The sequence below is a fragment of the Taurulus bubalis genome, assembly GCF_910589615.1.
Source record: "Taurulus bubalis genome assembly, chromosome: 20".
Lineage (NCBI taxonomy): Eukaryota > Metazoa > Chordata > Actinopteri > Perciformes > Cottidae > Taurulus > Taurulus bubalis.
The window spans coordinates 11,544,811-11,688,989 of record NC_136608.1 but is presented as its reverse complement, the minus strand read 5'-3'; the positions used below and the strand labels follow the sequence as shown (position 1 = coordinate 11,688,989).

General features: G+C 41.7%; 10 protein-coding genes across 12 annotated transcripts; 5 read left to right on the top strand and 5 right to left on the bottom strand.

Annotated features, from left to right (window-relative positions):
* Positions 1-10,628: 10,628 nt before the first annotated feature.
* Positions 10,629-20,365, bottom strand: tspan11 (tetraspanin 11; the record flags this gene model as incomplete). 2 transcript variants are annotated; one of them, XM_079235850.1, is made up of 7 exons in its annotated part: positions 10,629-10,688; positions 13,431-13,517; positions 14,741-14,899; positions 15,264-15,368; positions 16,684-16,758; positions 18,645-18,836; positions 20,279-20,365. In XM_079235850.1, the coding sequence occupies 7 exons, from the start codon at positions 20,363-20,365 to the stop codon at positions 10,629-10,631; spliced, it is 765 nt and encodes a 254-aa protein (XP_079091976.1). The 2 variants fall into 2 exon arrangements, with proteins under 2 accessions (XP_079091976.1, XP_079091975.1); XM_079235849.1 differs by lacking the exon at positions 10,629-10,688 and adding an exon at positions 12,322-12,399.
* Positions 20,366-25,333: 4,968 nt separating this feature from the next.
* On the top strand, positions 25,334-27,004 carry LOC306752487 (zinc finger protein RFP-like; the record flags this gene model as incomplete). Its single annotated transcript, XM_079236249.1, has 1 exon — positions 25,334-27,004. The coding sequence occupies one exon, from the start codon at positions 25,334-25,336 to the stop codon at positions 26,954-26,956; it is 1,623 nt and encodes a 540-aa protein (XP_079092375.1). The 3' UTR covers positions 26,957-27,004.
* Positions 27,005-29,732: 2,728 nt separating this feature from the next.
* Positions 29,733-39,569, top strand: prmt8b (protein arginine methyltransferase 8b; the record flags this gene model as incomplete). Of its 2 annotated transcripts, none has more annotated exons than XM_079236080.1 (10): positions 29,733-29,801; positions 30,396-30,617; positions 31,807-31,962; positions 32,608-32,671; positions 33,270-33,412; positions 33,738-33,825; positions 35,415-35,530; positions 37,615-37,765; positions 39,137-39,258; positions 39,486-39,569. In XM_079236080.1, the coding sequence occupies 10 exons, from the start codon at positions 29,733-29,735 to the stop codon at positions 39,567-39,569; spliced, it is 1,215 nt and encodes a 404-aa protein (XP_079092206.1). The 2 variants fall into 2 exon arrangements, with proteins under 2 accessions (XP_079092206.1, XP_079092205.1); XM_079236079.1 differs by having other exon boundaries at positions 30,393-30,617.
* A 1,191-nt stretch (positions 39,570-40,760) lies between these two features.
* cracr2ab (calcium release activated channel regulator 2Ab) lies at positions 40,761-49,906 on the bottom strand (the record flags this gene model as incomplete). The annotated part of the gene is made up of 17 exons (XM_079235906.1): positions 40,761-40,876; positions 41,091-41,167; positions 41,261-41,362; positions 41,637-41,751; positions 42,386-42,467; positions 42,961-43,099; positions 43,228-43,903; positions 44,162-44,244; positions 44,364-44,412; positions 44,551-44,622; positions 45,212-45,399; positions 45,736-45,831; positions 46,080-46,170; positions 47,526-47,672; positions 47,837-48,026; positions 48,465-48,576; positions 49,754-49,906. 17 exons carry the CDS (start codon positions 49,904-49,906, stop codon positions 40,789-40,791), a joined length of 2,460 nt encoding a protein of 819 aa, XP_079092032.1. The 3' UTR covers positions 40,761-40,788.
* A 1,327-nt stretch (positions 49,907-51,233) lies between these two features.
* Positions 51,234-53,645, bottom strand: ccdc59 (coiled-coil domain containing 59). Its single transcript, XM_079235993.1, has 4 exons — positions 53,447-53,645; positions 52,338-52,767; positions 51,996-52,104; positions 51,234-51,840 (listed from the first exon to the last, which is right to left on the bottom strand). Exons 1-4 carry the CDS (start codon positions 53,592-53,594, stop codon positions 51,673-51,675), a joined length of 855 nt encoding a protein of 284 aa, XP_079092119.1. The 5' UTR covers positions 53,595-53,645; the 3' UTR covers positions 51,234-51,672.
* Positions 53,646-54,135: 490 nt separating this feature from the next.
* mettl25 (methyltransferase like 25) lies at positions 54,136-63,660 on the top strand (the record flags this gene model as incomplete). The annotated part of the gene is made up of 12 exons (XM_079235818.1): positions 54,136-54,352; positions 55,127-55,315; positions 55,440-55,546; positions 55,664-56,248; positions 56,579-56,726; positions 58,613-58,707; positions 58,841-58,870; positions 59,381-59,454; positions 60,118-60,211; positions 60,717-60,791; positions 61,231-61,302; positions 63,533-63,660. 12 exons carry the CDS (start codon positions 54,136-54,138, stop codon positions 63,638-63,640), a joined length of 1,794 nt encoding a protein of 597 aa, XP_079091944.1. The 3' UTR covers positions 63,641-63,660.
* Positions 63,661-71,517: 7,857 nt separating this feature from the next.
* On the top strand, positions 71,518-116,333 carry tmtc2a (transmembrane O-mannosyltransferase targeting cadherins 2a; the record flags this gene model as incomplete). The annotated part of the gene is made up of 12 exons (XM_079236102.1): positions 71,518-71,600; positions 93,170-93,785; positions 102,130-102,970; positions 103,227-103,341; positions 104,097-104,182; positions 104,822-105,006; positions 105,139-105,217; positions 106,510-106,631; positions 109,360-109,441; positions 111,593-111,707; positions 113,477-113,540; positions 116,124-116,333. The coding sequence occupies 12 exons, from the start codon at positions 71,518-71,520 to the stop codon at positions 116,331-116,333; spliced, it is 2,598 nt and encodes an 865-aa protein (XP_079092228.1).
* Positions 116,334-121,623: 5,290 nt separating this feature from the next.
* On the bottom strand, positions 121,624-123,803 carry LOC306752350 (protein mono-ADP-ribosyltransferase PARP11-like; the record flags this gene model as incomplete). The annotated part of the gene is made up of 7 exons (XM_079236101.1): positions 121,624-121,928; positions 122,010-122,155; positions 122,244-122,377; positions 123,134-123,197; positions 123,352-123,364; positions 123,463-123,577; positions 123,708-123,803. The coding sequence occupies 7 exons, from the start codon at positions 123,801-123,803 to the stop codon at positions 121,624-121,626; spliced, it is 873 nt and encodes a 290-aa protein (XP_079092227.1).
* A 320-nt stretch (positions 123,804-124,123) lies between these two features.
* Positions 124,124-128,216, bottom strand: LOC306752476 (protein mono-ADP-ribosyltransferase PARP11-like). Its single transcript, XM_079236238.1, has 8 exons — positions 128,125-128,216; positions 127,740-127,868; positions 126,971-127,091; positions 126,691-126,766; positions 126,449-126,521; positions 126,245-126,372; positions 125,810-125,961; positions 124,124-125,709 (listed from the first exon to the last, which is right to left on the bottom strand). The coding sequence occupies exons 2-8, from the start codon at positions 127,854-127,856 to the stop codon at positions 125,393-125,395; spliced, it is 984 nt and encodes a 327-aa protein (XP_079092364.1). The 5' UTR covers positions 127,857-127,868; positions 128,125-128,216; the 3' UTR covers positions 124,124-125,392.
* Positions 128,217-129,352: 1,136 nt separating this feature from the next.
* LOC306752349 (sodium- and chloride-dependent betaine transporter-like) lies at positions 129,353-141,375 on the top strand (the record flags this gene model as incomplete). The annotated part of the gene is made up of 15 exons (XM_079236100.1): positions 129,353-129,545; positions 130,179-130,313; positions 130,519-130,659; positions 130,834-130,954; positions 131,264-131,287; positions 132,127-132,256; positions 133,251-133,385; positions 135,551-135,654; positions 135,749-135,873; positions 136,390-136,502; positions 136,576-136,713; positions 137,286-137,388; positions 138,946-139,046; positions 140,043-140,189; positions 140,324-141,375. The coding sequence occupies 15 exons, from the start codon at positions 129,353-129,355 to the stop codon at positions 140,480-140,482; spliced, it is 1,869 nt and encodes a 622-aa protein (XP_079092226.1). The 3' UTR covers positions 140,483-141,375.
* Positions 141,376-144,179: the final 2,804 nt, after the last annotated feature.

The following is a 144,179-nucleotide window of genomic DNA, read 5'->3' as shown; positions in this document are numbered from 1 at the left end:
GTTTTCTTTAAGGATTCATTTTGTCTGTAAAATGTAAAGGAAATAGTGAAACACAGGCATGTGTAACATTACACCAAAACGTTGGGCCACATATGGACAGAGGACTGGAGACATATTTCCAAAACTGGAAAAAACAACCAAAGCCAGCAGGGAAAAACGGACATTTGAGCATAGATTAAGTGCAATAGCAGAGGAGTTTGAACGAAACCTCTCAACCTACGAATGTATAAAATAAAAAAAGCTCATAAGCGCAATGCTAGGGAACCTGTTTATTTTGCTAGCTTTCTTTTCTCTTCTCTATGTTCAACAATAACTATTTTTTCCTATCAGTAAATAATGAACTGTGCATCATGGATACACTATTTCCTTAGGTGGTGTGATTTTAAACAAGGATCCTTGTTTGCATTGTACAGCACAGAGTTGGTCATTGTCCTTATTTTAATTTAATAATGTATGTGATATAAGTGGCTGCAACAAGCTCAGTGCATTCTGGGTGACGTAGGTTTTCTATCTTTTGAGCTAAAGTGAATACCACAGCTCTTTTTCTCTGGTCATGTAGCAACAATTTCAAAAATATTTGCACCCTTCTACTGCTTGTTCAGCATAGTTTTAAGAAGATAGATATATTCACATTAAACATAAATACAAAAACGAGGTTTGTCGGACAATAAGGTACAAAAAAACAACAGACTAAAACTGAACAAAAATCCATTTTAATAAATCCATTATTTAAGATGTTTTATTGTGAAGGAAAGTCTTAATTTAGCATAACTACAACCAACCCTCCATCAATCTTTTGCAGTATAACCACTCATACTGTTTTTGGTGCACGTATGGTGCGCACATGTCTCGCAAAAAACACATACTAAAAAAGAAAGAAGGCACAAAAAGTAATATCCTATCCATCATAACACATCAATTATCCCAGATGAAGAGCGGAAGGGGTGGCAGGTAATGGAAAAAGATGAAATGGCTACAAGATATCCTCAATTGGTCAGAGACATAAAAAAAAGAAAAGAAAAAGGGATTATCTTGCATACACACACACACACACACACACACATATTACATGACCCATCACAACCTCGATATCCGGTAGAGTTTTTGCACTGCCTGGCAGTATATAGGAGAAGCTATAACAGTTCTTCCCTCATCCAGGCAAGTATCCAAACAGCCTCCGCAGGCTTTGATGAAATGTCCTGTCATGATGTCAGCCTACCTTGGTCTCTAGCTCACCTGGGACCTCCCTCACTCCTAACAACTCCCGGCTGAGGAGAAAGACCAGAAAAAAGGAAGAAAAAGGGAGGATATAGAACTGGCCTCCTCATCTACAGCCTCTGGTTCTCACCTCTCTTCACTCCTTCCCTGACCTTGCACTGTAGCCAAATAAATAATAACAAAAACTCAGATAGGGAATATTTCTTATCTCATATCTCTCCTCCATCTCCCTCTCCTTCCTCCTCCTGCTCGCCGGCTGTCAGCAGGTTAAAAAATGGCTCGGCACAGGCGAGGGAGAAACAATTACTCATGGCGCAGGCTGTATAGACATTAGACGCTCTGCACTCCTCTGCGATCTCAGGGCCATGTGTTTCTAATTAAACGGTGCACTGGAGGAATTATCAAAGCTTACGATTGCATAATGAGCACTGGCAGAAATCTGCGGCAGGAAGTGACACTTTGTCTCAAGAGGCACACGGTGGTTCAAATGAATTAAAATGGAAGCGCGTCCGTGAGTGTCCGGGAGAAGCAATCGTTTCTGTTGGGAGAGGATTTCCTGATTACATCTTCAGAGGTGTTTGAACGAGATTTACTTTAATGCGAAAACCCGATAACAAGATGAAGTAATCAATTCGAGGGCGCTTTTGCGAGGCTGTTTCTATTCATAAAAAAGGCAATTCTGCCTTCAGATCCCATTTCTATGCTTGTGTGATGATCACTAACACCTACCCTGTTTTTCTCCTCGCCAGTGTTCCCTCTTTCATCACACAACACCAGTTGGCCGGAGATGGACATGCTCGATTTTGCTCGCCAAATGGAGGCATGCTCGTCCTTACACAGAGAGACACGTCTGCAATAGATGTCGGGTCAGCTTTTGTGAAGCATCATGAGCATGCACACACATGTGCCGACCACACAAAGGACACGTGAACGCACGCACACTTAAATCCCGGTCTCCATGGTGATTGTTTTAGTGCCCATGTGAACTTGCCCCCTGCATCTGTTTCTGTGTTTTCCTTGTGTAAAAAGCATAATTACTTATTCATAACCACAAAGAGAATTTTCATTTTCTACACAGACGTTCGCCGAGCACCATAAATGAGCACAATAAATACCCAGAATGCAACAATAAGAAATAAGTACGGGGAACAAAGAGTTCAGAAAGCCCTTCGAGGCACACGCTGTTTTGCTTAAGCCCGTCCTCGTTTTAACGGAGGATTGCCGAAGCCGTGATTCACATGTTCGCCGTTGATGCCCACCGACATCACGACCATCAGCACACTGTCCAAGTTGAAGGTTTACACTTCTAACAAGGAGGGAGTCTGGAAAGGGATGCCAGAAAATGGCCATTTAGATCACAGAGTCCATCTGGTGGACAAAAGGAGGATCACATGTAGACGCCGTATCTCACTCTAATCCTGTTATTCTAATGTTTCATGCTGAATGGAGTCAGCTCTTTAGTGTATGTACGACAAAAGCTAATCGGATTCTGTAGGTTTGCTATGTAGAATGTAAAAAGTTAAACCAGGACACACACACACACACACACACACACACACACACACACACACACACACACACACACAAACACACACACACACACAAATGTATACAACTCAGTATGAAAAGCAATGAAGACGCCAGGAGTAATGTGAGGCATGTGTGTCAGAGACAGTCTTGACTCGATGTTATGTGTTGCATGGATCCTATTCTGGCAGAGGAAGAGAAGCGCGTGTCTATGTGTTTGAGTGTCTATGGGATGGGATGCTCGTTTTAGAGTCATCCAGAGTTTCCTTCATACACATACACACACACAAATAGCTACTCATACACTTGCGGTCAGAGTATTGGTGAAACTTTCCTCGCCACAGTAGAAACAGCTTCCCAATGTCTGCTGAGCTGTCTGAACACCAAACCACACTCGAGGTTCACGCGGCCACCAATGAATATTTTGCCCAAGCAGCTTAGAATTCAAATCACCTGGTGGGGGGCAAAAGAAAGCAGATTTTTAGCTGTCTATAGGCCCCGAGTCGTCACTCCCCACAAATAAACCCTAGATTTAGTGTTGAGATCTGTGTGTAAAAATGATAAATCTGAGGGAGTTTTTTCATCTTCGGTTCGGAGGAGCTCAGTGACGATCGTAATCACGTTCAGACCTTCAATGTACAGTACATGGTGACAGTAAGCCATGCACATGGCACTGCCACTGACAGTGTAATCATTTAAACTGAGGCGTTTCTAAATGAACTAGTCATCTTTGGCTCAATTTATGGACAGAAAGATCCACCGCTCTATCGTCAATTCCATCACTTCTATCACTTGTGGGACAAATAATGTTGTTTTATTGTCAGAGATCACGTGCATCTGCAAGACTTAATAGTGCACACTGCCAGGTGGGTATACTCAAAACTCATGACATGCTCATAGTGTAGCGTGGGGCTGTCCCTCTCCATCGATTAGTCAGTTGCATGTAGAGTGCAAATCATCATTTAAAGTGTTGCTTTTTGTGCGATTATTTATATGAAAAATCATCGTCATAAATCGAGTGTTAGTCAACTAAGAATTCCTTGGTGTGTCTTCCCCTGTGGAGTACTAAGTTTCTTCTTATCCTCTTGTAGGAGTGCTACTCGCTCCATGAAAACGCCTGAACCTGAAGCTATCTTTCTTAATAAATTACATCAGCTTGTAATTATTTTACGTACAGATGCTTCACAGATGGGATGCGGCAGCAGCCGGCCAGGACCGACAACTGCAACATTCAAAATCATGTTCACTCGATGAATCCTGATTTATCGAGACACGTTTCTTCCTAGCCAGTGTCGAAAAGGATATCCAGATGGAAAGAACTGCGCAGCTCCCACAGCTGCACACCTTCAGGCCCTCACACGCACCTTTCTGTCCCGGAGAGAACTAAATTAAGGCCGACGCTCCGAGAGCCGCACGCATAAACAGTATCACACTCCCATGAAATACCATACAGCTGCTTTACAGCTTTGGAAAAGTCAAAATGATATTCAAGACTGAAGATTAAGATAAATGGCTCAATTGCACTGCTGCTGTGAAACTGTCAATAAGAATATTAGTTTGTGTAAACACATGATTTCCTGGTTGGCCATGGCATGAAGATATCCATATGCGTGGTTTGCAGTCTTCTGACTGGATGAGAGGTACTTTAAGACTTTACTTGGATGGAAAACAGGAAACTTCAGGCAGTGATGACTGACATGAACGATGACAGACGCCAGAGAAGTGGAAGAAGACAAATTGTTGGAAGGGATGTAAAAACAATCTGTATTAGGGTTGATAATAGGCCAAGATATTACATGTCAAAAAAATTAGGAACAAAAGAGACATGTTAGGAAGTAAAACTGAGAAATATGGATTTTCTGACATGGACGGGAAACATTTAAATTGTTGTTAGCGAGTTCCATATACTTAATATTACCGGCTGGAATTTATAAATCATGAGAGTGGCAAAAGAGAAGATTTTCTAGATTACTAGAGCCAAAAACTTAAAAAGTCCTGCCTCAGTTGAAAAGTAAAGTTTTAAAGGGGCTGTCTGCTTTCCGATAAAAATTGATACTTAGCAGGAATCTTGCCTACAGTTATGCAAAAATGCCAATCGGCAAATGAGTCTGCTCTCTGAAACAAACAACGTGCATCACAGTGTGATGCCTGTGCTCGTTTAGTCGAAAATTCTCGATTTAATTGTATGCATTTTCCAAAGTCCAAACATCCTTCTCGTCTCTTTCAACAAATTTGCCATCTGTCTTTATTGCCCGTATCTTGACTCTCAAGGCCATGGCTGGCGCTGTAATGGCAGAGCGCCTCATGTTGGAGTGTTTACTTCCTAAAGGGCACTCCAGAGCCTGTTTTCTGATTACAAACTCTCCTTCTCCGTTTCTGCCTCTGAACTCGCGGCACTCTCACGACCAAGTCAAGGTCGCTCCCATGCTCTCCTCCAATGCCATCAATCTCAGAGGGAGAAGCAAAACTTCCTCTCACGCTATTTGGTTCCTGTGCCCTCCCTCCCCTCCTTATTTTTTTTGTGCTGCTGATAAATACACTTCCACTCCAAAATATTAGATCCGCTTATTTCTCTTCCATTCATCTCGGAGCATAAACAAACACAGGTTGACAGACTAATCTATTTGTATACAAGTCGATTCCTTTCCGGCTCACAGCCCTGCGTTTAAACCAACGCCGCCGCTCTTCATTTCTTAAAAAAAAAAATTGTCATGTCGGATTTTTTTATGGACCGGAAAGGGTAGATATTATTGATATCATGTGGAGGTCTCACACGCAAACATAACTCCAAAAAACTGCATCTGGTGAACACGTACAGGACACGTAGGAACTAAATAACATTTATTTTGTTATAAAATTGTATTTTTTGCTGCAGTTTATTCTATGTAGTTACAACTTCTCCTTTTATATACATATATTTACACAAACACTATAAAGCTGAGTTTATCTTCGCGCATTCTAAATGACAGATCAATCCAAGGGTGTACAGACTACAGCCAGCTTGTAAAAGTTTACAGACTCCAACCCACGCTTTAAACAGAAACTCAGCCCATATGAATTACAGTGTAACGACACCATCAGTGAATGCCGAAGGAGCCACGTTAAAGTACAGACACTTGAAGCATGCAATCCAATAGCCTTGTTGGCCCACTTCTCCACATGTAAGCAACGCAGCATCCATCAGCCGTTCCCTTGACCCAACAGACGCTTGCCTTTGACTCACGCTGGGAAACGAGCCCGTCGGGTCCGACTGCAATGTAAGCAAAATCGGATCGCATGCCACAAATCACAACAATATATGGGTGTTACACAAACACAGCGATACACAAATCTAGATTGTGTAAGCATGCCGATTTAACCGTCGGTATTATTCAAAGTGGTGGATGCCGGTCAAGTACACAATAGGGCATCGCTTTTGACTTTTTGATTTTCACATCAGGCACACATCAGACACCGGCATCCGTTTCTACGCAAACTCCTGCTTCATCTCCCTTTCACCAACTACCGCCATGGTACCTGCACGGGAGCGCTTGAGCGACCTTGCGACCACCATCGCATGCCATCTGTTTGGCATCGATCAACACCCTCGTCAACACAACGCTCATCATCATTATCAGACAGCGGGCTTTGGAAACGTCGTCTTGAAACACTTTCTAAAGTTTGTTTCCATCGAGGCTCACTCTCCCATGGACAAAGAAACTCCTACACACACACACCACAGAAACCACAGCTCTCTCAACTGTGGGGGTACTGTGAATCCATTGAGAAACATTGATGGGTATGGGGTATGCAGCTAAAAAAGTAGTTAGCTGTCAGTGTAAACCATAAAACCAAAAGCTGCCATGTCTTCCTTCCACAGACTATATGGACATGGTGTGACATCACCCATACGTTTAGAGGGTGGGTTCATGCTAGGTGGCTTTTTTGGCTCGTGACCCCTTAAAATGAAGTCTACTTTCAACCCCTAGTAACAGATTGCATATGTAAGAGTGTTGGCCATTACATTTTTATTTATTTTAATTGTTCTATCTGGACAAGCAAAAAAGTCAGAACAATTATTGACATAGTCTTGTGAATAGTTTCCCGACCCCTCAGATGTATCTTGCAACCTCTTATGTCCCGGCCCCCACGTTGGGAAACACTCATTTAAGACTTTAAGTTATCCTGAAACTACTACCAAGACACACATTCACTAAATTAACTAATGATGCCCTACTTTGTTGTGGAAAATAAGTGATCACTTTGTATTTCCAGAGGTTAATGGTGCTGGCCTTGAAATGTGCCGAAGTGACTGTAATGTGCTGCAGGCCGGATGCATACTCGTTGAGGTGAGTCAGAGTCAGAAGGTCAACGCAGATTTAGAGAAGAGTTCTGATCCGCAATGAGAATTAGTCCAAACCCAGTTACTCTGTTGGAGCTACGAGATGGTGAGCGGTTTAATAAATTGGCAACACTGGATATGTACTGTCATAGTGTGAACGTAAATTTATGCACCTGGAGTTTGTGTACAGATAATTAAGCCTATAATTTAGTCTTTGGATCTTGGTTGACATGTTGCTTTGAAGTCCATTTCCAGATCCCTTTAATAGCAAAACCAAAATGCAAAGAGGACAGAACTTCAAAGTCCTTCTCCACAAAGTGTTGACATTATTTGGAATTTATGTTCACATGGCTTCAGGCGGGTCTAGTCCGCTACAACGGCCAGACAAAGACCCGATCCTCAGACACTGATGTAATCCTAGTTTCGGGACAGCCACACATTGTATTTGTGATCGTAATGCAGGCACACGCACACAGAGGCGTTTTCTACAGCCATGCCATCACAATGAATCCTTAATCAGACGTGTGCAACTTCAGGCTTGTTACGTTCAGCACAAAACAAGTTGTCCTTTCCCACACATGTAATATGCCAAGAGTACACACTATTCCAATACCGCAGCGGATGTTTTGCTGCACATATTGAACACAGGTGCACTTACCGAGCCAATTGCTGCGTTATGCCAGAGTAGTTTTACGAGCACACAGATGCAGAAAAAAAACCTCAAGTGCACGCGTACATGCAAAAGGGACATGCACATGAAATGAAGTCAACTGACGTATTTAGAGACGGCATCAGTGTATTCTGTTGTTGCTCGTTCCAGGAATGATTTGCGTTAATTGCACTTTATCTCTGCACATGCAAACCCCTGTCCTTCGGTGACTGCCCCATTTAAAATATCGCCCCTGCAGCCACAATGTGATGAGGATGGAGGGCGTAAGAACGCGAGTGACGCAAAGCGGCCTCAACACATGGGAGCGGTGAGTCTCCAGCTGCTCCTAATTCTCCCTTCTGGGTCTCTTCTGGCAAAGGGTGTAAACCGCATGCTAATGTGTGCAACCCCTTAGTTGTGTGTGTGTGGGGTGGGGGTTTAATCTTGTCAGTATTAGTGTGTCCTTTTCCTGCATCGCAGTGTGTGTGACATCTGCAGGAAATGGGAGCCATCCTCCTATGGCCGATGAAGACAAAGGGACTGACAGACTCTATGGGCTCACTGGAGCCAAACTGTTGGAGAACATCCAAACTCTTTTAAAACTTTTTGCCCTTCCTCCTAAACGGGTGACAATGATAGATCGCTCTGAGCCGACACGGTGTCTTGTAAGTAATGTGGAGCAGTGGGGAACCGAAGGGAAAAGGAAAAGGTTGTGCTTCAATGACAAAAACGTAGGTCATATGGCAACAATATAGCACAAACAATATTGCACCGCTGATCTGTACACATGGCATGGTGTTTAATATATGGAGGACTTGCCCTAACAAGACCAGAAACCCACACAGAACTTCACTAGCTCTGCAAAATGAATAAATGTGGTTTGAACTGGGAAACCTCCCAGATTTTGCAGAATTGTGGGAGACCCCACATGTAATAAGTGCTTACACAACCTTCTCCACTGAAGCCCACACACTTCCTGATAATGTAACCAATCTCAACCTGAGATCTCGTTTCAGCTTACATTAACTTGCAAGGCATTTGACACTGTTTATTGTGTGTGCGCGTTGTTGTGCATAGAGTGAATACAAAGAGACAGATCTTAAAAGATTTACACGAAGCTGTGGCGGTAAAAATAAATTAAATAGTGAGAACCCTTTTGAGGAGCAAACCGGATGTGACGAGTTGACGAGTGAATAACTAGTAGCTTGGATCAATTTGGTTCTCACAAACATGAGAAGATCAGGAAAGAGTATCCTCTGCTATTAGGAAATGTCCCTTTGAGCATCGGGTGAGACCCACTTTGGTCAGCTTAAACAAAACGGCAGGATTCGACACAATAAATCAGAGGACGAGCCTGTCCCCCCGCAAATTAATCTTTGTCTCCCTCTAGCGGTTTATGATTCAAACTGACGGGGCCTTTCGGACAGCCCAGATACATTTTCAGAATCTCAACTACAGCACTGCCAAGCAGAAATATCAGAATCATAGCTGCCGGTCTAAAACAGCTCTTTATTATTTATCTTTCATCAACACAATGCGACAATATTACACCATTTATTTGTGTTGCATATCAATATTTTGAATAGCAGTCAATTGATGGAGCACATGCTAATATCATGTTACTATCTCATCAAAAACCATCTAGATACATTAGCACCCTTCACAAGTCCATCAGGGATGAAACACAAACACACATCCAAGGAGGTCCCTTCACAGAGGGCTGACTCAGTTGTATTGTTACAAAGGACATAAATGAAAACATTTCAAATGGATATTTTACTTTTCCTCTTTGTAAAAGAAACAACTATATCCAGACAGATTACTTCTCTTCCTATATAATCCACAACCGCCGAGACAAGACTTCTCAACGCTACAGCGGCAACAAGGACACTCATTCTTCCAGGAGGTAATGGCTACAGGAAAAGGGATGGCAAGTGACAGATGAGGCAGTGACCGCAACACGGTCCTTTCTTTAGCCGTCACAAAGGTCAACTTCTTCTCCGTGAAACATCTGTGTTTCTCGGGAAGGATGAAAAGAAGTCTAAATTTCACAGAAGGTAAAGTTTGTTGACGTTAACATCCATCGGACATGTAGAATTACCGTTAGTGTCACACATTAAGCTAAATAGATGATTTTAATGCAATTAATAATGCTGACGCGTCGTCAGACAATAGATATTACCAGTGCCAGCCACTAGGTGGAGTTATACATTCAGGGATCTGGCCACCATTTGAGAAAATGGTTGTGTGTTTTCCTTTACATATTATACTGCCCAAGTATGTCTTCATGATTGAAGCCATGCACTTACATGTATTTATTCAAATCCTGCCATTCAACATTCAGTGTTGCTATTATCAGTAGTGAAGGCATAACTACAAATATAACGATTGTAAACTACATTTCGATTGCTGCCATTCATCACAGTGCATTGTCAGCTCCCTTTAAGATTTCAGGCACGGAATTAATACATAATCATTTACCAGCAGAGTTGTGAAAGAGGCACATTGTGTGAACAAAATATACAGCCAGAAATTACATCTCATCATCAGCAGTGACACCTTTATGAACAGTGTCGTTGCTCAGCTTAAGAACTGGAATGGAATATATACATCTCTGCACAGTGAACACATGATAAATCAAATCATCATTAGTTGAGCAGAGAAGAATGCATTGAGTGTGGATGTGCATATGTTGAAGTACTTTGTAACATAAGTAAAGCATCAGTCGGGTTTGTAAATGGCAAAATGTGTTTCTGACTGCAATGCGAGTCTACTGGAAAGTGTCACACACACAAAGTGCACTTGGCTTAGATCAGCTGGTCAGAGTTCACGATAAAGAGGTTGAAGTTTAGGTGTTAGCGGATCATTGTTCCTTCTGCATGTCGTAGGTGGTGTGTTGGGGGCCTGCTGTGCTCAGTACGGTTCCATCTTGATCCTTCTGTACAAGCTGCTGGTGAACACCATCCCACAGACCTGAAAACAGGAAGTGTTAGGTCAAACAGTGCTGCTTCGTGTCACCATGACAGACTGCAGGAAGCCCGTGTGCTATTGACTGAGAACAGAGAGGGGTTAAAGGTGATGTGCTGGAAAGTATGTGGCTGGTTACTATGGGGATGGCAGGAATCAAGCAGCCATGTGTGTGCACAAGCTCGCACAAGCAGACACAAGATGAAGCGCTGGAGGTGGGGTCAAAAAGAACGTGTATGCACAAATATTAATCACAACTACTGTACAATACTACTGAAATGAGGGATTAGACTGATGATCATTTCAAAACAATCTAATGTGATATTGTTATGGCTAAAAACAGGAAGGTATCCATTCATTTGTCTGACTACATCACGTTGTGTTTTGCATTAGAAAGCAGGGCCATCACTTCAGCCGTAGTGCCAATGTTGGACTGTGGGTGTCCAACCATGTAACTGCACGTTTCTGCTGGTGGCAATGTTATAAGAGAAATTATACAAAAGAAAAAACAGACAGTGTTCAGTGTTGTAGCCACACTGGTGTATGCAGAACCAAGAAAGGACTTACAGAATCACTGTACTATATTCTCTACCACCATTGAAAAGATCCAGAAATAAAGAGCAGCCGGAACAGATATTGACCTGTGCTACTGGGGCTGTCAGGCTTGATGGATAAACAGGCAAGGGCCCAGATTCAATCTCAGAGTCTCTAAAAGCCCTCTGAGAAAGCCTTATCGAGCGAGTCTGCAGTATGCATCCACTCATCACGATCCCTCTTCAGGCAAGTAGCACTTTCTTTAAAAATCATACTTTTTTCCCAGTGATTGATGTGTATAGGAACAATATAGTTTGGCTCAAGGATGCATGACATGAGTGGAAATTAACTGCTTTTCAGGTTTTGGTTTCTTGAACCCTAATTGACGGAACAGAACATGTATTTCCTTGTCTGTTAAAAGAGAGTGCGTGTATATATATATATATATATATATATATATATATATATATATATATATAAACCACGAAGAGAGTTCAAGACAATCATTACTTCTTGAATCAATATTCATGATAGGCTATTTTGGATTCCAAACAGTTATTGCAACACGACTAACATTTCTCCTGAATAAAGTGTAGTCGGAGGGGTCTGAAAGAAAAATGAGTAAGTTCAAGTATATGCTGCATTTGCTCTTCTAAAACTAAATCTTTAAAAAGTAGGTAAGGTAACTACACCAGATACCAACGTTTAAATATAAAGTAGAAATTGGAGTCATCTAATAAGGCACTTCTGGACAAAGATACAGAAGAGTACCCTTGCCAACAACATCATTGTGCAAAAGCAGTATGTTTTGATTAATTAATCAAGCCATTCTCATGATGCATTTATCCCATGTCCATCAGCCACAAACAGCCCATAATCACAACATACAGAGGAACAATCTGCGACATGGAGCTGCATGCTTCACACGAGCAAAAGACCATGCAAGAACATAAACATGTTCATTTAGTGTATGCGTAGCCCACAGATTTCACATTTGACACAGAGCAGACAATCACACAAGGACAAGCATGCAGTCAAATTTCCACGATGCCTTCTAACCTTGTCTGTCCAGTTGATTAAACCACAACGTTGCACTAGAGCTAAATCACAATGTACCGAAGATCTCTTCCTCTTCTTTATTGAGCAGATAAATAAAGCAGGCTGTCAAGAGCGCTCCGGCCAGCTACAGTAACACCACACGCACACAAAGACAAACAAACAGAGACATACTGTAATATTCACCATAGACAGAGTAGTGTGGCAACACAAGACGCTCGTGGAGTTTATGCCAAAAATGAAAGACGAAAACTAGAGTGAAACATGAATTAAACAACTTTTTTTTTTAAACCAGTCTGACAGATACTAGAGACAGGAAAGTGGGCTAACCGTTGAAAAAGACAAGACGTACAGTAAAAAAGAAAAGCAAACATAATGAAAACCTGTTAAATCACACCACACAGGCTCACATTGCACTTTGGCTTTCACATTTATTTCTCCAAGTATGTTCTATATATTCAGTACCCCATCTTTATATTAAGCATAATCCCTTCAGTTCACAGAGTTGGGGATTAAAAAACAGGTAATGGAACACTTTATTACTAAATGTCTTTGTCACAGATCTCTCAGCGGTTACAAGCCTCTTTTTTATAATATTATGTGCGGCCTTATTCTCAGTTCCCATCTTCCTGAATAAAACTGTTCCGCCTGAACAGCATGTCAAATTATACGAACACCACTAGAAAGAATCAATGCAGGTTTGTTTGGTTTCAAGTTTCCCTCGAGGCAATTTACCAAGAGATAGTGCAGAGCTACAAGAGGACTGTCAGCCAGCACACAATTATATAGAGGCCCTCCTGTATGCCTCATTTCCTTTGTGTACCCTGAAAGCGCTAGTCCATCTCAGGCTGGGACAAATCAAATAACAGCAATGGACGAAAGGAGATAATGATGACTGAGAGACTGAGTGAGATGAAAAGAAATGTCCATTTAGAGGTTGTTGACCTGCGATGGTACATTTTCAGTAATGGAAGATTAAAAAAACCATCAGCCTGGGATTTTTCAACAAAGGGGTAGCATTCATACACAAAAGGTAAAAAGGCCAGAATGAAATATGCCAAAATAATAATTGGGCTTCTATATCTCAGGGTGACGACTGCAGAGTAGCCCTTCTGCTTCTCCAACAACTATCTGAACTACATATCAATTTGTACTTACCTGCAGACAAGCCACTCCTATTCCCACAGCACCGATGACCAACAGGTGGTCGGCCAGAAACTGCTCCAGCTTAGTGATGCAACCACCCTGCAGAGTCAAACGCTGAAAGTTAAAATTATATCATCACAAAGAGCATTTACGCTTGAAAACCCGTCAAAGCTGGCTTCTTCTGCATCTCTCTATGACAGACCTGGGCATCCAAGTCTGGCCCGCGTGAGGTCAATCAAAAAAGAAAAATATATATGGTGCACGCCATGCGTGCAATACAAACAGCACTGCTTTTACTTTGAAAGCGATTTATTTATGTGTGCGAGCGCACGCTTACGCAGCCTCACGACGGGCAGTGTTGCCGACTTGGAGACTGAAGTGAAAGCGTATTGTTCTGCAGTTTCTGTCCTCAGCGAGCAGCGGGTGCTGCAGCGAGACCCCCGCCTCCCAAGGAGCCTCGCGCTGCAGTCTCCGTCTCCAGATTGAAAATGAATCACGCAAAGCCGCCGCGGATCTGACCTGCGGTCTGATACACTATAGCAGAGCACTTTAAGTCAGTATCACTTCTGGATTTTTATTCTTCTCTCAAAGAGGAGAACTTTCCTCACATGAGGAGGCCTGCTCAGAAGATGTTGGTTCTCTTTGGATCTACATACATGAGAACAAACATTCTAGTGATGAAGTTCAACAGATCAGATCCTCTCTCTCAGCTGTCCTTCATCTCCACCTCATTCAACCAGACTAAATGCTCTTGTTCAAGCCAACACAGACTGGACTTTTCTCCCCGAAAAAGAACAACTGAACTGAAAAACATCAAAAGCACTTATTGCTTTTGTTTAAAGTTAATAAATTGCTGGTCTTTAACATACATATTTAAGGTAAGGTTTAAAAAAAAATCTTAAAAAATTACATTATTATTATTTTCATAGCCTTATTGTAACATGCATTCTTACCAGTAGCAGCTCAAAACCATATCATTTACAGTTTTTTAATAAAGTAATAACATTCATATTGAGTTAATTGAATTAAGTTCAGAATTGGTTCGGCCCTCCACAACGGTCCAAATTTCTCATGTGGCCCCTTGGGAAAATTAATTGCCCACCCATGCTCTATGACTAACTTACAAATAGCTGCAGCCAAGAAGAAGACATCCTGTAGGGAACATGTGGGTTTATTAAAGCTGGGATGCTGCAGCCTATGGCAGCAGGCAATATCGAGTGACAGTTTTTTCCCAATCAATAGAAAGTTTCATAAAAGCCACACGAGTTAGACCGAATATATTGTGCCTGTATTTTCCCCCTAGAAGTGTGAAGTCCACTGACCTCCACCTTGTAGATGTTGGAGGGGTGGTCTCTCTTGCCACAGTGAGGGGTGATGGTCTTACAGCAGCTGTCGGGCACGACCCGGTCTTCTGCCTGCTTTGATGAAACGTACACACTCACCATCCAATCACGGGAGTTGTTGCTGCCACAGCACTTGAACTGGAGTGGCAGAAAGAGGAAAGGATTTGGTTTTATGATGTCACAAAGTGTTAATTGTTCTTCTAATAACTCAGACAGTTTTTTTTTTACACTCATTAATTTGAGTGGTTCTCTTTCCTCTCTGGAACGCTAGCAAAACAAAATTACTGAAGTTATGTTATATTATTATTTTACTAGTCCTTTTTGAAAAATACTTTGAACATAAAAATTACTAAATCTACTGAAGCTCAGCGTAATTCGAAAACGACTTCATATATGGAGTCATGGGAAAACAAGTTTATAACAGTGTGACTACGTATGCTTGATATAATCTTATATAAAAACAAAGAAAGTCGTGGAGCCTTTTGGTAAATACGGTGCATACGTCCTGTTGTAGTCTGTCCACAGCTAATGTGATGGCCTCCCTCCCCGGCTGGGCGTAGTTATCCGTCATAGTCTGGTTGAGATGCTGCTTCAGCTCCTCACTCAGCTGGGAAAGAGGAACAATAGAGAGACACACACAGGGAGAAACAGTGTGTGAGCCAGAGAAGGTGGAGAAGCATTTATGGGAAAGAACAAGAAGTATTTTGTAACCATGAGGTGCTTCGTTTATTACACAGAGAGCACATGAAATACAAATAGAGCCCACAAAGTGACGTCTTGTGCTTTTGTAAGAATTGTCGTAAAATATGTTTTGTGAGGTCACTGTGACGCTTGACCAGAGAATCGATCCAATAAATTAATCCTCGAGTCCAGGCGTACGTTTGTGCTAAATTTGAAGAAATTCCCTTCAGGTGTTCCTGAGAATGGGTTCAGACAGAAGGGGCGACCCAAAAAATCGAATGATCAAAATGTGCCTGAGCAAAGACTATAAAAAGGTGAGTGTTGAAGGGATGCGCTTGACAAACGTAAAAGAGTGGGTGGCTTAGGACAAGATAAAGACGGGTAGCAACTTCCACGCATCAGTGAGAACTGCGAAAATACACAAAAAGACATTGCAGAAAATGGACTTCAAATAAAGCCTCTGATGTGTGGATACGTTTGTGCAGGCAGGCAGGCAGGCACACACACACACACACACACACACACACACACACACACACACACACACACACACACACACACACACACACACACACACACACACACACACACACACACACAAGATGAGAGCCCATATATTTAAAGTGATTCTATCCTGTGCTGAACCCTTTTTCCATTACAATAAACCTGAGCTTGCAGATAGCATGGTGCTCTTTGCAGCCGTAGCTGACTGACAGCTTGATGTTTGTGAGATAAAATCCTTAGAACAGTGTGTCAGATAAACTACAGATGCTGAACTCAATGCTCAGTAAAGGTGGCAAATAGTGAAAACCTAAAAGAAAAAGCAAGCAAAAAGATCGACTCTTGATTTTCATGAAGGGCAAAAATGATGAATAAAGTCTGTTGATTGAACTAAAACCAGAGGGTTACATGAGCCACGACAACACAGCAAACTAATGGGGGTATCCATGTAGATTCAGTGGTAGACACATGGCATGGTAAACACAAGTATATAATGATGCCCTAGAGTCTGTATCCCTGCATAGCAGCTATTCACAGATAGACTATTCAAAGAAAAGTCTGTATAGTCTCCATTTTACAACTATTGGGAACACACCCAGAGGGCCAACGCAATCTGTAACATTAAACCTAAAAAGCAATTCAAACATTCTCTCAGCAAAACATCCTCACGGCTGGATTGCATAGTGCATAATATTCTCTATTAACTACAAAAACAAAAACATAAGGATATTTTCACTTACCTTCTGGTAATAAACATAAGCCAGTACTCCAGCCACCAGTTCAATCAAGAAGATCAGCAGCAGGCAGAAGAAATACTGTGAATGGGAAACGACAAGAGACTTAAAATTAGACAAATCCACACATCCAGTCATTTCAGCCTCAGTCATCAGAACAGTCCTCTGCTGACCCAACTCACTTGAGAGAGTTGCTCACTCGTGACGGCCCAATAAAAACTTCCATCGACTGTCATTGCGCTGCATCTGTCACTTCGAACACAGATGGCAACGCACAAAAAGAGACGAACCAGAAATCTATTTGACAGGCGGTAGAATCAGATTCCTCTCGGGGCAGCTTCTAAAGAGCTCTCCACGCTGCTTGAAACCAGTTCCCTTACGTGTCATAATTAACTTCAAAACTGCATCTCAGGAAAAACTAAATTACGCTGATTAAATATGAATCATCACAACAGCATAAACATTTGTTTATGCATTATATTCCTTGTTTGCTCAGGAAAACAAATAATATAATGGTTCACACATCAGATTAGTGCAATTAACCGAAACTCAAGATAAATACTTCGGGAGCTAAAAAACAAATAAATGTCAGTGAGATATACACTGGAGGCTCTACCGAAGAGCTTTATCCTCCATCTTAAGCATTATTGTGTGTTTTGAGCATTTTTGTAAACTGTGAAGCCAACAGACCGCCCACACAGTTGCAGAATGCGCAAGATCAAAACTACAGCTTCATCAGGCCAAAAATAAATAGCCATGCAATGAAACATTTAAATTAAAAGAAGAAAAACACACGCATTCAGCTAATTAGGCCCACCTGTCACAGCGCGGGACACAACAGTTTGACAAGCGGCAACAGCGCCGCTTCGCTCGAGACCATTATGCAGAGAGACAGATGCTGCTACTACCCAGCCTGCGTGACTCTGGAAACAAAGTGACGATGGAAAACTACCGGTCAAACAAACAGCTGCAAAGGAGCAACAAGCTCACTGAATTAATATGGAAGACACTCGCACTTTGCAGGAATTATGTCGAGCAGAAACACAGCCTGCTCAGTATCTCTTGGTTACAAGATTGCAATAAACACTTGCAGCCCACACTAAATATCTAAACACATACAAACCACTCATTAATCTCCCAAAGCTAGTTCCTAAATAGCACATCAATACTGTTGGAATTCAACCAAAACGCACAACAGACTCCAAATCCTGTAAGCATCCACCTCTTCACTCCTGCGAGCCTATTTGACTCTCCGAATGCTCCATCCATCAACAGCAGATAGACAGACCTATAAATAGTCCTGCGGCAGTGAACGTTAACCTCTCCCGCCTGCCTCTCTCCCACTGGGCCCGGTCTCTGTAAAATAATGAAGACAGGAAGGACCATTTGTCAGCATCCAGTGATGGACCTCAGACCAGGAATGGACGTGTTCTGTGTCATGGAGTTGCACAGGGAAGGCCACCCGTTGCGTACATCCAGGTGAGCATCCATCCTCTCGATGTTGACGTGACATGCTGGGATCATCAGCATTGTTGCCCACATGATCATTACAATGACAACTCACAAGACTTGTTTGAATGAAGGACCGGCTGTTCAGTGCTTACGTGTGTGAGCGCCCACCTCATGGAAGGTCAAACGATCCGGATAGTGAGAGTATAAATGTCTGATGGGGACGATGTTTCATTCACCATTGGAGATAAATGTGATTTATTCTGATATTAATTTTGAGGTCATATAAGGACAGCGTGATATGATAATTCACTCTCATGACAGAGATTTAAAAAAAAAAAAAAAAAAAAAAAAAAAGGCACAATTAATAACGTCCCAGTAAAACTGCAGTCTTCTGTTGCTGGCCACTTTTAAAGTTACAGTGCAGCAAGTAACTGTTACCTGCACGTGGGCCTTCTCAAAGAACACAACCCTCCTTTGTATTTGTAATGATGGATGTTAAATTGTCCATGTCTCACCGTGGACAGACAGCTTTTCTGCTCCCGAATGACAGCGCAACAGCCCAAGAAGCCCGTAACCACCACCAGGCCTCCGGCCAGGATGAGGATATATGCCGAGACAACAAAAGTGCTGGAGGCCAGCAGGCTCAAGTAGTCACTCTTCTCCACCAGTGTCCAGATTCCTACACCCAAAACAGCTGCTCCTCCCACCTGGAAGAGAAGGGAGAGAGAGAAGGTGGCACAGGGACAAGTGTATTAAAAGTACGGCACTTTACAGGACAGGAAGTGACAAACAGGAAGTGACAAACAGGAAGTGAGATCACTGCGTTTGGATGAGTCACAAAATGCAACAACGTGAGAGGACGGTGGATGAGTGAAAAGGGGCAAAACAATGAAAAGAGGAAATAGAAAAGGAAACAGTGGGAAGTGGCCTAGCATAAAGACCAACAGAAGAATAACATAATACGGTCAAGTCGGGGCATGATGACCACTTCCTCACAAGCAATCCTGGATAACAGACAGGATCTGTTCCTCTCATCAGTTTCAAAAGGCGGACGCAGAGGAAATGCCTCAGAGTCGCTCCCTTTCATCCTCCCATTCCCGTCAAAAGCAAGATCCAAAAACCTCACAAAAACACATGTTCAACTAAGGAGTACCACTCGGACAAACAGGAACCTGAGGGAGGTGACTTGTCAAAAACTATAGCATATTTAGGACTTTATTTGATTCCTAGCATTTAAAAAAACAGAATCTGAATCAAGTTTAGAAACAAACTTAGTAAGCATGCATTAATCCAATCCGTTGTGTCCATATCAAAAGTGAACGGTTTTGATATTTATTAGCAAGATGAAGAGCTGAATGTTTTATATACTGCTTTTTGCTCATAAAAAAAAATAAAAAATGGGTGGAAAGCCAGCAATGTCCTGACAAAACATGTGCTGCCTGTGGCCAAGGAGAAGAGGGAGACAATGCGTATGAACTTTAAGGTGGTGGCAGAGAGTTAAAAGCCTGATCCCTCTTCTCTCTTCTCTCTTTAACCTCTCCCACACACAGATCTGTCTCTCTCTCTCTCTCTCGACGCACACAACATGCTCTTTGCCTCACACTTTGAAAATGTTTCAAAGGAACCCCAGACACGATCTGCACAGTAGGTGCAAGAGTGTTCACTTTTAGCAGGGAATTGCAGTATCATAAAATGTGGTGCCAGACTGACACTCTGTTCCCCACCGAACACTGACAAGCCTTAAATAATCTATGACTCACTTTGGGCCATAGCTCAGCCTTTTCAGAGTAGGAACTCTCCTTAATCGTCTCCATGTTTCCACATGGCTCCTTTCCTCTAATGCCTCTCTATCTGCAGTTTCACAAAGGAACATATAGGCATTTGTATTGTGTTATAACACACAATTATGGGTTTGCTTTAACTAAAACAAATCTAACGAAATGTTGCTCTAATAATCACTGCACTGCACTTTTTTTCCTGCGAGACCTGTCAATGTTGCCGCACTGCACCGGCTGCCAAAAGAGGCTGATTCCAAAGCTTATTTAATGCTGTTCGAGCGACACATTGCGAGTAAGCACAATTGAATAGATGAAGATGTAAAATGAAGGTATAGCTTAAAAAGAAGACTACAGTTACAGCTCTCACTTACCCAGAAGAGAAAGTTGAAAACAAAGAGCAGGTACTTGAGACACACAGTCAGCCAGTCCTCCTGGTCATCTTTATAAACCGCCGACATCTTCCTTCGTCCAGTTCAATTCTGAAAGTGCAGATTGTTTCGTCATCAAACACAATGGTCTGAAGTTGAATTAATAGCCTCACTCTTTCCTGACTGACCACAATTGTCCCCTTTATACCAAAATGTTATGGCACTACCAGGAAAAAAACTAATTAACTGTAAAATGTTATATTCTATTATTTTTTTTAAGTGTGTAAAACAAATTGTGTATGTGTATGTTCCCAATACAACCCAAAATGCACAATTTGAATATAACAATTAATATAATTGAATTTCTTTCCTTATGATTATACTCAAGTTTGGTTAAAGTAACCCAAATGTTTTTGCCGTTATCTGAGAGAAAGGAAAATTTAAAAAAAAAGGAACAAAAGCATGACACAGCAAACACACTATTACCGACTGACAGGTAACTGCAGCAGTCCACAATAGTCATGCAAAACAAACATACTCATGTCAAGAATCAGCTCACTGTCAATTGACAGCTCTGCATTAAATGTGTGCCGCGAGTACTAAGCAGAGGGATGTTGTTTGTTTTATCACAACAAGGGCGGCAACGTCAAGTCCCCTTCTCACCGTTTACAGCTTGCATGCTTTACCAGGTCAAATAAGTTACAAAACTAAATTACTTCTTACATTTGCACTGTGCGCTGATCACAGAGTAAGTAACAATCTCGTGAGCATTCGAGTGTGACTATTACTATAACAAGTGTGATGCGTCTTACTAGTTGTTAAGTGACGCAGCATCCAAGTTCACAATATCATCTCCTCTTGGTATAGCCACAAGCCACATCTATAAATTATGCATGGCACTCAACAGTCCATAAACATTTGAATCGTGGAGTGAGTCGAGCACAGTTTGACTTCTGTAAATAAAAGGCTGTGGGGTGGGAAGCACTTAAACCCATGAAATTGATCAACACCATATATTTTGGTGAATAGCACCAAAGGGAATGATCGGCGCGGGTTTTGTGTTTGTTGACCAGGGAGTCATAATCCAGCAAAATTCTAATGACAGTATAATACGGTCAGGGTAGGTTGCATTTATCCTGGAAAGTATTGGATGACTAATGATACTTAACCAGGTATATACATCAGTGTGGAACACAAACCATCTAGTAGTCTTAAGGGTGGTTCATTTTAGCATTTAGCCATACAGAACATGTTGGTTTTATTTGCAAGAGGTTTTGGGAAAACTGCATGTTCCCAAGTAGAATGGAAAACCTACTTGTTCATAGCATTAAGAAAACAAATCAACTGTGTCTTCTATAATCTGTATGACCGTAAAGTTTTCCCATTGCTTTGGATTATCCAGACCTAAATTTGAAACTGTTTTAACATTGATTATCTATCAGAAAAAGTAGTTCCAAACACAGGTCTTGTCATTGCATTACCTGGGTACTATTAAGTATTGGGTTACTCACACATGTTTATGTTGTACTTCTCAGTGCTGTGTGCAACCTGAAAGAAGTGTCTGTCATTCACTATGTCAGTGGGGCGGAAACAAAGACCTCAGAGATGGACAGGTGCCTTAATTGGCACCTAAAATCAATTAGCTGTTTAGCTAGGTAGAGACGCTTACGCAGGTAGCTAACCTACCATTCACAATGTCAGATAACGTTACGACGGTTTCTTCTATGACGCTTTGCTTCGGATATTTCGGACTTTGTCCACTGCAGGTGTGCTTCTGCGTCACAAGCAGCCCGTAATTCACGCGAACATAGGTCCTTTTACAGTTTAGCACTAACTTTATTGGCTCATTTTTTTCAGGACGGGGGTGAAGGCGCGTGTGTGCATCCTGTGAGAAAATAAACATCCCTCCACCTGCGTCGTTGATGCGCAGTACAAAGTTTCACCAAATTACCTCGTCGTCATCGACAGAACTATAACGTTTTCGACTCACCTGGCCAATGTTTAGTGGTAAACGAGCTCGTTGTGTCCGACGCTGCAGCAGTGAGCGGTGTGTCCAGTCGAGCGTGTTGCTGCTTCCAGCGTGTACGACAGGCAGCAGGTTTGTGTGGATGATGCCTTTAGGGGCAGCTCGTATGTCCAACTTGAATAATCATTGCAGTACTTTTTACACTGCGAAATGGCCTGCAAGAAATGAACAAAGCAGACGAACAAAACAGCATTTGCTTCATTTTTATTTGTATTAAATGTATTTGTAATTGATGCATGTTCACATCCCGCTGAAACAGAGAAGAAAGGCTTTGCACCAGATTTGCCTAGTACTGTATGCCAACCTAACGTTATTTCCATCTGCAGAACCAAAACAATTAGACTCAAAAATTGCATACATACAATGCATGTATCTATACACACAAGCACACACGCCAAAAACGTGTTTATTGGCTTATTTTACAATTGTTTTCATATGTCTAATTACCACTGAAGGCAGCACAGTGTTAACCTGTGGAAATGGTCGCAATGTGGAGTGACAGACGGAAATTTAGTTGCTACACTTAACCACGTGACAGTCCGAATACCACCGTGACATTAACAGCATAACCTTGGTTACAATGTAGCCACATAACCCCTGGAGAATTTCTCAATTAGTTGTACATGAATAAATAAAGAAAAAGAGGATAATGCACACACTACAGTGAACAGACTCAGTGTGGGCTTTTATTTTCCATGGCCAGTTTGTACATAAATGAATGAAAAGTTAAAGCCCTTACTGTTGACTTGACTATACAATGACCTTTCTGATCCCAAAGGGAGAGAATGCAATTTGGTATTTCATTTCAACATTAAGCAGATTGCCATGTGCATCCTTATCAGGACTTGTTTTCTTTTTTCTTATTCAGAAGTCTTGTAATCACCAAAGAAATGGAACTATACACAAACCCTGGCAATAATTAATGAAACAACAAAAAATGTAAAAGACAGGCAAGAAGAAATTAGGACACCAAATTCTTTAGAATAATAACTGAAGATTGTAAATTCATGACATAAAAGCCAAACATATCACACACATCCCCTTTTCTTTTTTATCTAATAATGATTCTTCATCACAGCAAGAGTTCCTCTCCAACCAAAGCAGACTCCTCACTATTCCACTATTTATTTTTATTTTTCCATCTAAGTGATTAAGTAAGTTCGCAAGCTATTAGGAGATGGCTGCAGGTCACCTGGACTTCCGAAAATCAGTCTAACCAAACAACATTACTTAGCGGAAGATGTCATCCATTAGGTCTTCGCAAGTCAACATCATCCAACCAGAAAGAAAAAAAGGTCCAGAATATCACTGTTCTATAGAACTTTTGAGCCTGTCCGTTTCCCATTTTCTCATATTTGCATAGATGACACACTGTAGAACAGACAGGAGAGTGGTTTCCCTGAAAGCCATGCAGCTCATTTCTATGCCAAGCCAGTGCCTCTGCGTCTCCTTCTGCTGTCGTTAGTTTGTGGCCTGCAACGCTTTCTCCCACAGGGAGGGTAGGAGCAGGGCGTGACTAAGCATGCATGTCAAATACAAACTGGTTAAGGGGAAAACAAACATAATGTGCATTGATGTGTGCATGTGTGATTGTACGAGTGACAAAGGGAAAAAGGGCATGTGTTTCAAAAAATAGTTTCAAAAAAAGACTTGCCCACTTGCTTCCACAGTGTTATGCATCCTTTCATTTTAATCTGACATTATATTTGCCAAGTTTTAACATCTGTTTGCTTGGATTTGAGCCCGTCTCAATGGGACCATTTGCACAAAGAGGATGAAAATGGGGTTGAATGTGTGAAAATAATTGGTAGAATTTAAATGAAATGATTAAAAATGTTCTTGCTCGAGAGACCTTTTTTAATTGAAATGGCGAATGTGACTAAATAACACAGCGGATTTTCACCGTTTTGGATTATTTTGTGTGTTCTTGTTTTCAAACTAATATCACTAGTTTTGTATTGACTAGAGGTTCCACTCCCAGGAGTGCCATGTAAAAGTACAACGGAGTAAAGTTTGAGCCACTCAGCTACTGCTTGTTGTGCCTGACCTCTTGTGGCCACACTCACCTGGAAGCCACATTACAGACTGGCCACCTTGGAAAGAGAGCACAGCTCTAGTTCTACACGTTACGCAGGGGTGTCAAGAGGTGGCGATATCTACAGCACAAGTCAAGTAGATAAAAAAAAAATGTCAGAGAGATAACAGACTGCAATAATCTTCTCAAGAAATGGAGAACTGTCAGGCTGTGCAGTCGTCTGTGCTACTTCTGTGCACTGGACAAGGACAAGGACAAGCCAGGATGGACAAAAAATTATCTCAGAGGAGAATCTGAGAATTTCTTGGACATGAACCAAGAGGGCATTATAGAGGTGAAATAGGAAATTGCCACAGTGAAAGAGAAACACTGACACACACTGATGGCAATCTGTCTTTCTGAGGGGAGTCAAGTCTCAAATGAAAGCAACAACAGATGGACAGGGAACAGAGGAAATCTCAACAACTGTTGGATGGATTGCCATGAATCTTGGTGCAGACACTTATGCCCCTCTCAGGATGCGTTGTGATAAGTTAGTGATGCCTCGCTGATTCATCCAGCACCATCATCAGGCCATCATTTAAATGTGTGCCTGCAGAACTAAGCATTATTTTTGCCTTGAACTTCTTTCTGCAACATCTAATAGCAACATGTGAAGACTGGCCTATAATTCGTAGGGTGTGAACATAATTAGCTAGCTGTTGAAAGTATTTTTAAATTTACAAAATAGGCCACTATAAGTCATGTGAATGGAGCCGAAAGAGTTAATCTTTTTTTTTTACCAGGAAGTGTGTAATTCCAAAGAAGGGGAGGAGCTTCTACCTACGTCACCGGGCTGAAAACGAAACTCAGCGAGGAGCTTTCAAAGTTTCGTTTGCGTGTGCAGCAGCTTTGACAACTTCACAGGTAAGAAAGATAATATTTCCTTTCTGCAGCCAGCCCGTTGACCTAAATTTGCAGGAGTAGTAATTGTATTTCTACCACTTCCTCTCCAGATATGGCCACTGCCAGCAGTCTGCTGTCGGAGGAGAAGTTCCTCTGCTCCGTCTGTCTGGACGTGTTCACTGAGCCAGTCTCGACGCCATGCGGACATAACTTCTGCAGCGCGTGTATCCACACGTATTGGGACGGCAGTGGCACCTGCCAGTGTCCATTATGCAAAAGAACATTTCCCCAGAGACCCGAGCTCCAAGTCAACACTTTAATGTCTGAGTTAGCTGCTGAGTTTAAGACGTTAGTTCAAGTCAAGGCCTCAACTCCTCCTGACCCACAGCTTCCTGCAGCAGCAGACGTTCTTTGCGATATCTGCTCCGAGAGGAAGGTAAACGCGGTTAAATCTTGTCTGACGTGTCTCATATCCTTCTGTGAGGCTCACCTCGAGCCACATCAGAGAGTTGCATGTCTCAAGGGCCACACACTCATCGACCCCGTGAAGAATCTGGATGACAGAATGTGCAAGACGCACAGCAAGATAACGGAACTGTACTGCAGGACTGACCGGGCCTTCGTGTGTGTCTTGTGTTTCAAAACCGATCACAAGGGCCACAATGTTGTCCCACTTGAGGAGGAGTATGAAGCAACGATGACAAAGAAAGGTGAGACCATGGCAAGTATTCAAGAGATGACACGGGCGCGGAACGAGAAGATAGAGGAGTTTGAAAAGGCCGTCGATGTCAGCCAAACGGAAGCGGAGAAGGAGAAAGAAGCCAGTGTGCAGGTCTTCACAGACTTGATCCGCTTCATCCAGAGAAGCCAGGCCGAGCTCGTCGAAGCGATCGATGAGAGGTACAGAGCAACCAAGCAGAAGGCCGAAGATTTGATCAGAGAACTGAGGGTGGAGGTCTCGGAGCTGGAGAGCAGAAGCGGACAGCTGGAGCAGCTGTTCCAGTCCGAGGATCACCATCACTTTCTCCAGAGTTTCCCAGCCTTGTCCTCGCCTTTAAACGCCAACCGGGCCCACGTTGGCGGTCACAGCGATCCGTCTTTCGAGGCAGCGAGAGGCGCTGTGACTCTGCTGAAACAGAGAGTTGATGAAATAATGGAGGAGCTCCCTGAGATCAAAATGAAAAGAATGAGAGAACATGCAGTGGACTTGACTTTTGATCCCGACACGGCAAATTGTTTCCTTGTCATAAGTCCGGATGGAAAACAATGCTATGTAGGCACTAAGCAGGATCTTCCCCACAATCCAAAGAGATTTGAAAAGTGGACAGAAGTTTTGACCAAGGAGGGGTTCACAACAGGGAAGTTTTACTATGAGGTGCAAGTGAAGGGAAATACTGAGTGGGTTGTTGGAGTGGTCAGAGAGTCTGTAGAGAGAAATGGGGAACACTGTCTTACAGATAATAATGGTGCTTGGAACATTGGGCTTGATGAAGGAATATACCATGCATATACATCATCATATGTGAAACTCGAGCTGAAAAACAAGCTTCAGAAGGTGGGTATCTTTGTGGACTACGATAAAAGAAAAGTTTCTTTCTTTGACGTGAATTCTAAATTGCATATCTATTCTTTCACTTGCTCCAACTTTAGAGAGAAACTGTATCCATACTTCAATTTTCAAGGCAACAAAGATAGAGCCCCTTTCATCATAACCCCTGTTCCTCAAACACCCTGAGTTTGTTCCTTCTTTAAAGGCCACATAATATATAGCATTGGTCTCTATTAGCACACTTAACAAGTCTGCTTGAAGTATTAACAACACATTTAAACTGTTATAAAAAGGTAATCAAACTCATGCATATTTTGTGAATAATATTTGTATGTTTATTATATGAAGACCAATATTAAACTCAAAGCTGTAAAGTATTTCACCAACTCTTGACAATTTTTTTTTCCACAAGAAGGCATTTAAAAGCCTTCCTCACAATATCTCCGTTATTGACTAAGAAAGTGTGTGTACACATTTCACTAATCAATTACAGCTAAAGTGCAGCCATGACCTCCACTGTTTCAGCAGTTTGCAGGTTCAGGGTTTTGCACAAAGACGTTTAGACGTTGAGAAGTTTGACCTTGTGACATTAAGGTCACCTAAACTTCATCTAACCTCTTAGCTCCACCGCTAGAAATCCATCTCAGTGAGCCCCGGCTCCTCGCAGCTCTTAACATTTTAGGTGGGCGATGCTACTCACCAAATAGAATATCTGCTTTGTGAGATTTGTAAGTCAATCAATAGTCGTCTGCCTACAGCTTTCACTCCTGCCCACACACTGATTTGTGTGTTTGTGTGTGAGTTTTTGAGTGGATGCACACATTATCATCGAGTGTGATGCGTGGGCCGATGTTCTTAATCACTACTGATGGAGCTCATCCATAACTGTGATTAAAACCTGGTGTGTTTCATTGTATTTCATTAATGGGACACAAGCCCATTTTCTTCAGTGACAAATATCTTGTGATCATTTCAGGGTTATTTACACTGAATCTTTGGTTCCAGCATGAAATGAGTGAGTCAGTAGACTAATGAAAGAGGAACAGATGCAGACATCAACAGTATGCTAGAGAGAAAGGAAATCAAAAGTCCATGGTCTGAGAAATGTTGTGATTTTCCTAGTGGAAGGCAGTATTGATTGGGGATATAATTGTTTTATATTGTGTACATTTAAAATGGTATTAATACAATTGCATGTTTTGTCTGAATATAGGAGATTCCAGCGAGACATACCCTTTCTCTTTCAGTGATGCCCCTCCCTGACAGACAGATGCAGGTCATCAGGTGGTAAAATAAAAATAGACATGAGGTTAATGTCAAATATGAGTGACCGCTCCAATTTGTGACCTGAAATAACACCAGGGAAGGGCAGTGAATATTGAAAGGCTCCTGGAAAAAATGTCCAGCATGTTATACGATAGTTAATATGGTATGCCAATAATAAACATTGTGTGTGACTTCCCTGATTGTGATTAAGTATGATGGCAGAGCTGAATCTGATGACTCCAGACTCCTGGAGGGAGAGGCCTGCTTGGAGACAGTTGTCACATTGATTAATCATGATCACAACACTTGGAATTCAACAGCATACATGTGCACTGTTATGACAGTTTTGTGAAAAAGACATTAACATGAGCGATAACTCAATAAATCATGGGGATTAATGTCATGAGATACTATTCTTGATAAGAAATGTACATAAATCTATGCTTTTTCATTCGTTTAACATGCATGAATTCATGGTAAGTTATGTACATAAAAGTTTTTTTTGCCATATCCTCTTCGTTTTATTTATCTATTTTATATTTGCTAACATATTGTCCTAATGTCTCCTTCAAGTTACATCGCCTATTCAGTAGTTTTCTGGAACATAGTTTTCTGATTGGCTGAGCTGAATTCTGAATTCTCCTTACAATGGCACAGCCATCACTGCGTAATGTCACCGGACATTGCCAGTAATGGGTAGCAGGAACCTGCAAATGTCACAATATGTGCTTTCTTTAGCAGTAGCAAAATAAAGTATATAACCACATATACAAAATGAACATATTGCAGTCTACGTTATTATTATTTTTTATTATATATCCAGCACATAAAACACGTATATATGTTACATAAGCGAGCGGCTGAGAAGCTCGCTGGTTGCGTTTCCGGAGAGCTGATTTCTTCCTCTGTGGAAAAGTCTGGTGTGAGGAAGCATCTGTCCTTGGGAAGCAGAGGCTTATACCTTTTTTGAGGTATTTTTTGAGACAGTTTCAAATTTTTTTCACGATTCATTTCGTGTCAACCAAGGGGCTCGTGTGTATAACGGCAGTGCACACTCACAGTTTGAACCCCTTTTAACTTTCTCTCCGGTAAAACCCCCCTCGGGATCACGCAGAGGACTTTCCACGGCGCACACGGAGAAACGCATTTCAGTCTCCGGGTCCAAAACGCTGAGAGATGCCAGAATTCAAAGAGAAGTAGCAGAGAAGAGGCGTTTTTTTCTGGTGTGGAGTTTGATTTCCACTCGTTTTTGTTCGCTTGACACTTTGCATTTTCCTGGATTAGTTTTACCCAGAGATTTAAAAAAAAATCAGAGAGCAGGTATGAGCGCAGAGTCTTGCACGAGGACTTCTAAACGGGGCGCCCTGGTGCTGGTGGACACGATAACTCCTGCTGGGATCAAACCTGCGACCTTTTAGAGACCTTCAAGCCAACGGACGACTCTGTCCCCGCTCTAAAACAACCTGTGTCTCCTTCACGGCACGGGTTGCTGTACATCTCACCTGACGCAAATCCATTTCTCAACTTTTTCTCGGGGAAAAGACTTCATTTGGTGACACCAAGACTTTCATCTTTACGTGTATTGCAGCCATGTATCCGGCGGCTTAGTGTTATTTTGTATTTTTTTTTGACACGTTTCTAAAAAAAAAAAAAATCTACACTTTCAAGAGTTGTAGCGTAAATCTCGTCGGCTCTCATGGGACTGAGGCATTCGTCGCGTTGTTTGCTGCTACGGCGGAAGATGGCGGAGGCGGACAGCTCGGAGGTAGGGACCTTGTGGTGTCCTGCACCCGGCGATAGCGGGACCGGGGACAATGTCATTGTGCTTATCCGTGTGGTGGCAACGCATTTGACTTGAATACAACGTGCACACCTTTGTCCTTCTTGCCATCGTCGTATAACCGCTTTTGAATCATTGTTGCACTATATTGTTGCAAGCGAAGTGCATTCTTCTCAGTGTCTTGCAGATGCTATGTGTACTCGCTGTGACTGTGATAGTAGTGATAATGCATGCGGGCGGTTTGTAGTTGTGTTAAACGGTCAGCCCTCCCTGTATGGACGGTATTGGACGTGGCCGCTGTCCTTGGTGCTGAAATGGAACCTGCATCGTTTACCGGCTCTTCCGCGAGTCTCCATGTCTGTATAACGTCGAAGACTATATGGGAATTCCTGACAGCTTATTATATGAATCCCTTTTTGGCTTGCAATTCATCTGGCAGCCCCGTAATAAAAGCAGGTCCACTCACTCGAAATGACTGGACATAGAAACATATGCTTTATTTACTCATTTTTGTCTGTAAGTTATGATGCAAATTCTCCCCTTTTCTGCCTTTCCTTCTTTCTTCCCCTTTATCAGCGGCAACAGCCTGTCACGTCCCCCCTCTCTCAGTCTGCCCAGCCCTCCCCACTGCCGAAACCAGTGCCTACGACCCACCATGTGCCCTGCATCCCTCATACGCCTCATGTAGCAGCCCTGGCCACCTGTCCTGGTAGAGGCAAGATTTCCAAATTCATCAGCCCGGAGGAAATGACATCACGGGACTACTACTTTGACTCGTATGCCCACTTTGGCATCCATGAGGTAGGCAGGCCAGGCTGACAAACGGCCGCTTGGTGTGTGTGTGAGACCGGGATAAAAGAACGACACCAGACGTCTAGCCTGATGCTCCTTCACCTGCCAAGGCATTTCAACCTGTTAGTCTGGCTTTTTGTCAGCAGGATAACTCAAACACGTCCACTGAGTTAATTCCATGGACAGATAGGCTTTGATTTTGGTTGTAGTCCAAATCTTCTTTCTGTTATGGATTTTATTTTATCACTAAGAAACATTTGCATATAGACACTGGATTAGGAAACCTCGATTCATTGGATCTGAAAATTGATTGTAAAGTAACAGAGAAGCCAAGTTTCAGTCCTCCAGCGCTTTCATGTGTTTAAACAAAGTATGAAACCGAACATCATAAAATGATGAACAACTCTCAGAAGATAAATGTTTAAAGCTTCTAGCATTTAGTAAGACAAATCCCCTCAGTACTTTCTAAATATGAAATTGTATCTAAATGACGCCCCCAAATTAAACTCCAAACATAAACCTGAGAACTGTCCGCCTACGATCTTGTGGAGGAAAAGAAAAGGAGTGGAGAGTGTCTCACAGCTGACAAGATGAGGCTTTTCCTTTACCAGCTAGCACTAGAGAAACCAAATATGTGATAATAGTCCAGGTTCAGTATTCCATAAATGAAAATTATCTGTTTCTGTATAATTCTGAGTATAATTGTATAGCTATACCCGAGCTAATGACCTTGATCTGTGAAGGAGTGGTGTTGGGAAAGTTTGGGGACATATAGACCCTTTTTTAAAATAGTGTCCACATTTAGCATGTGGGACAGGTTTTTGTTTTTCTTGCAGACAAAGAGTGTGCTCTGATGAGAGGAGTGCAAAGCGAGAAAGACAGAAAGTGGGATGTGTGAATGGGTTCAGGGAGATGGATATCAGGCCGTCCCCGAAGGCTTCCTGTTTTACTCTATTTCAAGAAGCTCTGCACTGTCCCCGAGACTTTTGGCCTACATACTGCCTTATCTACCTCATTATACAAGAAAATGTGAGCACATTTGTATGTTCATTATGTAATAGTATAAGTATTATGTATTCCTTTGGGGATTTTATGAATCCCACTGTTCTTCAGGTACTCTGTACCAGTTCAGTGTAGAATCTGTAGTGGTTTGCATGTTAATCTAGAAGCTCTCTGTTTTATCTCTTCATCTACACAGGAGATGCTGAAGGACGAGGTGCGTACGCTGACCTACCGGAACGCCATGTACCACAACAAGCATGTGTTCAAAAACAAAATCGTCCTGGATGTTGGCAGCGGCACGGGGATCCTCTGTATGTTTGCTGCCAATGCCGGCGCCAAGCACGTGTATGGGGTGAGACGGATGGATACACCTTTTAGCCACAAACGGATACAGTTTCTAATCCTCATTAGAATCAGCCAACAGCTTCTGCTATTAAATATTAATGAAAAAGAGAGAGAGAGAGAGTGCGCACACCTTTTCCAATATCATATCTGGCTCTGATGTCTCGCCCGTGGCCTTTACTTCTCCATAAAACACTAACAGCTTCCTCTTTAGGGCCAGCTCCTTGTGTTTTGGTGAGAAATCTCTTTCAGACAGTCTTACACACCGGGAATAAGAGACATCTGGCTCCCCTCGTCACAAGTTATGCATTAGTGTCTTTCACAGTCATGTATAATTCATATTGTATTGGAGAGCAAAATGATGTATTAGTTTTCATGCTGCACAGGGTCTGAGGTGAGTGATCAGGGACATTAGTGTTTGGATGGATTTGGTTCGATTTGTCCTTCCAGTATTACCTCAAAGGTTAATCGTCTGTATATATAGGGAGGGGAAATGGGAGCTATCGCCATTGCAGCTCACGTCCAATGACATGGAAAACTAAGGAACATATTTCTGATGGATTATTAAAATGCTGAAAAGTGCCTGTTATCAGAAGATGAAGTATATATTACCACACACATGCAACAGTCTGTGGTTTTGCCCTTGTGCCTACAGATTGAATGTTCAAGCATATCCGAATATTCTGAGAAGATTATCAAGTCAAATCACCTCCACAATGGTAAGTAGAAGTGGTTTCTCATTACTGCTATATTTGTCATACCCGTCCGTCGGAATACAGAACAGCTCGATGGCATCTGGATTAGAAGCAGCGTGAAAGATCGTTATATTTCCATCATCATCGCCACACTCGACAATATTAGTCACAGTTCTGATGGTTAACTGGCAGCTCGCCTCTGATGTCAAATAACCTGCCATCAATCAGAGTTCCCTCAGTGTTGCTGATTCCCATTGTGAAATGCCACCCTTAGCTTTACAGATGGAGGACTGGCAACAGATGGTGGGTTTCATAAGTTGGTTTTTACAAAGTCTTATAAAGGCATATGAGTATCAGTAGCAACTCTTAAATAGCTGTGTTTTTCTTTTTTAAATCTATTTCCTAGTATCTCCATATATCATGGGTCAAATTGAAAACAGAAAACAAGACCAATTCATGCATGAAGCCCCGAGGCATGCGAGGAGCGTAGTAATTAAGCCAGACTAATTTGCAGAAATCCCAAAGCATAAAAAACAATGTCATCTGAGAATACAGTTATTGTCTTGTAATAATGTGATCAAGATGCCGTGAAGTAATGTGTTACCTGCTGTATACCTCGCAGTCATTACCATCTTCAAGGGCAAGGTGGAGGAGGTGGAGCTGCCTGTGGAGAAGGTGGACATTATCATCTCGGAGTGGATGGGCTATTGCCTCTTCTACGAGTCCATGCTCAACACCGTCATCTTCGCCAGGGACAAGTGGCTGGTATGACAGTGTTGCTGGAGGCTCTAGAGAGGGCTGGGTTTAGTGTGTGTGTGAGAGTGTGTGAAGCTGGCTGGAAGTAAGGCTTTAGACACATAAACACACCCGGCAGTGATAAAGTAGAGGATTTACTGTACGCTTGTGTGCATGTGTCTGCTTTCCGCTATGCTGAGGTCATACATGAAGGATATTAACCTCAGTAGTTGTATGCAGGCTTTAAACTCTGCACATATAATCATATACTACATGGCAGGTGTGTGAACAATAGAGGTGATGGATGGCCTTTGTGTGTGTGAGCATTAATACCAGAAGCTTTTCTTGCATTCAGAAACCTGGAGGCCTGATGTTCCCTGACAGAGCAACCCTCTACGTGGTAGCCATTGAAGACAGGCAGTACAAAGACTTCAAGATACATTGTGAGTAATTATGGAAGAGTTGTGTTTCGTCCTTCCTCTAAGCTGTGCAGTGCATTATTAATGACCGCTGTGCAGTTAAAGTCCAACCAAACTCAAGCATTATATAAAAGTATGTTTCCACTTTCTAATAAGCCATTCTTTATAAGAGCTGTAGCTAAACGATTTGGGTTAAATTCGGTTTGGGTGATATACTACTGCAGACGGTGATAAATGAGTGAGTCATTAATAAAAGGTCATGTGCTTGTCATATTATAATGAGCCATCAGGTCAGCAGTTATTCATAATAACGAGTTTCTACTACCCATCTGGTTTGGTTTTGACGTGTAACATATTGATAAATGGATCTTGGTCAGCAGACATTAACTTACATACTTCAAGGGGTCCAAAGGTCTAGTTAGCGAGCAGCGTTAAAGTTAGCCAAGACGCAAAGCAAGTTATGCTGGGATTTACAACAGCCCTACATGGCAACTCAAATTATACAGGTGGATGGACGACTGAACGGGCCTAACAGACACATGCCCAGGGGCCCAAAGTGTCAGGGGGCCTCCCTGGCATTCACCTTCAAAAGAAGAAAGATACAATGACTCCAAAGAGACCAAAACAACTACAAAAAGACACAAAATTAATATAGAGACACATACAACAACCACAAAGAGACACAACAACTGCAAAGATACACCAAATCACAGAGAGATGTGTAACAACCCATTGTCTCACATTCTGTCAATGCACATGTTACTGATTGATAAACTAATAAAAAGTATACATTAACTATTAATGAAGGCATTGTTTCCAACATAGAAACTATAAAATATGCCGTATTATAAAGTACAAGCATAAGTATTTACACCCCCGAGATGTCTAGATTCTGCAGTACATTCTGTGCTCTAAACCGTATGTGTTCAAATATCTGTCACAGCAGCAGTGCCGAGCTTAACATTGTGATCCAGATCAAAGCACCAATAATAAAGGTGCCATTCACACTTGTACTAAGGCTTCAAATCTGGGTTAATTTCCTTTCACTGCACAGGTGGCCTTCTCTGTTCTATTACATCTACATGCACACAAAGGTGCATGCTTTTACATAAATCTCAACAGAATTCTGTGTACCCAAACCCTTGCGTTCTTATTTTTAGTTTCTATCTGCGTCGGTGGCATATTCCACCTTCACATCGCTCAGACTTAGTGTTTGGCCCTCTGACAAAGCAAGGTGGAGTGGAGGGACAGAGGGAAAGGGGGAGGGAACGCCTGCACGGTGTGTTTTCAGCCCAAATTATAATATAAAAAAAGCCAACCAGACATGGTGGAGGAGGTAGAGGAGTCCGGAGTCTATTTTCAGAGGGCCGTGTCTTTCTCCACATAGGGACTGGATAGACAGAAAGACAGCGTGAGTGTTCTTTCCTGGTCGGGTTAAGTGCTTTGTTTTATTTTCCCTCCCACCTTTTCTTCGTGCTGACAGCTTGGCAGGAGCAGAGAGAACAGAGCTTTGCATGTGTATAGAAATTCTGAAAGTAAAAAAAAATCCAGAAAACACATACTCTTGGCATGTGCATTAATATGGGTGCTGTTTACATTTGTGTATGCAACAGGGTGGGAAAACGTGTATGGGTTCGACATGAGCTGCATTCGCAACGTGGCCATCAAAGAGCCTCTGGTGGATTTGGTAGATTCCAAGCAGGTGGTGACTAACGCCTGCCTCCTGAAGGTCAGTCTATGTCTTCGTCTGCGAATGCGTGCATGATGAAGGAGTGTGAACATTTGTATTTCACGCCATATTGTTTTATATTTTTAAAAGCCTGCGGGTTTGAGGCATACGCCCCAACAAGCAAGGTTTTTCGGTAGTACTTTATAATAAGTACACACTATTTAGCATTAGTAAAGCATGAATAAACACTTAATTCATAATTTATACAGCATTATTTCAACATGAATACTCATTAGTAACTCATTAGTATGCAATTCATAAACACAGTTATAAATGTTTCATTCTTCATGATTGGGTTTTCATGCTTTATAAATGATGGATTCCCCATTTGTAAATGAAGTATTAAGGACTTATAGATGATTAATAAGAGAATGTATAAAGTGTTGGTAAATTATAAACAAAATCATTTAGATGTCATTTATTCATGCATTTATTTATATATATGATATAGATATGCAACGTGTTTTAATACTGCAATTCATGATTAATTCAGGTAGTTACTACTCATTAGTTAAGTATTACTTAAGTATGTTCTGTGTTCATCTAAAGTGAGGACTATTTATGCCTTACAAAGCATCAATACATGTCATGATTAATTCAGTAGCTTTACATCTGTCGTGTTTTGCAACCAACTACATGCATCCCAAAAGAAAGTCATGTGAGGCTATTGTCTAGTACATAACAAATGTTTCTGGGCAGCTGTAATAGTATTCATCTGTTTCCATGCTTGAAAGTGGCTTGTCTCTTATCTCACAAATGAAGGATAAGAGCATTCAGGGAGGGGATAGCTTTTTTTGTTTATCCTGTCTACCTTTTTATATCATTGCTTTTCGTCTTCCACTGCTCCTTCTCTTTGATTTATATATTTTTATTATTATTATTATTATTATTATTATTATTATCTGGAGCTACCCATATGTTGAATCCCCTCTCTCTCTTTTTTGTTCCATATCATTTTGTAGTCTCATTTCTCACTCTCCCCTTCTTAATCATTTCTTCTTACCCATCATTTACCGTCACATTCTCTGATTTAAGCAATGACATGCCTCAGTAGTTTGAGCGAATATGGGGGTCTCACTCCGTCTCTCCCTCTGTGCGATGGTGAAATGTCACACAAGAGCAGGCATCGAGTCACCAGAGGGAATAAAATGGACTCACATCCTTTTGTGATCAAAAAGGTGATTTATGAGTTAGGTTGGAGGAGGGTTACTACTAGTAAATAGGAATATGACAGTCTGAACATTTCCACTGTCTGTATCTCTTTCCCCGTGTATTGATTCAAGGCTTCTCCCCCCCCCCCCCCTTCCCACTGCCAGACACTTTCACCCCATCTTACTTCAAACTGCCAACCATTCATCACACGCTAAAATTACAAAGTTGCTCCCGGGGACTTTCCTTCTTCTTTTTTTCCCCTCTCTTCCCACAATTTTCTGTATATGACACTGGCCTGGCATCATTGGAAAGGAAATTGTGTTAAATCGCAATCTGCCACGCTGACGCCACATGGCCGAGCGATTCATAGCCCAATAGACCGGGTGAGATGAACAGGTTGCGCTGTCAAATCCTCCTTCCTCGTCCTCTTCCATACAACATCATCGACACAGTGCACGCATGGCCGTCTCCAATCCTATTTTGGAATCACAGTGATGACTGCCAGGTAAAAAATAAAATGTGATACTTACATTTTTGGCCATATTCATGAGGCAGTGCTGGATTTAGGTACTTGCACACACACACACACACACACAGCCTCCCTCCCTCCCAAGTAGACTTGAGGGAGGACACCCACACAGCATGTGTACTGTGAACAGGCTTCGTCTGCCAGCCGTGATTCAACCGGTGTGCTTTCGCACACAAACGCTCACACATGCACAATCATTATGGTGAATAATCAAGCAAAGGATCGACATATACATGTCCTGCATGTGTGTGTGAGAGACGACAACTTGTGTGTCTGTGCTTGTAGACGCTGTTTTACTATGACATGATATGTCATAAATTGAAAAGCCCAGTGATCTTTTAAAAGATGTCCTTGCAAAATAAAGCAGAGTAAATTATATTTTCTTCTTCTCCTTTTCATGTAGGAAGTGGACATCTACACTGTGAAGCCAGAGGACCTGTCCTTCACATCAGCCTTCTGTCTGCAGATCCAGCGCAACGATTACGTCCATGCCCTGGTCACCTATTTCAACATTGAGTTCACAAAGTGTCACAAGAAGACCGGCTTCTCCACTGGTGAGTAGTGTGTGGTCCCCCATGACATACAAACAGTTGTATTGGGCAACATTCAGAGATTTCTGCCTCCACTGTTATACAATGGAGGTGAAGAAACTTTCTTTATGGTTCTTATAACATTTCAAAAATCCTTTTTTTATACTTGAATGTAATTATTCTTGGCGTATTTTCATAATTTTACTGTGCAGACTGACATTAGTACATATATATTAACGAAAGAAGAAAGGGGGGAAATAGGGAAACTGGACATTGTAAAAACTATAGACATTAATGGGAATTTGTCCAATTCTAAAGTTAGAACAGATCTTATAAACCCTTCTGGTTGAGCCAAATGAAAGTCAATTAATTCCAAAACAGTCTTCTATCCAACTGGTCTGTGGAGACCAAAGAGACGGAGATAATTATGTCCTGACAAAACCTCTAACCTATAGGTATCAGAAGATGTTAGAATGGCAAATTTATACTTTGATTTTATAAGAATAACAACCAACCACAATGGCATGTACTGTGTGTCACAAAAATAATAAAATATGAACAGGTTTTATGCAGCTCCACATAATGGGAATGGTAAAAAACAAAAGAAGAAGGGTGAATGATATTTAAAGGAGTGAAGGTGAGAGGCAGCATTATCCCGGTTTCTCTTTCACAGAACCTGTTGTGATCAGGTACTCAGGAAAACTGAAACCCCAAAACCTGAGCAAATAAAACCAAAATATCTCCATGGGTAGATACCACTAGAGGTAAATGAGAAAGGACTTTCTTTACCATTTGAGTTCATGATACGCTTTGACAGAGAATCCTCAGAAGACATGAGGAGTACATCAGATTACACTCTCTGGTCAAATTTTCCAAATATCTTTCTAAATATTTGCGCTCAAGCACTCTAAACAGTAAATCAACATCCATTAACTAAAAGCCATCGCTCTCCATCACCTTACACTGGCTACACTTTGCTGGAAGCCTCGTTAACCGACCCCGTGTTTGTACCGAGCGCTTCTGGAAACGTGCCGTCAAGGACGCCGGTTATAGAGAGCGTTGCAAAGCCGTTATGTAAGCTTATGTTAATACATTCATGCATCCACTGCTTACATAATGTTGTGTAGAGGAGGTTCTATGTTTGGCCGAGTCTGCTGGGCCCGAGGCTGAGCATCACTGAAGGAGTTCAGCCTCTGTATTTCTCCCACTTGGTGAACCAGTTTCAGGTGCTTTGCTGTCAAATTCCTTCCATGTCAACATGGCCAGGGGAGCCGAGTGTCCCTTAGAACAGTTTTGTTATTTATATACGTTCTCACGCTCACCTTAAACTTCTCTTTCCTCTTCACTCTTTTCTTCTTTAACCTCCTTCCTGATCCCTCCTGTCCTCTATCTCAGCTCCAGATGCTGCCAGCACACATTGGAAGCAGACAGTGTTTTACTTGGAGGACTACTTGACTGTCAAGAAGGGAGAGGAGATCTTTGGCAGTATTGCTGTCAGGCCCAATGAGAAGAATGTGGTAAGGCTCATGAAGCCACAACATTATCAATAGATTTTAATTCATGGCAGAGAGCTGGTTGTACTGAAGTATTAAGTAGTATAAAATAGAAATAATAAAGTACAGCTACACAAGTAAATGTCAAACTCCCCCACTGCATTTTTTATTTGTGTGAAGATTTTGTTTGGCTATTTTTTGTCATACATTTCTTAATCAATTCGTTTTAAAAATGGTTTCATCATCCGTAGCGTGACCTGGAGTTCACCCTGGAGCTGGACTTTAAAGGACAACTATGTGAGGCCGCCATTTCCCACGACTACAAGATGCGTTAGGAGCGACAGCAACCGACCAACTACCCTCAGCCCCTCTCGACACACTGCGAGTGTGGGGGACGGCGCAGGCTCTCCAACTCCAACGGGCATTCCAGTTGGCCAGCGAGGGCGGCCAGACGCATCTGATTGGATGCCGTCATGCCGGCACCCAAGTGATGTCATCAGAATAGGCAAGTATCTATCAGCAATAGTGCCATCACCTGTACCAACTTGATCGACTCTGGCACATCGTTGAATGTAACATCCTAAATGAACTTGATTTTTTTTTTCTGTCACTAATTTGTGGAGATTATATTAATTGTGTAAAGGATCTTAATAGTGTTAGTGCAGCTAATTGAAAAGCATTGATCTGCGTGATGTCGAGAAGGTCACAGCACAGTCATCATCTGTTTTTCCTTTAGTCATTTGTTAAAATGTATTATGCACTGTGTAATTGTTTTGAGGGTGCAGTAATTAATTGTGTTATTTATTATTTGCAATTTCTTTGCTTCATTGATTTCAGAAAGGTGTGAAATGTAATTTTGTTTGTATTTCTTTAATTGAGGATAAGTCAGAACAAAACGTACTTTGGTGCCAGAATAAAACAGAGCAATGCCTCAGAACAGCAACACACACAGATGCAATATGTCTTGTACCACTTGGTTTTGATCGGACAAAGAATATGAAAGAAAAAAAAAGATGAACAAAGATGATGAATAAAATGTCAAAGAATCTGATTTTTCTCTCATGATTTTCATTTAAACAGCTACATTAATTAATTCCAATTAATGTAGTTCAGTTTAAGCATAAATATATAGTATAACTACATAAACAAGACAAAAACAAAGAAATTAAGACTTGTAAGCTAGCATTCATTCATGGAAAAACTACAGTTTATTTATGATTTCTCCCTACGGTGAAGGTTATCGAAAGAAATTCTAATACAGCATATTTTTCCTGTTTTAAATCTCATGATTTGGCAACACAGCGTTATGTACAGCACCTTATGTTTTACTTTCGATGAGCTCTTTCTGAGCCTCACCGTTCAAACTTGACAGAAGGTTTCATGTTCAAACGGGCCGCACAGCGCTTCGTGTGGACTTCCACTTGTTGAGCATTTGTGGGCCAAAATGAAGACTTCTTGTTAAAAGACACATTCTATGATAAAGTCCAAGAATGGATTCACGTCTTATAACGCTGCAAAAAAGGGATCTAGAATTGAGTAAACCGAGTTCACGCTTCACTTGCAGCAGGCTTTCTTCTTTACGGGCTGAGCACTCAGAATGACTGTTGTGTCTCTCACCCTGTCCTCCTGCTCCATTAGCACTCTGAGTGAAGACAGAAACACAGAGAGCACACTGCATGAGCCACCGACGCCATACACACACATCAGCTTCCTCACAAAGGGTTGCAACTCCAAAAGGGCCGTCTACTCTTCACTCATTGTATCGTACATCTGATGACTGGTGTGCAGTGAGTCTGTGGTGAGTATGGTTTGTTCCTTGACAGCTATTCTTATTAGATTCACAGCCTTGATGTTACCTGGCCAGGTGTGTGAGGGACTCTGTCACATTCCTGGCAGTGTAGGCACTGACCTCAAAGAACATCACCTTGTTTTCCTACACAGGGTTCGAAACAGAATTAAAATTGTGAGTGTGCACGGAAAATGAAACGATCCACGAGCTTTGAAAAAAATAAGAAATAAAACTCACATAAGCCAGTTGCTCAGCTTCTTTGAATGACACCTCCCTCTCTCCATCTATGTCCATTTTGTTGCCCAAAAGGAGGATGGGGATCCCTTCTCCTGCTGCTTCCTGAAAACAATTAGTCCAGTGATTGTCATAATATACATTTGTCCATGTCACAGTAGGAAAACAACAGAAATGAATAACTGAGTATAATAAATATGGTCAACTACTACAAGTGACAAACCAAAGGAATGGTGCAACATTTTGGGAAGACTACAAATGGAAATACCAAAAAGCATCAATCAAATGTAATCAGTATTTCATAAATAAACCGCCATAATCCTCCAACACATGAGGAAAGCAAGAGTTGCAGAGGACGTCGTCGGGTCAAAGGTCAGACCTGGACATTGCTGAGCCAGGGCTGCACGGCCCTGAAGCTTTCCTCCACAGTGACGTCGTACATCACCACCACACCGTCGGCCTTGCGAAAGAACTGCTTGGTTATGCTGCGGTACCTGTGTCAATGATAGAGATTAACTACACGACACTCTACACACCTGCTGGTGCTACACAATTAGAGAACACGATACTACTACTGTATCACTGTATTGTCTTTAAAGGGTAAGAAAAAAAGATTTCCTTCAGTTAATTCATTTATTAAATATACGTCATAATAGGATGGGAAAATCCACTTTAATAGTGTTTGTATTTAAACGTATCATACTTTTAAATACTATACTAATTCTACACTAGTAAGTGTTGGCTTGTAATATATTTAGGGTCAAATGCACACTTGTAGTAGTAATGCTTATTGGCATACTTATTTTAAGCTTAGTACACTAAAGCTCTACAAGAGGAATAACAGAATGATGTGCTTAATATGTATTTATTGATATTTAAGTACACTGAAAGTACATACTTAATGTTTACCTGGGATTGCAAAAACAATTACTGCAATAATACGTCCCAAAAAACTGTCATGACATTATATTATTCATAATCTGTTTTGGGGTGTGTAGCAATTGGTAATTTATAAATAATGTAAATACTACGTCTATTAATTGTATGTTGATTTTGATATTATTTTCTCAGTAAACTTGCAAATCCAAGTTATGTTTCAAATTAAAATATATTCACAAGCAAACCCACCTCTCTTGACCTGCCGTGTCCCAAAGCTGCATGGCCACCTGCATATGGTCCAGGGTTAGCGTCTTCACACTGTAGTCGATACCTGAACAACACACAACAAAGATCAATATCATTTAACCAGGATACATTCAGAATTTCTTGGCAGAAGATTTTTATTTGTTTGTTTTATGATCAAATATGTGGACACACTTCTCATATTTAATTTAAATTAGACTATATTCATTGTTTTTTTTTTGGACAGAGCAACAAAGTCAAAAGCGGCCACTAGGGGGTCCCACAAGGCGTGATACCGACTGTGCCTCATTCCAGAGGAGAGGGGCCGGGCAGGGGGGGGGGGACAAAGTGTAGATAACAAGGCTCGAATGAGGATTGAGAAAGATGAAAGCGAGGAGAAAAATTCATCAGAAGTGACATAATCTGCAGTACAATGTGTGCCAGGGCTCCGAGAGGAGCAGTGTGACTTCACAAGCCCTCTCATGTGATGCTAAGTCACGCTCCGATCTTCTGTGTTAGCATCCACAAACACAGCCCCTGACACATGCAACACAATGGCATTACGGTGGTTCTCTTCTCACCCACAGTAGCAGTAGTGGAAGGATGGAAACGGCCCTCACAGAAGGAGCGCAGCAGGGATGTCTTGCCTACATTCGAGTTTCCAACCAGGACCACTTTGAACAGACGGTCTGGGGCAAACAGTGCTCCTTCTTTCGTCTTCTGAAGCAGATGAAACACGGGCGAAGGCAGGGAGACAGGAAAAAGAAACTCATGTTAATCTTATTTATGTCATAAGACATTTTCTTTAGGATCAACACATATTTGGAGCTCCAAAGCTGTGGACGTACTGGCTGGGTCTCCTTCCCGGCAGGCTGTCCTCGAGGAGACATTGGCGTCTTTTCCGCGTGTGTTAAGCGGGATTTCCTTGCTGGAGGAGCCGACACAGGGACGTGACTAGAGGGTGGGGTGGCGGACAGGTCTACTGCCATGACAACACTCGTTTCAAAGTCACTCTGAGCTTCCTCTTCGTCGTATGCCTCGTCTTCCTCCTCACTGAGCTGGTGCAGTAAAAGTTGAGGCCCTCCATGGAGCAGGTGGGGCAGGTGGTCCTCCTCAATGGAGATGACCCGGCGGAGGGGCCATCCATCTGGAGGAGCGTCCAGGACCTCCTCTTTCAGCCCCGTCTTCTTCTTAATTTCCACTTTCTTCGCTCTGTCTCTGTCTTTCGCCGTCGTCCTCTTAGCGGCGGCCATCTTTCCGGGTGTCTTTTTGGCCTTCGGCCTCACATCGTGCGCTTTGGGTGGATCGGGTTTGGCGTAACCGTTGGCTAAGCCAGAGTTTTTCTTTGCAGCAGGGCGTTGTTGGCATGCGGGGGCACTAACGGTGGTGGTGGTGGAGAAGGAGGGGGCGGCTATGGTGGTGTCATCCTCACTACAGGAAGAGGAAGCAACAAACACGATATGAAGGTGCTCTATGGGCAAGGCCTCCAGAGACTGGTAGGACCCGTCCACCAACAGTGGGGCTCTTTAGGAAACAGGAGAAACAGAGGGTATACTGGGTCAATTCACTTGACTGAGGCCAAAGCACTCAAGTGTTTTTGATTTTAGTCTCATCTAAACAAAAAAGTTTATTCAGTGGATTATAGAATCATATATCCTCTGTTTTTCCTCTTTCATTACATGATTTTCATATCAAATTGAGGTGGACATTTTTCTTTGTCACACATGAAACACTCTGACAGATGATTTGTGTGAAGGCGTATTTGGAAGATGAATGAATCACCTTTTTGCTGGCTGGCTGTTGTCATCAAATATATTGGCGAGACCCGTTCTCTGCTTCTGCTTCTTCCTGAGTGAGGTCCGGGGCTTATTTAAACAAAGGGAGAGCATGTTTGTGTCACAGAGGTATTTGTTATCAATCAGGCGATGCCATGATATATGCTGCAGCAGTGCAATCACATAAAATATAACGTAAATATACTCACCACACCGCAGCATATGTCTCGTTCGTCTTTTAAATGCTTGTTCATCTCTCTGGGAAGATTGGAAAGACAAATTAATGAGAAAGAGTTCCTTTAACTTTGCAACCAGATGTCTGAGGTTTGCCAATTATAACTTAACCAGAGGCCAAAAAGATTACCCAGATTAGATATGAGGTATGTGATGTCATACCTGAGGAGGTCAAGCTGCTTCATGAGACTTTGCTTCTCTCTCTGCAGTCCCTCAGTTACTCTGTACATTTCCCTGAAACGAGACAACCTCAATATTCAGTGGAAGGACGTGTGTGTGTGTGTGTGTGTGTGTGTGTGTGTGTGTGTGTGTGTGTGTGTGTGTGTGTGTGTAGTCTTATAACAGGGTTCATACATGTTTTGACCAATGGTTTTTCATGACTTTTAACCAAATTTCCGTGACCAAACATTTCGTGAAATCTCGGTAAATACATGAAAAAGTGAGAAAATGTAGTATTTAAACTAACAATGAGAATTCCAAAGCATACAGTAAACCTTAAATGACACAAATGAATGAGAGACAATAGTTTGATTAAAATAATACACATTTATATAGATGCCGGTATGTATGCCTGCTTATATTTTGAGCGTCTTTCTTTTAAAATCATATTAATTATTTCAAACTCAGCATAAATGAACGTCATGAATGCATGAATATAACACATGTCCATGACTTTTCCAAAACCTTTGGGATTTTCCAGGCCTGGAAATAACCATTTTAAAATTCCATGACTTTTCCAGGTTTTCCATGACCGTAAGAACCCTGTTATAACCGTAACGTAAGGAAACGCTGCTCAGTGGTTGTTAATACAAACAATACCCACATCTCTTTCTCCTGCTGCAGACGGGCGGCCTGCTCCTGCAGCATGCTCAGCTGTTCCTGGGCCAGCCCCAGGTCCTGGCTGGTGCTCTCCAGCGCGCGGGACAGCTCGTCGTTTGTCATCTTCAGCTTGACATTCTCAACGTGGCTCTCCTGCCTCTCGCTGTTCAGCTCGTGGCACTGGTTTTCTAACTGGAGGGAGGGGGAGATATTCACAGCAAGGAAATGCATTAATGCTGGCTGAGTGTACGTGGAGCATGTCTGCAGTGGAAAGGGCACTGCTGTTTAAACTCCTCCCTACAACACTGTAGAGGGAAAGATGAATACCATCTACATGCTTCAAATGTTTGACTTTTACTTTCCGCCTAAGTGCAATAATAATATCTACCCTTGGTTGTCTTCCAGGCGTTGAAGCAAGCCATTCTCGATTAAATATACGGGCAATGATTCAAAAGGAATGTTTGATATCTACATGTTATGTGAAGGGAAGTTGTTGATTCATTAGAAGTGTTGAACATATTCACGCACCCGTTTCTGCTTCTGGAACAGATGCTCCAGCTCTTTTTCCTTTGAGAACAGTTGGTGCTCCAGGTCGTGGCTGCGCATCTGCACACGCTCAGCGTCCTGCACGGCCACAAGAAGATAAGGTCAAATGGTTAAGGAGCAGGCACATGATTAAGGTTATGATTATTAATTATGCACAGTAAAAGGTCAAACATCCAGGTGAAAGAACAATAAACAAAAATGACATGTTTGACTGGAGGGGAACGTTATACATTTAGCCAAAACAACATTTTGTAAACAAAAGACATTATTTTGTTGTTGTCATTTGTTTGCTTTGGTAGGGTTTATGTGTGTTTGAGCTCTTGCACCTTTACTACCAGCCTGTCTTTCTCGTTTTTGATCTGCGCCTCCATCTCTTCGTATAAATAACGGATCTCATTGTCGTGCGTTGCAGACTTCCTGCAGAGAGGGACAGCAGAGACATTGCCATTAGGGTCATTGGTGGGCTGAAGACATGCAGTATGACATGATATAATATCACGGAACAGAGCAGCATTGTCGTCTCGGTTGAGCTTAAAGCCGTGTCTGTAATTGCATGTAAATACTTGAGCACACACAGCAACTGAGCTTCCTTTTCAAAAGAATACTGAGTGGTATTTACATTCCCTCTGACAATTGTTAAGACCCAAACAGCCAATTAGTAAAGTCTAGAGGAATAACTAGCGGTTACAAAGTACCATGCAGTGCCATGGGAGAGCTGCCTCTGCATGTTTTACAAACAGTTTACTGGAACAAACAATTTGAACAACTTAAGGAAAAGTATTCAAAATATTTCTTATACCTTAAATATCTTGGGCTGAGGGTGAGCTAATGCCACAAACTTAAACAAACAAAATCCATATGCATTTACATACATACACAAACACAAATTCACTACTGCAAACACATAAACCTCTTTAGAGGCAGACATACACACTTACCGACACTGAAAATGATATAATTATTATAATAATAATAATAATTTTATTGTTGGAATTAGTACTTTTTGCCCGTATTCATTTATATTTATTTACTAATATATCCCAAAAATGTTAATTTAAATTCCTACTTCCGACAGTCCTTTTGTTATTTATATTAATATTATTATCTCTGGCAGGAGAATTATGCGATCGCTCACGTTTGTGAGTGAGTGAGTGTGCACCTCTATGTCTCTTTCTGCTGCAGCAAACTGCATGCTATTTTGGGTGGCCAGTTATGGCTGCGTGCTCCAAAAAGAGTCCAAAAAGTCAATTCTCTGTCCAGAGACACCTGCAATTTGACGTAATCTACAAACATGTTGCTCCACATAGTCATCCAATTAAATAGATTGAACAAGATATATTCTGCTTCTCATTGCTTTTCGTGTCCCTTCAGGCAGAGTGTTGATGGATTTCCGCGGTGGTCTGACTTCAGAGCGTGCCTCCAGATTAGTGGTCATTTGACACGGATAAAGATGTTGTTCTATAGAGAATTACAGGTAAATCCATGCAAACACTCCCAGGATGGGGTAGTCGTATAAACACACACTCACTGTTATGCAACGGATTATTTCGGTGACATTTGCTTTACATGGTACATGAAGTACGATACTTAAACACTGTGGGAACCAATTGAGAAATGTGGCCTTTTAAACCCGGGATCTACTCTCACGTTCACTCTTTACATATCCACTCTTTCACACTTAGAGAGGAAACGAAACAAGTGGAGTAAAACGCTACATTTTAAGGGAATAAAGTCATCTTTTAGTAATGAGTGCAACTGTCCTGTAGTACTACCTCTCTAGGGCGCTCTCCATCTCCTTCTTCTCCATGTGGGCGTCTTTGATCTGGTGGGTGACCCTGGCCAGGAACTCCTCGAAATTGGACAAGAGGTGAGGCTCATCCCGCCTGAGCTGAGCCCAAAGACTGCGCACTTCGCCTGGGCTGGAAAGAGGGAGGAGGATGAGGAGACACAGAGCGGGAGATTAGTCAAATTAAAGCACATCCCGGGGATTTAAAGTATGGATTATGGCACACAGCGTGTTTTCATGTGTAAAACACACAAAAACATACACATACACAAAATGATTCGCAGTGATTACACTCACTCCTCAAACACATTACCGGCCCCCAGGCTTTCCAGCAGCATGCAGAAGTGCCCCTCCTCCTCGTCTTCAACTCCTGACAGCTTGGCTTCCCATTGGCTCTGATAAAGGGCTTCCTTGGCCCTAAAGACAGGGCCGGGGGTCTGATTCTGGTCATCGACCACAGAGATCCTCCGGCCATGCAGGAACTGACCTGAGATACACAAACAAATGCTTGATTCAATACACTCATTTTTGTTTTTTGCTGCTGCACTTGCAGCCTTACTTGGTCTGGTATGACAAGTAGCTTATGGTGGCTAATGTTTGCAAACTTTAGATAGAAGTTGTGTAACTGGCATTACTGAGTGAGGTCATGGACTTTATGACTCTGCTCGTGTAACTGTTACGCTACATTTTAGCACATGTTATTATCCTGTCATCTTTACTTTTACAGCTAGACAAATTACAGTCCAGCTGAAGCATTTATAGACTTCAAACACAAAACAATTGGGTGCAACATCCATATTGTTTTCCACGCAGACAAATATCTGAGTTACTTTTTTGACGGCCTACTCTGCACAATATTTCATTGTCGTTTAAACTGGAGATTTCAGTGAGCTGTATGAAAGGCCTGTGATGGCAGGAGACCTACTGAATCCGGAGGAGAATGCTTCCAGCGTGAGGTAACCCGTGTGTTCTGTATCCAGGGAATCAAACACATCCTCCAGCTCCTCCGCAGACAGAGGCAGCTGCCTGTGGAGCCTCTGCCAAGAAAACATAAACACACAAGGCGTTTAAAGGGTTGTCGATTAACAGGAATCATCAGCATTTAGAAAACATGACTTGACGATGGACGTGGTTAGTGAGGACCGAGTGTCTTTTAAGACACTACAGCTATCCAAATCAATAAACGTCACCTACAAATTCAGAGCCTTGAATTTGCCACATCGAGCTCTGTGTATAGCTCCAGCACAACTATCCCAGAATAAACAGACACAAAGTGGCTCTTTTATGTGCCACTGCACCGAGATTTTCTTGGAAACCCTGGTAACAGCAACAAAAGGCATGATGCTCACAAGGGCCCGGTCCTAATTAACTGACACTGCAGCGTGGACATTGTTAGCACTATGAAGAGGCCTGCGTATTGTTCCTGCCAGTAAAACGATGTGTGTGCCTGTGTATGTGAGTGAGTGAGGTGAACCTATACTCAGAAACATTTCCATCAATGGTGCTACTGTGCCACTTTACCGGCAGCTGAGTGCGTGAAGTGCTTCTATAAAAATGGGCATATATCATGAAAAAGATTATTTCAGGATCCAGCAAAAAAAACGTGATTCCCACTTCCCATTACATTACATACACATACATTATGCCACAGGGATGTGCGTGGCCTCTTGACCTATTGTTCTTCTGAGTGGAGGCTTCATGCATTTGCAGAGCATCAATACATTTTAAAAGAGAGAATGTGAGTCCTCGAACAATGTGTGCGGCTAGGAAGAAAAATAACCTCTTTAAAGAAAATATTTGCGCTTTAAAGGAAACATAAAATCATGCAAAGCTGAAACAATGAATTAATGAATACATTTGTTGACAGAAAACTCAACTATAACAGTTTTTTTCTTTCCTTTTTTGTAGAAATGCCAAACATGTGTTCGATTCAGCCTCTAAAATGTGCATGAATTCATTGTATTCCCATTAAAACAAAATGTGTAAATCCTTTTTCACAATTTTCTGACCATTTAAAAAGACCAAACAAAAATGTATTAATCAAAAAAGTATTCAGCAGCCTCCTCTTGAAGAAATTAACACTACATTGCAGCTCTAAAAACAAATGACATCCATATCTCTGCGGATAAACTGGACAGCTTAGATCTCTCCTAGTATGCAGACTCAACTGGAGTCTCCCCATCCAACAAAGCACACACATCCTGCTGCTCTGACCCTCATGTCGGTGCGGGAAATGGAGCCTTTGCCCTCGACATCGCAGGTCTGGAAGAACTCCTTGGTCTTGTCCAGCAGAGCGATTCTCCCCCAGTCCGAGTGCCTCCTCCCTGGGGTCAGTCCGAGGCCGTTCACCCTGCCTTCCTCCTCCATGTCGGGGACTCTTTCAGGGGCAACGCGGTGTGCAAGTGGCATGAATTTTAGTTTATTCGGATGTGGAAATCAGACATGAGGCCTCCTTATTGGCCCTGTATCCAGTGCTCTGGGGCTCTTACAGTCGCCATGACGACAAAGACAGGAAGTCGCATCAGGTGACGAGATCACTGATAACTTTGTGGCTTATGAATATGCTTAAAATGGATGCAGGGCCCTGTGAGACAGAGAGAAAGAGTATTTAAAAAAGCAGTCAAACTTAACACGTCTTACTAAAAGGTGAAGCAAGTGATCAGAACAATAATGCAACAGTATACTTACAATACAATACTTTACTTTTCTAATAAGCCAGGAACAAGCAACTCACAAAGGCATGTAAACACAGTGTAAAGGATTATCTTAATACCCCGCCATACAGAACACATGACGCCGTAATGCCTGCAAGGAGGCCGAGTCACAGCAGAATGCAGAGCCGACGTCTCCAACAGTGGTTTCTTGTTTTGTGTCACAACTTAACCTCAAACGCAGTTTTGAAGTACCGTCTGGCTTCTATTCTTAAGAGCTGTACCGCAGTTTGCAGAAAAGTAGATATGACATTTTCCAAGTAGAGATTTGTCGATTAACTTGTGGTGGGAAAGTTTGTTTTATTTGTGAGCGAGACGTTAGGTTTAAGCGTCGCACCAAAGAAAAAGGTCATGTTTAAAAACTGTAAATTAGACAAATACATTACACTCCTTAGTATTAGTATAAAGTGTTACTTTTTTAACACAAATACATTCCCTTTATCAACAGGCCTCAAGTGTGTTACCCTCTGCAGAATAACATTACTATCAAAAACTGCTATACTCTTTTAAATATAAAGTATTAAGGACACAAAAAGCTTCGGGCCCTTCTTTAAATAATCACCAAACATGTGGCAAATTATTTCCACTCCCAACCTTCAGACGTTAACCAGATCCACAGCCTAAACATACGCTGTAGTCACAAATGGCATCTTTAAACAAACCAGAAACGGAAAGAAAAGTCTTACCTTTTACAAATGATCAGCACAAGAAAATGAAGCCTTTTTCTCCTTCGTATCAACAGAGCAGTGAGCGCGCTCTGTGTTTAGGAAGTCTTGCCTCAGATGAATGTTAGAGAAGTCATTCTGCAACCATGTGATGTCATGAGGAAGCGGCTGGAGGCTTTTCAGCCTGCGTCCACACTCGGCCCCCTCACCGAGGGAGACGGCTGCACGGTGAGCAAGCTTTAAGCGGACTACATGTTCATGTGGCCTGATGACAGCAGACTTAAGAACAGACCAGCACATTAAAAGTCAGTGTGATATTTACAGCGGATTTATTAAGTAAAATGGCTCCTTGCAGTTTGGTATTATTAAAGTTGAATCAGAATATTACAAGTTGTAACGGTGTTTTTCAAGCATTTTCAAATGTTTAAGAGTAATAAGCAACAACTGGGACGTGTTGACCATTTGAAATGAACAGCGCTTTCCAGGAAGCTAAAACATGTATTGATTAATAAAAGTCTAACATGAGCATCTTTTCACATCTCCTCATGTCTACACCGCCATCTTGTGGTCACAGTTTAAAATGGCCATTGAATTTGTTTTTCAGGAGCAAAATACTGAAAAAGAACAGCATTTAATGTTTATGAAAAACACAATCCTGATTGTCCTCAGGCTCTCATTTGCAAAAGAGTGATTACATATCAGAGTCAAATAAAAGTAAAGGTCCAATAATGATCCAGTAGCAGCTCTGACTTGGGAGTCATTTCCCAGTTCCTTGGGTGATCTTTTGAAGTAAATACTCCATTTGGAGGTTCAGATTGGGCTGTCCTTTCTTGGTCTTTCTGCTCAGCATCTGAAACGTCTCCATCTTTTTATCTTTGTACTTCTTAATGGCTTCTTTTTTCTGCTGGCTGTTTTTCAGGTACTCCTGGGATTACACAGAGCATGCATGCATAAGAATAAGAAACTTGTAAAACTGCAATTTATTTGAAGTCACAAAACAAACAAAAATCAGTGACGTATTTTGTGCAATTGTTTCATCTGTAAAAGTTAACAAATAAACAATAAAGATAAATATTTCACCTCTTTCTTATTTTTCCGTTTTTCTGTGATTGCTTCAAAATCCTCTTTTGTCTTCTGGTAGGACGTCTTCTTCAGCATTTTCTTCTTCATGCGGTTGCTCATTGGAAGACTGGAAGAGAAGATAATTCAGGATTTATTACACTGTGTTTCCCCAATCTGCTTGAAATGTAACAGTAGACGAAGTAAACAAATAATGAAACAAGCAATTTGTACGCTTCCAATTAAACTGGCTGTGTTCACTTCATCACAGGTTTATGTGGTGATTTAACTTCTCTGTGTCTTTCTGCAGACACTTAATATGACCATTATGTTTTAGAGATTAGAGTCAAGACATTTTCTCACATGTCTTTCTCGGCGTCTGCTGTCGTTTCAGGATTCCCAGTGCCAGAATCTGTCTGCTCAGGTGCTCCAACGGTAACTTCTGGATCTGGCTCAGCAGCAGCAGTGGCAGCAGCAGGAGTGGCTGCAGTGGCAGCTGCAGTGGCAGCAGCAGTGGCAGCAGCAGTGGCAGCAGCGGTGACGGAAGCATTTTCACCCATCTCTTCTTCCTTCTCCTCCTGCCCTTTCATTCTCAGTATACTCCTGTTCAATCTATGGGTCCAGGCTTCAGTCTTCAGTTTCTCGGCCTCGGCCTTGTAAAGATGCCGGAGGTGTTCAGGGTACTCGTCCTTGTACAGAGCTTTGGACTCTGGGAGTTTCCTCCTCTCCTTCCGCAGCAGCTTGTTGTACTCATGTTTGACCCTTTCCTTCCTCTTTAAAGCAAACCCCTGACCTGAGGACAGAAGACAAAAGGCATGCCACGGGATATTAAGTTGACAATATATGTATTGAAAGACTGGCATATTTGGCAAATTAAGAATGTAGCTATGATCAAAATGTGTCATGTAGAAATACCAGTTTAAATCCAGAGATTTCTCAGTATTATAATTATTTTTATTATTTGTTTAAATGTATATGACTTTATAATAAGTCACCTCAGATCATCCATAAATTAATCAACATCAACATCAATAGCCCTTCCACCACTGTACATACATCTATTTCACTGTGTGTGTGTGTATATATATATATATATATATATATATATATATATATATATATATATATATATATATATATATACACACACACATTGCATTTTCGCACTTTCTTTGTTTAATTTTCTTAAATCGAATACGCTCTGCTGTTCTGTTTTGTTGTATATATATAGAGTATTTATTATACCTAATATTTTTGTGTCTTCTTTGTAACTTGCTTACTGCTGCCACAAGCAATTGTCCCCTTAGGGATGAATAAAGTATAGACCTATCTATATAACTTTAAATGTGGATATGCTGTTTCCCATTGTTGAATGTTGTTCTCTTTAAATGCAGCTGACTCATCCACTAACTCCCATCATGTATCAATCTGTTCCTCACTTCTCACGTTGGTTATGTTGAGCTAAAACTTACCTTCCTTCACGCTGCCCTCGTATACTTTTTGCTCGGGCACCCATTTCCTCTTCTGCCTGGCACCCTGGGTGTTGTTTGTGGACTTCTTCCAGTCGCCACCTTTCGCAGTAAACTTCCTATTCTTCATTTGTGGACCTGTCGGTGCCATTTTTGCTAAATCTTGCCACGAAAAGCCAAATGTTTACCACGGTCATGCGGGTTTGCGTCCCATTTCCTTACAGACGCGGCGTGATGACGCAATCAAGCCAGGCGCGACAGATCGATTGCAGAGCCTCCAATTTGGATACAAGGTATTTACATTTTTGAGGCAAATCAGTGAACACGAGGACATTTCTAAATCCTTTCGGCATGCCATAGGGGACACCTATACATATCAACAAGTCTCCTGATTACTGTACGACTTAATCACCACATAATGTGTTTAATTTCATCAATGTTGTCAATAGTGTACCAGATAACTATATTAGTTATATTTATCATTATAATAAGCCACTAAGCTGGTCTTGAAGTGCAGTATTTTTGCAAACATCAAATGCCTATCCTTCAGTTTATGCTCTCGTATATTTTGTTTAAACAAATACATAATATATTGTAAAACAGTCTTTTCGACTGCTTATGCCTAGACGTGGATCAGCAGTGGCTGACTTCTTCCATGCTTCACTCGGGCCTCCTTTAGAGAGCTTTTTAACATGCTCTCCTCTTCATACAGCCTCGCAGAAATTCAACGCCGGATAGATGAAGTGCAGCGGTTCCTGTCCGTCACCCTGAGCATCGCCAATGCGCACACTGTGGAGTTTTACACCCACGACGCGTGGAGCCGCTTCGTGGCAGTGCCACCTCAGGAGGTCCTGTCACACGTGTGCTCACGTGGTGACCAGCAGAGGGAGCCAGAGCACAAAGCAAACGGTAAATACCATAGAAATACATATTTACCAAACACATTTAATGTATATGGTAAACACGAATGAAAGTTTGTAGAATTGCACTTTCTAAGAATGCATCCAGCATGAAGGTTAAAGCAGCTTTTGGGTTGCCAAGCTGTGAAAAGGCCTGTGTGGTTTGCAACAAGAATCTGGAGCAAATGTTAATGGGTTATCAACACATATTACTGTAGTATTAACCAAATAGAAAGTGTAAACACTTGCCAAAGTTGTATTTTTTTTTTAAAACCTGTTAAAATAAAATAATAAATAAAGAAAGTGTTACCCAAAATACAAACATAAATGTGTGATACTGGCCATGCTGCTGAGTATTTCAGCTGCCTTGTTTTTGAGGAATTGAAGCAAACAGATTTAACAGGAACTATTTCTTCAATAAAAAGTAGTTTGTTCCCAGAAAATTGTGGCGTATCAATCTTGCTATAATATTTTTAGAACGCTCTTTTTTCATTTTTTACAATGCTTAAAGAGCCACAAACAAAATTGCATTCCCCTCTTTTTTTATTGGGGTTAGGGTTAGAACCGTATATCTGAATGGCTTGGATACCACTTTTTTATTGGGTGAACGCACCCTTTAAATGATTCCATTTCAAGCACTAAAAACTGATACATTTAATTGCTGGCGTGTAGTTTTAGAGCTAAATTCACCAAGTTGCACCAAAAAAAAAAAAAAAAGCTACCAACTTGAAAATCCAAAGACTGTTTTGTGAAACTTTACTGTTAATGTTGTGTCTGTTTCCAGAATCAGAGCAAACCAGAACTACGTTTGGGTTTTGCAATGATACAAACCGACTGGTTGATCCCCGTGAACTGGTGCAGGCGGCCAAGGCCCACTCTCTCCCTGGCCTCGGAGTCTGCATGAGCAGGGATGAGCTACTGCAGGCGCTCAGAGGGAACCGGTCAGAGTCTGGTGCTCCAGTATCAGCTTTAGGTAGGAAGGAGTGGACCGTTCGAGGATGGGAAACCCATCAAGGGATGTCCACTTATCATTTTGTCTTTGTTTTTTGGGAAAGGTACATTGCTTGCAAATATGACTTTTGTTCTGTCTAACCCAGATGCTGAGCTGGTGACAGACGAGTTTATGAACTCTAAGAAATCTCACGAGGTCAAGTCCATGTCTGAGGTGGTGGCCCGTCTGGCCCAGCGCTGTGGAGTCAAACAGGTTGAGTGACATCTTAAAACTTGCAGTGAAAACCTTAAAATGGGATTTGATATAACTTTAAAAAAGAAGGATGTTTTATCTTCGCAACCTGATTTGGTTGCTTTCTCCCCCGTCCAGGTGATAGATGTAGGCTCAGGGAAGGGCTACCTGAGCTCCTTTCTGTCCCTGCAATACAGCCTCCGGGTCTACGGCATCGACTCCTCCAGCACCAACACCCACGGAGCCCAGGAGAGGAACCGGAAGCTGAAGAAGTTCTCCAGGGCGTACCAGAAACACAACAAGGCCGCGAGGGCACCGGGACAGGCCACACTTTGGCCTCAGGAGGAGTTAGTAGACGTAAAGCCTGGACTCGATGGAGACGACGGCGATGTCGCGTATGTCGATGGGGTCGGAATTGTGTCGCGGGACGAGCAGGAAGAGGTGTTAATCGGCTTATCGGATGTCAACCCTGCAGAGGAAAGGCATTCAGAGTCAAACCCAGAAACAGAGGAGCTCTTCCTTAGCGTCCTATCCGTTGATGCGCTACAGCCTACGTCCCCCAGAGTTTCCTCCACTCAACTGACTGCAGAGGAGAGGGAGAGGAGGAAGAGGGAGAACCTGGAGAGGAAAGCTCAGAACGGAACCGCCAGCGTCATGTTTTCACCCCTCACGTCTTACGTCACGGCTGAAACGGAGCTCCGAGAGCTCATCAACGAGCTGGAGGTGAGCAAATCCACAGGAAAAAAATAAAATAAAAAAAGAGTAAATGTTGGAAATAGATCTACTGTGTGTTTGGGCAGCAGAGGTGGTGCAGATAGGAGGCCAACCGCACACTATAGTAGCAGAGCACAATTCCCACAGCAGCTTCTGAAGTTACGAGCCTGCCACAGCAGCTGGAGGTCGCATTACTGGAGCACATGTGAGATGTTTTTCGCGGTGCCAAATCTGCAAGCGCGTCACCATCAATACATTTCAACATCGATCTCCTCTCTCTCTCTCTCCTCTTCTTCTGGTCTCTCCTCCCTTTCTGCGCGCTTTCTCCAAAAATTCCAGGATGCGGTCATGGTCGGCCTGCACACGTGTGGCGACTTGGCTCCCAGCACCCTGAGGATGTTTGTGGCGAAACCGGAGCTGGCCGCAGTCTGCAGCGTGGGCTGCTGCTATCACCTGCTGTCTGAGGAGTTTGACCCTGCCGGACAGGGTAACCAAACACACACACAAACACACACACACACACACACACACTGGAAGTGGACACACAGAGATACAGATCACAGCCAGGGACAGATAAGTGTGTTTGTGTCTGCCTCCCTGTGTGTTGGAAAGCTGTGACAGTCGCACTCCTCCCATTTGTGTGGAACATAGGGTTTCCGTTGTACACAGAGCAGACGGGCTTTCTCTCTTTCTTCTCCACTGGCAACACATCCCAGACTCCCACCTCAGACACCTGCAGCGTTCACTTCATCACTCTGATCCAATCTGAAGTGAAATATTAGCATCCCACGCGAAGCCACATAAACACTTATGAGCATATTTGACAGTAAACAAGTCAAATGTTCCGCGAAGAGTCTGGAGCCTCCGCCAAGTTGACCTTCTGGAGATTGAGTTGAGCTCAGAAACTCGTTGTTTGAACCATCAGACTGGATTTAGGGATTTAGGAGAGCTGCTGAAAATTCGATTTTTCTTCTTTTTTTATTAACCTTTGCTACTGATCCACCTCTAGCGTGTTGTATGCTTTTGGTTTAGAAGGACTTTGCTGTTATTTAGTTAACCTGGACTTCAACACGGAGGTGCAAGAATGCAGGATAATAGACTGATATCATCCTCTTTTCGCTCTCCTTCGCTGCTCAGTTTACGAGGTATGAAATCCTCTACATGTGTCCTCATGCTGTGACTGTAGCCTCCATAAGAATAGCCCTCGCTACAGTGGATACAGTATCGCGTCATCTCTTGTTAACGGCCTGACCTGTGACCCTCGCGTCATCGGGGCTCGTCGCAGCATCAGCCAAGAGCGAGCGGAAAATAATATCACAACGGCTCATTGAAAACACTTCTTTCCATGCTTGTTTCTCAAAAATCCGTCTTGATCTTTTAAAGAAGTGAACAAAGGCATTCAAACACACACACACACACACACACACACACACTTTCTCTCCTGTTGGCCTTGCACTGCAGTCTGGGATGCGGGCCAGCCTCTGTGTTGGCCTACTTAACCCTAAAAAAGAGCTAAAGAGTTGAAACGATTTATTATAGAAGGCCTCATTTATGTGATCATGCTCATTTGGGAATGAAGCAATCCCTTAATTGCGTCATCCACGTTTAGACCCTCTTGTGGAAGTAGGAGTCCAGTATCTGTCATGCTGTTTACTCACAACAAGATAAGTACATTCTGGCGTCCAAGCTCTGGAGCCAGCGCGTCTCCTCCACAAAAATATTGGAAAATGTACGATGGCACGACGAGGACATCGCGTGTGTGCGTGGCCACTTCAGATGCGAACTCTGTGGCCAACATGAGGCTCGCTACTATAAACACGTCTCTGTGTGTGCTGTAATCTACCCGGCGGGCGGAGGAAGGGCTTGTCCACTTCAATCGCCTCAGAGGGCCCCCCCGTGTCAGCAAGCCATGTGTCGGTGCGGAGGGGACGCTAACGCGTTAGCGTGTCCAGAGCAGTTTGCGAGAGCTCGGGCCGGCCGCAGCTGCACATGTTGTTACAGCTTCCTTTGGACCTCAGCCACTGACCTTTTTAGAGACGACATGAAAAGGATGGCAGGCTGTCAAGTAGTCACACTGTGTGTGTGTGTGTGTGTGTGTGTGTGTGTGTGTGTGTGTGTGTGTGTGTGTGTGTGTGTGTGTGTGTGTGTCACAAAAGCCATCAGAAGTCTCTTTCAGGCCAAAATATTCAGGAGCAATGAGTTTTGTCAAAAGAAGAGGATGGAATTCTCTTGTCTTTATGGATAACAATGCAAGTGTTTCCTGCTCTCTTGAAGGTTCCCTGGCAAATATTTGAAATTCGTACCCACTGATTTGCAGTTGTTTGAATGGCCCCGTGAAGTTTTCCCCCGTTATCTCCGTGTGTTTCCTCGCAGAGTGTTTGCTCGGCGTGTGTGGTTTCCCTCTGAGTCAGTTCCTCCGCGACCGGTCCTGGTTCTGCGGCAGAAACGCCCGGATGTCGGCGTGTTTGGTGAGTTTGTGCGGCCTTTTTTTTTTACTGTAGCTAAGTTGACGAAGCAATTTTTAACAGGAGGCTGTTTTACCATACGACGACAGAACCCAAGAATTGTCTTAACGCTCTAGCATTTTTTTTTTTTCTACAGGCACTCGAGAGAGTTTCTCAAGGCCAAGGGGTGAGTAAAACATGCGTACTCATTGTAATCATTATATACTGTAAATGAATCACCATCGCACACACTGGGACTTAATTGTCTTCCTCCAAACTGTGATTACCTCAAACCCATCAAAACAAATCTATAAAACATAAGCGTTCACACAATCACTCAAGGCTGCGCTATCTAAATCGTAGATCTTCAAAACAATCAGGCCGTTAATTCTGGATTTGTTTTACGTCTGTGATTGTGTATTTATTTGGGAGCTCCGGGCCAAAGCCTGAAACACGATACCGCCGCCCATTAATAAGGAATGTTTATAAATATTAATGCAATCACGGTGACATTGATTACTTGTTGAAAAAAAAAAAAAGCAGGCTGATTGCTTGCCAGTCTTGCATCCGGCTCACAAAGTGTCAGAAATATTCATCAACTTGTTTGTGCACATGCTGAGAGAAGCACACGGGGATAACAATCTCCTTCAGGGAAACACACGGTGCATCGCACTGAATCAGGTTCTCCTTCCTGCAGATCCAGATGGACTCTCTGTTCTACCGAGCCGTCCTTCACGTCATTCTGAGGGATCACTACGGCTCCTTTAAAAGGTAACATCCAGCAGTTTGCATCTGGCATCACTTTAATATGTACAGCATGTAAATATGTCCTGGGTGTTATTTCACATACAGGAACACACGTGAGCTCTTTGGTTCATTTCAGTGGAACATGAAGAAAGGCAGAATACACTGCAATTTGCTTTAGTTTGTTATGCTTTACTTTCCAAACATGAATAAGTGCTGGCGCTCAAAAGTCAGAACCTGCTGTTTTTCCCATAAAATCTGAAGCTCTGTGCTCATTTGTTGTGTTGCATTCGTAATGACTGAGAATTTTCAGGCGTTTGGGTCCAGATCCTTAGTAGATTACGACCATCGCTCTCCTCTAATTGAGTGAACTCAGCTATTGAAGTAAATTCTGCAGATTTCCTTTAACGCTTAACACACACCTTTTAAAGACAGCAAGCATTGACCGGGTCCCCTCCCGCTCTGTGACCTTCTGTTTAATGACTAACATCAGATCCAATAACCATTAGGTCTCTGTAAGCAGCACCGATTCATCACAGTTTAGTCCTGTAGAAGTGTCCAACGGTTTGATGCTGGCTGCTAACGTGTGATTTCAAACAGGAGCCACAACATGAGAGTAAAGGAGTGAATGGCGTTTGTTTCATCGGACAGAAATGAGATGTTCGGACCTGTGTTTGTGTTGCTCTGCAGTGAGAAGCGAGTTGGGAATGTCTACTCCAAGGCTAAATCCTTCGTGGACTACGTCCGCCGAGCTCTACGCAGACTGGAACTGGAGGAATCAAAGGTCAGGACCAGAATATTACAGTCGTCCAAAAAAGGCCTTCCTGAAGCGAACCGTGGAAAGCAGTCGTCATTTTGGCAGAATGAGAGGGAAAATGTTTCCTGGTTGTTGTTAATTTCGCAAATATTCCAATTCATGGTTGCCCAAAGGATCCACAGGAACATAGATTACATATTTGTATATATTGATGGCCGAAGAGCAAAACCTCCTATCTGAAAAATTCACTTTTTTGAGAATACAAAAAAAAAATGCTAATTGTTAAGGATACCCAATGCATAATACAAAATCAAATAAAAAATACACAAAGTGCAGGTAGGATGTTCCCCCCACTTGTCCTGGATCATTTTACAGATAGGAGGTTTTGCACATTGGCCATCGAATGTCAAAGTATTTTTCTTCTACTTTCAACTTCCGTCTTTCCCTCCTTTTTTATTTGCCCTATACGTTCAGTTTCACTTTCATTCATTAAAATGCAGACTCTCATGCCCGATGCTCTCTTTCTCATCAGCTTTCCGACGGTGTCATCCAGGATTACCACGACACATACAGACCACGAATGGGCGAAATGCACGCCTTTAATATGGTAGGTCCTCGATAATGATTTATATTAAACTGGTGAGCACGAGAAAAAACATTTTCATTCCTGTAAAATGAGATGCATAATGCCAATAAATTGCAAACCATTAAGTGAGATCATCGTAGGCTGCTGGGAATGCTTGTACAGAATGGGAAGAAAACCAGCCTCTGGTTGCAGCGGAGACCACTAATTGAAGCATCAACCAACATACCAATTTTCTTTCATGACACAAAGCAGTAAAATGTTTTTTGGGGGATCGCCCACCAGCTACTGGGAAGACACTAGTCATGGTGGGTTTTAGTATGAAGAGTCAGTATGAAAAGGGAGAACCTTCAAGCTATTTTGTATCAGACCGACAAAAAAAGGTCCCTGTGAAAAACACTGATATGAAATGAAGTAAACAAATACATATTTAACGTCATCTCATATCGTCATCTCTGTGCAGTTGAAGGTGACCCTGGCTCCCTGTATTGAAGGTCTGATTCTCCTTGACCGCCTCTGCTACCTGAAAGAACAGGTAAAGTCCTCTCAGTCGGGACGCGCTCCTCAGTCATTCATTGCAAAAATAACATGAATCCAGTCCGGAGGCGGGGCTCTGCTCCCACGACGGATCCCCTGTGAAAGGGCCTGGAATACATGAAGTCATACTGAATAGACTCAAAGCATAGAAAGGAGCGCCAACTAAATTTGCTTCTATGTTTTCCGCCAACTGTCGTGGTTAGTTCATGATTGTATGTAAGAAAAAGCATAAGGAGCAGGTATAAAAAAAGATTCTAAACTCACCCAGAAATACTTCAAACTGAATTTCCTGAGAACTTTCTGTCTTTTTCTTTATTATGTGTAAGAGAATGTGAATCTATTTTAGGCAAAATGTTTCATGTAGTTATAGTATCTTTTAATCTACAGTTTATTTTCTCAATTAGTAGATCCATCATTTGGTTTATGAAATGTCAGCAACTAGTAAAAAAAGACCATTATAAGCTGTCAGAGGCCATGGTGATGTCTCTCTTTTAACACCAAAGATACTCTCATCTCTATTTGTTTCAGAATCTGAAACCAGTACGTGCTTTGTAGTCTTCTTAAGACCGCCAGGTCATTAGTGGAAATAAATCAATGAATGATTTATATATTTCATAAATAATGTCTCGCTCGCTCTTTGAAACCAAATAAAAATTTAACAAACTAGTAACTAAAATACTAAAACTGCAGTAAAATTGTGCCCATTACTCTCAGTGAATTTCACCAGCAGCCATGTGACCCACTGGGTGCTCTCTCTCTCTCTCGCTCTCTCTCTCTCTCTCTCTCTCTCTTTCCCCGCTTCCAGCTGGACTCGTCTTCATAATCTGCTTGTACAGCTCGTTGATTGGGATTTAAAGTTTGCTTCCCATATGATGAACGCAAAGGGCGCAGAAATCTCAGCTGAGATCTTCGGTGATTCAGATCACCGACAATAATATAGGTGTCGGCTAAATTGAAGCCAGCCTGCAATTTGACGTTTCATGCTCCTGCAGCCAAACACAACATACACAGCTATAATCTTCAGCCGGGAGTCCTTCTGATGAGAACTGTAGAAGCCGAAAGCTTTTGAAGTTGTGATTACATGTGTGGCTGTGTGTCAGGTGGACTTCCTTAATAGGGTCCTGTAATCAAACTGTACCACGGAAAGAGCGCTGGTGAGCTGTGAGAGATCTGCCTGGAGGAGGAGCAGAGCGAGGAAGAGGAGGAGGAGGAGGAGGTGATGGATGTACGCGACTATGATCCATGTGGTGATACGGGTGCTGAAGCGTGTTCAGCCTGAAAGAAGGATATAAACACACGCTTAGCAGGTTGTTTATGTTCTGAACAAGAGTTGGGATTATTATCCAGAAGCATGCTGTAGGTTTTTTTTTGTAGGTTTCCATATAAACAAAGATGCACTTATTAAGTAATGCATACACGGTGACGCGATACCGACTGAAAGGTCAAAGGACGATAAAGTGACTCGTAAAATATACACTGGTGATCGTGTGTGTTGGCAACAAATTCAAAGAATTGTATTCCTCAAACAATCCGGGCCAATAGAGTTGTGTGTGCTGTTTTTAGTGACAGGATGCTGGTCTGTTTTATGGATTGCATATCAATATCTCAACAACTATTTGATGGATTGCCATGGCATTTCGCACAGACTTTCATTGTCCCCAGAGGATGGATCTCACTCACTCCCCGGACTTTTCCTCCGGCACCACCATGAAGTTGACATTTTTGTGCTTTAGAGTGAAATGTCTCAACAGCTATTAGACATGCGTGGTTCCCAGAGGATGATTCATAACAACGTTGGGGATGCCTTCTTTCCATATAGCGGCATCATCAAGTGTTAGCACTTGCGAGGGTTTCCTGTTCTTCCTTTTTGACCGTCTTTGTGTGGATGCAGTAAAAGTAAGGCGTTTCGAAGCAGCTGATGACTTAGTCTTGTTTCTTTTCCAAAAAAGGCTGATGACTAAAGATCGCCACCACGGAAGACAGACGTGTTTTGCACATGAACAGCGGTCCACCTGACACAATATTTGTACAGATGTTTCTTCTCTGGGGATTCAATAGAGCCATCTTTAATAGGGTGAACATCACACAGCAGAGGAGGCCAGGGGGTCACAAAGCCAAACTGGGAGGAGAATGACGTTTTTTTTTCTTTTTATACATCCATGTGTTTTTTATTCAGTTCCATTTGTGTCTCACGGTTTGGTCTGGGTGTGTTTCTTTGTGTCCGACAGGAGGATCTATCATTCACTGCACTGGTGCAACTCTTTGATCCTCTGCTGTCTCCGAGATGTTACGCTGTCGTCGGACTGAAGAGTTGGGAAGAAGGAAATTCATGTTGATTAACATACATATGCACATGATTGCAATACACTGTTTGAGAGGTCATGATTATACATGATTGTATCAGCAATCATACTTGAGTGATTGTGTTATGTTTTCTCTCCTGCTTGTTTCGATTATACGTCTGATTTCATCAAAATGTTGTAATTGATGTATGCACTTTCTGTATTACTTTCAGGAAACATCTTGTTTTGTTTTATATACTGTTTTTGATGAAAAATAAATCTCTTTTTAGCTTTTAGTCCTTGACTGTGTGCGTGCTCATGAAAACACATGCTCAAAACACCTGGAAAAACTGTCAGTGCTGTTTGATTGGATTTATTGCAGCCTTTTGTCTTTGTGTTTCGTGAGTCTTGAGAAAACACTTGTTTTTAAGAGCTGTTCAGGGAGCCAGGGGCATTGTGGGATTTAGGGAGGCTTGGAAACCCCTCTGTCCACGGGTCTGGAAACCCCATTTCTAGGCTCACAAACCAGAGGAAGTCGGGGAAATGATCGACAGGGCGAGAGGTGCCCTTGACCCCGTTTTACTTCTGTTTTGCTTTGTGCTCGGTCATTTCATAAATCACTCTCCTCTTACATGTTTGATAACAAATGCTATAGTCTTGACTACAGACATGAATTATGGTAGTAGCCGCTCCACTAAAGCTGATAGAAAGCAGACTCAAGGTAAAGAGGGAGCCTTTTGGGCACCAAAAACAAATTATTTTACAGTGGGAAGGTTATTAACTTAATTTAAATTCAGGAATACTATTTGAAATACCATGAGAGAGAATTTGCTTACAGATACTCTGACATAAAGTTCACCATTTGAGACTGTACACTTCCCTTTGTGGTTTTTTAGACTACAATGAGAGGTCATAGGTCAGTGTTACCAGAGAAACATCAACTTGAAATACATACATTGTGTTTTTATTAAGAAAATAAACACTTTGAGTCTCAGCTATAACACTTTGTGATTAAGAGTACATGAAAGAATACTTAGCAAGTGGAGAAGTTAAAACAGCTCAAAGCAGCCAAATGGATAAACGGTTGAAATAGAAAACTTAAAAGATATGTTGTTGAAATATTGTCGCCAAATGCAATGGTTGAAAGTAACAAGATAGGGTTGAATGTAGTGTTGAAATATTATAGTATAAATATTTGATAAATGGTTGAAATAGTGAGACAAAATTGATGGATCATTATGGTAGAAACACATTTACAACATAATAAGTGTCATCAGTGAAGGGTTACTTGGGTTCATCTAACAGTGTAGGTGTATCCGACAATAAAAAGGTGATCTCTTTCCTAATGAACACTCATTCCGTCATAATAGGCCCCATGTGTCTCTCTCGGTATCATCGCTGCTGTGCATGTGAACAGTGTTGATTAAAGCTCTGTATGAACATCCTTTTTTATTATTATGATGGAGACAAAAATAGCCTGGAACAATGGGAATGTGACAGACTTCCCCACTGTGCAGTGCTCGTGCAGAGCACTTCCTCATATCACATCTCCCACTGCTTCTATGTATTTGTCGCCGTGCAGCAGCAGCGGCAGCCTGCACATCTGTAGGCCATCCAGAGGTTCTGTCACTGTTGCCGTGGTGAAACCATGTCCCAAAGCTTTATTTTTTACCTCCGTAGAGACAGATGACGAGGCTCTCTGCTGCGTCTGGACCATGTTTGGATCCGGCACCGAGCTTCACGCTGACAGCCGGCTCCAGCGGCCAAACCAGACTGACTCGAATGCGAGCAGTTCAAGACGGGAACGGGAATTGTTTTGGGGATACAAGCGTTGCCTGGTTTTGTTGTGTCCCGTCCTTGATGCTCGCACGCATGTTTGCCCACATCTATGTATATATAAACACACCCTGGCATCGTCCTCTTTCATGTGCCCACATAGAGGACGAGACACATGTCATGATATTGCTTCCAATACGCACAAACAAACATGGAAACTTGTTGGAAAAAGTATAGGGGAAACACAATTTCCTGAGTTTGCACTTAAGGCAGGAAAACGTGGTGACGGGGATGTGATGAAGGCTCGGAGACAGAAATAGTCGGCATGGGGCATCATGCAAGGCAATCCCACCTATGATGACTTTTCATTGCAAGTTAGGAATGAGAGGAAGCGGAGGGGAAGTGAGGGGAGTGCGTCAAACACTTGGGCCCTTTGCTGTGATCCCTGTTTCTCACGGTGGTGTTTGGATATGACTCAAGTTCCTGCTGCTCTCTTGGAGATGAAAGATCATCTCAAGGTTTCCTCCTCCTTCATGTACAGGAAGGGACCTGCATTTGCAGTTTGCATGCGTTTGAATGTCATACAATCATGTCTACAAGTTCTCAGCTGGTGGATGTTGTGTTTTGGATTGAAAGAATACGCTTTCTTCTGATGCATAAAGTTACTACACGGAACTTTTAACTGGTTATGAAACAGCTTCAGTTGAATCCTGATGCCTCTGTATGACCTTTATAAGCAATATAGTTAATCTTAATATCAGATTCCTGCACAGTTCAGCAGGAAACCCCTCCACTCAGACTCCGGTGGGACATCCCACAGCAGCCAGCCAGACGTTGACACACCCGGATCCGGCTTCGGCTTCAACCTGCAGTCGGAGCTCGGGGCAGGAAGACCCCACGCTGCTGGAGACCCATGCTGTATTTCTGGGCCCGGAAGAACGAGAACCAGGGCTGAGTGGGCAGACTGTCAGACCCTGCTTCAGTAAAATGAGAGGTTTTTCTAAAGCTAATCTGGTGCGGGGAAACACTACCGCTTTTGTGTAGCTTTAATCAATTAACTAATTAAGGAAAGTGGCAGGCTTTATTAAGCATCAAACATGAAAAGGAGGAGGAGTGGGTTAATGAAGGGGTCATTTGTAAAAAGTCAGGAAGAATGGTGATGTAAAAGCTGTTCAAAGGTCTGTAGCATCACTAACACACAACCCCCAATCACTTGTACATTCACTCTCATACACACCTAATGGCTTCCATCTGAGCATGATCATCATGTTGACCGGTTTAAACTGCCCCCAAACAAAAACTGGGATTAGTTTTTTTTCTTCTGGGCCTGGGCAGACAGCCATCAGACAGAAGAGTGCCAGGAAGTAGCCCTGGCCCTGGCCGCGGTCATCATGCCCCTTCAGTCACCAACAGACTGCACTTCTTTGCCAGATGCCCTGCGAAAGAAGGGATTTGGCTGGAAGTTGAGCTGGGCACACACGGTTTGTTTTAGATTAATATCTGATGTTATCACCTCAAATCACTCCAGATTTAATCTCTGGAGAGCTACATTTACAAATGTTGCATTTCACACCTGTCAGATATGAATCTGTGGACGCGTAAACAGGCATGTCAAGTGTTTGACTCTGAGCCTCAGGAAACACACTGTTTTCAATGTGAAACACAGTCATCACGGATTATCCAATTGTCCCTCTGATTCATATTTTCCATTAATCTTGTCCATGTTCTGCAGATAATTATCAAATTATATCAATCTAAAACATCTGCCAAGTCATAGAAAACAGTCAGAGAGTGTGGCTCATAGGAAGTAGTACTCCTGTTCCACAGCTATGGTTTACTAAAACTTGCTTTGATTGTATTTTACTCAAATCTAATGACCTGTTTAAAGAATATACATCCACAATCTGTGAATATCTTTAGTGAGCTGTGATTTAAGGGCGACTGAGTTTACAGTACATACTGTAAATTACATTCCCTGCACAATCTGCAATGTTTAATGGATGTGACAGAAGGAAACTACAGTGCAGCGCCACAACGATCAAGCATTTCTAAAAAAAAAATATCCCTGTCATGTAGAGTAATTGCCAATGGGTTTAAATACTTTCCCGAGTTAGGAAAATGCTTTAAATTGTATAAATCGGGTTTATAGTATCACTGAACTCAGGAAGCATCGTATCAATAGAAAGGCCTCTAATTTAACTAGTCAGGTTTAGCATCACTCCCTTTTTATCCCCCCCGATGATGCAGCTTCATACTCCGAAACACATCACATTTATTGCACACATGATAATAGGAAAGGACATATGAGCTGCTGCATTTTATGGTTATATGGTGTTTAATTTGATCTCTTTCAGTTTTCCTTTTCACAGTCTGTCTTTTCTAAAACGATGCAATCCACTGACCCTTTTAACTGAGATTCCAGCCATTTTACAGTCCATCATCAGTAAGCTAAGTATCCTTCCTATTTCAGCTCCAAACCCAAACAATCGCCAATGCCACCCCTTTTATTCCACACAGTTATATTTGTGATCTTCCTGAGCAGAACGAGGAGGTGACTCCGGATGTGGCACAAACCAGGGTGGATTAGATTTGGTGTGTGATGTCTTCTGATTTTAGGTCGGCTGGCTTCAATGTTGATATTAATACCATGGAAGTGCTATTTATGTGAGGGCAGAGCCGAGGCCCGGTCTTTCCAGCTGTGATTGTCTGTTTCCTGCGTGATGTTTATCTGCTCGGGTGAAGTAGCAGTTTTTCCGGAGTAAATAGCACGGTGTAATTACCATTACTCGCTCTGTAAAGCTTGAAGGGCAGAGGAAATCTCTTAATAACAGGGTTGCTGGAAATACAATTTGTTGTTCGAGACTGTCCTGTTGATCAGTTTTTTCTCTTAAATTGCGTGTGCGAACTGAACAGGAACATTGTCTTGTATTACAGAAAAATAATGCTGTGATACAATTCTTTATAATAATAATTTGACATTTTGGGAAGTATACTTTCCTGACAAGAGATGCATCAAAAGTTTCATACCACTTGTGTGTGCGGCAGCATATTAGCTTAGCTTAGCATAAACACTGTAAACAGGGGGAAAAAGCTAGCCTGGCTCTATTGGAAGGTAACAAAATAGCCAATATACAGAAACCCTCTGGAGTCTGACAATCCATTGGTGAATACACTGTGCGTCTTTTATTTATAGTAGCATAACTTTATGCATATGTTTGTATTAAATCATGTAGAACCAAGCTGAGATAATCAGTTGAATGTGATGTCACTACATCATTTATGTCTGTCGACCAAAATATTTGTTTTGAGATTTTGTATTCCTTTACAAGCATACATATATTTTCAATGAAAAAGTCGATCATATTATAGTTGTACTTTTTACATATTTCTGTACATTTTTGGTCAAATTTTGAGCCTTTGTCTTTGTTCTTGTTCAGGTTCCTGGCTGGCAGCTTTATTTTGCTAAATTAACCAAATCATGAATAAAACAAAGCTTGTGATGAAAAACAAGAATATCCTTTAAAATATTGCATAACCTTTTTAACATCTGAAAGCTAAAAACTAAACATTCCATGTGCTCTCAATCGCTCTGAATATCACATTGTTTAAAGAGTGTTAAACAAAGACAAAAATGACTGTAAAGAGTCGGCAATAACTAACCATAATAAAACTAGACTCCAGATGATTATATTACACAAAATAGATATAATGTGTCATATAGTGAGCTTTAGAGGAGCTGTTTTCCCTGTTTCTTTATGCTAAAGTAAGCTTCCCGGCATGACAGTGATATTAATCGTCTCATCTAACATTCCAAAATATTGGGGAGGGCGTGAAATTTATTCATTCAAAGCATGTAGCCCCGTGCTGAAAGCCTCAGCAAAGATTAGATTCATCACATGTCAAGTCAAATATGCAAACATTTGCTTTGTTGATGAGAAAAACAAAATAAGGCTTAAATGAGAAAACCCACATGCATTTAAATCAACGACAGGAAATGATTGTCACGTCCTATAACAGATGAAAAAAAAGGAAGAGAAGGAAGTAAAAGACATTCATCAATAAATGTAAATACCCCCAATGATTTAGCAGAGCTCCCAACTGCCCCTTCAGTCACTTGAAACCCAAAAAGAATGTTTTATTTCAGAATGTTGCCTGTTTACACCCAAAGAGCAGGCGATACACTCCTGACGCCGCTCCATGTAGAGGGTATCGCAGGTAATCAGTCAGACGGAGTAAACACTTCTCCTCCTGTAATGTGTTTGTTTTGCCCTGGGTCTGTTTATACTCTCTGCAGGAGCATGTTTCCCTCGTTTCCTTCACTAATCCCTTAATCACTTGTGCCGACTGCAAAGCGCAGCACCTCTCGTCCCCCATGGGGTCGAGTAAAGTCGCAGTGTGCGTCTTACTTTGTTTTTGCCCGTGGGTTTGTTTGGGTTTGTGTTGTGACAATGTCGCCGTGCGACTCCGCTGATCTGACAAAACCAACAAGGAGGAGGCCGTATCATAAGGCCGTGGCGTGACAAACGGACTGAGTCACTTCCAACGACCCACACGAAGGCTCTCGTTTGTTACAGCTGGACACTGATGCATGCCACAGAAGAACATAAGTCTCAGGTACACAAACACAGAGGCCTGTCCAACAGGTTCCATGAGGTCAAGGTCAAGTCCTTTCCAGAAGCAGGGTCTCTGGGTGCCACTGTTACAAATGACTGCTTTCGCCCCGTCCCCGTCTCACCCGTCACCGGCCGATGCCCTTGCACTCTGCAAGCCCCTCTCCAGCCATCTGTTTTCCTCTCTCACTGCCCTGCACTGGATTTCTTTGCTCGGATCCCCGACTGAGAACCAGGCGTCGGTCCAGCTGGTCGTCAGCGGGACCAGCCTGCAGGTTTCCAAACTGACGCCCAGATGCATTCTCACCATAGGGTGAGGTCCAACAGTTCATCGATCGCACCTACTATCCCAGTTTAGCCTCTCCATAGGGACGCTGGGGGGTTGGTGTATCAAATGAATCAATGTTTTTAATTTGGGGTTAGAATGAGATAATGTGATAATAATGGCAGCAGCCCCATCTCAGCTGTTTATAGGACAACTCAGCATTACATGGGTTGTCAGATTCCCCCCCATCATCTTCCTATCAATGTTTTCCAAATTCACAATTCAAAATGGGAATATTCCAGTTTATTTCTCAGCAGAACAATCAGATAATCTTCATTTTACTAGCAGAGGTCAAGATATGGGTCCGACATGGGATTTATTTGTTCTGAATTGCTAAACCCTGCACAATATTAAAAAAAAAAGTTGTATAAAAGAAAATTGTGTCATAATCTATATATTATGGACATTATCATGATGAATATCATTTTAGATTATTTCAGTTGTAGTATGATTCAGGTTTAGGTTTTAAACTCTTTTTTTTACTTTCTTACTTTAAATTTGTTAAGATTTTTTGTATTTTAAAATATGCAAATGATAAGAATACAAAACGTAAAGTTAAGGTTTTCATAACGTGGATAGTTTGTTAATGCCAATGTATTTTTGTCATACGGCCCAGTTTAAAATAAAATAAGCCCTAAAAGATAGCATTGTCTATTGAGTAACACTACATTAAATACACATACAACGTTGGATTTATAATATATATTCCCATTCCTGACTTCCTGTACACGATTGCTCATTATCCTCGTCCACCAGTGATGTACAAAAACACAATTACTTATTTCAGGCGCCACCTTTTTCTCTCTCCCACCAGTGCTGCTTCCACTGCGCATGCTCAGCCTCCCTGAAAACCACATGCGTCTCCCCGCTCTGCTCTCTCCAGTGCCAAGGCGGAGAGATGCGCACACTGAGGACACCGCAGCACAGCAATGCGCACCCGGCTCTAGCTTCACCTCCCGGCACCGCTGACCCGTCTCCCACCACTATGGGTCACCGGGAATATGGCTAACTTTGATACACTTTTTTAGCATGTCACGGGGAAATGCCCTGCGTTGTCTGGAGCGCCGCGCTGCCGAGCGGCTGAATTGAGAGCACAATAACACAGAGACTTGAGAGACGGAGGAGGGTGGGAGAGGGGTGGTGGTGGTGGTGGTGGGTGGGGAGACCTGATTCCAGTCTTTTTTTTAATCCCAGCTCCTCTCCCACTTTGGCTTTGAGAGATGATCACGGAGCTGGTGTGCACCGCCGTGGCAGTGGGTCTCTATCTGAACACGCTGGACGCAGATTTCTGCTACGATGACAGGTAGGTTTCTCCCGCGGAGCGCAGCATCATCACCGCTTGTCATCTCCTCTTGTTACCTCCGCACGGAAGCGGGGGAGGGAGGGATGGTCGTTGCGCCTGCCCGCATGTTTGCATGTGCTTTTGTCCGTAATGAATCACTGCTTATTCTCCGGCTGCAGTGAAAGGCACAGAGGGAGGGAGAAGGAAGGGCAACGTGCTGGAGCCCAGCATCACTCAAACACAACTTGGACCGCTGCTTATTGAGTTCATGGTGCTCCTATAGTTGCTATAATGTTATTATTATTGCATGCATTATTTATATGTTTTTAAAAATAGGTTTGATAAAGAGAGCGCGCATCACATGTCCACAGTAACTATGCAGCAACAATAAGTTGCGCACGCTGTGAGCTGGCAGCCTCCTCGGTCCCATCGCGTGCTGCTCACGTCAAGAGGTTCATCTGCTCTTCTTTGTGTTGATGAAGCACTGGTGCCTGCTGTAACTACGCCCGGCTCCCTGGGGAACTACAGCTAATTTGAACCGGGAGTTTCATTTTGCAAACAGCTGAATAAACATGTCAACACTATCATGCTGTGGAGGGGCATTCTGGGAAAAACTTGTGCTGCCCTGATGGAGAGTGGTGGAGTGATGAAGGGGGGAAACACGTGATTATCATAGGAAACTTTCACCAACAAAAAAAAACTGTTTCAGAGAAGTTTATATTTCTCTTAAAATAACAGTTTAGTTAGTTACATCTATTCATGTGAATATACATCAGTAAGATTTAAATAGACTAGTGGATGTCAAGAGCCTCTAAAGACTTTCGAGACAAATCTTAGGGCCACAAGATGATAAAAGACAAAAACATACAGTTATTTGGGGATTATTTTATCCATGAATCTATTGTCAGAAAACAGTGAAAAATGTCCATCCATTTGAGTCTTGTAATGTATTGTTTTTTCCGACCAACAGTCTAAATCCAGTTTACAATGATATAAAACAGAGAAAAGCAGTGCATATGATTAATCAATCATTACAATAGTTGCATGTTAACCTGTGATGAGGTCACTGAGCCAGACAAGACTGACCCACATATAGAGACTACTCTATTATGATTTAACCGTAATCCAAGCCTGTTGTGTTTCACATCCACAAAAAAGAAAAATATGCGGTTACATTTTTGCTAGGTGAGTGTGCTCGCCATACATCTTCACTTGAGAGTAATCGCCCTTCATGTAAAAGTTCAGCACCACAGCTGGCCCCCTTTTTAAAAAGAGACAAACTGGACAGGTAGTTCTTCATCGGCTCTAAAATACTGTTTATGGGCATAAGGGATTTTGGCTCTTCCAACGATTCTGTCCAAACTAATATTAATTAGTCTTCCATTATCAAGCATTAAATCACCAGATGAACTACTGATATGCAAGGTATGTAGCAGATTTCTCCATGGATTAAAAGAATGAACAGCGTGCAGGGTGCCTCCCTTATTCATCCACAGCTCCGTCAGCGGTTGCTGTCTGGTAACCATCTCCAGACACCCCTAAAAGGTCAAAGATCCCCCCCCACACACTCTACTTTTCAGCACCCTCGGTGACCCCTGTGTGTGTTATAAGACAGAGTGTGTGTGTGGAGGTGAAGGAGGAGGAGAAGTAGTGGAGAGACATGGGGTAGTGGTGGTAGAAATGAGCTCCGTATACTCCGTCTCCAGTTCCATCGCCAAGCAAAGCGCCCAGCGGGGGGGATCTTCATCCATCAGCCTCGTCCGTACATGTGACCGTGACACCACGAGGTTGTCAAAAAGCCGCTCTGTGACAGATCACCCGCGGCGCCGCCCTGCCTGCCTCAGCCTATACACTCGCACTCCATCCCCTCAGTGAAAGTTCAGTGTGCCGACCAATGCTGTCTATCTATCAAAGTCACCGTGGTAATTTACGCTCTTGGGGACACACTCCTGCGTTTTGGTTCAGCGATCTCAGATGGAGGAGGTTGAATACCAATCAGAGGTCTGACCTTCCCCTGGTCGTTCATCAAATGCCGTCCTCTCTCGGGGTCAAGAGCCGTGTGCTCCCGGTCTCTTCCCTCAGGGATTAGAGGAGAGTTATGGGCAAAAGGTTAAGGCGAGGGAAGGATTGAGGGAGAGGAGCGTTGCACTTATAATTCTGATCAGTTGTCTAAAAAGACTGTCTCTGTTGTAGACAAAGTTATTCCTTTACGTTTGCCTTCTTGTGAGCTGTGACAGTCTTATCTGACCCTTTCACCCTGTAAATCAAATTCTCGTCACACGTCACATGCAGTTCTTAACATCGAAGACGAGATGGCGCAGCAGATAGTTCAAGGCGCTCCGACTGGTGGGGATGTTCTGGCCGGGCTCTGCTTTTTCAATCACGGCAAGTGTTTTTCCTGGGCACTGCTTCAGGGCGCAACCGAGCGCTCTTAGCATTCCCAATGAAAAGCCTCTGCGTGTGTCATTAATAGGTTTTACGGGAGCTGGAAGAGGACTTGAGCCAGGCACATTTTTGATTTGGGAAGTAACCAAGACAGAATCTGCTGGTTTACGGTTTATCGTGTTTAGCCAGATGTAAAGTCAGACTTTATGATCTTGTTTAAACAATCCATTCACAGTGATGATGTGCTAATGTATGTACAGGGTTGTTAGATTGATTTCTTGAGAGTTGTGGTCTTAGATTGTAGAATATATTTACCGTAACCTCTAGGCTCTCCTTTGAATTCTCATCATCGGGGCTTCTGACAGGTTAACAAACGACGCTCCGCATGATGTCGGCATTTCAATGATACGTTTTTAATAACACCTTTTTGACAAATCGACCCGGTAATGGACGTCTTTACCAGGAAGACTTTGGACTTTATTCCGTAGATACTGAGAGTAAAGCAAGGACAAGAGATAGCGGAGGCAGCATTGCAAAATGAAATGCATCCTAAGTGGATTTTCAGCATGCAGAGTCCCGTATCCCAAAAGGTCTGTGACCCCAATAACGTCACAGTCCCTCTCTGGATGAAATGCATTATGGTCCCTTGGGGGATTAAAGAGGAAACCTTTTTATTTCCAAAGAGCAAAATAATCTCTGGGCAAGGAGCCGGCTTCGGGGGAGTTTGGATTTCACTGACTGGCAAGTTCCCCATTACAGTTTCAGTTTTATTCTCTTTATGAAATACCCTCAACGTTAAAAGAGTAAATGCTCGTCCCACGCAAGGTTTTAAACAAGTAAATATGCCACTTAAATAACACAGAGGTGACGCAGAGTAGTGACTTGACAGAAGCGCTACAATGAGGACAGACATTCACAGAGTTGGTCGGTTGCAACATCTGTTACTTTTCTATTCTGGTTTCTGAGGTTTGAAAAGATAAGTGCATCAATATGGGATTGTCTTTAAGAAGCGCCCTTTCATTTGAGTTCAAACCATATTGCTTTGAGTTGAAGTGCTATTGATTTGCCTATACGTATGTTAATGGTGCACACATTTAACATTAGCCCCCCGATCACCTTCAAATATGAAAAATATCTCAGTGACACCCTCCAAAGAGCATACAACAAAAACATTGAAATAACTCCTTCCTTCTTTTTGCCCTTCAACTGCCACTTGTCCCGAGTATGAATTATTTGTAGTACCTATGTGAACGTGTGCTCAGTTAATAAGCATTGTTGTGTCAGGAATGTCCATGTGCTTGTGTCAACCGAGATAAGAGAAGCAGTAAATTCAGTTTTCATTACAGTGTTTCTGTTGTGTCTTTGCTACTGGCTGCTGGCTGCTTTAGATTTATTGTAGGCTGCAATGTAGATGTATTGTACTACCCAGACATGAGGGCGTTTGATGTTATAACGTTTGTGGGACTTCCACAACATGTGTAAAGCAGAAATAGTGGTTATTTATGGAAATGATAACTGGGTCCATGGAGATAAGCCACGTCGAGCGCGAATGAAGCAAATAACCACAAATAGTCCGGCAAGTAAACTCATGCGAGTAACGCGACGTGAAAATTCACTTTGCTTTTGGTTTGAACACCATCTCCATAACAAATTTCAACGAAACAATCTATATTGATAAATAGCACTACAGGAAAGAGGGAAATATGTGTTTTTAAACTTGGAATGCACCGTCTCTTTAAAACATAAAAGATATTTATGTTTCTTTAAATCCCATAATCTAGACCTAAAGTGCATGCCGTAATAGGGTTGTAAATTTAACTTTTTTTGCCCGTCAAACAGTTGGTATTTTTCATGCATGTTTTTGATTATGTTCCATCAAAAGGACCTGAATCATCTCTATTTTCCATAACTGCTCATAATTGTTATCTCTTATGGGTTGGCGCACTGTGATGGGTTTCGGCCCACTCGCTGTCGTTAATGTTGCCAGAAATCTTTATGCCTCTAGTAGAATAATAATCTGAAACACGTGCCCTAGTTGTGTTGAGGCTATTTAAGTTACAATATGTGCTCGGAGCAGATACATATTGAGGTAAGCAGTAGGCTAATGAAATTAGCGAGAGAAATGTCTTTATGTGACTGTGTGCAGGAAGTAATGCAGTTGAGGTGAAAAGGCTTGTGTAATGTCGGGAGTAATATTCACTGTAAGCGTTTTAAAAATGAGTAACGCCGCCTTAAGAGGAGTAGAGAATCAAAATGAACAATATGGTAAGTGAAACTGATGAAAAGTGTTCATGAAGGGTAATTTGAGATGGTTTTGAGGCTCTTAACCAGTTTTGCGCCCATAAAGAATTATTGGCTTTCGAGGAGAAAAAGGAAAACCTCATAAAAAGTGTGGTTTGTTGGTGAAAGAAAACTAGATGTTACCGTCTTGTAAACTATCCCAATGTATTTGAGCATTAACATGTTTTTACTCATTGGCCATGAGCCTGTCGCCTTCTCAGAATTGGTAATTGAGGGATCGAACTATTAGTCATACAATAGGAAGGCGGGAGCAAAGAGTCTTATTCTGATTACAAGCAGATTGAAGTCACGAAAGCAGTTAGGGGTCAACTCTGCAGATGTTGTGGCTTTGAAACTGCTTTAAAGCCACGATTGAAGGCTCGAACTGCAGTTCTGTTGAAGGTATAATTTTTCTTTGGTTTTATAATGGTTTAACGTTAAAGCAAAGAAAAGGCAGTACATGTGCTGAAGACAAAGGATGAAATATGAAAGCCTACCTTCTCACGCTGGGATGTGCTCCAGCTTTTACAATCCTTAAAGGGGCAGGAAAACATTCTTCTGGCAAACAGAAGAGCATGCATGCTTGTCCTTAATAATAAAAGGGTATTGAGGCTGATTGACTTTTATCAGAAACTTTTATTAAAAGGTAATTCATAAATTAGTTACATTTAAACAGTCTGTGCATCCCAGTACCAGCCAGCAACGGTTCAGAGTTTGAAGTAGCTGCTGCCCAAGGTTACGAGTCATTTTGTATTTACTTAATTGCTATTAACATTAGTTGTACATGTTTTGTATCGCATGTCTTGATAATTATAATTCTTGAACCACTACTCAGATTTGGAGAAGAGATGGCTTTGTTTATTTTAAGGTCGTCCCTCCTCCAATTGGGTGCCAGCAATGCGCGATGCTGGTTGAGGCTGCTGCTAACCCTTGGCTGCCCCGTATGCTTTGCAGGCTGCAGTCGACCCGCCTATCTGCCAAGACACGACCACCAAACCTCAGTCCCACGGCCCTTCCTGTATACACACCATATGTGGTTCCCAAAACACTGGTATCCATGGACATCAGGGACGGAGAAGTTTGCCAGCACCCTGCAAGATAAATGTCACGGCCGTGGATTTGTCACGCTAGATTTTGGAGTATGGCAACCACAAACCATAGATAACGGGGTGAAAACATAATCTCACAAGTTTCTTATCTGGCCAACCGCGCGCTAATTGAGAGCCTTCCTAACTGCTCAGCAGCATGGGGTTGAATTTCCACTCAGTGCACTAAACTCATTTTGTAAGCAAAGCTCCTTTCTGTGGCGTTAGATTACCCTTAGAGGTTATCATCCACTGTCGCTCTTAAACTACAAGGTGGACTTCTAAAGCAATTTATAGCAGTTGTGGCGTAATACAAAACCAAACCCAAGCTGGGGATCACACGAAACGCAAGCGGTTAGCTCTTCTACCTTTTGTAATCAATAGCCATTGAGTATCATCTTTCAGTGACTGTGGAGGATTTTTTTGTCTGTAGCCCAGTACAGCTGTCAGAACAGAAAATCAAAGTTGTTTTTTTTCCTGCAGCACTTGACTATGCGCTCAAATTTCACTACAGCTCGTATCCACTGAAAAGCACTCTGGAAGTGAGGTCGAACTTTCATCAGCCAGTTCCTCAGAGGTCTGTTTGTGCTTGTGTGGAGGGGTTCGTGTTTTTCTTTCCTTGGCGATGGTGAAGCTGTCAGTAGTTAATGGTGTTAATGATCAGGGTGACGGAGCCAGTGTTGCCAGATTGGGTGATCTTCCGCCAAATTGGGTTGGTTTTGGATTTAATTGGGCGGGCTGTGGTTATATATTCTCATCCCAGTAGTATAGTTGTAGTACGAGAGACAGAGTTCGGTAAGCTAAGCTCGACGCCCAATGACATCACTAATGTATGTCCAAACCAAATGTTATTTTAGTTTAATACAACTAAATTGAAAGTTTTTCTCTCATTCCAATCTTTATTTTGTGTAGTACGTTAGCTTTAGAGATGCTAGTAGGGAGATATTTTAGTTTAGTCAGATTTAGTCAGATTTGATACCTTCTTTTAGTCAGAAGGTATCAAATCTGACTAAATCTGACTAAACTAAAATATCAAACAGTTCTGTAACCTTGCTCAAGCTTTCCCTACTCAGAGTTTTTCAAATAAACACCCCAATGTAGATATTCAAGATAAAGTAAGAAACAACACATTTTGTTTGGCCAATACTTAAGATGAGGTAGACATTGTAAGCTATGATGAAACTCCCATTCATCTCAGCATGGTATACTGACCACTGTGCTTTGCATTGATTATAATATAAGTACCAGTAGCTTCACGTAAATAAAAGAGATTCATTAGCTTGTAAAGAATAGCACTGAACCCTAGCTGAGCACTGCACACACTCTACCCATTTCCATGCATGGCTACTCCAGCTAACTCTTGTAAAATATATTAATATGCATAATGCTTTCTGGGTTAGAACAGGGCCAACAGTGTGTGTGGGGAAATCGGCTTGTGCTTCTCACCTCATAAAAACCTGAGAGGGGGGGAGAAAGAGAGTTGGTGTGAGGGCTTGAGGGATTTAGATTCAGGAGAGATCAGATAACAGCCCTGCTACCTTTATTCAAGGGTACAGTTATAGTGTTTGGTATTGAGATGTAGGGGGAGTGAAGTGATTATACTGGGAGCTCTGTCGCCTAAGTGTGCTACAGTTGGTATTTGTTTGCCCTCAATGTCTTTGTAGCATGACATTGGAGACTTTCTAAAGACATTTGCCAAAATGGAATCCTGTAGGTCAGGAACGTGTTGTAAGGGACTTTAGATGGATATGGTGTAATTGATCTCTAAATTTAGGATAGAATTTTCATTTATACACACGTATAAAATGTCTCATAAAGTTTCAAATTCCTGTAAAACATCAATTATTTGTCATTCTCTTCAATTTCACAGTTCTCAGTTTATATATATATATATATATATATATATATATATATATATATATATATATATATATATATATATATATATATATATATATACACACACATGGGTTTATACATGTTTATAATTAATCTACATTTCCTTTTCCTGCTTCCTCCCGATGAGCGCCTGAAAGTGCATATTAATGATAGGTAGTTGTAATGATAGCTAGACAATGCAGATAGAGAATGTGTGGAGGTATCAATGCAGCTGTGGCATTAAGAGGTTCTCTCATTGTGGCACAATAGAGGACTATTTAGAGGAGTAATGATACATGGATATGAAAAGAGATGATCGTGATTATTATAGACAGTTGGACATAGAAGGAATTGGTGACTGTGGTTGAAATAATGTTTTTTTTTTGGAAACAGGAAATCAGCATGGCTTGATGCAAAGATGTTCACAGTTGGAATTTAAGCTTCCTGCATCACCGTATGGCCACAGATTTTGGTTTTGTGGTACACCATTTCCAGCTAAAATGGAAACACACCAGTGCACTCGGGTTTGGGTCTGTCCAACGGCAATTATTCTGTGTTTAGAACCATAAAGCACGCCATCATTCAAGTTAAGTATCCTCCTTCATTATCTAGGCAGGGACAGGAAACATTTAAGCCAATCTTCCCATTCTGTTGCCCTGTCTATTTAAGCATTGCTCAATTGTCTGCTCACCCATCTCACGGAGGGGAATTGAACTTCTTATTTCTGCACAGTTGGTCTCAGTCGCTGGATTTTCAGGTACTCTGGGCTTTCTGGAGATACGGTGAATTGCTGTTTAAGTAAACATAACGGTCCTGACTGTAGGCAACCCAGAGTGGAAGTTAGCCTTGATAAATGGGAGAAATCTGCATTTAATAATGGCTGTTTTCCTGCCTCCGTCAGCCCAAGATAAACCAGACACCATATTTATCTTTCTACTGAAAGTAATTTGTTTCTCCCCATCATTCTGATATTCATGGATCAATGGTTATGGGAGAGGCTGTATGTTTGCAATGCTTTCACGTTGAACTGAGATGAGAATTTATTTTTGATGTATTTTTACATGACTTCACAATTTACCCTTTCAATTTATCATTTTCATCTTTTATCTGGTGGACTGTACTGAAGGTCACTGAATTATGCATGTGTTCCTTTAGATAACAACATGTCCAATTTATGTGAGCCATGTGGTGCATTTTTATCTTCATTTTGTTTAGGAACACGCAACAGAGAGCTTGGACGGTCAATACTTTGATTGGTTGACCCCCATTTTAAAGAAATGCAGTATCCTGAGGTAACATCCCAAAGCACTGTCCTGTCGTAGATTGGTATCTCTGCTCTGCAGACATGGCGAGCAGACAGATTAGAGGTCACCACTGAGTGCGACGATGGCAGCTCATCTACCTCACTGGCTGCATTTCATCAAAAAATCCACACAGATATTTTTCTCCCAAGGCTCGCTCATTACCGTGATGCCACATCCAGTCAATCCATTACCAAGGCGGCTGACAACGGCAATTTTTTCTACACTCTGTGGCCTCCCTGTTTTTTTTACTGCTTTGACCAGCAGCATCGACTCACTGATAGCGTTATCAGCACCAGAAACAAACCGTGTGACAACCCTGTTGCAGACAGGATAGATGTCTGTCTGTAAAGAGGAATTCCCATCCTGGTCCTTCACCCACAAAACATTGAAATGCATGCTATCTTTTATTTTCTGGAGAGATGGCCTCATCTGTTCTTGTTTTACAGTTATAGCGAAGTAACAGGACATTTTCAGAAATACTCTTATTCTGTTTCTTCCCGAGATTTAGATCAGTAGATTGACACCACTCTCACGAATCTATGCTCATTTTTAAAGCTACCCCAAGTAGCTGGCTAACTTAGCTTAGCACAAAGACTGGAAACAGAGAGAAACTGCTAAAGTTAACAAAATCTTCCTACCTGCACTTCCAAAACACACTAATGAACATGATGCATCTAAGTTGTAACCTTCAGACTAGCCATGTCCCACTGTTTCCAGTCAATGCTAAGCTAAGCTAACGTTTTCAGCAGAGCATAGCCCCATGTCAGTACTTTGTAAACTGTGGAAATGTTGTGGAAGTGTTCCTTTCATCGGCGTTCTCTAAAGCTGTAAATTATATATTGAATAACAAAGGCTTGGCTACAATCCTTTGTAACCCAGTCTGCAATACAAGACATTGTAGGATGACATCATGTCTGCTTGTCCCACCAGCCCATCTCAGAGGGGAATATGGTACTTTTATGATGTTACACGATGCGTTCTATGGTTTCATAATTGAGTTTCCTGCAGCATTTGAAATAAAGCCATATATCTCGGATCCCCTACTCATAGTTTGACAAACTTGGAATATATTAAACCTCCTGTAGGAAATTGCATCTGACATATTTAATTATTGCACTGTTTGTCTCATAATTAATACACTATACTTATTTGCGCTATCCTTTGGACCGTTGATAGAGTTATTGTATTGCTAAGGTGTTTCAGAGTTGAGTGAAAACGTGACTTGACTTAAAGTACCTTTGAACCACTTTAGCCAACTTTTGCTTTGTCCTAAGTTTAGGGTCAAATGGATGGGGTTTGACTTCATTGGTTCCAATGTGAGAGTCGAGTTCAGGCAAATGGTTTCGTTGTACCAGCCGTGTTCAACAGATCACAGATCAAAATGTGAAAAGATCTTAGATAATTAGCACAGATCCTTGAAAAGAAGACAGATTTGGTTTGGGTTGGCCCTTGTGGTACCCCTCTATAGCTACAGTTTCTCTCTGGCTAATGCTGGAATGTGACAACTGGTCACGGCAGAAGAAAGGAGGGCCTATTCTGGATTGGATACAGTGCCTGTTAGTGCAGCAGACTTGGCCATTACAAATGCTGCATGTGAATCTGACCACTGAAAGTCCCGCTGCTCCCAAGTGTGACACTGTTTTCTGCACCCATACCCATTATATACATACACCATGAAGACGCAAATCCTACATTCTCAAAATTGCTGCTTTTAATTTTTTATCAGATTACAAACCAATTCTGGTTGAGCATTAAAGTGTTTTTTCTTATTGGCGACAGAAGGATTTTGAGCAGAAACAGAATAGTCCATTGTTTCTCCAGCTGCTCCCTCCTTGGCAGCACTGCAACACTCAGAATCCTCCACTGGCTTCGTGATTTGTCATCAGCAATTAACGTTGTCCTCATTATAATCTCCACCGCAGATCAAAAATGATCCAGTTTCTCAAAAGGAACGCAGAACTTTGAACAGTCTCCATGTAACAGACGTGAATAATGGACTCTTCATATCCACATTTGATTAGCCTTCAGTAAAAGTACTCGTTAGTTAACTATTCATTCCGGTGTGCTATTTTATAGCAAAACAAGAGTCAGGGGTAAACAAAAGTTCAATACTTCAATTTCCAAGTTTTCAAGGTTTGGTGCACATATTTTTGGTGCAGAATGGAGAACAGGAACCTCTTTCCTTGGCAAGGATAGTAGATCCAGCTTGACATTGCCAAAGTCTGCCATGCTGTTGATTCCAGTAAATAGTGTGCCTGCAACCCTCTGGTTAGGCTATTGGTGGGTATTGTTGATGCAGTGTCTCCACACCTGGTGCTCTGTGACGCCGTGAGTGAATTGGAATATTTGTTTATGCAAATTATAGAACTGGACTAAGGTGAAAAGTGAGCTGAGAACATTGGCTGTCCTTTCTGAGCCGTGACTCTCCAGGGCCCATCAACATGCATCTATTCCCTGGAGAGAGAAATCAATGCCAGGCGATGTATTTTGTGTTCCAAGTCCCCCATTTTAATTCAAGCGAGGGAGTGGGGATGCTTCCATAACGTTGAGTGTAGGTGGCTGGAGGTGCACGTTTTTATAGGTCACTAATGCCAACACCCGCAGCTTTGCTGTAACTAGGCCAGTGGAATTGATTGTCGAAGCAGAAGGTAAGATACATTAAGGAGGGAAGGGAAAAGGGAATAGGTGTTGTACCTGGTGCTGGAATAAATACATGATCACATGCTGGTGATAGTAAAGTACTAATGCCACTGGAGGTGTAGTAGTGACCTCTGGAGAATACTTGGACAGGAATATGGCTCAATGTAATGAATAAGAAGTAACAGTTTGAATTAATTAAAATGTATGTAGCCCTATCTTAAACTGTGGCTGTGTCTAAATAACCCCTTTTTTACTACTATTCTGTACTATTAGTTTCTGTCATCTATTTTATACAAATGATTAATATGCAGTATTGTGACCTGGAAAATTTTATGGAACAAAAAAAGTACTATGTTCGATATTTTATCGAGCCCATTACAGTTACAATTACAGTTGTAATTTCTCATAGCATTTGCTTGACGCCTCATCTAAATTATGTGACGGAGGTCTCAGAATTGTTTTGCTCAATATTGAGTGTCCATTATGTAGCGAGCAGTGGATACATCGACAAGGGAGAGATTTTTGACACAGCCAAGTAAGAGGATATAAAGTAACTTTAAATATTCCAATTTCAAGGATTCCGGCATAAGCACTACTTTATTTTAACAATCCCATTTTGTAAATGCAAAAAAAGTCACATATTCCATACAAACTATTGAGTGTCCTTTATTCAGAGAGGAAACAAACAGTTAATTGCAGATTGAATATTCCATTTTCCATTCTTTTTTCAAATAGTGTTTTTTTATTATTTCATTTTGAATGAAAAGTTACAGCTCTGTTGATCATTTCTGCATAGTTAGTGATAGTGAAAAGCAGCAAATTAAAATCCCAGAAAATAGCATAATTTTGCATAAATTCTCGCAGATGCAACAATGTGGTATCTGCAGCAGCGACGTCCGTCTGCCGTTTTAAATCATATCATGAGCCTGCACACAGCTGTGATTTATGTACTGTTTGGCACAGTGAGAGAACAGCACTCGATCCGTTTTTAATCAGGTGTCACATTTATCACTGTGGATGCAGGCGACTCGGGGAGGCCACCCTAATTGTCAGCCAGTGTAATCAACTGTCGAGACCATACTGGATGTAGAATTTGGAGAGACTGATTGGCTGCTCATTTGTTTTCTTGCTGGAGGTTGTTTTCTGGTTGGATCTCTCCAATGGGATGGATGGAGGGTGTTACAATTGGCCACTGTTTCCCTGATAAGAGCTGGATGTGTGCGGAGCCAAGGAATTTACAAACCCTGTAAAAAACTCTCAGCATCCAGTGCTCCTGGATATTGGCTCATTTAAGCGTGCTTCTCACTGTGAATGCTGTTGGGCACAGTACCATACTGTGGGCATATGGCACATTTATTGGGTGAGGCGTTTGTTAAAATACTTGTGAATTTCACATAATCTTAATGTGTAAGAGAGAAAAAAATGTATTTGAACCTTTTTCCAAAGACCTTCCTGGTGGTCTTTGGGGTGTTCACAGAGGTGTGAAACTCTAATTTGCGTTTGAACTGAGGTGAGCTTTACGTTCCCCAAACCTGCCTCTCAAGTGTGTTTCAATTCAATTACATTCACATACATTGCTTTTATTTTTTTATGGTTCAAATACTCTCGTGTCAGGTCTGCTTGGAGGCTTGCTTCAACAAGTTGCTGTTCTGCAAGGACAAACTGTTACAAAGACTTCTTGTGCATCTGCAGTTGCACATTAGAAGGTTTCATGTTCATCATATAACAACTTAATTAATTACGCAGATTCTGTGAGGCACGAGTTTTGACCCCCCCCCTGATTCCCAACCCAGTCTTTCCTTTCACTGCATCTGATGTATTTATGCCCTGGGGAGAGAGCATTAAGTTTATTAGCCATTGATTTCCCATAGCCTTCCTCCTGCTGCGGGCAGAGGATTCATCAATGCCTTTTATTGACACCATCACTCAGGGGACGCTATGGTGGGCTCTGCCTCCTTTTTTGCTGAGGTGGCAGTGGTGGCATTGTTGTTAGATCACCTCTGTTTTGTGCGACCAGCTAATGGGGAAGCAATCAATCAATCACTTAGATGGAGATAAAGACTCTGTAATCAATCCGCTGAAGAATAATAGATGAAGGAGTTGCACTCTCGGTGATTGGGTTCATAACTTTTAATCACTAGAAACTTTAATCTGAAATGATGAACATGCAAAATGGCTCTGCTGTCCTTGGGTTTCTGCTTCAGATTTCAAAACTGGAAGAAAAAAAACGCCATTCTGGCAATCGTTTACAATTTCTGCCTAATTTCTAGATCTACAATATCTATTTGAAGCAGTAGTGAGAAAGGGAATGTGGGTCAACAACAGTTACAAATTGTGCGTCACCACTCTCCATTTACCGGATTGGTCTGGCTTCCAGCGGACTCCAAGCTGACGCGTTTCAAACTAATATACTGAAAATAGAGCTGGTGGGCGAGACAATGTTTGACGCTCACTCACTCAACACAAAAACAGGCTTTCATATGATGTATTTATCAATAATAATTGTTCAAGTTATGCTCTATTCTAGTCACGTTTAGTACAGTGACTTGACCCTTGCCTATTTAGAGTTAGTTGTTCTTCTAATCAGGAAACCGGCTGCACAGGGGACATGAAAGCAAGTCTTTGGCTTGACAGAAGAGAGACCGCCAACTTCCTGACGCTTAGCTCAGACTGTTTCAGCCTCTTTGAAGCCGGGAGCCCCCGGAAAAGAAATCTGTTTCTCCTGATTGGCTGCTGGGACCAGCTGAGGATGTAGAGGAGACTTTATCTTAATCAGGTATGAGTTGACTGTCGGGCTCAGCTTGGTGATGACGCCACAACAGCTGGGCTTCAGTGATGAGGAGTACCTAAACACAAGTGTTTTATTTTGCTCATTCAAATTAATGAATACTTATAATACTTATTTGGGAAAAATATTGATGCGAGTGAAACTTATCTTGTCTTTCTTCCAGTAGAAACATTGTATTTTACTTTGGTTCTTTGAACAACAACAACAAATAACTGCAAATATTAACCCTTTAGAAAGAAAGAAAGAAAGAAAGAAAGAAAGAAAGAAAGAATGAAAGAAAGAAAGATATACAGCATATACAATAGACTGCTTTGTGTAGTTGGCTGTGCTTTCACTTTCTGCATGAAGAGTTAAAAATAAGTAAGTTAACTGGCCTTTCATTCCATGAACCTTCTTGCTGGTTATTCTGTACCCTTGGGAAAAATGCCGGGAGCTGCAGGATGGGCTATTTTTAATCAATGAAAAGATAGATCCAGTGAACTGAGCAGGAAGATAAAATGTAGGTTACTGCCTTGAATACAGAGTGAGTTGCATCCTCTGTGTCGCAGGTTTATTTTCCGTAATATTATGTATTTATATGAAAGAGATAAAAAAATCTTGCCAGATTCATCCTTTTTTCTCATGCCATCAGTGCCCAGATATGTTGTACACTATCCAGAAGCAGTTTATCACTGTGCACACGTTTCAAATGAGGGAAAAAAAACAAAAAATTGCATCTGAGCAGGGCATAAAATCTGTCAAATTTCATTTTAGGCACCGGCAAAAGGAAGAAACTCTGCAGGATTGAGCATAAATCTTTCACAACTAGGCCACTGGCAATATGTCAGAGTTTTATGAATGCTATCTGGACATTTATGCATTTTTCCTCTCCTCCCATATTCGTGCCAGTTTGCCGTGAGACTGAGTGTGGGAAAGCTGCGGTGCCACTTCTGGTGGGGATATTGTTCTGCCAGTGGTGTGGCTGACGTATGATGTTTGAACCCACCCTTAAAGCTAACTTCCTGACCCTTTCAGTCTACAGATATACAAACTAATCAGAAACAAAGAGTTGATCAAAAAAAAGGAAATATTTCATCAACATCTTTGTGCATTGTGCGTCTCTGCAGCATAACCATTTAGTGAGGAGAAGAACATGTAAAAAGGGAACGGTATCGTTATTTACGTAGGAGGAATATTGATGAGGACATAACATCAGAACTCCAGAACTCATCTTACTCTTTCATCTTCATCACCCCTGCCATCATGCTGTGGCCACGTGCTGGCAGCATTATAGAAGCTGATTATCAGCCAATGAATGAATCACTCAGACCCCGTCGGCGAGCCTAACGGCTTTACGCATGATCGTTCCACCTTGCACTGTGATGGATGGGTAGACACTTCTAGGATGGATCTCCACGTGTTCGCTCGCCTCATGCGGTGCAGCACAATACGTTCCCCGCTGCAGTGACCATTGAGCTGAAATTTATGGGATTTTTTATCCTCAACCAGCTGTGGCGGCGTTCACCGGGAACAAAGCCACGACCAGTGTTTTCCTTCCAACTCCAGCACCCCATGGATTTAGAACACTGCTTCGTATAGATTACATATCGTGTCCATCTGTGTGTGAGCACTTTGAGCGCACACACACACAACCTTTAAATCAGATTACTCGTTGACCCTTGACCCCCGTGCATGTCTCAGAAACTCCATGATCACTTTTTAATCCTGTTAGAATTGGATTACCACAGAGGTTATCTGGACCCTGACACCCACACACACACTCTCTCCATCCCTCTTTAATACACTGCCCCTTATCTCCATGCTTGCGCTGGTAAGACAGAATCGAAATGACGATGATGAAATCAATAATTGGTAATGGATGCGATGAGAGACTCCTCTTCCAATGCAATTTGTTTTGAGAACGCAGACAAACTTGATGTTTACAATCACTGTCAGTAAATGATCAACCATTTGTTATTGGCTTAGTCATGATGAGTCATTGGAAGCATAATGTATTTAACAGGGAAGAACTAGGAAGAACAAAGAATCTACTGGTTTTAAATAACTTCAATTTGTTGTTGTATTTGTCTGTATTATCTTTTGGGGTGAGAAAACACATGAGAAAACAGTGAAAAACAAAAATCTGTATTTTAAAACCCAGAAGGATGTCTTGTGTCTGACTAAAGGTCAAAAGAAAACAAACAAAAAAACATTGAGTTTGCAAAAATATAAAGCACAGAAAACCAGCAAATCCTCATGTTAGAGAAGCTGTGTGCTCTTGAAATGTACTCTTGTCCTATTATTTTTGCAGTCGTGATAGTGACAGTGAAGGCAACATGAAGGGGGATGATGATATGCAGCAAAAGGTTCCCTACTGGAACCAAAATGGGGATGTTGCAGTTAAGTTGTATGGCTCTTTAAGTCTTCTGTGACTCTTTACCATTTAGGAACACAATGGGGTTAGATTCATGGTGATCACGGCAAATTTCACTTGTTTAGAATCACAGTGCTCTTTAGTGGCTCCACCTCAACACATGGCCCTCTGTGCTGCTGTGATATGGACGGGTTGTCCCTTCAGCACGGAGGACTTCTCTTCTCACAGGGTCTAAATCATCGGTGTTCCTGTGCAGTGAAGTGTTTACTTCAGCGGCGCGCCAGCCCAAGATTAGCATTGTGTGAATAGGACTGTCTGCCGCTCTGCGTCTTTGTACTTAATTAGCACTCTCGGTCAGTAAAGAGATGGGAATTTATTAGATCTTGGACAGACAATGGGGCACTGAAAAGAACTTGGTACCACAGCAGACCTGTTCAGATGAGTTACCTCCTGAAGTAGAGCGGTTCAAAGGAGAAAGGAGCAGAAAGGAAGACAGTAATGGTAATAAATTAGGGAGGTAAAATGGATTGATGACATGATATTAACTTCATAAATACTAGAAATTAGGTTAAACAATGGCTGGAGGTGGCTAGAAAAAAAGACATGCTAACAGGAAAAGAACAAAGAGGTGATGATATCCTGAAATAATGTACAGCTCAGTATCCATTAGCAGTGCTGTTTTTAGGATGATTGGCTAATCCATCTCATTACTGCTGTCAGGGAGCCGGAGGATGCACTCTGCTAGTAAAGGTTGTAATTCAGCCAGTCCTGATTACGTTAAGCGATGGCAGTTTATACTGCAGATGTTTATTAGAGCCGAGCAGGCCGGCCACTGCACATGCAGCAGACAGGCAGGCTGGACCAGAGCCCAAATATTTAAAGCAGACTCAAGTGCAGTGTTTTGTATTGCAGTTAATATTGCTGTTCTATTTGTGCAGAAAACAACGTAAACTAAAAGGTGGGTTTATGGAGGCTGACCACAGAGTAATGCACTTTAGTGTAGAGCCGTGTGTGTTTGTGCAGACACTTATCAGAAGTCTGTCAACTGAACTTAACACAGATGCAATAACAAAAACAACTGTTTTTATTGAATTTCCATAATAAATGTTGAAATTGTTTGGGAAAAGTTGTTTAGATTAGCTTCCATTACTATATGTGTAGATAGTTCTGTCTGCATGTGGTCGGTTGTGTAAGAACGTACTGTATACTCTCATAGCTCTGTGAATGTACTCGTTTAATTTATCAAATTTAAAAACAAAAAAGGTACCATGGGGCTTTTTTCACCTTTTTTTCACCAATTCCTGTTTTCAAATTTCGGCTGATTGTCAGATTACCACATGTATTTGAAAACAACCAATATTTAAAAATAATGAATGACATTAACTTTGCAAATGTTTTGAGGAGTAAGATGCACTCACATGTGTTGGATCTCAATTAAACATGTTGGTGAGAAATACTTCATGTAAACATGACTTTGTGTGCAGGAAAACTTCACTGTGAACCCGTTTTATCCGACGTAGCGCTTCTGATAATCTGATTAACAGGAATGTTGGTGACGGGTTAAAAATGTTCATCTATTTTCATTATTTTACACCGAGGAGGGCAGAGTGGAAAATCTGTACACTTTATTCCCTTCTGCTAATCATAGAAACTGTAAATATTTCATTCATCAAAAGATTATCCCGACAGATCTGTTTATAGCAGCTGCACAAAGACATGAAATATCTGCTCCACCTTAGCTGTATTTTTGGGAGACGCAATCATTTCCATTCCACCCTAAATCAAGCAGTAATCTTGGAGAAAAAAAACCCTCTTCCTCTCTTTGTCCACATCTCCTTTGGGACTGATGTATTATAATAATGAATAATGACTTTTACGTCATCCAATCAGGTTGGAGAAAATGTCATTAGGTCCCTTATATTTTGAATGTTCAATGTATATTTAGGGAATGTAGGTTCCAACAAGAGGCCCAGTGTGTGCCTGTAGGCAGCAACAGCACTTGAAGAAGCAAATCACTGGTGGTGAGATCACTGTTTGGGAGGTGGTGGAGTGCTTCATTTGCATATTGAAAAGAAACAAGCCCAAACACTGAAAGACAGCCAATTTTCTCGCCACTAAAAGCAGTGGACAGGTGAAAGAACACCTCGCACTCTCACAAATGGTTCTTAAAAAAAAGTCTCTTTTCAGGCTATGATGGAAATCCCTCCCGATTTTAACCCCTCCACCCCAAGAAAAAAGAAAATTGAACAGACCAACCCCGTCCTGTACTTTGAGGATTGTGAATAGAGCGCCCTGCAGCCTGCCTGCCTGCCTGCCCCACATACGGTGGCTGAATACAAAAGACCCCCCTCTGTAAGAGCAATCACTACGGGAGACCACTCTATCTGCACCGCTGCAGCGACAGGCCTCAATGAAGCCGTCAGCACAGGCTCTACTGTCACACACACACACACACACACAGACACAGACGCACCCGCACGCGCACAAACACAAAGACAGACCTTGCATGTCGCCATCTATTTCTTTAGCCCGTATAACCACAATGAAACACACACACACACAAACACGCGCACACACACACAAACACACGCACACACACACGCATACACACAACCAGTACTTTCAACCCATTCCCCTCGTGGCCAATGCTTTCTTTTCATCCTCCAGTGCCGGGCGGGATCAGGGAGGGAGATGAGTGGTTGGCGCTGATTTGAATATTTAAATTATTTATCACCAGAGAGTATTGAGATCCAAGGCCTACCAGGGGACGCGAGGGAGCTGGGTGAGGGTGAATCGAGCCATGTTTGGATTTGATAATGTGCTGTTATTGCTTGAGGGGACACTGGGAAAAACATGGCCACAATTGCAGAATTTGGTGGACATGCTAGTTATTCAGTTTCAGGAAGGAATCTAAATCTTTTCATTTCCATTTTCAAGGCTGAGGCGGTATTGTAATGCGAGATTGCTGTAGTCTCTCAGGACATTATTGTAAATACGGCATTCATAAAACGTTCAATGTTGATAATCTTTACATTTCAATGTATGTTTATTGCCCTTATATGATATAAGGGCTCCCGTCGTCATATCATACGTCGCACTGTACTGGGACTGTAAAACGTTTTATGAATAATAGCTCACTGTGGAATTACAGAGAAAAAAACTGGATGATGTAATGCACTGGGTCTTTAGAAATATCAGACAAGGGAGAGTTCCCCTTTGGCTTGTTGCAACTCAGAGCCTGAGAAGCACACTTTCGCAGAACAATCCTGGGAAATGAGGGAATTTACTACAGCTCATGTGATGACAAGGCTGTTCAAGGAAATTACATTTAAATAAGGATTAACACATTGAGCAATTCTCACTTTAACACCGGATTCATCAGGTTGTGTTTTCTTTCCCCCCCGCATTGTCAGTCCTTCCCTTCTTACCTTTGCTGCTCTCATGCTGGGTGCAGGCTGGCAGCTCGATCTCTCCCTCCCTCTTCTTTATGCACTCAGCACTAAGTTACAATCTCTAGACAAAGGAAGTCCTCGGCTGGCCCCCTGTCGCTGTCTTTTCCCTTTCTGGTGCGCCGTGCACGAGAACAGAAACAACACTGACCGCAATCGAGCCCTGAGAAAAGAAGATTGCCATTAGGCCAGTGTGATCAAAACACACATGTTATGACATTCAGAACCATACATTTTCCTGTTGCAACATGCAAATACATTATTGCCTGGTGCAAAAATAAAATATGTGTAGTGGTTATTGTATTATTGGTTTCTTTGATATATATCAGTTTTACTTTCACTAGAAGGTGATTTGATTTTAGTTTTTTGTTGCTGCAGTATACTTGAGTATGCTTGGTCTTGTTAGGTGGCATTGTCTACGGCTAAGTGTAGTTCTTATGAAACTCTTTAACCTTTTTGCATCAAGTTACTATTATCTTCCATCAATCTGATTATGACTATGAATTAATAATGTAGTAATCATACAAAAAGTCCTCTGTCTTTGTTACATCAGGTATCCTTCCTATTTTCTTCTGACATTCTGCTTCAGATTTTATTTTAAATTTTGCTGCAATCTGAATCTGAATCTCTTTAGCTGTTGTGATTGCTTGTGTGTTTGATTTTCACCCAACTTCCCTCTGCGTACCCGCCGGGTGAATGGGGGAGCTCCGGGCATCGGTAAAAACGTGTAAAGATATTAAAGAAAAAATATAAATTAAATCAGATGTTGTGATCAGATACCTGCTAGAAACCGATGAAATCATGTGTCTCGAAGTCAGTAGACAGTTCACTGACAGAACATGGAAAAAGCATTTACATTAAGCTGACAAATCCAATTCTTTTTAAAGTTGACAGCCTGTTTGTAATACCTATGCCAGCTGTATCTTTTATTTATAACACTGTATCTTGTGGGGGAGTTGTGGTAGCTGCCATCCATCACTCTCCATGTGGTGAACCTCATTTGTTGCAGTCTGTGAGTATACACGAACGAGTTTGTATTCCCAGTAATGATCCCCTAATTATGAGAATCCACAGCAGCCTCGGGGGTGTGAAGTCACCTGAGAGTGCGAGTGTGCAATGCACCTGTGACATATAGGCACATGCTGCGAGTGTGAGCGAGAGCAACAATGCAGACGTCTGTGTATTTAATCACACACTCTGTGGCCTGTTTATTACATTTGGCATCCTCATTGCATTTGTCTATTAAATTCCACTCATGACTATCATCAGCAATGTGGGAAACATATTATCCCATGTGGCCGTGCTGTACATACGTGTGTGTCCAACAAAAAGTATTTGGAAAATAAATCACCTGTTCATACTTACATGTTAAAATGATTAGTTTAGAATACTTTATAGTAACGATTCTATTTTTTCTGCTCCTTTTAGTCGAGCCATTAAGACCAACCAGGACCTTCTTCCTGAGACTCCGTGGACCAACATCCTGTTTGACGACTTCTGGGGCACCCTGCTCTCTCACAGCGGCAGCCACAAGTCCTACCGTCCACTCTGCACCCTCTCCTTCCGCCTCAACTACACCCTGCATGCCCAGCGTCCCTGGGGCTACCACCTGCTGAACGTGGTGCTGCACGGCCTGGTCACCGCCCTCTTCACGGCCTTCAGTCGCCCGCTTCTCGGCGGCGGACTGTGGAGCCTGCTGGCTGGCCTGCTTTTTGCGTCTCATCCGGTTCACACTGAAGCGGTCGCTGGTGTGGTTGGGAGGGCGGACGTTGGCGCCGCGTTGTTCTTTTTGCTGTCTCTTCTCTGCTATGTGAGACACTGTGGACTTCGCAGGGACCCACGTGGGACTTTTCAGACCGGGCGATGTGGCGGCAGCTCAGCCGGCTGGTGCTGGGGCTGGATGCTGGCCAGCCTGTGGTGTGCTGCTGCCAGTATGCTGTGGAAGGAGCAGGGGGTGACGGTGCTGGCCGTGTCGGTCGTGTACGACCTCTTCGTGTTTCAGAGACTCCGGTTGCGCCAGGCGCTTCTCCTCCTGCTTGGAAAGGTAAATGAATGCATGACACGCGGAATGCCATCTTCCCTGGCTCTTGGCGTCTCCATCAGTTTCCTCTTTATTCCCTCAGAGGCATACCTCATCCAGCCAGCTGTTGTGGTTTCTGTATGGTGGATTAAGTTTTGTTTGTGCATGCTGTTTGCTTTTCATTAGGAGTGTAATTAGGAAAGCTGTTTGCCGATGCAAAAACCGCACAGTTGGTGAATGAAAAGTAAACTATTGTCATTTGTCATCTGCTAAACGGGAAGAAACGATATGCACAGAGGAAGTTTTCCAATTCCTTGCAACGCTGCCACCAACTTCAGTTTGCTGCAGTAAATAGATGCACATTAATGCAAGTGAATTTAGATTAGGATCTCAGCCTTAGTGTGTGTGTGTGTGTGTGTGTGTGTGTGTGTGTGTGTGTGTGTTTGTTTCAAGAGGGAGAAAGAGCACAGGAAAAGCTATTTTAAGGGTGAATTGTTTTGCGTTCAATATAAGGTGACGAAAGGTATGTGCAGAAAAACAATAACACATCCTACTCTAGTAAATGATTTTTCCCCCCACTTGTCGAGTAAGCTGTACAAACAATGTACACACGCACATACACACACTATTTGTCTTCTGCAAGACTCCCTTTTCCCCTTCAAACTCAAGTTATTTGTGGAGGACAACCTTGAGGCAGTGACTCATCTGATTATGGGGATCAGTGTTTGACTGGAAAAGCTCCTCTCGTAAGCACTCTACATTTGATTAGAGAAACTGCTCCTTAGCCAACATGATGGCCCTCGTAAAATGCATAACTAGCGCAATAAAAAGTACCCTTGGGTTTACTGAGCAAGGACAGTCTGGCTCTCAATGGTGATGATGCTTTTTCATAGTGGTTTCTTCTTGAGGAAACATCTATAAATACCTTCTTTTTTTTTAATAGCAAGGTTTGTGACGTAACCTTGCATAGCTCATCACAAACGTCCTATGGAACTTTCTGGTGTATGCAAACTGCAGACCAGAACAAACTTTACAGACAATCTTATTGACACAGCTAGCCTCCAAATGAAAACATGTTCTACCTTCAAGTGTGTCAGGCTTTACCGTACCTGTGGGGCAGCTTCTCCTGTCGGGGTTTCTGGCAGAAAGATAACCCTCAACTGTTATTAGTGGGCCTGCGATGAGCGGCCCAGAGAGATCAGGGTGGGGAGAAAGAGGGAGTTATAATGTTTTCTCTTCTCAGTGCTCGACTGTGTGTGTGTGTGTGTGTGTGTGTGTGTGTGTGTGCGCTTTCACAAACTTCAAGACCATGTCTTCCAAGTCATTTATTAAAGCTGCTAAATCACATTGTGTATGATCACATCATCTCAACTTAAATCCTAAAAACAAAAGAAATATCAAAAAAAAAAATCTAAATTGACTGAGGAACGTGAAACCCTCCTAAAATGCAGTATTTGTCGTGATGTATTGTATCACCAGGCATTCACATGTTTTTGTCTGGCCATGTGCAAACAGAGTTGAGCCAGAGACTTCCAGCACCACTTTTTTCCAGTCTGTTGCATTACAGCCTGAACGATTTCATCACCCTCAGTACTCGTCAGAAGCCTTTATGAAAAATCCCATTTCCCTGTGTATTTATCCCACTGGAGAGCAGGGATATCATCAGCAGCCTCCGCCTCTCTGTCCAGACACAATGGCCCTAGCCGGCATCCCTGTGCCAGCCTGTCAGGTCCTGGTGCCAATCCCCCATCGCCGCCTCCAGCACATCTGGCTGGTTTATCACTCTGGCAGTGCCCTCCTCTATTGCCCGGGTCACAGATATCTTGGCAGGGAGCTGGTTATGTGCTGTGGCCGGCCACGGGGGCAATTGTTTCCTCGATTATGAGCCAGACATCTCAGGACGCATGGGAACACAAAAGGGAGAAGGGAAACTATGCCCTCACTTCCTTTCCTTTATCTGGTCTGGCTCGTTCTCACCTACTGTGCCCTAAAAGCACTTTGGGAATGGACGACCATGGCGTCTGCTGTATCACACTCTGCCACTGAGGCACACTGTCAGTAGCCATTGAATTTGACGGTAGATGGAGAGGTTGAAAACATTCTCGGTGGAGAACAATGCAGCATGTGCTATTTCGTATTTAAATAAAAAATGTCTCATCTCTTCCACAAGGAAGCAAAAGATTGTAAAAAGCTCCACGTGACGCTATCTGACCGCAAATCAGCTGGAGAGAGATGTGAGAGCAGGAGACAGATGTGCTTCGCTCTTGCCAGCACTCCATTTCTCATCCTATTAACTCCCTAATCAGACTGAGATGAGATTTGAAATGAGACGAGGTAGAACGGAGGGAGTGTTAGGAATTGGAAGATGGAGACAAAGAAAGGTGTGGCGTTAGCGCTGCAGCCTATTGAGGGCAGAATGAGAATGAGTCTTACAGGCCAGTATCATAAGAACATTGTTCTTTCCACTCAGTTTGTCAATGGCTAAAACAAACAGGTTGATGAATGAGGCACCAGGCTTTAGACAGGTCCAGGGAAATAGTTTGCTTATGTTGGTATTAGGGAAGGTCGAACCTCTCTGCTAAGCTTGAGGTAAACTGTAGAACTTTGGCAGGCAAGAGTAATTTCATTAGAAGGGGATTTCAAGCATTTACTTTACTGAATAACAAAAGGTCAGGGCTTAGACCTTGTGTTGAAAGCACTAAATCAAAAAGGTGTGAAATATAATTCCTCAAATAATCCTCCATACTCCTACATAATTTTTTGATTCTCATTTTACTTGAGGCACATGGGCATTAGAGGGATTGTATTGTGTTCTTAAAGTGTTGCTGACTCCTCCCTGTTTGCCTCATCAAGCTCTCAAATTAAAGTTCAGTATAACCAGCTAACGGTTTGAAGGATGTTGTCCCAATTATCTCCTAAGCAGAAGCATTTGGCTGTAAAAGGACGCCTTCTGTTGCACGTTCTGCTGCATGCTCTTTATTTAGCCTGCATTCGTGGGTATGCCATATCACTGGAATGACAAAAGTAGGGCATCATCTCATTTCTTATCCTAAACATACCTTACACAAACTCATACTTGCACAACCTTGTTTTTAATTGTTGGTATAGCTGTTGTTGCTCAGGGTTAATTGTTGTAACTAAAAGGGTAAAGTTATTGTTCTTCTGGTGCTAAACCGCTTTAGGTGACTACCCTCTGGGCTGCAGCGGGGGAAACCGCACTGAAACCAAGACAGAAATCGGATTTGTGATCTAGCCATTGGTGACGCATATGTGGATCGGGACACAAGACTTTGAAGTGTAAATGGAGCTAATCTGTTTGTGCTTCTTGCATGAGACCCATTGTATTGTTTAACCTGGCTATGCAATTTGAAGATAATTATCCTTAATAGTACAAATTAGCAATTACAACAAAACCAACAAAGCTGGATGTCATTTGATCAAGATCATTAAGGATCCCCACGTCATCGTAAACCCCCTTTTTTCACAGTGATGTCCCTATCTTACTCAAACAGGAAGCTCTTTAAATGTCACGTTAACACCACCGGCGCCCTATGCCTTCACCAGCTGTCTTGGTGGACAGCACGCGAGGCTTCAACCTGTGACCATCTCATTACAGTTCCCTTTGCCAGCAGCAGTGAGGCTTTCATGGAGAGAACTAATGGGGTAATTAGGTCACTCTATCAAAGTCAGCCCTGTCAATGCCAGCCAATGCTGCTCTCTGATGACTTGGGGGAGTTGCGCCAAGTCAGCAGAATCCAGTACACATAAGAGAGTTGGAAAATGAACTGGATGCATGCCTCATTGTACCTTTCATCCCAATTTAACATGCCACTGGTAATGCATCAAATAGGAGCACGGCTGGATGTGTGCTGTGCAAATACAGCGTGTCCACAACTTTGAAGGCCTTTCCATGCACATGTTGCTGAGAAAGAATTGCTCCACAGTCAGGTTATGTAGCTCCCACCTCAACTTGAACGCAAGACCAAAATATATATATACACCTTTTAATATTTAATTAATCTTTTAGTCCTGATAAGTAGTTGGCAATAAAATGATATGGTTGGCATGATATTTTTTCTTTAGCATTTGAGTTACAAGAAATCTAACATTTTCTAAATAGATTTGGCAGCATATAAGATGTTGATTAAATGTTCCTAAACAAGTGGTAGAAATCCCATCCCTGATAAGCCTAGTGTTTCTGGAAAGAGTTATGAGCGATTGGAATGGGATATGACTTTAACAAGGAAAGTCCGGAAGATTGATCCCCTGCTGTCTTGCATCAGTCCACAGCAGCTTTAAACAGTGCGCGTATGAACTCAGCCGTATCCCGCTGTTTCTTCAGGCATGTTTTAAACACTCTGCACGCTACAGTGTCAACAGGCAGACCACACATTTCTGGGATTAATAAAACGAGAGCTAATAATGAATGGCACCGTTAAAAGATGAAGGCTCGGGAGCTTAATACTGTATGTTTATGTGCGGGAAGAGAGAGACGGAGAGAACGAGAGAAGGGTTAATTCAGGAAAAAGTGGATAAAAACTGAAAGTGGAATAAAAAGTAGTAGAGGAAAAAAACAAATTGACTCTGAATTTCCAAATGAGGAAGTGTAAGAGATATGTGAAGGTTCAAAGGCTTGGCGCCAGCGGGATGTTGCATTTGACAGTTGGCTGGGGATTATGCCAGCCGTCCTCTATGGATACACACAGATCACATGAAGGCAAATCAATCATAGCTAAAACATGTTCCCATGGATTTATGTTACAGTAAAGCTGAACAGCAAAATTAGAAAAAACTTGAAAGTAAATACAGAAAGTACCCCCATGGATTAGCTATGGCTAACTGCGTTTGGATTTCAGTGCAGGACAGTTTAACATACGGTAAATTTCTTGCTGGACTTTGTTTTGGCACATCATTAAAAGGGCTACAAATAAGGAATACTTGTAATTGTAAAAAAAAATCCCTGAATTTTACTTATTTTTATTTTTCTAGTTGAAGCCAATAAATTATCCTGATCATATTTATTTCAAGTTGCTATCATGACTTTGTTACAAAGGACATTTTTTATAGAAAGTATATAGAGAAATGCAATGGAATTTGTCCGATTTTTGTTTTTACTTATGAGGACAAGTAGAAGCAGAATAGCTCTCTCTTGTTGTGGAAGTCTGGCTTGTCAAACACAGGTGTGACTCGTAACCTTAATTAGGTCTGGAGAGCTTGAAACGTGGCAGGGCCATCATTAATGTGATTAGTTACACCTGTGCTTCTCCTGCCAGGAGTCAGTGTGCACCAGGAGAGAGGGCCAAGAAATATCTTGTTTAGGTAGTGTTCAAACTGGATTCTACGAGCAGATTCATAGATACCTCGAGCTGAAGTTGCCCATTTAATGATTCATGGAGGCGTTACTCTTATTGTTTTAAATGACCACTAAATCACAAAGCCAGCTCATTTGAAGAGCTGCATTAGTCAGCATGGTGCCCTGCCAACAATCCTCTGACCAGGGTGTAGTTTCGTAGGGAACTATTCAGTTGTTGGGTTATTGAAGATCTATTTTCTACCTAGAACAGAAGACTCTACTGAGAGGAGAGGGACGGTCATACCAGACTTGAAGCAATACAGGAAAATACAACTGGCAATCCTTTCACCTTCAGTCCTGGTTGATCAATGTGTTGCTTCTAAAATCCCACAAGGGATTCGTGTGTTAAGTTGGCTCGAAAAGCTACAGTTATTTGTTGCTGAGTTTGTGAATTAATTCAGTCATACATCATTTAAAAGCAGATCCAGCCTCATTTCTCGCATGCTTGCAGGTGCGTTGTGTGATCGATCGGGAAGTCAGTTAAGGAACGATTTAGAAATAGACAAGGCAGTGAGGGGTAAAAGGAAGCTCATTCACCTAAATACCACAAATGACTCTCTTGCTGCAATTGGCTTATCTTCTGATGCCAAGCAGAATTGGATTTTTCAGACAGTTTCCTCCCTTGATAGGTAATGTGGGCTATCCATCAATAAGTACACCCCCTTTTTGTGTAAAAGGCACTCTCTCTTATCCTTTGTGTGCTGCCTTTCAGCATGCAAATCAATATCCAATTTTTTTTCACTCTCACTTCCCCACTGCTCATCCGAAATGTTGAACTCCTTGAACTGGCCCTTTTCCATCTTACTATTGACAAGTGGCTTTCTGTCACTAGCTGTGTCTTCACTTCGTCCCTCAGCTAACCTCATTTCAGATATGCAGAAACCAACTGGAGCTAGTTGGTCACGGGAGTCAATGCTAAACCTCTTATTCTAATCCTAACATAGGTTTGTTATGGTTCACTTGCTGTTTTCCATCAGGGTTTCTGAAAGTGGGCACAACCTGACTCAAGCATGCTCATTGTGAGAGAGGGAGTATTTCTCTCCAAAGTATATTAATGAGACAAATGAAAGCTTGTTCTTTGTGCTCTGCGTAGCTATTATCTGCCTATTGTGCAATTCATCCATTGCGGATTATACAGACAGTGTAAATTATTACTGTGGTAGAGTAAACTTAATTAGGAGATACAAAGAAAAGTAGGGCTACACTGGATCAACAGTTTGAGTTATAGAAGACATCAAAGACAATACACCTACAGACTACTTACATGTAAACTATCCTCTTGCCCTGCACTTTCATACCACACAGAACAGCAATTCAATTATGAAAGTATGCACATGTGTATGCACACACACACACACACACACACACACACACACACACACACACACACACACACACACACACACACACACACACACACACACCTAATTCCCCCCTGGACAGGTTTAAATACAGTTCATATTACTCTGAAGAAATAAGTGGGCTCAGAAACTAGGAAGTGAGCAGCATCTCTATGCTCATCACTCATGATGTTTTGTCGTTTTTAGTCCATTAGGTAAACTCTGTTAGGAACATGAATAACAAGCACGGTTTTAGTCAGGACTGCGGCAGCTCGTCTCTGTCAATGAGTCTGTATGACATTTCAGTTTAATCTTAATGAAAGGCATTTCCCTCCCGAGCGTCAACAATGAATGTAATTTAACAAGCCACTGATTAAAGGTCAAGGATGTGATTGCACAACCTTGTCATGTTATAGCAACTGTATCTCAAACTGCAGACTTCCAGACATCAATAGTGGCCTCCATTGTGAAGCAACTGAAATGAATGATCATTTTGGCTCTGTAGTGTCACATCACATTGTTCCTGTGTCTGGCTTTGAATCGAATTAATGCATGCAATGATTTTCCTGAAGCATCACGAACCAAATGTCCTCTGTGTTTCCTTCCAAGTATGTATCAATGCAAGCACAGCATTCTGTTTAGGCCACGGTGACAAGCGGTTGCGTGTGCCAGTTCGTTTGAAGGTGTTGCGTGACAGAGGGCCTAATAGTGATCATGCTGCAGAATTAAGGCTCTTATGAGATGTAAACAGCATCTACATACCAACACAATAAGTCTAAAGCTGATTACTAGTCACACTCACTGCAACCCTGACAGGCAATAAGCAAGGACTTAGAGACAAATCCTCTCATGCTTTAAATGAACTTCAAAGTTGACCTCAACCAGGTCAGAAATGAGGCGAATGTGTTTTACTATGTGGAAAGTTGTAGTAATAATCTTTACATTACATCTTTGTGGAAGTACATTGATTTCTTTCACTATTTTTTGTGGCTTTTCACTTGTTATCCTCGATAAAATGTTCTTTTGAGTATGACATATTCCATTAAAAAATGATTATCTCTTAATGTAAACTGTCACAATGTTGCTGACCAAAAGAGACAAACATTGCAGCGCCCAGCTGTCCAAATCCCAATGTGTCTTTCATCAGTGTGAATATTATATTTCACTATTTTCATGTAAACCGATCTGTGTTGTTTCTGGCTATGATGCATTTAGATTTTAAGAAGTGTGCTAGTGTTTCAAAGAACTGTATAATTGTACATGAGTGTGGTTTATGCCCTAGGAAGCTATCAAAAACATTCCAGAGATTGCTTTCCACAGTTTCTCTTTCTATAGGGGATAGTGGGGTAATACTTTTACAAGCTTTTTCTTTATTTCAAAAGTGGCTTTATAAATCATACCATAACAGCTCATACTGAAAGACTGGAACATCCTTCTTATTAACTTGTTGTCTACAGTGACCCCCGTTACATTTATACGACCATTATTGCTCTGATTCAGCTATGAACAAGATCGTGACTGTTATTGAAATAGCCTTCCAAAATGAAAACAAATTCAGGTGCTCTGGAATGCAGACAAAACATTGCGGCTTTGACTGACTGAGCTCCTCCGGACTAAAATGTTGATTTAGGTGTTTTCCTTTTGCATGACCTTTTTATTCTCTCCTCCCTTCCAGAAAAAGAACATCAGTGTTCTGCTGAGTCTTGGCGTGCTGGCTTCCTGGGGAGTGCTCCTGCTGTCTGCTCGGCTCTACTGGATGGGTAATAAGCCTCCCAACTTCTCCAACTCTGACAACCCTGCGGCTGACTCGCCACATTTTCTCACTCGAACACTAACGTTCCTCCACCTGCCGGTTGCCAACGCATGGCTGCTGCTCTGCCCCGACAAGCTCAGTTTTGATTGGTCCATGGATGCTGTGCCCTTGGTCAGGTCCTTGGCCGACTGGAGGAACCTTCACACTGTTGCCTTTTATGGTGGATTTGTCCTCCTGAGTTTGTTTGGCCTCCGCGGCCCCACCTCCACATCCGCATCCAAGGAAACCAATGGGAAAGCCTATGTCACCAATGGAAAATCAATCACCAATGGGAATGGTTACCATGCCCCTGACACAAACCATAACACAGACCCAGGGTCAGTGAAGACCACCCTTAACGGGTCAGCTGGACTCCACCACTGCCCTCCACGGACATCCCTGCCCCCGACACGAAACCTAGTACTCTTTTCATTAGGGATTGTTTCATTGCCTTTCATCCCAGCCACAAACCTCTTCTTTTATGTAGGTTTTGTTATTGCAGAGAGGGTACTATACATCCCCAGTATAGGCTTTTGTTTACTGGTCGCTGCTGGTGCAAGAAACTTGTACGTTAGACTGAGGACTAGAGGCTGCAAGGCCTTACTGCTGTGTCTCTGTGCGGGACTGGTGCTGCTGAATGGACTCAGAACTGTTCAAAGAAACAGGGACTGGAGCAACGAGGAGAATCTCTACAAGTCTGGGATTAGTGTGAATCCTGCTAAAGGTAAGAGACGGGCGGCAGTTATCATTGGAGATGGGTATCAAGGGGACAACCATGGGACCTTTTTAAATTGACAAACATCATGTATTTAGTTCATAGAACAATTCAAATGGGACTCTCTCGGTTGACTATCGGACAGAGACAAACACTAATTTATTCTATTTTTATTTGTTTTATTTCAGCAAATTGACGACAATAACACTCTTTTGCAATGAATACCAACGTTGTGTAACTTTTCACTGACACATGTCTCCTGTAGCATGGGGAAACTTGGGGAATGTACTAAAGAACCAGGGCAAGATGGCGGAGGCAGAGAAGGCATACAGAAACGCTCTTCACCACCGAGGGAACATGGCCGACATGCTGTATAACCTGTGAGTATTAATAAAGACCCCTGCTCCCCCTCCTCCTGTTTGCAAAGTCTTGACACGAACGGCTTCTGATTCCTCCCATCCATCACTTGAGATTGCAGCGGCAGAACAAGAAAGGCAGAAGGGAGAAAGGGAAATAGAATACTGAAAGAGAGAGTGACAGACAGGGAGATCTTAAAGACAGCAAAAATAGATCTAATACATGAGGAAAGAAGCAAGTGAGACTCAGAGCTACGTGTGATGCAATAGTGCGACGAATAAGAAATCACTTTGTGGGTCTCTGGCTCTTTGTACCTTCGGCTGCTGATTGATAAGTCCTGCTTTGCGGGGCCTGTGGGAGGACACAAGGCCGCCTCCAATCCTTGAACACAGGGTTTAAAGGTGCCAAAACCTCAGAGCAGACCCATGTCTCTCATGCTGGCACTGTTTTTTTCTCCCCGCTTCTCTATTCCCTCTCAAGTTACGGGTGTCAGGAAGCTGGCAATGCAACATAGGGAAAAGTGAAGACCTATTGATGGTGTTTTGACATTCTTTGAAACTGAGGTGCAATTTCAATGTTATGGATGGTCGGGTACAATGGGGGTACAGAAGCTGCTATAGTTTTTGTTATTTTATTTCTCAGACCCCTTAACACTTTGACATGCTGTAATTTCAGGGTAAACCTTCACAGATTCAAAATACCTAGACAGATCCTCAGTTATGCGGTTAATGATGTTTTAAAATGTCTCACATTTTTGCATTTTTTTGGTGTCTTCTAGTGGTTTGCTGCTGCAGGAGAATGAGCGTTTTTCTGAAGCACTGCATTATTACAAACTGGCCATTGGGAGTCGGCCAACACTGGCATGTAAGTAAACGACAACAAAAGTCTCATTTTGTGGCGGTGGTTGTGATCAGGGGAAGAGTTATAACTAAGCGATTAGATTTTCTCCCTCATTGATTAATCAGATGTGAGCCAAGGGCCATTATTGGATCACCATCATGGTCCAAGCTGAGTGCTGAATAAGATGTTCTTTTTCCACACACTCATTTGGAGGGCCATATTCAGGCTATTTCAAGTTGACGGTGAAATGATGAGATTCAATCTCACACTTGAGTGCCTGCATGTGTGATGAGGGACCATTTTATGAGAGAGGACAGGACGTGTTCCAGACTGCTTTTTCAACTTGATAAGTTATCTTCAGTTCGTCCTTCTCTTCATCTCCGTTTAGCCTCATTTCTTTTCTTATGGTAATTTAATCTGCGTTTGACCTCTGTGCTGTCTCCCTTTTGCTGAACTATTGCATGTCCATCTTCCCCAAGTGGATATGTGAATGAATCAGGAGTTTTTAGTTTAACAACATCAGCAATGACATGGATTTAGTTGTTCGCATTGTAGTGTTTGCCTGTGTAGTCAAAGATCTGAGTGACAGCAGGTTCTAATCCTGTGGTTTGAAATTGCATTGCCATGTTGTGCCGTTTAATTAATTTCCTCTCCTCCTCACAGCGGCCTACTTGAACACAGGAATCATCCTGATGAACCAGGGCAACCTGGAGGAGGCCAAGCGCACCTTTCTGACTTGTGCCGACATTCCAGATGAGAACTTGAAGGACCCTCACGCCCACAAGAGCTCCGTCACCAGCTGCCTGTACAACCTGGGAAAACTGCTCCATGAACAGGGCCAGCAGGAGGTTAGCACTCAAAGAGCAACCATTTAGGATTTAACAGGAAAGGATGTTGATAGTTTAGTCTGTTTTGCACAAAGGAAGAGTCCCTCATCTTCATTACGCTGATGCAAAACAAACTCTTTTCCTCTACTTCAGGAGGCGCTGTCTGTTTATAAGGAGGCGGTACGGAAAATGCCCAGACAGTTTGCACCGCACAGCCTTTTCAACATGATGGGTAAGTTACTGTTGGAGCCGGTTTCGCCTTTTGGAGTCTTTGTTTGTAATGGAGAGCTGAAATTTGAGTATGAAAAATCACTGCTTTGACGACATTTGCTTTGAAATGATATTTTACATTTTTATTTTAACGAGGTAACAGAACCATTTGATACGTGTAATTATGAAGAACAATGTCATGCTTGTTTTATGATGCGAGTAAAACAATGTCAACTTGGGACAAGTTTGGTTTGAGTTTCAATGATTTATTTTACATGTTTGTTTCCATTGTATATTTTTTGGTCTTCCATTTCATCTGAGTTTTGAATTGAATTCAACAAATTGACATTAACTCTCTGCCAAAAATAAAGCCTTCAGAGGACTTGGACCACCTGTTTGATTATAACACTGCACAGAGGATTGAGGCTAATCCGTGCAATAAATCACATCCCTCTCTTTGTTATTCTAACACTAATTTCATTATTGGAAGCTCATCCTGACAGCTCGGTTAGGATTGCAGGGACATGTCTGCAAATATTTCTCGTACAAGCTAAATGAGATATGTGTTTTGTCAGGTGGAGGGAGGGGTTGACGGAGGGCAGTGTTTGCATCAGTGCGATGTCCAGGGGCTTCTTTGTTTAAACTGATGTCAGAGGTTCACAGCTTGTCTTTAGATCAAACAGAATCTTATAGAGATTTACACAATTGTTCTTTCTAGGCTACATGTATTTATTAGTTCTGATGTCCTGCACCTGTTAAATAAAACTCTAAACTTGGAGGATTATTTTGAGAAGCAGTGTTAATATTAACTTTTGTATCTTTGCAGCAGAGTGGGGGAAACATTTAACATTGTAGTTTTACACACTTTATTGTGTTGTAGATTCAATTTTAAATTGGCACATTTTTCCGTCACTGAAAAACCCATAATGACAATGTAAAAATGACATAATATTCAGATGTTTGGCTGTGTCACAATTCATTGGACATAGTCAAGGCGCTCATCTGTAAATACTGTATTAGGTCCCACAATCACATTGTATGTCAGGATAAAAATCAAAGCCCTGAAGTCCTTCTCTGGTAAAAAGTCTCAACTACAAATAAACAATGCAAAAGTAAAGCCTTATTGTAAAAACAACAACAAAAAAAGCCTACAATTGTCCTTGAAAGACCAGGAGACCACCGTGGTTTGGTGTACACACACTTAGTGTTGGAGGCCGGGAGAATGGTGTGTAATAAAGTAGCTCAGAAGCAAAGAGTAAGTGTTGAAATCCCCCAAACCACAAATTCTGACTCTTGCTGTGTGTTCTGTTTCAGGAGAGGCCTACATGAGGCTGAACAAGCTGGACGAAGCAGGTCACTGGTACAGAGAGTCCCTCAGGGCCAAGCCTGACCATATCCCAGCCCACCTTACTTATGGCAAACTCCTGTCCAACATTGTAAGTCCCATTACTGACACACACACACACACACACACACACACACACACACACACACACACACACACACACACACACACACACACACACACAGGCACGTTCTCTTAGTAACGATTGCAGTGGTTAACTATCTGGCGGAGTGTAATTAAACGTGGACCTGAAGTGGCAGCAGAGTGGAGTGATGAATAATACATATTGAGCTATCGATTCATCTGCAGAGCCTGAAGAACTGTGATAATTGTTATGAGGTGTGAGCTTCTGACTCTGAAATATGCACGCGAAACAAACTCTTCTCCTCGGATCAGGAGTCAGCTCGAGGAATTGCTTTCATGAATATATTGTTTGACCTCAAATGCTAAATGTTAGTCTCGTGGAAAAGAAGAAGTGCTGGAAACAATAAATACTTTTTTTTCGATGGCTTTGAATTGACCCTGATCCAGGACCAATGCCAAATAGATTAAATAACAGCCAAATCGTAGCAGCATAAAGTCATGTCTGATGTCTGAAGGTCACAGACATAGGGATGAAAGCCATCCCTCTGTGATTGGACGAGTTCCAGATGATCTGTCCCTCACTGTGTGTATACATGTGAGTGAAGACGTAGAGGGCACACAAGTTTGCCCAACTTCTCTCAAATGTTACCTTGCCCTTCCTGTGGGTTTTTTTTCGACTGAAAAACGTCCACTCTCCATCCTCCCACCATGGCTCCCATTCCATTGAAAACAAAAACACGTTTGTGTGACAACAGATGTGTTCACAGCTGAGTCAAGTTTGCATGTGGGAGTTGAACTATGTGACCTCTAGAGATGTTTGACCTCCTCCCTTCCACAGCCTTGGGTGCTGAGGAAACCAACCTGCAAGTGCCTTACTTGCAGCTGCAACCCATACTGACTGCAAACTTTAGTTCTGATCATTTCCTCCCCTAGTTGAAAGATTTACAGATACACACACACACACACACACACACACACACACACACACACACACACACACCACATGTAAAGCACAGGTTCAGATCCGAGTCGCCCACTGCGGCTGGACATCTGCTGTGCTCCCTCAGGCTCAGGACTGCAGATCCATGCCGGGCCCTGACTCTCAGAGAGGCCCCCTTCACTGCTACAGGGCTTAAGGAACAGGAGATTGGATGGACCCTGGACAACGGGCTAGTGGACAGGCTTATAATGCAATTACTCTCCTTCCTTATTAAATCACTCCCATCAGCTACATTTTTGGCTGTCCTGCCGCAGTCAATCGACAATACAGACACGGGGAGGAAAGGTCAAACTGAAGTCTTGTACTGCGGTTCACCCCAACACATCCTGTAGTGCTGTTTTTCTTGCGTAGTATTACACATCGACTTTCAAAGTGTCCATCTCCCACTTCTTAAAGCCACACAATAATGAAGCTGAAACCTGATAGTCTTGTACCCATCCAGATCCCTCAACAAATAACAAGTGCACCTCCTAAAGCCACTAATTTGCCTCATTCTTCCCAAGGTCAAAGTGCTTACAAATGGGCCCAGTGTAATATTAGAGCCCCGCAGTCTGTTGGAGATCTCTTGCTGGAGTCAGAAGGGTGTGGTGCGCATTAGGGAAATTGTGGTCAGTCAACGCTGAGCTGATTCATGAATTTGAACTCGGCTGTGTATTTTAAACATTCATCCCTGATGCTCAATAATGCAAAAGAAGATGATTACACATCTTTTAATCCTTTAAAAAAGAGCATACAACAAAATTGTCTTTCGATAGTTGTTTAAAAAACATAATTTACTTTGGCCTGAATGCTTTCATAAATCATTTAAATGATTAATTGCTCCAACCTAACAGGACTGAACCACTCTAATTTCCGTTCTAATGGAAGTCTGGGGGAAAGGGTAAATTGAATGTAAAGAGGAAAGTGCCAAAGAAAATGTGAAATAAGCCATCGAGGCCCCGTATTCGCTCATTCATTTAGAGGGATTGCGGGCATGGGAAAAAGCTAATAAGGAATATGTAATAGGCCCAGTCCTCTCATTTCTTGTTGCGTGGCAAGTCCATTGGCAATATGGAAGCAATCAGTGCTGAAGCATGAACCAAAAGAGGTGGAGAAATGGAGCCACATGCACACAGAAGCTATATGTTTTGCAGTGTGGTTGCAGGTACACACACACACACATCTTGGAGGTTAGGCATGGGAGCTGTGGTACTATATTCTTTATGAGCATAAGTTTCCCCCTGTTACTAAGCCTCAACTGATGCATGTCCGTGCATTAAAATGCCTCAAGCAGATACGGTGAAATGAAAGAGAGTTTTTTGTGTGTGTCTGTGTTCGCATTGGTGACACAAGATGTCCAGCGACACAAGATGTCCAGGGACACAGTATCCATGTTATATATTTATGCTACATACTTTGACTCTGTGGTCCTTGTAGTCCAAAGCTGCAGCTGGTCTCAGCAGTTTACACTTCAGGAGGGCATTTTAGCCGGCCTGAGCATATTGACAAACATATGCTAACCCAGCTATTTTAGCCCAATTCCTTCTAGTTGCTTCAGGTGTTTGGACCCCGGTATACATCCTGCAGGTCTACTATATTTATATAGGGGTCAACAAAAAAACTTTCAGTCAAAGTGTGTCTCGTACCATAGCAAAAGAAAACTAAATATACTAAATACACATAACAGAATATTCCAGGTAGCAAAACTATTCTTGAACTTGAATATCAGGTGTAATATCCTTCCTTTTTCTTTTAGGGGCAGAAGACCGAAGCAGAGAAGTACTACCTGAGAGCGATTAAAATAGACCCGACTAAAGGAAACTGCTACATGCACTACGGTAAGAAGAGAGATCAAAGGTTTTCCTTCTGTGGAAAAGGCAAACATTTTCAGCAAAGCCTGTTTGAAACGTTAGAATCATAAAAACATGGATGCCTGGGTCCTCGTAAATTGCTCTTGTGGTTGATAGAGCTATGAGAATTTCATTTAAAGTCATTTTCTACCAACTATAACATGCCTGATTGCCTGTAATTCAAACCTCTGCCATGCCGCACTTGTAGGGTTTACTGTAATGACCGAGCTTTGCTCGAGTAAGCTGTACTCAGGATGATTATTAGGCAGGGGCCTCTAGACTCTTTTATCCAAGACCTATACTTTGTAGTGTCACCTTCAGACCCAGAGTCATGAAACACACCAGCTCCTCTTACAACCCGTGTTGTAAACCACCCTGGATCCAAGCTCATAGCTTATGTAACCTGATAGGCGTTTTGGAAAAAACCCAAGCGGCGTGGTAATCATTTGAAAGTGTCAAATACTCAGCTGTTTTTATCATTTTTTTCCCCCTCCAAATAGTCATGTTTTTTAATCTCTGCACCACTGTAGCAGATTTGTGGACGCGTAAGATCATTTAATTTACTTTTGGTATCAGCGCTGGCAGTTCGAGGTGTTGCAGATGCTGCAAACACACACACACGCACACACACACACACACACACACACGCACACACGCACACACACACACACACACACACACACACACACACACACACACACACACAAGGCTCTGTTTATCTGAGGGGGCGCCGGGATTAGAGTACATTGTTTGCCATTTGTAACAGAGAGTGAAATACCCCGCTTTGCCTGCGCTGCTTGCATATCAGTTAGGAGAAACGGGCTCCTTGCCGCTCCATGTCGCTATCGTCAGGATATTTATAGGAAATGAAATCTGTCCTGATGGCACCATTGTGCGTTGTCCCTTTCTTCTCTTCCTTATCTCTCTCCGTTCCTCCTGGCGCTTTCTCTGCGCTGGGTATCTCGGGGTTTGAGTTTAGTTTGGTCCCCAGCGATGGGGTATGTTGCTGTCTTTGGACCATGCTGTTTCCCCTTACACTCTTTTTCTCCCTCTCTGCCTTTCTGGCTATTTTCTTTCTTCAACGTTATCTTGTAGCTTCTTGCTATAGGTGATGTTTATTTGGACTGGTCCCCCCTCCTTTATCGCACATCTGGCTGCTTTGGCTATCCACTGGATGAGCTCCAGGTGTTGGTGTGTAAGGAGAGATGGTGTCAGTCCACATTGTAACACAACGGATGCACGCAAAAACACACGTATGAGAGAGTGAAAGGAAGCGAGGACACAGAGGGGGATAGCTCAGACAAGGCCCCCCCTTTCCTGCTATTGTTCACAGTAACTCATTTTAATGCAAACTGTCCCGCTTATGGACCGGTTATAAATAGTCTTCTTTGGTAAATATAGTTAGCTTTCAGTACAATTCCGCATTCCCCTCTTCCATCATTCAGCAACATCTGCGGCCGAGCTCAGCTGTTAATTTATAGCCGCCGAGGCAGGCACATGTGGGTGCCGCGCCAGGTGGCCAGAGTCCCACAGGGAAACGCATGACATACCTCCGTCTCATCTCAAACGCCGCCAAGCAAAACAACAGTCCTCTCACTGTCTCACGTTTCTCCCGCTGTTCTCTGCCTCCTCGTCGCATTTCCTGTGGCTCTTCTGCTTCATTCGTCTTCCTTTGTCTTCCCAATGATCTCCGTCTTTGTCTGATGGCGCTTCTCTACGGATTTGGCATCGATACCATTTACCACGTTCACCATCTTAGTTTAGCGTGTTAGCGGTGCTGACGTTTATTATATTTTGACCGTATGATGGTGCTAGTTGGAAAGAGATATTGCAGTTCATCCCGAGGGGGGACATGGATGGATTGCAATGAAATTGAGTCCACGCTTTCAACAGTTGTCGGCTTTTCAATTAAAACCAAAAGGGTCAACCTCATAGTGGCCCTAAAGGAGACAGCAGGGATCACCAAAGTAATTTGGAATCATCATCTGGGGACCATCAATATCTGGCAAATTTCATCTAGATACTTCCGTCTGGAAGCGGTGAACAATTGACGTCAGTAAAGTCATACCATGCCTAAAAAAAAAAAGCCTCCTACGCCCAAGAAATAAATGCTCTTCCTCTGTCTTCCCCTCTCTCCAGGCCAGTTCCTGCTGGAACAGTCTCGTCTTGGCGAGGCGGCGGAGATGGCAGAGAGAGCCGCAGAGCTGGACAGCTCAGAGTTCGATGTGGTCTTCAGCGCTGCTCACATGCTCAGGTTGGCTAAACTACTGACACACAACAACACTGTGGAGTTTCCCTACTTAAAAAAAGCTTATAGTACAGAAAATGTTATTATTGTATAAGCTCCTGTATTTACAGACTTTGCCGCTTTCACCATTTGTGGGTTTATTCTTTACCACTGCCATTTAATAACTGTCTTTGAAATATAAATTACATCAATGTTATAGAATAGTAAATGCACACTCTATGGAGATCGCTCCCATAAAAGCTATTATGCATTACATATATAAAGAGCGGCATAGTTTCAGTCTATCTTAGTGATGTTTCGGTCCAAGACTTGTAAAGACGCCATTGGAGAATTTCCCCTCAAAGTTTGGCAAGCATGTGCACAGACGTGCGTCTTAAAACGCGTCAAAGGGGTCTGCAAATGTCCTTTATTGCCGGCAACTTTAGGAAATATTGGAGCGATATGCCACCATTGCTTTTTGCTCTACATATCTGGAGAAGTCATTACTACTCGCTAGCATCCATCTAAATGCAACACCACAGAGGATTTGTGAAAAGTTGAAAGTCTCCGGGTTTGGCTGAGGCTTTCTTCTGGAAAGAGCAAATCTAAATGACAGATCATTCTGCAGTATTCTGGTGGAAATGGTTGTTTTCAACTGAGACTGACTGAGACATTAATCGAAACCGATTAGGATTGGGTTTAAGGAATGTGACACACCTGTCATTAGCTGGATTTCAAACTTAAGCTGCTCTACTGATAATAAAGGTGAGCTTTGCATATTGACTGACCATAACCAGGATTATAAAATGACCCGATAAATCAGTTTGATGGAAGCTTTTCCTTTAATGCCTTGCACGTGCCAGGCCTGCAATGCAATGCAGCAAACTCTTATAATTCAAACATTGTGTTGGTCTATGATTTCTCCAATAAAAATAAGGTTTAAACCATAATGCATGTTTTTCAGCCCAGTTTTACGTTTCATAAACCCTGACTTCCTGAATCTTTATTTACTCTGCAGCACTTGACCAAACAAAACAAAGACCAAGGAAGCCAGCTATAAGATGATGACTATGATAGTCAGTCATGAACTCACTGAAGCCCCGATAAAGTGTTGCATGGATTCTCAAGGCATATCACAGTCTTATAAATATGAATTACCATATCGGAAAAGAATGATTTCCTTGACTTTATTAACTTTGGCACTGCAAAGTCCGGTTCATGTACTCTTTGGATAACATTGTATGGAGCAGATTAACTGTTGCCATTTTACAAACCGAGCTGGAACATGTGACTGGTTTAGTGGAGTGTTTCTGATATAAAACACATAAATCTCTCTTCATTATACTAATACATAATAAGTAGGGAATAATGGAGTTCAAATCAATGCCCCAATACGAAATGTAAACTGCATTATCAAGATATAATCAGTTATTAATCTGCTAAGAAATGTCTCACCTGTCAAAGAACATTGTTTTCTTTTATTAGAAACTAAAGTATTTAACAAGTGCATGGAGAAAAAAAACATACTGTTTAACCATAGACAAACACAACATACAATTTACATAAAGAACTGAGATATTTTCAATTATATCAAACAAGTTTTTCAAAGTCAAAGTTCTGACTATTCCAATTAAAAGATAAAATCACCTCTGAAGCATTTTTATTGATTAGCTGCTTAGCTGCACAATAATAAAGGGCTACACTCATCAGTCATTTGTATTGGCACAATACTATTAACATAAAGTGTGTTATGTCATTCTTACTCTTCCTTTCTCTTTGTTCTTCTTTCTCTTCAGACAGGCCAGTCTTAATGAGGCAGCAGAGAGGCAGTATGAGCGTGCAGCCAGCCTGAGATCAGATGTAAGTACCAGGGACTAGTCACACACACACACACACACACACACACACACACACACACACACACACACACACACACACACACACACACACACACACTACATTAAATTACATTTCCATAATATGTGTTACCCATCATTCTGACATGCTCTTATAATACTGTTGTTCCTGGCAAACAGAGGATGTAAAATGGAAAACTGTGTTCTGTTCATGGCTGTGAGTGAGCTGGTGCCTCGATGTGCTTTATGCAAACACAAAAGATCCCAAAGAGAGTTCAGTAGTTACAGTCGCCTGTTATTGAACTCACCCATTCAGCTTCTGAGTAAACACTGGTCCATCACGGTCATGTCTCTCGATATCAGAACACGCGGTGGAGGAAGTTGGGGGCTATTGTATCCAGTTTCTGGACATCAATCAGTCACTTCAAAGAATAAAAGGGTCTGCAAGAGGTAACTTATAGAGTCATATGAACCCCTGTGTTCTCAGACAAGACCTGGAAGAGCTTCCTGCAGTCATTTGTCATGTTTGTCTGCTTCGCGATGGTCTGCTTTGTGACTTGTGTTGCAACAGGAGAGAAGGTTAGACATACAAAAATATGTCATCCCTGCAGCACTCTATGATAACATGTATTACCTTTTTTATTTTCAAATTAGCCATTTTCAATTTTTTTTCACGTACTCCCTGGAAACTGCAGAACCACCGAGGGAACAAGTAGGTCTACAAGCTGGGAATCACTGCTTTAAGCATCTTCCCCTTTTTAGATAAGGTCTGCCTGCCTGTCTGTTTATATCCTGGTTAAGCCTTAAACGCTGAGGAAATCCACACAAGATACGATTACTGGTTGTCCATTTTAATTTGGAAAGCCGTGTGTTTATATTTTATTCTGGAAAGAAGGAAGCTACCTACAAGTCATTATAATTTCCCAGGCCGGAAGCATCAGAAAAGCCAGGGGGGGCTTCTCTTGTCATTTGTCACGAGTGAAGCTTCTCTTGTCGATGACATTTTCTATGCACATGTCTGCTTAGCGAATGACAGTCTCTCAAATTTAAACTTAATCCAGTAGCTTTGGGGTCATGAGAGATTCAGCTCTTGCTGTACGTGTAAAGAAAGGAAACTATCGTGTGCCTCCAGAGAAAGGTACGAGTCAAATTTTTCTCTGAAAACACACCTAATTTACACCAGATAAAGGCTCTTTATTGTGTTACACAACTTGAGCAGTTACAGAACTGCAACAGAAGAGAAACTGCTGTATCTGTTTATAGAACAGCGAAACAAATAAAGTAAAACAAAATTGCATCCGCGATCTGAAACCTTAGCTTGCTGAGGAGTTGGAGCTGTGCAGCATTTCACCAGCAATTCTTAACTATAACATTTTTGGAAAGAAAAAAGTTGGCATATTCATAGATAGAAGCAATATTAACAACATATCAGATACAAATTATTGTTCAAAGCAGAGTATTGCTGGATTACTCCCTGTCTGCATTCCTGTACACCGAGCACAAGCAAGGCTCTATTTCTGATGATTTAGCGCAGTCTGTGTATTGCATATCACCCGGTTGTTTAGAGTGGCAGAGGAACCCTCATTTATCTAGCTCAGCATGTCTCGGCGGCTTACAAAGTTTGTGTAATAGTACAAAAAGCAGAGCAGGGGTTCGGAGCACTTTGAAATGCAGCCGCATGATAGAATCAATTGTTGCACGAGGTGAGAAAAAAACAAACCCACTGAAGGGGTGGAAGTTCTGCACTGTAGCTCCTCTCGCTGTCAAACTGCATTCATTAAGACGAGGTGAGAAAAACAAGCTGCCACTCCCAACTATCGTCTCTTAACACCGTTCGAGAAGTGGAATGTAAACGAGGGAAATATCAATGAGGGACAAACACTTGTGTTTGGGGAGCAAAAATCTGTGGAGCGGTTGCCAAGTTGCTAACCATATGTCATGCAGCGAGGACGCGGGCCCGGGAACAAGGCCAGGTCCGGGGGATGAGGTGCCGATGACTTTTAGGATGAGATTTGGGTGGGTTTGTTAGTCATGGCGCGCTGAGAGTAATGTCCATGGACCTGGATTTTGTAGATTTCCACGACTGGTACACTATTCACGGCCAGATGGTTTTAATTTTACAACTTCAGAAGATGGTATTTTATTAAACAAGACTCCAGAAAGACACCTCTAAATTGGTTGTCCATTCATATAAAAAGTAAATATATAATAGCTACTACCTATTTGTTCACTGTGGTACTATCAAGGGACACCATATTGTTTTTGGCCATGCCTGCTAATGTGCTGCGAGAATTAGATTAGGGCTAATTTAATGCATATTTGATTTCCTAAGCCTCAAGCACATTTCACCAAAGCCCCTGTCTTAATCCAACATCCCACAAAAAAAAACCTGGCAAGCTTTCTAAAATGTGTGGATGTCTCACATAGCTGTCTGCGTCAGATGTAAAACTAAGAAGGGCGAGTTTAAAATAGTTTACCCAGATAGATAAATCCATTGTCGATACAAGGACAATAGTCCTGCAAGTCCTCACAACTCTCCATGATTATGGCATATGTCCTTTTCTCATAAGTCTTTTCCCTCTCCTAGTACCCAGCTGCTCTGATGAACCTTGGTGCCATCCTCCACCTGAATGGGAAACTTCCTGAAGCGGAGGCCAACTACCTGCGCGCGCTCCAGCTCAAACCCGATGATGTCATTACCCAGTCCAATCTGCGGAAGCTGTGGAACATCATGGAGCGGCAGGGACTCCGGATCAAAGCGTGGGCTCGGGATGCGGAACAGCGACCTTTGAACTGAGAGAATTGCTGCACTGTTCCCGTCATGATGAGAGTTCTGAAGCAGGACAGAGTGAGAAAGAGCTGGAGGCTAAAAAGCTCTCCCTCCAAGACAACACAGACTAATTCTTTAGACATGTGGCCTGCGATGCTTGTTGAAGACAGTTTGAGGCTTGGCATGTTTGGGGTGCAAGAGTTCTGCCCAATAATGTGTCACCACCAGCGCTGTATGGTGACTCAAACGACTAATGTTACCTTTATTATTACATTTTATAAAGCAATGCTCAATGTCTTTAAAAAGATGCACTAAAATCCAAAAGTCCAAAAGAAAAAGAAAAAAGGTCTCAAAAATCAGATGGTTATTATTTCACTATCATAAAAAAAAGGTGGGTATGTTTTTTAAAGCACTTAATTTGAAAGAAGATGTAGGAAAAGTATTTAAATAATAATTTCTTCTGAAAATGTGTCAGTTGTGAATGATGCCAGCTGGTTTGTGTTAAAGGTGACTCCACCGATGTTACACTGGGAGTACCGCTCGGGAGCGTACGTGAAAAACATTTTGGATCACATCGTTTGTGGCTGCAGAGAGCTGCGCAAGGTCTGATGAATGCCCTCGAGTGACATCACTCAATGCCGCTGCAGACTGCAAGTCTGAAAATGCAACAAAAAATGATAATCGTGGAGTTAGAAAGAAGTGAGCTTGCCAGACCTCTGCTTGAAGCTAGCGGCTTGAAGCTACATTAGCTGCTACAACTATAACACACACACACACACATTTCTTTCTTACCTGTCGGCGGTCAAGTTGCATTGTGGGTAATGCAGGCGCCAGGTTATAACAAGAAAATAGAATGTGCGAAATATAAACAGACAAAATCTCTGGTTCTGCTGCATTTATTTGATCCTTTTTTTTTTAAACTGTCTACCGTGAGTCCAACAATGCTAAATCAGCAAAGTACTCTTTCATAACACCGTGATTAATTACGCTCAGGGTGCTCTCACCTCCAAATTTGACTCTTAACATAGTGAATGCGTAACGTGAAAAGCATGCTAGTGCTAAAGCATCTTCAGGTACCACCGTTGAATACAGTGCTTTTTAATAAGTTGCTCCAACCATTTAAAAGACCAGGTTAAAGCATAATGCATACAGCCAATTTACATTGTGTTGTCTGAGTCACTGAAGATTGTTTGCACCTGGTGCTTTGTCAATGCTCGTGACTGTAAACATGAAAACAGTTCATGGGAAAACTCCTCAGCGGTGCCAAAGCTTGTACTGAGTCCTTACGCCTCTCGTGCCAAGCAAGAACTGAAATGTGTCGTGTCCCTTGTGTCAAACGAAGATGTTTCATTTCATGTGATCAAACTTAATTTATTAATACATGTTGTTTTGTGTGAAGAAGCCAACACTGTGCCGTCACTGTCACAGTAGCCCCGCCCTCTCTGATTTCTCCACATAGATAGGCTACAGTATGCCAATGACAATTACATTCAAATGTATTTTGTATGTGTATTTTTCTTCTCTCTGCTCAGGGACATCAGGTTGTGGTTCCTGTCACAGAATAGCTTTGTGGCACAGAGAGAGCTTTTTAAAGTGATGTTAGGTGTTTTCTGACGATCGTGATGTTTGGTTAAATTATAGAAAATGTGTAGCTGAAAATGTGTTGTGTTTTGTAATGAAAAGTGAACTTTTTTCCATAATAAAAACATGACTGGGACTGTCAGCAGTGTGATGTCCTCTGGGAAGTGTATGCCTCTCAACAGTAAATTCAGTCCGCCAACCCACATGTATATTTATGTAAACACAGATTATGCACTGAGTTATTATTTGGTCTTTAATCCTGTCACTGCATATTAGCATACACCACCATCTGTTTCTCACAGCAGAGATTGGGAAGTGACTAAATCAAAGCATGTAGTTTCCCATGAAGCCAATATAACAGGGAATATGTGAGTGGGCTGTGTTCAAGACAGCAGTTGTTTACTTTCCTAAAGCCAACAAAGAATATTCTACAAACTACTTTGACTCAAGTTTGCAGTGAGCCAAAAGAAACTACATAAAGTAAACACAAAACAAGCGGAAAATATGCCATGAAACTGCAAGCCGCCAAGACATCAACTCATGATGTTGATGATACAGCAACACAAGCAGCAAGTTAGTCATTTGTAACACAGCTAATACAACTAGTGGTGAACAGATAGTCGGTTTAGAGAAAGTATCCTGTGAATACAATTATTCTAGCTTTTGAAAACTTACATTATTTCTGCTTCTCTCACACACGCGTGTGTGTGTGTGAAATAGACATTTTTCACAGGAGTCGTTTTGACCTGTCAGAGCAGGAAAATCACAGGTGTAATAACAGTAACGATGGGGAGGCAGGGGTCATCGTTAACGTTATTAATTACACCTGGGCTTTCCCGCTATGACAGGTCAAAAATATCTGCAGAGAAAAATGTATATTCTACATGAGCAGCAGCAGCAGTAAGTACATTGTCTTTACTTCACTATTACAAAGCTGTATGCATATTAATAAGGAAAAAAGGCAAATTACAAAAAATGTAAACGGTAACACAGAAAAACTGAACGTGCATTGTTTTCCACCAAATAAGGATATATTTCATGTTTTATAAGTTATGGGCCAAGCATGAACAAATAATATATTCCTTAAGTTTTCCAAAAGTAATTCACAGAATAATAAATGTTAAAAATGAAAAAGTGTTAGACCTACATTAGTTATATACTGTATGTCTGTGAGGTGTAACTCCTTGTTAGGGATGTACAGTATCAGTCCCAAATATAGAATACAGCATATGAAAATCTATTCCTGAATTATTTTGCATTTAATTTTGAGATACTTTTGTGTCTTAATAATGTAAAAAAAAGGAAGTGATTTCTCTCCAGTGCTGTCTTGTTTTCATCAGAGACACAATAATAGTGTCACGCTCTCTCTCTCTCTCTCTCTCTCTCTCTCTCTCTGTCTCTCTCTTTCTCTCTCTCTCTAAATGACACAACACAGCTCTCTGAGAGGAACCCCTAATTAGACTCCTCACAAACTCAACATGTTGATATCATTTGATCAAGCAGACTTCAAAGAGGTTCTAATCACATGCCAGGCTTTGAGCACACCATGCTGTAAATATTTAAGAAGATATCCAACATGACTCATTGACTTGCAAGAACTCACAGCCCCAATTTCAAACATTTCAAACTAGAAGCTAGCATAAATCTGTAGGGACATATTCAGTGAGGTAATAATGAATCAAGAATGTATTTATTATGCACAGAAACCCCATCTGTTGGACTCGTAACTGAATCTGCCCATCTCACCCACAGGACCAATTACATCGTCTCAAATAGTTTACCAAGAGATGATGGCCTGGCTCTGGGAAATGGCACCAACTACCAAAAGTACCAAAACCATACCAGTAAACAGCCACATACCCATGTGTATCTATACGATATTGAGCTGAAAATAAATTAGTAAAATAAAAATAGAAGAGAGGGTAAATTGGAGTGTAAATATTATAATAAGACAAAGTGTGCGATTATGTGCATGTCACTTGGGATTGTATAATGGGGATGTTATGGGTTTTCTCATTTTTAACTCAGTCACATATTCATTAGAATATAATAATAATAATAATAATAATAATACATTATTGCATCCTCTCATGGTGTGGAATGGATTCCACTGGACAATAATGTAATTTCCATGTTTTATCCAATTATGTACACAAGAGCATGAACATCAGTATAAAATAGATAAAGTTCTGGATAATTTAAACAATAATTCATCAAATAAATTCAGGGCATACTTAAAAAAAATGGATGGAATATTTCTGAAATGTATATTATAAAAAAGAAATATAATCCTTTCCTTCACTGAAAACAGTTTGTACTTTACACCTGACTGCCAATCAACAGGAACCTGCCTTTGTCGTTCAGAATATGAAAGTTATTCACACACGCTGGCTAAATAATTTCCATATCTGGCAGACATGACCTCTGACATGACCCAGCAACACCTGGGCCTACGTGCTAAAGTAAACCACTAAAACGACACAATAGGGAAGGAAGTGAGGCAGGCCCATGGAGGAAATCTTTCATGACACATGAAAGATTTCCTCCCACTGCCTGCATGGCAAGCATCTGGGAGAAGTGGAAGCCTGTGGCTGGTGTCTTTATGACTTGGTGTTTCACTGAACTGATTGATGTTCAGGGCCATTAGATGTGTCTTAGTTGAACATACGAACAAACCTCTCTTCGCTAAAGGTTGGCTTTTGTCAAGACACTTATCCCAGATGCACATATAAAGTATTAATGTATAAATTAGTATGACATTCAAATACTTAAATGTGGTACCAATACCTCAAAATTGTACTGAAGTAGAGTACATGAGGAAATGTACAGAGTGACTTTCCGCCTCTGAATATAACCACTGGCTGTGCCGTACCGTTGGGTAACAATAATGATGATGATGCTGGGAGAATAAATCCAGCTGGGCTGCTGACTCATGAAAGAATAACGACAACACCTCTAAACATAATGTGGACCAGTCAAAACTGATCTCCACCAAGACTCCAAACCTCCTTTTTTAAAATGTAAACAGCGACCCCTGCTGACAGTTTCCCTTTAGGACACTTGGTTCCATTTCAGGACTGGGAGGAAGTGAATAAACCCCTTAGGAAAAACAGGCCGTAACCCACCAAGCTTCTTGTCAGTTGTGAAAAAAATACTGATATTTTGTTTTTATTCTCTATCTATTCTTTATATATCTTTATGTCTCTGACATTGCTGAGCAGCAGAAGCTACAGCAACCCTTGATGTAAGACAACACCATTCACACTGACATCACTGTCAGTGTGTATTTGCTTTATTTGTGAAAGTGCCACACCTGTTTCAACATGACTGACAGGGGTGTGTTGATAATTGCCACCTTTAGAGAGCAGTGCAACACGCTTTCTAGCTTGCTTGAGTTATGTTTTGATATCCTCGCTCCTATTGAAGGTGCTTGTTAATAGTTTAGAGGTGTACGTGCTGCTAACAAAGTCTAAATGTGTCCAACATTGTCCACAGAAACCATAGTCATTTTAAGCCCTTTATTCACAGTAATAAAATGGATAGCACAATTTAAAGAGGAATAAACACATGTAGATTTTAGTTTGGATTTGGCAAGAACTTTATTTATGAAGCTCCTCTGTTTTAAGATGAATACTGTTTAATGTGCCATACGCATTATCGTATTGTAAACAGATGTGACAACATGTAACCTTCAGTCTCAGGTAGACATGTTGTTGATATTGGACAGGATCTTCTTTTACCATAATTTGTATCGAATCAAATACTCTGGATATATTTGATATGGATCAAATATAACAAAAATGTTGGGATGTGTCATATCATCCACGCAGCTGTCGTAAGAGTTTTCAGAACTTACACCATCAGGTTTTTTCATATACATTTGTCCAACGGTTGATTTTCCTATCATTACCCGAGCCAAAAATATCACTTTTGTGTTTTGGCCCTGTAAACCTTGCGTTTCCCCGCCGTAAAGCGACAATGGATCCGTGCTGCTCACGCTGTATTGGTCCGCATATGATGCATGTTTAGCAAAATATATTCCTAAATAAAAACAAAGAAAGTCAGATTAGTCAGATCAACATTTACAGTTATATTGTAGTATAATGTTGTCATTTAGTTTACCTCTGCCATATACGCCTTCTTTAGCTAACCGTAAATCAAAGTTATTCTTGCAAATGCTTTCAACATTTCTGATTTGGGTCCCATGAAAGAGTCTTTTCTCTTGAATTTTCTTGACACCTTGGTTTCTCATTAACTGCTTCTTTTTCCTTTGACATAAATAAACAGAAGGTTTTGATTACAAATATGGATAACGATGATGGAGATGGAGAAAGACAAACTTAAAGACATACTTACAGACAATACATGTCCCATAAATCCATATTCTGTATCCTGCTGATTGATACAATGGATCTGTCCAACAGCCCATCTGTCTTCACATATTTTGCCACAGTCTGATACTCAGCGCTGACTTCACTCAGCAAGATTAACTGTAAATGATATAAAAAATACACATTTAACAAAATACTAGGTCTAAAGAATATATAAATTGTAGTGTTTAATGTTACACACATGCTACACGTGTAAGTACATTTGTTATCCTAGAATTATGCTTTTATCATATTGTGGTATTTGTTTAAATTTATCTTGTGGCAGTATTCTCTAAGTTATTGAGCTTAAAGTTTTGATTTATGCATCGATGGTGCAAAACAATTGAAAAACAAAAAGGTTCTCTCTTTTTTTAGTCAAAATAGTAAACATTACTTGCCCTGAAAGATAAATGCCAAGTGAAGTTTGTAACCCATTTTTTGCAATATTTTTTCCTTATCTAAACAAAAATGCCAATGTGAACTAGAAAGTACATACAATAATAGAAAGTAAGTAAAACATAACTGGTAATACAATTTAAGATATTGGTTCAAGTCAAAGACATGTTTTCATACAACATAATGCCTTGAATGTTCAGCTGATTTAGAGGACAGCGAGCTTGCTCATGTTATTGTTTGCAATAATTAAATGGTGTTATTTGTTACTCAAGTCACTGCGCCTTACTTCAGAAAGGACAGAATACAGCCACATTTTGAATGTGTGAGAATATACATATATTCAGTTTCTCACAAACTAATTGCTAAATATTTAAATGTTTCACAATTAACTCTACTGGCTCTAACTGGCTGTGTCTTCAAGGATGCCCGTTATCCAGTCATACACTTCCTTGCTTTACTGGATAGTTTTCAGTTTGTCACCTGGTATGGACAAGTGGGATCAACCCATTCCCAGAGAACAGGAGGAGCCATGAAGCAGCAGCAACTGTGGGAGGAAAGAGAAACTCAGTTCCACTGCACTTTCACTTTCATTACTGAAGAAACTAAACTATGACTCACTATTGAGAGTGTAAATCTTTTATTTTAATGTGTTTTAAACCTCACCTTCTTTCAATGTTGTATCCCCGTTTGATACATACTTGCCCTCCTGTCCTGGAATCAGTCCGTAACATTGCTGTTTAACAACACATAAGTCATGTCAGTTCTACACAGGTAAATGAGGAAACCAAAAAAGTAGTCAGATAGGCTACCTGAGAAATCAATCTCGATGTGACGATTGGATGACTGTCTTATTAACACCCCTGTTGAGTTTCTTCTGAAATATCTTTCAATATCCTCACTTCTAAGGGGGTTATCAGGGTCATCCTGCAGGACAGACAGAAGGTACCAACAGTTTAGTTATATCTATTCTGCTCCATATAGATGTGTGTATGGTAACATATACATTTGATGACCTAGATCATGTTAGACTTTGATTTTAAAATTAAGAATGTACCTCAAATCTGTGCCACCGTCCACAGTCTTCCAGGTAATACCAAAACAATGGGGTTTCTGATGTGTCCATGGGTTCCACTGCATCATTGTCCCCCATTATCTTGACGGAAATTAAATATATCACTAACAACTAAACGAATAAGTTTATTTAGGTACAACTGGCCTTCCTCTCTCTGACTTGCTCAGGTCACTATTACACAAGTTGACATTGGTGTTCCTCATACAGATGAGGTGCCATATATAGCCACACCCCTGAAGTAGGCTGGCTCTCCTCACTTAGAAGAAGACATTGTTACCAGCACAAAACAATTTCTCCAGTGAAACGTGTTCACAAATAAATAATTTCAAATGCTTACGTTGAAAAGTTTATTAGTTGTAACATGTGCAAGATACACACACACAGCTTCATACACCCTACACTCACACACATCTATAATGTTATGACTGGAGACATCTGTTTGCTTCCCTCACCTGCCTGTAGTTATGAGGAAATGCAAAGAGTTGCTTCAGATCCATCCTTGCACTGTTACGCCACCGTGTGGCCAATATGACAGAGTCATTTTGTTATTCTTCTTTCTCAAAAACACACATAATCATTTAATGGATTCAACAAATGTACACATCAAAGCAATATTACATTTTGTGGTTAATTATCATTACAGTACTATACATGTGCTGGCTACATTCATTTTTTTTTTTTTAAATAGATAAGTTACACCAGGTGCAAATAAAACCTGCTTATTCATAAATAAACATGTTAGCAGGTGGTGACATCACACTCCGATGGGTTAAAATGTGATGCTGATCTTGTTTTGGTTTGGAATGAACTTGGTTGCGAACGCATACAAAATCCAACCGCAGCCATTGTCAAGTCTTTTAAAGATTGAAGTCAATGGCCAAAAAAGTTACACAGAAACATATTGCTAAAGGACCACAAGTGAACAAGACATCACAACTGTATGTCACTGTGACACAAATAGAACACCTTTCATGGAAAGGGGGAAAAGTGCACTGATGCATGGTTTAAAAAAAATGTAGAGGTAGAAGCGTTTTTTTTTGTAATAAAAAAGAAAAATCCATGCCTACATAATACGTTGTACTACACATAGATGTTGACGCCACTAACTGACAGGTCAATGTGCTGAATGAGTGAGCAGGAACGTCTTGTGGTTTTTGGTTTTGTCATTTGGAATTATGTCTACATGACTTGTAAATAAGCTCATGCGTGGCACTGTGGATGTGGAGGGGCTGTGGCCGATGGCAGGACATCACCTATAACCTACAGGCTGCAAGTTCCACTCTTATTTTAAACAACTGTGCACAGATATTGAACAAGCAAGCACAGACGTATGCATTGAATAGAAAATTGCCACAAAGACCGATCTTCAGTCAGCATTTTCATCCTTTTTACGTCGTGGAAACATTCCAACCAGGGCCTGTCTTAGTATACAATAAACAGTACATAAACTATACACAAAGTCTTTATTGTCTTCTTGTTTTTTTTCTCCAAAGGCACTTTAGATGACCCATGCTCCAGTTAGGCACTGGATCTGACTGAAAGGAAAGGCAAATGTCCTTTAGCCGCCTCTTTTTCCAATTTTCATCCCGTCATCTGATTCTGTATCCGAAATATTTCCATGTTTGAGATCCAGCCTCTATAAATAAAAAACGTCTTTTTGTGAGGCTTCAGTAGAACTCAACCAGATACTCTGGGTAAATCTGATTGCTGTCAAAAATGACATAAATCTTTGGATTGGCCATATCATCCACACAACTGTCATAAAAGTTGGTGAAGCTGGCATCCTTGGACGGCGGTCTGCAGTACATCGGATGACCGACTGTGTATTCGCCAACAAGCACTCTGGTCAGGAACATGGTCTTGTAGGATGGCTCAGTCGCAAATATTGGTGGGGCGAGTCCATGTCTCTGCAGGGTGGTGTTGTGCTTCCCTGTGGTGTGACAGAATTTACTGGAATATTTGGCATCTCGGGCAAAGTAGCTTCCTGTGGGGATGGAAAATGAAATTAAAAGTTATAAATCAGACAAAAACAAAAGTGTGGCAAATTGTTTCATGATGTGAAATCACAACACAGACAGATCTACCTTTGCCGTAGACATCGCCATGGCTCCCTGTCAGACGCCAGTCAAAGTTAAATGTACATATAGCTTGCACGTTGCTGTGTCCTGTGCCGTGAAACAGCATTCGCTCCTCAATATCCAGCGTGCGCTTGACTTTTCGCAACTGTGTTTTCTTCCTTGGGGGAGAACCAATGAATGACAACATTAAACAGAGTACTGATCATCACTTTATGACATCAGACATGGCATTTCAATCTATTTAATGTTTCAGTGAAGGTGAGGATTCTCTAAATTGGGTTTAATTCTGTTGATTTACTTTAACAGAAGAAAAGCTTTGTTTCTGGTCGGGGCTGGAGAAAGTACTAAAGTGAATTCAGCATGACAGCAGAGTTCTCTTCTAACAAAGAAGTACTTTTAGGCATTCTGCTGTCCACTCACAACAATACAACAAGTATCTACCTGCAGAAGAATTCCCATAAGTCAATGTTCTGAACCCTCTGGATGGATTTGATTGGATGATCCATAGTCCTTTCATACAGTCTGGCGACTTCTTTAAACTCATAGGTGTCTCTTCCGAGTGGGATAAGCTGCACACAAACAATCACACAAGGGTAAAGTAGTCAAATGTAACACTAACAATAGTAGGACTGTTACTTTACTCACCTGATAGGGCTCATCAGTGTTTATTCTCTCCCAATGACATGGAACAGGCAAGGCAAGATTATCACATATGAACCTGACAATAAGTGAAAGAGAGATGAGAGGGTTTAGTAATCACATTCTTCCAGCAGTAAACTAAGTTAAGTTGCATTAATGTCATTACAGAAAAGCTTGCAATGAAGAAACCTTTTTCTAAGATATCTAACAAAAAAAATGTTCGGGGGTGTTTCAGCACCAAATCTTACCTGAAGCCAGTTGCAGAATGGAGGGAGCGTTTGATTGGCCGCTGCTTCCCTGTTGTTACATTTATCTGTCGCATCACTGGTGAGGTATTCAACAATGATTAGAGCCGCAGGAACTCACATTCAGGCACAATTTCTGTAACAGGATTAATCCTGACTGAAAATATTTTCCTACTAATCTTCACTACGTTCATGTCATAATTCTAAGGGCTTAATAGTCTCTGTCTGATTAAGAGGCTTCCGTTTAACTTTAACTAACTTGTTAACTAACTCATCATCATACCTGAGAAGTCCAGTCTGTAGGTGTACTTGGCTGTGTAGAATTCCATGACACCTCTCTGGTTTCTGCTGTAGCACTGCTCAATCTGAGCACTGGTCACAGAGCAGGCTGCACTGGGATCAATCTGACAGGGGAATTGAGAAATGTAAATTACTCTAATGGAGGGATGAAACAATTACTCGATTTATCGTTTGGTTAACCGCCAGAAAGTTAAATTGCAGTTTCTTAAGTAATTGAGTCATTGTTAAATATTTTTTTTAAGCAAAAAAGGCAAACATGTGTTACTTCCAGCTCCGTTGCTGTGAGCTTGTGCTGCTCATGTGATGGTATGTTATAGTTTAAGTGTCACAGGGCTGTGACAAAAGAAGTAATTTGAAGATGTCGCATTATGCTGATGGAAAGCATTATCACCACCAACCAACATGTTAGACAAACAATGGAGAAATGAATCTGCAGATCAACCAACATTATGTCCTAAGGCTAATTAATATCCTTGAGCACATGATGACATCCAACAGTCCAATATATAACCAAAAACATTTCACTTACAGGACAATAAAAGCAGTGAATTCTCAAATTTTAACAATCAAATGGTTGCCATTTTGACTGGTTGTCATTTTGACTTTAACAATTAATAGATTATGGACAGATCAATTAATTGAAAAACCATTGCAGCGCAGCTTTAATTTATATGCAGAGGTAATGGATGAATGGAAATGAACAATGTCATGGGGCTTGTCCGTCCTTGTATCGTGACGTGTGATAGCGTTACCTCAAACATATGCCAAACTCCACACTCAGCCAAGTAAAACCAGCACCAGTTGGGCTCTGAGGTGTCCATGTCCTCCGCCTCATTGGACTCCTCCTCTGACGACCTGATGGCTAACATAGCTAACTCAATCTGAAAAGAATAAGTGGAAAGACGCGAACACACTTAGGCAAATAGCAGCTAAAATAAATGAAGGTATTGGCAATAACGGTTGGCAAGGTGATGTTGTATTCGTGACACAAACTTAACTGCATGTGCATGTTCTAAGCCATGTTCATGAGAGAAAGTCACCCCAAAATCAAATTAAGATACACAGGAAACTGCCTTATCAAGCTAACGCTAGCTTTCATTAACGGCTTCGTGACTCGTGACTTAAGGGGTGTTTTACCGGTTTTCAGCCCGTCTCTAACTGGGTCCGTGTCCTTATCGCGATGTAAATCCGTTATGCATCATGAATCACAAAACATCACAGACTCCGATGGATGAGAATGGATAACTGACGCGACAGAACATTTTCGTCTTCCTGTGCGTTTGTTTACTTTTATTTCCGGGTTCGTCACGCAGAAAACGTCAATGCGTCAATATGATGTAACTCCTCCCCCTACAATGAGCAATGGTCCCTGATTTTGTCCTGTCAGGTAAAAAGTCTCCCTAGATAAGGCACCAAATTGGTTTATTAATTAAGAATACATTGTACATAGGTTATTATGGCATTAAAGGTTGTGCCTATGATAGAGTACAAAGATTGAAGAAATATTTAATAAAGATGAAATTATATGTTTAAAATGTTTCAGCCAGCAACTCAGACAAATGTAATAATTAAAACCAGACAACAGATGTGGAATAGTATTTTAATATAATATATAACGTTTTGTCAACTTATTTTTTACTCCCCTACTATAGTGCATATGAATTATAGTAAGTAATACAAAATGACTTTGCAGATTGAGAAATGACATACAAAGGCGCTCAGCTCATATGATGCACCAGATGCATACTCTTATAACAATCTAATAATAGTCAAATAACAGCTAAGCTAACTATTACAAAATATGTATTTGGGTTAAATAAATATGCAAAATACATGCATGAAGACTTTAGTTGGGAATGCCTATTTTACATTGTGGTGAGGGAGCGTCCAAGGACAGCTTGTTCTGCATGTGATGCAATAATGCGCGTGTGTTTGTGTGGTATCCATCAGGACACGCCCATCTTTACAGTAGAGATTTTCTTCAAACTTCGGTTTGTCAGTCTCGGGATTTAATTCAAGACGTCCACTGCAAGCCCACGAGTAAGTTGCGTGCATTCAAAACTATCTTAATAAGAAGCTAGACATATGTTCCTCAATATATTCTTACGGTGGCTTTTGCAATCACCAGCACAAGTGTGTCGAGTCAGTTTGCAGTTAACGGCATTGGGAGTTGGATGGTTTTGTCAGTAATTTGGCGGGGGGAAGGCTTTTAACTTAATAGACTGCCGTGTGAGTTATTGGGATAATTATAAAGACTACCAATTAAATTGTAAAGGCCTCTAGACGAGAGCCGGAGTGAACAGAACAAACAGGGTTTGCATTTCCTCTGCGTGTATCGTGTGTGCATACTATAGACGGAGAGACCATGACTGAGCACGCGGCCACAGGGACTCCTGCTGGAGGCTCGGGGCCAGATAAAGTGGAGGCTCCCCAGGCAAGGGTTCAGCCGAGGGGGAAATGGGCCAACAAGATGGAGTTCATGCTCTCCATGGCTGGAGAAATCATTGGTCTTGGGAATGTTTGGCGTTTTCCTTATCTGTGCTACAAAAATGGAGGAGGTGAGGGACCAGGTTTGATAATTGGTGGGGGGGTTATTGCTGGATGTAAGTGTATAAAAAAATGGAAGCTGAAAGTGTGTGTGTGTGTGTGTGTGTGTGTGTGTGTGTGTTTGTGTGTGTGTGTGTGTGTGTGTGTGTGTGTGTGTGTGTGTGTGTGTGTGTGTGTGCACACATGCATTTGAATGTCTGTACACCTGTGTATTAACATGTGTTAATTAATGAATGCATATGCAATGAACTGAGAGATGGTCAAACAGATCATGAGAGAGGAGGAGAGAGGAGGTACACGGTGTTCACTACACAAATGGTTTCCATTGTTGTCCACAGTGTCAGAAAACATTTCATAATATCCCATTTAGCTTCTGTATAGTTACCAATCTCAAAAGTATAATATTGTTTGGCTTTGGTTTCCTTGACAATTTCCCCAAGCAACATGGAAAATAGTGTAATCCCCTTGTAAATAACAAACAAGCCCTTTCATCCCATTTAGCTAGTTACACAATCAACCTTTAATATGTGTTGTAAAATACAAATATGTATTTATTTGTCTGTGTGCAGCGTGTCAATGTTTGTGGAAACCCTGCTTTACATCACATGCAAGTGACTCTTTTTAATAGATATGCATATTTGCAGGTGTCTTCTTCATCCCTTACTTTGTGTTCCTCTTCTTCTGTGGCGTCCCTGTGTTTTTCTTGGAGACGGCGTTGGGCCAGTACACCAGTGAGGGTGGGGTGACCGCCTGGAGGAAGATATGCCCCATGTTCGAGGGTAAAGACAAAGCTCGGACAGATCTTTGTCGAATTGTGGCCAAAAGAACATCTTGTTGATTGTAGCCAATAATGGTGGTTGCTTTTTCATACTATATGAAATGCTTCCAAATGAAAATAATGATAATAATTCAAGGAGAATATGTACGTACATGTATATCTCAGTGTTTGCGACACAGAACCAAATCAAGCGTTTTCTCCTTCAGGGTTGGGGATTGCGTCCCAAGTGATTGTGGCCTATCTGAACATCTACTACATCGTGGTGTTGGCCTGGGCCATCTTCTACCTGTATCACTCCTTTAAAAGCCCGTTGCCCTGGTCTACATGTGACAACTGGTGGAACACCGGTGAGTCATGCTTTGTGACGACTCAACACTTGCTTGTTTAGACACATCTGTATTGGATCCGCAGTGCGGTTATTGCTTTCTTACAGACTTGACAAAAAGAAAACGTGACACATTTTACATTTTGAAGCATGCAACATCCAACTCATCCTCATCTCTCTCTCCTCAACCTCTTAGATTTATGTCACAGTCGCTCCAGCGTCTTTGCTAACCCCCATTTGTTTCTACCTGGCTCAAACTGGTCATTCCTAAACAACATCACAACAACACCTGACGACTTTCAAAATGTCATTTACATGTAAGTTGCATCTTTATTGTCAAGTTTTACCTGCTGAACTATCACAATGTATAGGCAGATGCTATTAGCGCCCAGGTGTCTGTAGCTAACAATGCAATTTGCACCCGACCCGGGTACACATTAGATACTCTAAGTATATGTAGTCCACTGTAGGTTGTGCATATTTTTCTTCAACCTAATAGTTTTGTTCCCCTAAATGTAGCCAACGAAGCATTGTTTAGAATTACTATTACATTTTAAATCACCTTACTTGTATTTGTTTTAAAAATATATTTTCAGGAATGAAAGTGACCCATTCCTGGTTGGCAGGTCACCGGAGGAGGAGTTCTGGCTGTGAGAAACACACACACACTCTCACACACACACACACACACACACACACACACACACACACACACACACACACACACACACACACACACACACACATTGTATTTTTAAAACAAGACAAAAACGCCGATGGTAATTTCATACTTCCCAGTGTGCCTATCTGGAACATTCCTCAGCAATAGCTTCCAGTATGTCTGTCCTTGGATTTTCTCATTCTCAACAACCGTTCATCTGATCGGCTTCACATAAGGCGGGTGTTTTGCTGAGGACGCAAGGAAGCACAGTGCTGAGTGTGAAGTTGTTTGGATGAGGGGTTCTCGGGGAATCTGCAAGCTGCAACAGCCAAGGCCAAGCGATCGCCCCATTTCCAAACAGGCACTGCACTATTGTTGACTCATGAAACATGGCTGCTGCTCTTCACATGATAATCTCCTGATTTGTTTGGATTTAATTGGGAAATCACTCCGCTACATACCACAGCACTGCATGACCAGAACAATATGTGCTCTGTTCCCTGCAACTTCTATAATATAAACTGTAGCCATCCAAAATGAACCACGACAGATTTTCACATCTGTATTCATTCATTGATATGCTTGGTCCTTTTTGCTGTATTTGAAATTATTCCCATTCGAGTGAACCCACGAAAAGGAAATATAGCATTCGATGCGTTCATGGAGCATTGGGAGCAAACTGTGTTATCCTGCAGTGGGAGAAAGCTTATGAAAGAAGAAACAAAGTGGATTCAATTGCACATCTATACATCCATCAGTCTGCGTGTTATTTGCAGAGAATGCAGTTTCATAATATATGTGTTTACGTGTTGGATCTCTTCCCAACAGGAACCGTGTGTTAAGGATGTCAGATGACATGTCCCTGGGTGAAGTACACTGGGACCTGGCTGTGTGTCTCCTGCTTGCCTGGATTATTTGTTACTTCTGCATCTTTAAGGGAATCAAATGGACAGGAAAGGCGAGTACTACTTTTTTTTTTTTTTTTTCCACATACCCTGATATTAGGCTGCACACACATGGCTTCTTTAGCTCATCTCCCTTTCATTCTATCTACCTTCACACCAAGTATGTGATTGGTATGGATGTAATAAAAGATAATCAAATAAAACAAAGCTAGGGCATGCATTCATATTTGAACTCACGCACACACACACACACACACACAAAATATTGTCCTTTAATAGACTTCAGAGGAAACACAAGATGGACTCCCCTAAACATTCAACTTCAAACTAACTTTAATCTCTCTTTCCTCAGTCTCTTAGAATTCTGTCAGAGTTGCTTTTCCGTTTCTGACAACTCCCATTTGTTTAGTGCAGCGATGCCATTTCAGACCACATTATGGAGTCATCTTTGTTAAAGCAGTCAGTAAAACCTCTCAGTCCACAGTTTGTGTGGGTGCACTGTAAACATACACTTGAATTTCCTTTCTGACACAGTAAGCAATATTACTGCTCCAGTTGTTGACACAGGTGTCTTTGAAAGAAACTCTGGAAACTGTAATAATAAAAACGTACTTGCAGTTAACACAAGTAATCACAAAATCAACGAAGAGGGAAATCCTAAAGATCCTACCTGTCCAGCAACCAAAAGGCAGGCAGAAAACCTTTGTGGAGCTAAGAGCCAGAAATGTCTCTCATGAGTTGTTGGAGACCTAAAACAGAGCTAAAAGAGAGTGAATACTGGACTTGTATCTTCCAGGTGACCAAAATCTTGACACAAAATGATTTCTAGTGTTGCTTTATGTCTGCTGGATGTGTAAAAAACGCAGCACACGTTGAAGTTTGCCCTTAAAGCTTGTATATCAAACGTTTACGGTATTAATAATTCAAAGTTGTGTGTTAGTGTGCTTGCTTCCCAAAAAATCCCTTTATGCAGGGTAAATGAAAAGAGTGAGTGTTTGAGTGTACATATGCAAACTACTTTTTTTTAAATGTATTTTGTGTTTGCAGGTCGTGTACTTCACTGCTACATTCCCCTACCTAATGCTGTTCATCCTCTTCATCCGAGGAGTGACACTCCCAGGAGCCGGGGTCGGACTGACATACTACCTAACCCCTGACTTAAGCAGGCTCTCTGATCCACGTGTGAGAACTCAGTCATAATCCAACAATGGTTGCTTTTGAAATACAGCATTACAAACACAAATCACGGTATATACATCCTGTATTTGCTGAAGTGAACATGCAGAAAGAGGCATTAGAACTGAGAGCATCATCTCTCCCTTTATTGCTCAGACCTTCTCTCTCCGTCAGATTGCTCTTTGTTGTAACAGGATGAATACAGTACCCTGTTCTCTCCTCCCCCTTTCTTTCTGCCTTGAATCTGGTTTCCGGTCTCAAGACAGAGTCTTAACAAAAAAAACAAAAAAAGGATCATTTTTCAGTGAGAAATTTGTCAAAGAAAGCTTCCCCCTTGAGTATACAGTAACATCATCACACAGGAGTGGAAACTCACTTTTTGAGGGCATATTTACCTTCATAAAAAGTCAATATAACTATTTTCATCATTGTAAATTACAGATTTTATTTTAACATGAAGTAAGTATTACATTTTCACAACAGAGCTGTCATTCACTCAGCACAATTAAGTACTTTTTGAACTGGGAATTTAATAAAACCGAGGGTGGTCTGGATGCATGTTCTTGCACAATAACAGCCTCTGTTTCTGTCAGCAACCACGAGTAAAGAACTCTTTTATCACACAAAATAGATCATCAACCCTCTTACTTCCCCTCAAGCTGCTTCGTCTCTCACTCCATCTTCCTCTTGACAGTCCAGAGCAGCGGTTCAGGGGTCAAATGTAATAACCAGAGGGTTAACCGTCAGACACCCCCCTTGTCTTTGAGGAGGGGAGTCGCTTCCATGTGGATGTGCATGCATGCATGTTTGCATGAATTCTCTTGTGGGTGGTGAACTGAGGGGCACTTGTAAGAACATCTACTCATATAGAAAATCCCAAAATGTTTGGGTATAAATGCTTCCTGGACTCAAATAGAGTTGGTTTGAGGTGCTCTTTGATTAAGGATACATGGGGACAGGAAAAGCACAAAAGACCATTACAATATCTTTATTGTAACGGCATAGTCATTTGCGACCTAAAAACAAACTCCGACGTGTTTCAGCATTAAGGCTTCGTCGGTGACTCATAAAAAGTCTACTCAAACCCACCGTGGGAATCTTCGAATGCAATCGTGGAAGGAAGTAAAGGGAAAAACTGCGAAAATGTAAATTGCACAATTTTGAAGGCATGTGAAAGCAATTACGTGTCAGAAGGCAGAGGTATGTAATCCCACATGCTCTTAAAAACAGATCTGAAAACAGTTCTGTTTCTAATCAGTCCTGCTTGAGCATGCAAATGTTTCTGCTTGAACCGCAGAGGAAATCGTAAACACGTTCTGGTCTGCATCTGGCGCCTTTTTATGCTGCGCCTCCTGTTGTTGTGTGTGTGAATCTGTATCCAGAGCGGCAAAATCAAACGCATGCTTCTAAAGACGCAACAGTTTCATCTTTGTTTAGTGTCCGATTCACTGACTCACGGATAAGTCACTCCCACCATGGGGCCGGAGAAGGGACGCGTACACTTCTTGGGATCTTTAACTGGACGAGACCCTGCTGTTGTGCCTCTAATGTTAACCAGATGCAGAGCAAAGCCCTGCAGACAGACATTCATATTAACAAACCCGCCCACACCCCCAGTGCACACACATGTGGTGCACACTCACTATGGGCGACTGTGGCTCAGTGGTGAGCAGGGTCGTCCTTCAATGAGAAGATCGCCGGTTTGATCCCCGGTCGATGTGTCGTTGGGCAAGACACTTAACCCCAAATTGCTCCTGTAGCTGTGCCTACAGTGTGTGGATGTTAGTTAGTCTTAGTGGGCAGATGGCACCGGTGTGAATGGGTGAATGATGACAAGTAGTGTTAAAGAGCTTTGAGTGGCCGGAAGACTAGAAAAGCGCTTTACAAGTACAGTCCATTTAGTGTCATAAATGGACAGAGGCAGGGACAAAAACATAATGTTGTATATAATGTACATTCCAACACTCAATCACAGAAATGGCCACATACTGTAATTAACACTGGCGCAAAGCCATTTGTCATTGTACAGCTCTGATTATGTGTTTTGACCCGCCAAGTTATTTTGTTATTGCTCTGTAAGGAAAAAAGTTGATGGAAAACATATATCCGGGTTATGTCAACAATGTCGGCCCTCTGAAATGTTTCAGAAATCAATTTCCTTCCCTCTCTAGGTATGGCACGATGCAGGGACTCAGGTGTTCTTCTCCTACGCCGTGTGTCAGGGAGTACTGACGGCTCTGGGGAGCTACAACAAGTACAACAATGACTGCTACAGGTCAGTGTCCTCGCACACGGCACACAGTCACATTGACAGTTTCACATTCATGTGCTCCTTGACAGTGCGGGCTTTTCTTCTTGGTATGTTGTAGGGATTGCTTGACACTATGTTGCCTGAACAGTGCCACCAGTATCTTTGCTGGTTTTGTTGTGTTCTCAGTGCTGGGATTCATGGCCCATGACATGGGCCTATCGATTGAGGAAGTTGTTTCTGCCGGTGAGTTCTTTCCTCCCTTTCTGCATCTGCATCTTTCATTTGACTGTTGTATTTATATTTCATGCAATTAATACATATCTTTGAATCTCAAATCTTCATATTTGAGAAGCTAGCAACAACAATTGTTTTGCTTAAAAATGTATTACATTGTTCAATCATCAAAATAGTTGCCAATTGCATTGTGGCTCTCCAGTAATTCTGGCAGTGGCAACAAAAATCAACAATGTCCACAAGATGGCATCTTAAGTTGACACACAGTTGAAACATTTTTACTTGAACATTCCCAAGGTTAGAAAATACTGATGTCCACCTTCTTTTTAATCCTGTTTTGGATAACAAGTTCTTAAGCGTAGGTTATGTATAGTTATGTTGAAATAATGATTCCCAAATTGGGGATCTGGACCCCTCAAAGGGTCACAAGAAAAACGTGAGGGCTCACAAGATATTTCTCTTCCACGGAATTCTGTTTATGTTCGCTCTCATGTGTTGATTAATGCATTCATGTGCTTTCTGCAGGTCCTGGTCTGGTGTTTTTGGCATATCCACGGGCTCTGTCATTACTGCCTGGCTCATCCTTCTGGGCCGTGCTCTTCTTCCTCATGATCCTCTTCCTGGGCCTGGACAGTCAGGTATTGCATGTAATGCAGTGTTTGAGCATCATGTTATATTGCCTCCTCTGCTAATCCGTTTCTGTGCCCACAGTTTGTGTGTGTGGAGAGCATGGCCACGGCCCTCACTGACATGTTCCCACGTCACCTGAGGAGGCGGGGCGGCAGAGAGCTGCTCACCCTGGTCATCGCTGTTGTCTGTTTCCTATTGGGGCTGCCGCTCATCAGTGAGGTAAGCCGCAGAGACACTTGTGAGAGTAAGATACTTTTTATTTAGCACAATAATCAGGCAATGTTTGTATTTTTGTACCAAATACCTTTAAAGTAGCAGCTATTATTTCTGTTTACTGATAATTGTCAAATATCAGAATGCTAGCATTCTAAATTAAGACAACGGACATTGTGAACATACCTGCTAAACATGAGCATGTTATCATTATGCTCACAGCTTTTGGACAGCCTCACACAACTGCTAGTATGGCTGTAAACATGTCCGCTTTTTAATTAACAAACAAACTCAAACAAAGCATAATCTTGCAGTTTTTTTTCTTTTTTCATCCATTTTCAAAAAGTGGGCATAAGAAGGCAATAGGGAATTGTGAAGTGTTGACAGAATATACACTATATGCAACACTTAATATTATATTTACACCAGCAATTAAATGGTTTGATTTCATAATGTATGACACATATGGGATGTCGTGCTTCTTTATTGGCACCACTGTCACACAGGAAATAGCTGAACTGATAGTCAGAAACAAAACCCAGCTTGTTCCTTGATGTGTTTTTCTGCTCATGTTTCAGGGAGGGGTCGTCCTCTTCCAGCTCATTGACAGCTATGGTGTCAGTGGAATCAGTCTCCTCTTCATAGCCTCTTTTGAGACTATTGTCATTGCCTGGGTGTATGGTAAGTCACGCCATTGGTGAACTGCTGCTGGGCTGTTTCTCAAAACACACATTATTTACTCACTTCAAAATATTTCTGAAGACCTAAATATGCCACCATAAGGAACTTTATTGCATTTCTTTGGGCTTGTGCAATTCCGACAGCAGCATTTGTTTCATCAGTGTAATAAACTTCCTGCTACAACATCTGTAAGAAATCAGCATCTGATGGCCACAGTTGTATTTTCATCCTGAGAAAGAGTGATGGGATTGAATATAACAGGATCTCTGGCCAACTCTCTGCCAACAGCATCAACAACTCATTTGGGACAAAAACATTTATCAATTAACAGATATGTTTTCTTTGTAGTAGACATTACAATCTCACAGAGACTCTTATTCTTGTTTTCTTCTAGTTTGACTCAAGCACACTCGATGACAGTGGTCTAACTGAACACCCAGCTACATTATTGTTATAGTACAGAGAACAATCAGAACATGAGACATTTCTCTGTGTTTTCATAATCACCTTTGATTTAACAATTTAGCTAATGGATGACAGAAACAGCACCTCAGTGGTTGTTTGTGGACTTTATCTTAGACCAGAAGGATGAGCGCTCCATCTACTGGACTGAAACCGAAAGCAACACCTGAAACTCTCTGAAGGCCATTTCTTTTGTGGATGTTCAGTTCCTGTGTCTTGCTGCCATTTTTCCTCCCTATCTATTTAACTGCAACATTTAATTAATGTTTCAACGGTTATCTCTTTTCCTCAAACGTGTCAAAGGATCTGTTCATTGCCGACACCGCAAATATGAATCTTCCTTTTCCGTATCTCCGTCTTCCTCTGCCATCCTTCTGGATAAATCTTCTGAGCTCTCACCACTTCCCACACCTTCATTATCGGCCGCATTACTGGCTAAATTACAACATGTGGGTGGGGAATTCGTCTCTTCTCATATTGTTCTCCGAGCATCTGTATTGCACACGTGTCTCAAAACAAGCCATTTTCTTTCAAGAAACTGAAGGCATATTCCTCAGTGCTTACACAAACATACTGACCATGTTTGTGTAAACTGATGCAGACTGAGATATCGATCCGTTTCTGCAGCTGCTTCCTCATCCTCGCTTTGAGTTGTTTAGCCATTCGTCGGGCCTCTCTTCCTCCTCTGAGTGCCTGTGTTAAATGTGCACAAACTTCCTCACCCGAATTTAAATGAGCCACTTTCCTCCTCCGCGTAGATGCAGTTAGCTTGATGACTGTATCATTTTTTTTTGCCGTGTCTGCTTTTCTTAAATCTGCTCAAACACTTACTCTGCTATTGTGCATTTGTAAAAAGGAATCTGTGGATGATGCTCCATCAGCCAGGTCATGTTTTTTTTTTCTCCTCCTCTTTGCTCGTAAGGTAGAAATAGCATAAAAGGTATTTAAAAAAAAAAAGGTCAGGTTCTTTTCACTACTGGTCAAACACACATTATAGAGTCAACAGAAAAAATACCACAAAGCTTACTACCTAAGTAAGCCTTTACCTTTTGATGCCCTTTGATTGACTAACACCTCTCTTCCATGACTTTGCAGGTGCGGACCGTTTCTACGACAACATCGAGGACATGATCGGGTACAAGCCGTTTCCCGTGCTGAAGTACTGCTGGATGTTCATCACGCCGCTCATCTGTGGGGTGAGACACTCACACCTGTGTCACAGCTCTCTCACTTTGTGTCTCTGCGTTAATGTCTATTTCCTCTCATGCTTTCATATATATTCATGAAGTTCTACCGTATAGTACTTCAGAGCACAGATCTTCAGCTGCCTCTTATCTCTGTTTCTTGTTTCCCTTCTCTCCTGGCCTTTCTCTCTCTGCGGAGTGTTTCACATATTTCATTTTGCCACATCAGTAGTTATGCTTGAGCTCACTTATGGCAAAGAGGAGGTGAGATTGCTGCTTTCACCTGAAAAGGTTGACTCATCTGTTTCTGAAACACACTTTACTGCACGATCGGGTACGAGATCAGAAAGTACAGCAGTCACATTCATTCGTAACGGGAATCAGTAGTCAGTTAGAGTAGCATATTGGTGTTTTTGTATGTTTAGGCCGCACATATCACTTACAATTTAGGACACATCACTTTTCACCTCTTTTTGCATTTTGAAACTTCCTCTATGATTTTCAACGCTTCAGGTTGCATTTATTTTGCAGGTTTAAATGTTGCACAAAATCATTTTGATACATAATCCTGTCAGTTTTACATTTGCCAATTTGCTCTTTCTTGTTTATGCCCACTGTTTGTTTTCCATGGTTTTGGGAACTCATTGCCGTACAACATTTAAAACATGGAAAAACACGGGCACTGCCCTGAAACTAACTCCACCTGTGAAGTTAAGAGAAAGTTATGTAATAAATTAAGTTATATAATGATTATTGAACTATTAGCAGAAGCTACACCATTGCACGTTGGAGAATAGTTCAGTAATTGCATGCCCCTATTTATCTTAATGAAAATGTTTTTAACCATAATTTCTTTACCAGTTGATTCATTTTAGAGAGAATTAGATGTTATTCACTTACTGACCGTTTTCATTCCTTTCTATTGGTTATGATTTGTTTCTCTGGCACAACAAAGCCCACGGCTACACTTGTGCTACAGCTAAGTCTGTTTTACTTCTTGTCCCCTAGGTTACACTACTGTATGAACTGGCGCTCTCAAATGACTTCATTGTGTATGGTTATGTAGTCGGCACCAAGGGCAGCATTTTGGGCTCGCTCCTTATCATGACTCCACTGATGTGTATCCCAGTATTTATTTTCGTCACACTGTGCAAGGTGGGTGAATTTGGTCAATTTCAAATATGTCTTTTATTTGTATTTTCCCCAGATCTTAATTGTTTTACTGTAATCAGTGTTTGACTACCTTTCATAACATTACGTTTTAATTTCATATCCCTCCTAAACCTCAGAATTCCAAAAACATGACTACGCCGTCGAGCGATCTGCGTCAGGCCCGACCGCACAAGCCAATTCTCACGCTGTGTAAATGCGTCATCTTCAAGGCACAGGTGCAGCCGTACAGCCATGTGGAGGAGGATGTGGCGATGGGTGAACCCGGTGTGGTTTGATGGCGGCACGCTGTGGTGCATAGATGTCATCATCGAATGGTTCAAATTCAAAAAAGTGTTTTCACATTTCACAAGTATTCAGGGATAGTTATATTTTTTGTTGTGTTTTATACAAGTCTTGATTTTAACAAAAATAAAAGTATAATGGAAAAGTCCCATACAATGTACATTTTTCTAAACTATAATCCTATATTGAAAGTGGTTTAAAAGAATACTTCACCGACAAAGCCTTTCACTCCTATAATACTCACAATGGCCAGTTAAAAGTATTTTAAGTAAGTTTTTATTCCAGTAATTCTTCATCCTCATTAAAACATGACTGTTCAGTCAGACATTTGGATGTGATATGCTAGCAAAGGCTAATGTAGCTTTGAGCTGCTAGCCTCCCGTCGAGATGAGGAGCGGACTACAGACTCTGGTTAGTTCATTTCTTTCTTTACGATTATTTTCATTTTTTAACCTGTAGTCTTCATATCCATAACTTGAGGACATTCATCAGAAAGTTTTAAACAACTTTTCTCACATAGACAGTAGTACTCCTAAAGCCCCTTTAACATAATTTAATGTGTAAAAAAAGATGAATTTGCCCCTTAAAAACATGCATCTGGAGAATTTAGTCATTACCATGTTTCACCCACTATTGCAAATTGTTTGTCATCTAATGTATAATGCAGTCAAAACTATTTTATCTGACAATGTTGAGCCAAATCAATGCAAAATCTGATTATGCGTTGCTGAATTAGTTTTACTGCAATGGTGCTATCATATCCATATCCATTGTTTGTACACTGCTAAGTTTACTTTTGTTTTCATGGATATATCTATCAATTCATGATATATGTTACAATAGTGATGAAGCTCATTAATCTCATTAAACATATCCCTATGCTTAATATGCTGGTGCCGTGTGTCTCTTTTCATTCTGTCCATATTGATTCATGACCAGTGAGGATAAACATTCAATACAAGTTCAGGATAATCAGCTTGACAGGTCAGTGAACAAATCTCATGTTTTCTTTTTACGTAGCAAGAAAACTAAAATATTACACAGTTGTGTGTGTCTTTCTACCTGTTTTTCCCCCATACATGCTAAACATTAAATAACCGGTGGTTGTGTGTACGTGTGATTTCACAGTATGTGTAATTGATAAACATGAACTTGCTCCATCACAACGCCAAGTTCAGTCATCTGTGTGATCGAAACCGGCATTCAATTAACAAACAATTCCGGTCAGTTGCCTCCCGCCTCTCCTCACCCCTCGAGTGCCTCCAGACGGCAGCAGATGGCCCTCAGTCCTGAAAAAGTGAGTCCCTGAAAGCTTAAAAGCCAATCATTGGGTCAAGTGTGTCTTAGAATTGACATTGGTTTACGTTTGTCTGCTTCAGATACAAATCAACAAATTGAAGCTATCAGATGTTCTTCAAGTGACAGAAAACAGCGAAAGGGAAAGGTCGTGACCCCGTTTTGTCCATTGATGGCTCTGTGCTTAAATTAGAAGCTGAAGGTGGACATGTAAATATGTTCACAAGTGGTATTTACAATTGGAGCATCTACTCATCGATCTTTACATAACTATTAAACCAGCTGCAGCAGAGAGCCGGAGTGGAAAGCCCGAACCAATTACGTAGGTACCAACAACTGGAGATATCTTTGTCATACAAACACAGAATGATGAGTACATTAAGGACAGAGGGACATTATTAGCTTTCATGGAAGCAGCAATAAAATGAGACCATTCTTTCTTTTTATATAAAGGGTATTAAAAAAAAGTGATGAATAAATACATGTAGATTTGTATTAATGTTCTTACCTTCTTTGCTTTCGTAGCAATTATGTAGCTGGTACTGCAGCTACATAATATATATATATATATATATATATATATATATATATATATATATATATATATATATATATATATATATATATATTTATTAAAAATAAAAAAAACTCGGACTGAAAATAACAACGTTTGAATTAAATTTAGAAATGCAAAACATTTGCAATGTCAACCACTTCACCAGCTCTTATCACCTGGATGATCTGACCATGCTGGGATATTACATTAAGTTATTTATGCTGCATTAAGACTGCATCAGACATAAAGAAGATGTAAAAAATTAACATATTTCAAGACTAGGGAGACATTTCTTCTACAAAGTTAAATGGGGGAAGATTATATGGTTTGAATCCACAATATGAAGGGAACTGGTAAATAGGGAGCCTCAAGTTGCAAAGTATATTCCTTGAAAATTCTCAATAACTCAGAGCAGTATGGCATTTACGTTTGTTTTGTGTATTAATTTTGGGAAGGTTACAGTGTCCTCGTCTGTCCATACGTACATGTATGTGATGTTTTGTGTGCTGCAATTTTTTTTGTCACATGCTTCATCTCTGTAATCTAATTTACAGGTATTTCATTTTTCATTCTCGATACACCAACTCTTCCACCACAGACATCATTTTTTTGTCGTCATTTTTTCTCATCAATATTCCAACTTTTTCAGACTTCAAGTATCCGACTTGTGTGGAACATTTCTCACTGAATACATATTGGGGAGCGACATTGCCGGGCGGACATGGATCATTCTGTGACGCATTTAAGGCCATCGAGCCCTTCCCATACACCACCATCAACGTTTAATGAAACTTTTGATCGAGCAACAATTCCCACGGGGCAAGAAGTGAGAAAAGGAAGAGAAAGAACCGTCTGACCTTATCTTTCAGTCAACTACTAAGATGAAGACAACACTGAATGCATCACGGTAACAGATTGTAAAAGTTCGAATAACGCAGATTGTGTTTCTGCTCGATTGCTTTTTCGGTGACAATGTCTTGATGTGATTTATTGTGGGGCATATTAAGGACAATGACTTTGCTTTTAACAAGGTCAGCAGGATTCGATACACGTGGAGTGATAAAACATGATGCAGGGGTAATTGAAGGATCGCAGCATGAAATGGGGAATGAGGTGGTTGATAGATCTCCAGGGAGAAATAGTTCCCTCTGCAGTGACGCCAATGAAACTCTAGCGGACTGATGTATCAGGCACAATGTAAATTAAGACATTTCAATGCCCCCTGTCACCTCCTTTATCTCATTCAGTTTGTTATCCCATCTTCAGGGATGGAACAATCTTCCTCTGCGTCTTTTTCAGCTTCTTTGTATCTTTTCATCCCATTTCCCTCTTATCTACCCAGCTTCTATGCTGCGACATATCAACTTTTCCCATTTTTATCTCACTATCTTTTTATTCTGCCTCCCAACTCTATCTCTACGTCTTTGCTCATTATAGCAATGATTTATCTGCCCCTGCCTCCCTCATCCTCTTTCATCTTTTCACTTCTCTCTCATTAACACAATCATGCTCTCTCTGTTGTGTGCGTTGCCCCGCGTTTGTCCTTAACCTGTGGAAATGTATGCAGTATGCATTGTCCTACGCAACGCATTACAGGAGGATGTTGGCGATATGAGCCTCTTATCTACGCGTTCAAATTGCCTCCGGGTGTTCCTTGCTTTATAATAACCACCGCATTGATTCACAGACCACGACACGTGCTGTGAATTAAAGGCAGCTCTCTATGAGGCTTCAGAGGCAGACGTTTCTTTTATAAACGGCTGCCTATTTCTTTTCAGCCCTATGTTCTCTCATTCCTATGTTCCCTTAACTCTATGTTCTCTCATTCCTATGTTCCC

Excerpts from the sequence above, each read along its gene's own strand:
- ccdc59 (XM_079235993.1), bottom strand. The coding sequence starts at position 53,594 with ATGGCACCGACAGGTCCACAAATGAAGAATAGGAAGTTTACTGCGAAA. Across the intron at positions 52,768-53,446 it reads CGAGGGCAGCGTGAAGGAAG|GTCAGGGGTTTGCTTTAAAG; the intron begins GTAAGTTTTAGC and ends TTCTGTCCTCAG. Across the intron at positions 52,105-52,337 it reads GCAGACGCCGAGAAAGACAT|TCTTCCAATGAGCAACCGCA; the intron begins GTGAGAAAATGT and ends CTTCTCTTCCAG.
- LOC306752476 (XM_079236238.1), bottom strand. The coding sequence starts at position 127,856 with ATGTTAGCCATCAGGTCGTCAGAGGAGGAGTCCAATGAGGCGGAGGAC. Across the intron at positions 127,092-127,739 it reads GAGTTTGGCATATGTTTGAG|ATTGATCCCAGTGCAGCCTG; the intron begins GTAACGCTATCA and ends TTCCCCTGTCAG. Across the intron at positions 126,373-126,448 it reads ACACTGATGAGCCCTATCAG|CTTATCCCACTCGGAAGAGA; the intron begins GTGAGTAAAGTA and ends GTTTGTGTGCAG.